The sequence below is a fragment of the Anolis carolinensis genome, chromosome 4 (genome assembly GCF_035594765.1).
Source record: "Anolis carolinensis isolate JA03-04 chromosome 4, rAnoCar3.1.pri, whole genome shotgun sequence".
Taxonomy (NCBI): domain Eukaryota; kingdom Metazoa; phylum Chordata; class Lepidosauria; order Squamata; family Dactyloidae; genus Anolis; species Anolis carolinensis.
The window spans coordinates 81,686,278-81,809,449 of NC_085844.1; the positions used below are offsets into that span (position 1 = coordinate 81,686,278).

The following is a 123,172-nucleotide window of genomic DNA, read 5'->3' on the forward strand; positions in this document are numbered from 1 at the left end:
ATAATAATAATATACTACAATAATAATAGAATGATTATATATATATATATATATATATATATATATATATGTGTGTGTGTGTGTGTGTGTGTGTGTGTGTGTGTGTGTGTGTGTGTTTTTTATTGTGGTACAATAGTCCTTTTTTTGTTTTGCCTGTGTAGGTGTTTATTATTATTGTTGTTGTTGTGGTCATGAAGGTTGGATAAGTTAGATGCTACTGTATTGTTTTTTGGAGGCCCAGTGTAGCACTGACTGGCCTCTCAGCCTCAGTGCCTGGCTGTTTCTTGCCTGTGATGGTGTTGATTCTTATTGTTGTTGTTGTTGTTATTGTTATTATTGTAATTGTTTTTTTGGAGGCCAAGTGTGAATGTAGGGATTGGGGAGGTGGATGAGTTGTGTTGTCAAATTTGGTATTTGTTATAGTCACAATGCGTTGTTGTGAGTTTTGTGGGTCCGGATTGTGGTTTTGTGGTGTAGTTGTGTTGTTACAACCGGGAGAAAAGGCTTTTGTGTTGTGTTGTCAAGTTTTGTATTTCTGGGGCGTTTAGTTGTGCACCAAGTTTCGTATTACTGGGGCGTTTAGTTGTGTTGTTATAGTCACGATGCATTGTTGTGAGTTTTGTGGGTCCGGATTGTGGTTTTGTGGTGTGGTTGTGTTGTTACAACTGGGAGGCAAGGCTTTTGCGTTGTGTTGTCAAGTTTTATATTTCTGGGGTGTTTAGTTGTGTGCCAAGGTTCGTATTTCTGGGGCGTTTAGTTGTGTTGTTATAGTCATGATGTGTTGTTGTGAGTTTTATGGGTCCGGATTGTGGTTTTGTGGTGTGGCTGTGTTGTTACAACCTGGAGGGAAGGCTTTTGCGTTGTGTTGCCAAGTTTCGTATTTCTGGGGCGTTTAGTTGTGTTGTTATAGTCACAATGCGTTGTTGTGAGTTTTGTGGGTCCTGTGTGGTTTTGTGGTGTGGCTGTGTTGTTACAACTGGGAGGCAAGGCTTTTGCATTGTGTTGCCAAGTTTTGTATTTCTGGGGCGTTTAGTTGTGTTGTTATCGCATGATGCGTTGTTGTGAGTTTTGTGGGTCCGGATTGTGGTTTTGTGGTGTGGTTGTGTTGTTGTAACCACGAGGCAAGCCTTTTGCATTGTGTTGCCAAATTTCGTATTTCTGGGATGTTTAGTTTTGTTGTTATAGTCACTGCGCAAACAACTTTATCATTTTATATATATAGATATGATTTAGTCCAGTGGTTTTATTGTTTACTCCATGGGAATTATGCACATTACATTTATATATATCTATATATATAAAAGGGTAATGAAATTTCGGCCTAGGACAAAACAACAAAACTACACATCCCAGAAACACTAAACTTGGCCTATTCCCCACTGCCTATAAAATACAGATTATCAGATTTGAACTGGATTATATGACAGGGTAAACTCAAGGCCCTTCCACACAGCTATATAACCCATTTATAATCTTATATTATCTGCTTTCAACTGGATTATCTTGACTCCACACTGCCATATAATCCACTTCAGTATGCAGTCGGACACAACTGGACTTAATGTCAGGAGAAAACCTTTACCTGTTACCTTAACTACCACCAATTCCTCAATACTTTATTTCCCATACCACCATACTTCGCCACAGCAATGCGTGGCCGGGCACAGCTAGTCTATATATAAATGTAATGTGCATAATTCCCATGGAGTAAACAACAAAACCACTGAACCAAATCACACCAAATTTGGCCACAAAAGACATTAGTCATCCAATCAATCTGCATGCAGCAGCGTGTCAGCAAAAATGGCTAGGCGTGTCAGTGCTGACACACGTGTCATAGGTTGGCCATCACTGGTGTAGGGATTTGAGTGTCTGATTACAATTCTGTAGATCAAAGTTTGAATGCCTGCTCAGACATTCACTGAATAACCTTGGGCAAATCACTCTCTCTCAGTTTCAAAGGGAGGCATAGGCAAACTCCTCCTAAACAAATTGTGCCACGAAAACCCTGCGGTGAGTTTGACTTACAGTTGCCTTAAATCGGAAACAACTTGAAATCACACATTAAATATATATAGAAATAATTAGATGGCTGGCTGCTCTCTGATCACATTAAACTGCTAACATCATCACGTAAATAGGTGGATGAATTACTTCCCTCCCTAACAGCACAATTTTCACCCATTTAGAAACTAGTGTAGAGCTTGGGCTACAGCCTCAGTCCACCTCACTCACCCAGAAATGTAGCTCCTTTTTGGAAAAAAAATACATGAGGAACTGTGATAATACAATACCATGTACAGTAATGGGTAGTACAGGTAGTCCCCGGGTTACAAACATCCAACTTACAAATGACTCATAGTTAAGAACAGGAGTGAGACAACAGGAAGTGAGAGAAATCTTCTCCTTGGAAGGAAAATTCATTCCTGAAAGAGTTTTCATGGGGAAAAGGCGTCTCCACTGAAGCTTTATCACCAATCCTTGTTTCCACAAAAAGCCAATTTTTTCAAAAATCCAAATATCACAGGGACAGAAAGTGAGGGGAAATCTTTTGAACAGTGTCACAGACAGCAAAACAAATGTCATATGGACATTAACCCTTCCCTATTCTATCCAAAACACACACACACACACACACACACACATTATATATGTCTGTATGTATATACAAACGCATATATACATGCATGCATACATATAATTTGACTGGAATTGCACTTAAAAATGCACCTGCTTCGATTTACAAATTCAACTGAAAAACAAACCTACCAAGGACCCTTCCATACAGCTATATAAATTCCAAATTGAACTGGATTATATGGCAGGGTGGACTCAGATAATCCAGTTCAAAGCAGATACTGTGGATTATCTCCCTTGATATTCTGGGTTATATAGCTGTGTGGAAGAGCCCCAAACTGATCTTGTCTGTAATTTGAGAATTGTTCATATTATCTGCTTTGAACTGGATTATATGAGACCTCACTACTTTATAATCCAGTTCAAAGCAGATAATCTGGATTTTATATGGCAGTGTAGAAAGAGTATTAATCATACACTTGGTACAACTCAGGTCCATCTACACTGCCATATAAAATCCAGATTATCTGACTTGAACTGGATGATATGGCAATATTGACTCAATCCAGTCGAAGAAGATAATGTGGATTATCTGATTTGATAATTTGGATTATATGGTGGTGTAGAAAGGGCCTAAGTCTTCCTTCCACACTGCTGTATAAAATCCACATTGAACTGGATTATCTGGTAGTGTGGACTCAGATAATCCAGTTCAAAGTAGATATTGTGGATTATCTGACTTGATATTCTTTTTTGTCTTTATATATTTATTTTTTGATTCATTCAAATATACATATATTGTTATGATTGAGCCTCATGGCTCTGTTCCTGGCAGACGTGGGCGTAAGACTCCTCGAGAGTCAGATACTCTCGAGGAGCGAGAAAGAAAGAGACTGCGAGATATCTTTGCAGCACCATCTGACGAAGAGTCTTTTGAGGGGTTTACGGAGAGAATGGAGGAGGGGCTGGTTAGCTCGGAGGAGGATGAGATGGATTGGACTCGGGTGAGGGAGGAATTGGGTGCCACTGGCAATGATGGGATGGAAGATGAATGGGGACCTTCAGGATTAGACCCATGGACAAGCTGGAGGGATGGGACGGGATCCACAGCTGGGGATGCTGTGGGGCGTAGTCAGAGGTGTTCCAGCTCTGATGAGGAAAGTGATGAGGAAACGCCCGGGTTAAGGAGGGCAGCTGATAGTGATGAGGATTTGTAACTGGCATAAAATGAGGCTTGGGAGCAATTGCAAATTGCGTTGGGCAAGGTAATCTGGACGAACGCTTGGGATCTGTGTGGGACGCTTTCCTGAAGACTGGTGTGTTTTCGTGTGCTGATACGTAAGTTGTTTTGGAATTTGGGGTCAGACGGCGGGAGGAATTGTGTGGGCTTTTGTTTGTGCAAACTTGTGCTTAATCTCATTAGCTTTGACCTTCCGTCGTCTTCTTGACGGACGCCATCTCCTGCTTTGGATTTCGGACTGAACTGACCACGGCTTGACTTCCCCCTACTCGGACTTGGTGAATCTACAAACGTCTGCTTCTGGCTTGAACTACGGAAAGGAACTGGGTCTACTCTACTGCTTCAATCCTCGGCTGATCTGTGTGTATTGGAAATCTTGCCTGCTGTGTGGAGGAGTGACTCAAGTTACTTAAAGCACAGTGCTGGCAGCAGAGAGGAATCTGCTGCCAATTAATTGCATTCTTTTGAACACTTTGTTCCCCGGCTTCTGTTTTGTTTATCCCCAGGCTGAAGCAAGCTGTTTTGTTTTTACCCGGATTAAACTCCGGTTTAATCCGGTTTATCTTTTGAACGTTTTTCCTTGCCCCTTTTTGCTTTTAAAGGCTAATACTGCCTGGCCCTTGTATTTTACGGGCACTTTCAGTTCTGTTATCCAATAAACTCTGTTATCTTTGATCTTGTGGCGTTCTGTCCTTGACATATATTTGCGAATGTTTGTTGCATACAGTGCAATACATTTCAGCTATTAGTCTTCCATAATCATTTCTCAGATATTATATTTTCATTAAGGGGTCACAGTCTTCTATTTAAATAGTACATATAAAGGTATTATATGCTCCCAATTGATATCTGTTTCCTCCTTGTCTACAGTCTTATAGCTTCCCCTATGTACATTTTTAGATTAATTTTACATTGAGATATTAGATCATTGGTTGCCATTCATTAACAAAGTTCTCTAAAGATTCTCCTCTTAAGAGTACAGTTATTTTATCCATTATTGATATCGAGCTCTTTTAGTTAGGGATTTCCTTCTTGAAGGGAATCCCCCGCTCCTCTCTCGGGCGTGAGTCCGAGGATCCTGGCAAGAGGGGGAGCCTCTATAGATCAATCAAGGTTTAGCCAAAGAATTTCTCACCCTCAGGATGTTGAAGAAAGAACACCGAGTTGTTTTATTCAGTTTCAGCTGAAAAAGGATGACCCCCGCGATCGTTCGTCAAGGAACCATAACAAACATTTACAGATCCACCACTTTTATAACAAAAATATGGGAGGCGCGGATTGAATTCCGCGCTACACCTTTTCCCTGCCTTCCTATGCGCTGATTGGTCCTTAAAATGGTGGCGGGAACCCTCGTCCATTCAGAGGGCTCCCTACGCCTCGGGGTCCCCCACCAATCAGGGATGAGGAGGCGGGCTTATATAGGAACAATGGACTTGCCGGGGATTATGATTGAGTCATTGAGTAAATGTCCAGAAGGGGTTTCTAGACTGCTTCTTGGGGTGTAAATATACATATTTGTCTGGCAGGCTCTGCCAGACCATGGTGCTGTATTTGTTTTTGAAAAGTGTCCTGTCCATGTTGACAGCCGAAGTGATCGTGCCTTGATTGTCCCTGTTGTTAAATGGTCCCGGAATCCGGACGGCCGATTTCCCAAAAGATGGCCCTGCTCCGATGTCTTAATGGGAAAAAAAACCTAATCTATTGTCCATGCAAGGGGAATCTGACAGTTTCCTGGTGTGAGGAATTATGCAACTTGTCCATTTAATTCCTAGGTCAGGTCTCGGTCATTCTTTAATACAAGACATTTTTCACAAGAATAAAGAAAAGGAACAGGTAGGGTACATAATACATACATAGAGAAAAGATATTGCACAAGGAAAATAATATTGGAAAATGTGTGTCAATACAGGAAAAGCAGAAAGATAAGCAGTGAGAAATAAGGGCAAGCATGTGGTTTAAAATTGGCTAACCCTTTTGTCTGAATAAACAGGGAGTGCTTTTGTTTGTCAGGAAAGGATTAACAGGATTGTTATCTCTTGCCTTTGGTGCAGGGATTTTAGTAAATCACAGTGGACAGTAAATATCTCAGTTACCTTCTGCTATAAATATATGAAATATAAAGCCTTGATTTTTGAACTATCTTTCACAAAGTCCTGGGGGGGGGGGGGGGTCGATCACATTATCAACAAATCTGTAATGTATTTTCTCATTCTTCTAAGGGAGGTATCTGACTTGTTATTCTGGGATATATAGCTGTGTGGAAGGGCCCTAAATTGCACCCCAAATACCTGCTTGAAATATAAAATGTGGAGAAGTTACTTCTTTGAACAAAAACTCCCAGAATCCTTAGCAAGGCCCTAAATTGCACCCCAAATATTTGCTTATTCTCTTGAAATATAAAATGCAGAGAAGTTACTTTTTTGAACAAAAACTCCCAGAATCCTTAGCAAGGAGTGCCAACTGGTTCTAAGAGCTGTCATTCAAAAATTATCGCTCCCCCACTCAAAAAAAGAAAAGATTTCCCTCTTGAGACAAACTTTAGTTTGTAAACAAGCGACTCTAGGCCCTTCCACACAACCATAAAACCCAGAATATCAAGGCAGAGAATTCCACAATATCTGCTTTAAAAAGGTTTTCCCTAACGATAGGTCCAGTCATGACCGACTCTGGGGGTTGGTGCGCATCTCCATTTCTAAGCTGAAGAGCCGGCGTTGTCCGTAGACACCTCCAAGGTTATGTGGCCGGCATGACTGCATGGAGCACTGTTACCTTCCCGCCAGAGCAGTACCTATTGATCTACTCACATTGGCATGTTTTCAAACTGCTAGGTTGGCAGAAGCTGGGGCTAACAGCAGGCGCTCATTCCGCTCTGCTTTGAACTGGATTATCTGAGTCCACACTCAGATGTGGGATTTTCTGCTTTGATATTCTCCGATATAGGGCTGTGTGTAAGGGCCCTGAGTTGTATAAGGCCCCTTCCACACAGCTGAATAAAATCCCACATTATCCGCTTTGAACTAGATGATATGGCAGTGGGCCCTTCCAGGCAGCCATATAACTCAGAGTATCAAGGCAGAAAAATCCGACAATATCTGCTTTGAATTGGGTTAACTGAGCCCATACTGCTATATATTCCAGTTCAAAGTAGATAATATGAGATTTTATTCAATTGTGTGAAAGGGGCCAGTGTGGACTCAGATAATCCAGTTCAAAGCAGATATTGTGGGATTTTCTGCCTTGATATTCTGAGTTGTATGGCTCTGTGGAAGGGCCCTAGGTCCACAGTTCAAAGCAGAAACTGTGGGATTTTATTCAGCTGTGTGGAAGGACCCTGAGACGCATTCCCACGTGAGAGCGGCGTACACAAGTGTCAAACCGCGGTGGGTCAAACTGTGGAGACTGAGGGAAGGGAGAGCAGGAGGGACCAAGCCGAGGCCTGCGGTTGCCGTGGCGACCACTCACACCGCGATTCCTTCTCTCCCTCCCTCCCTCCCACGCACTGCCGGTTGCTAGGACACCCGCGCAGCCAATAGGAACCAGGGCTGGGAGAGCGCGAGAAGGCGAGGGAAGAGGTTGGCGGTGGCACCAGGGCGGAAGTGTGTCCCGTCGGGCTTGGGGCCGCGTCCGGAAGTGAGCGCTGAATGGTGGGGAGGCCGTCGCGGACGGGGAAGCTCACCGGGCTCCTGGCTGCGGACGCCTTGAGCCGCGCCAGCCAGAGGAGGCGGCAGCAGTGGCTCGAGCGGGTCTCGCGAGAGTTGTGTTCCTGAGGCAGGCGCAGAGCGGGGCCGTTCTCTCCCCCCTTTCCTCTTCCCTCCCCCTCCCTTCCTCCCTCCGCCTCCTTCAGGAAGAGCCTGGGCCCGACGCGGGAAGATGGCGGCGGCCGGAGGGAGCGGCGGCGGCTGCTGGGGCGGCGGCACGAGCTCCTGGGCACCGGAGAGGCCCGAGCTGTGAGGCTCCGGCGCTGGGCCAGCGAGGACGGCGGGCGGCGAGCGACGGCGGCGGCGGAGGATGAGCTTGCTGTGCGCTCAGTATCTCCGGTGAGGAAGGAAGGAAGGGGGGGAGAGAGGATGAGGCTCAGAGGGGGCCTCTCTGTCGGAGTTATGGCCCCTCTTTGTGCCTTCCTCAAGGAGCGGAAAGGCCTGGGCGGCGAGGGATGCTGCCAGGTGGGGATGAAGAAGGGGGTGGCAACGCGAGGGGAGGAGGAGGAGGAAGAGAAGGAGGCAGGGCTCCTCCAATGTGTGTGGGGGGGATGCTCTCCCGCCTCAACTCAAAAGCCCAAGGAAAGGAAATCCGTGGACAGATTGAGCATCGCACGTCAGGTGAACCTGCTCGTCCTTATGGACTCAAGGACCTTCCACACACAGGGCAGGCCCCTTTCACACAGCAGAATACAATCCCACATTTTCTGCTTTGTACTGGAATATATGGCAGTATCTCCGGTATCCACACAGCCCAATATCCCAGAATATCAGAGCAGAAAATCCCACAATATCTACTTTGAATTGGGTTATCTGAGTCCACACTGCCATATATTCCAGTTCAAAGCAGATCATGTGGGATTTTTTGCCTTGATATTTTGGGATATAAGGCTGTGTGCAAGGGAACTCGGTTCAAAATAGATATTGTGGGATTTTCTGCCTTGATATTCTAGGTTTTATGGCTGTGTGGAAGGGCCCCCAGAATGTTAAGGCAGAATAACCCACAGTGTCTTTTTTGAACTGGTATATCTGAGTCCACACTGCCATATATCCCAATTCAAAGCAGATAATGTGGGATTTTATTCATCTGTGTGGAAGGGGCCTCTGGCCCTTTCCACACAGCCATATAGCCCAGAATATCAAGGCAGATAAATCCACAATATCTGCTTTGAACTGGGTAGTATGAGTCTACGCTGCCATATAATCCAGCGCAATGTGTATTTTATACAGCTGTGTGGAAGGGGCCTCAGGAATGTGACAGCTTTTTTCCTATGGCACTTTTCGAAAGGTGTTTAGTCACCCTGCCAGTACCTTAAGGCCCCTTCTGCACTGCCATATAATCCTCCTGTTCCAAGCAGATAATTCACATTATATGCTTTAAACTGGATTATTATATGAATCCACACTGCCAAATCATCCAGTTCAGAGGAGATCATCAGGATTTTCTTGAGAGGCTAAGATCTGGCCGTGGTGGTCCGTGCCTTAGTTACATCCCATGTGGATTACTATAACACACTCTATGGGCCTTTCCACACAGCCATATAAACCAGAGTATCAAGGCAGATAATCCACAGTACCTGCTTTGAATTTAGGGGCCCTTCCAGATAGGCCCTATATCCCAGGATCTGACCCTAGGTTTTCTGTTTATCCCAGAATATCTGACAGTGTGGAATCATCCTGTTTAAAGCAGGAAACCTGGGATCAGATCCTCTGATATAGGGCCTGTGTGGAAGGGCCTGGGTTATCTGAGTCCACAGTGCTATAATCCAGTTCAATGTGGATTTTATACTGCTGTGTGAAAGGGGCCTACATAGGACTGCCTCTGAAGAGTGCTCAAAAACTTCAGCTGATCCAAAGAACTGCAGCCAGGTTGCCAGCTAGGGCTGGCTAGAGAGTGAGTGAATAAACTAATTGGTGCAGCAGCTCCACCGGCTGCCAGTCTGTTACCGGTCACAGTTCAAAATGCTGGTTATTACTTTTAAAGCCTTCTAGACGGTTCAGGTCCAGGCTATTTGGCCAACCACATTCCCTTGTACAAACCTTCCAGGGGCCGAGATCTTCAGGAGATGCTCTTCTCTCGGTCCCACCTCCATCTCAACCTCAATTGGTAGAAACGAGAGTGCAGGCCTTCCTTCTCAGTGGCTGCCCCTCGACTCTGGAACTCCCTTCTTCCCAGGGAAGCCAGAATGGCTCCCGCCCTGCTGTTCTTCCAGGGGCAGGCTAAAATCTTTTTTCTCAAACAAGTATTTAGAGATGAAGGTGTTTAAGATCTAGTCAGGGGGTGCTGTGGTTTTATACGCTTTTATGGTATTAATTTGAATTCGTTTTAATATTAATGATGTTTAATACTTTTTAAATATTTGTATATTGTAAGTTGTATTGTAATGCTTCTACTTGAGATCTGCTTTGAATCTCTGCATGGAGAAAAATAGCGGGATATAAATAAACATAATAATAATAATGAAAAAAAACATAATTTTCTTGAGAAGCCAAGATCTGGCCATGGTGGCCTTAGTTACATTCTGTCTGGATTACTGTAATGCACTCTTATGTGGGACTACCTCTGAAGAGTGCTCTGAAACTTCAGCTGGTCCAAAGAGCTGCAGCCAGGTTGCTCACTGGGGCTGGCTACGGGGAGTGGACAACCCCCCTGCAGGAGCTCCATTGGCTGCCAGTCTCTTACCAAGCACAGTTGAAAGTGCTGGTTATGACCTTTAAAACCCTAGACAGTTCAGGTCCAGGATATTTGACCAAGTGCATCCACTTGTATGAACCTGCCTGGGCTTTGAGATCTTCAGGAGAGGCCCTTCTCTCACTCCCATCTCCATCTCAAGCTCAATTGGTGGGAACAAGAGAGTGGGCCTTTCTTCTCAGTGGCTGCCCCTTGACTCTGGAACTCCCTTCTTCCCAGGGAAGCCAAAATGACCCCCTCCTTGCTATCCTTCAGGCGGCAGGCTAAAACCTTTTTATTCAGACAGAAGAAGAAGGTTTTTAAGATTGACAGGGGCTGCTGTGATTTTATATACTTTTAATGATGTTTAATACTTTTTAATAGTTGTATATTTGTATATTTTAAGTTGTATTGCAATGCTTTTAGTTGTGAGCCACTTTGAGTCTCCGTATGGAGATAAAAAGTGGGATATAAATAAACGTAATAATCAAAATTTTATATGGCAGTGTAGAAGGGGCCTAGGAAGCCTCACATGGAACACAGTGAGCAATGAAGCCATCTTGCCGTTGTGCTTGGCACTCGTGGTCATGCCCAGGAAAACAATAAGGGATAAAAGCTGCCCCCTAGAGCCTTGTGGCTATGTCATCTGAAAAGTCTGTGGGGTAGTCTGCTCCTGGAAAACCTGGTTTTCCAGGAGCTTAGAAAATAATAACAATCACAATTATTATTATTACTTGCTGAGGTAATTTGTAACACTATTTAATAGAAAAGGTCATCATTTTTGGATTTTATGAATGGTCCCATTAGGAAATGTATAGGGATGTGAATGGACTGCAGCTCACATCATGCTAGGCTAATCCCCCCTGAAACCACTCCAATATGTTCTATTCTCAAGAGTGGTCCATATCTGTCATCGGTGCAGTTCAGAGTACTCTCTGAATGCAGGGTGAGTTACAACTCCCACCCTGGTGGTCAGTCTCCCCAAACCCCTCCAGTATTTTCTGTTGGTCATGGGGGTTTTGTATGCTAATTGTGGTCTAGATCCATAGTCGGTGGGGGTGACAGTGGACTGGTAGTGGGAGCCAATAGGAAATCCGTTGCAAACATCGTCATTTACATACATACAAACATACATACATACATTCACCTTTATTTATACCTTGCTTGTCTCCCTGTCTCCCTCCACCTAACTTAAGGTGGCTAACAATCCCACACTTCAGACAAATTTTAAAAAGTGTGGTAGGGTTAGGTTAGGTAAAGGTTTTCCCCTGACGTTAAGTCCAGTTGTGACTGACTCTGGGGGTTGGTGCTCATCGCGATTTCTAAGCTGAAGAGCCGGCGTTGTCCGTAGACATCTCCAAGGTCATGTGGCCACCATGACTGCATGGAGCGTCGTTACCTTCCTGCTGGAGAAGGTACTCATATTTCTCTACTCACATTTGCATGTTTTCGAACTGCTAGGTTGGCCGGAGCTGGGGCTAACAGCGGGCGCTCATTCCGCTCCCGGGATTTGAACCTGGCACCTTTTGGTCCGCAAGTTCAGCAGCTCAGCGCTTTAACGCACTGTGCCACCAGGTGCCCCAAAAGTGTGGTTGATGGTATTGAAAGCTGCTGAAAGGTCCAGAAGAACCAACAGGGGCACACTCCCTGTGTCCAGTTCTGTACATAAGTCATCCACTAAGGTGACCAGAGCTGTTTCAGTCCCATAGCCAGGCCTGAAACCACACTGAAATGGATCTAGATAATCTATTCATCCAGGAACCCTTCGAATCGCAACAACAACAATACGTTTATTACCTACCACCCCTTGCAGTTCGAAACAGGACACAACATGGTCAAAATGGAGAGATAAAACACAAGCCTATTGAAATACATATAACAAGATACACACAGTTAAAATACAAGTTGAAACTTGCCGATAAAATGCAGATTAAAATTTACAAGTTAAAATTGACTGGGTAGTTCTTCAGTGATGTCTTAAATGTTTACAGCTGATTTAGAAAGGAGACAGGATTTGTGGAAGGGTCATTTCATTTCATGGTCAATGCGGGACAGGATGGTCAGATGAGCAAATAGGAAGGCTACATTGTGGAGAAGAATTGGCTGTTCAGGAAGTGAAGTGAGGGACCTTTAATCACTCAGAGGTACAGTATAGTGGCAAATGAGGGTGGGCATGACAACTTTTCATTCAGAGATACATTTTCCACTTGTGTCTCTTCATCAGTTTGACTATTGTGCTACGTAGATCTGATTCTTGTTGTTAAATGGCATCAGCATTCAACCCAGGATGTAAAATGAAATATATTCTTGCAATGGATTGTATGTCTTTAGCATCTCTGTTTAAGATGCTGCAGCACTGATTTTTTTCACTAAAACTATTTTTTTAATAACCTGTAAAATTATTTTTTTAATACATGATAGAACTTTTTCAAAAAATTAAACTGTCTGTGGGTAATAGGGAAAGTAATAACCATGAGGCATCCATTCGCTTGAGTTGTGCACACTGGACTACAAATATAACTTTGACATCACTGAACAACTCAGCCATAAGTAAAGAGAAAAGGGTTTTGCACCTGCAGTTAGAAAAGCTTCAGGTACTACTGATAAATTTCAATTTATCTATAACATTACTAGGTGATGAATACTGCAAAAAGATTTTTTGCCCTAATATGATGTATATGCAAATGATGTATTTTGCTCTTAGGACCACTAATGAAGAATGATTCTTGCAAAGCGACTGCTTCTTCATTTTTTCTGTGTTTGGCATGAAAGCTTCTATATGAGTGCTTTTTAATGATTATCCTACCAATATGATAATGTAGTTAGATTTTCCTTCATATGTCATCTTTTTAACTTGAGATATGTTTTCCTTACAGTGCTAGACTCTGATCAATCTCTGTTGCCAGGTTTCATTTTAGTGTCTGTCTGTTCTATAAAAAATCTGGGGGGGGGGGGGTTGAAAAAAAATCTTTATTAAACGAATACATTCTGTTAGCTGCCTTGTCCAAAAATATGTGAGCACTTACAGACTTCAAATGTAGGACTTAAACAGAACGAGTGAAACCTGGCTTGACAACAGTACGTGTGAAAAAGATCTTGAAGTTTTCATGGACAACAAGTTGAACATAAGCCAACAATGTGATGCTGCAGCTAAAAAGCCAATGGGATTTTGGACAACATCAGAAGGAGTATAGTGTCTAGATTAAGGAAAGTAATTGTGCCCCTTTTTCTGGTTTGGTCAGACTTCATCTGGAATACTGTGTCTAATTCTGGGCATCACAATTCAAGAGGAATAGAGGAAGCTGGAAGGTGTCCAGAAGAGAGCAGCTAAAATGATCAAAGGTTTGGAGACCATGCCCTATGAGGTGTGTCCTAAAGAGTTGGGTATGTTTAGCCTGCAGAAGAGAAGGTTGAGAGGATACATGATAGAAATATGTGAAATGATGTCATAAGAAAGAGGGCACAGGCTTGTTTCTGCTGCCCTGAAAACTAGGACTCGGAGCAGTGGGTTCAAATTACAGGAAAGGAGATTCCATCTGAACATTAGGAAAAAACTTCCTGACCATTAGAGCTGTTTAGCAATGGAACCCACTGCCTTCTCTGGAGGCTTTTAAACAGAGTTTGGATGGCCATCTGTTGGGGCTGCTTTGATTGTGCTGTTCCTGCATGTCAAGGTTGGACTAGATAGCCCATTAAGTCTCTTCCAACTCTATGATTCTCTCACCAATGTTGTTTTAGACCTGGATGAAGTCATTGTGTGTTATTTCTTGAATTAGAAGCTGGGTCTCATCACCACAACAAATTTGACAGAAAACGTAGTTCAATCCGCAGTCATGTTGTAATTACTGTATTTACGAATTTATCACCAAAATATCACGATATATTGAAAGCATTGACTACAAAAATGGCTTGGATAATCCAGAGGCTTGGATAAGCGAGGCTTGGATAAGTGAGACTACTGTAATTTCATTCTAGAATGTAGACAGTGGTTCGTCTTTACTGTAATTGCCACAATTTATGTTGGTCCTGAAGATTATTTCTTCAGTTTGGTAGGATTTGTCTAACTGACTGTTTTCAATGGCTATGTTTTTAATTCACTTTTCACTGATTAAGATTGCTGAATTTTTTTCTTTGTAAGTCATTTGTTGGAAAAAACTGAAACAGTGCTAGGGTGTATGTGTACAGTAAGTTTTTAGTATCCTGGGTTTTGGTCCTTGGACAAAGTACCAAAGGCCGTGGATTCTCAAGTCCAATTATATAGAGTGGCATAGTAAAATGATGCCCCTTATATAAAATGACAATTTAAGGGTTGCTTTTGAGATTCCTTTTTTGGGGGGGAAAGGGGGAGCTGTGGAGCTGTGGCTATGGAGTGCAAAAAAAATTAAAATAATTATGAAAAATCTCTTGAGACAGCTTGTCTAGGTGCCTTTACAATCTCAGTTTAGTACACAGATGACAGTCTCAAGGTGGCACTTTTTGTTGATCCTGGAAGTTTTGAGGGAGCATGAGAGGCAATATGTTCTGTGCTGAGATAATTTAAGGCCCTTTAGAACTTACTTAGAACCTTTAAATGAAGCCTAGAAAGCAGTAGGAGAAGGTTTCCTGCTGTTACTTATTTGCCTTATCACAGTTGTTCTCAACCTGGGGTACCCAGATGTTTTTGGCCTTCAACGTCCAGAAATCCTAACAGCTGATAAACTGGCTGAGATTTCTGGGAATTGTAGGTCAAAAACATCTGGGGACCCCAGGTTGGGAACCACTGCTTTATCAGAACATTTTGTGAAGAAAAGTTGTCTTATGACTGGTTCTGAACAGTCCTTATGATTGACTCAATACAGTACTGTAGTCAATAAAATCTCGATGGGATCTTGTTGAAAATGCTTTCACTGTATAAATCTATATCTTTATTTTTGTAGTTGTGGTGCTGCAATGGGTTAAACCCTTGTGCTTGCTGAACTGCTGATCTGATGGTTGACAACTCAAATCCGCAAGTCTGAGTGAGCTCCTGTCTATCAGCCCTAGCTTCATGCGGATACATGAAAGGAGCCCCCCCACAGGATGCTCACACATCAGGGTATCCCCTGGGCAACGTCTTTGAAGATGGCCGATTCTCTCATACCAGAAGCGACTTGCCTCAATTCACTTCTGACACAATTTTTTAAAAATCTGTTTATTTTCTCTGTTCCCTTTCTAAAGAAGCTGTTTATTTGGATGATTAATCTGATAACATTATAAGGCAGTGGTTCTCAACCTGTGAGTCCACAGGTGTTTTGGCCTACAACTCTCAGAAATCCCAGCCAGTTTACCAGCTGTTAGGATTTCTGGAAACTGAAGGCCAAAACATCTGGGGACATACAGGTTGAGAGCCACTGTTATAAGGTCTTCCTTAGCATTTTCAAAACAACCTGACTTAGTTGATGTATATCATTCCCCCAAATGATTTAAAAATATTTCCATAAAAAAGGAAAATGAATTGGGAAGTGAGGAAGGAAGACAAATTAGTTTAAACTAATCAACATTGCATTCTCCAAATGTATTAGACTACATGTTCCCACCAATGCATTTACATGGCACCAGGTGTGGGGAGGATCTACTCTTTCCCCCATCATCAGTCTCTTCACTTGAGCCTGTTTCAGGATGAAGTCTAGTGTTAACTCGTTACTTCAAATGTGTATTTGAAGCCTAATGAATGAAATAAAAATGTTATTTATACGTTTTTCAAAAACATAGCTTTTGGGAGTTCGGACAAGCTTTATTTCCCCCCAGTCTATATGAAACTAAATTCAAGCATTAGGCTATGACTCTGAAGACACTTGGTCATGAAAACCCACTGGGTGACCTTGGGCAAGTCACACTCTCAGCCCTAGACTGCCCCATGATAGGCTTGCCTAAGGGTTGTCTTAAGTTGGAAATGACTTGAAGGCACAAAATGACAAAAACAAACCTTACAAAGCAAAGCTGTTTTGATGTTTTGTGTTCCCTGTTTTCATATAAAAATGGCTGGTTAAATTTGGTTCTATGCACCAATTCATACCCTCTGAGGTTTCAGCAATTATTACTACTCAGGTTCTAATTGCTGCTGATGTTGTTGTATGTTATTTATGTTATTTTATGTGGTTATAATGTTTTAATCCATGTTGATCGGGCTTGTCTCCATGTCAGCTGCCCCGAGCCCCCTCGGGGAGATGGAGGTGGGATACAAAAAATTATTATTATTTGTCCTGCTAAGCTGTGGTTATGTTAAGATCCAGGCATGTTGAAGATTTCTGTCTTAAAACTCATCTTTGGCTAGTTTTTGGCAATCTTTGTCACTTAAAAAGTACTTTCCTATGGACAATCTAGGACCAGGAAATGTAAAAGAAATGCCTATGTATTTTCTATAGCTAGTTGCTTTGATGTTAGTTTGATTCAGTTGTTGTATGTTGATTCAGCATATCTCTCTAGCAAATATATATTTTAAAAAACAAACATTAAAAGTAAATCATGGGCAAGGAATCGTCAGATTCCTTGCCCATGTCATGTTTTGGGCCTCATTACTGCTTTGTGTGTTTTGTGTGTACATAGAATGTTTCAATGGGTGTGTGGCAAATTGTCTTTTGAAGAAGCTCAACTGTCATTCCTGAAGTGGCCAGACAATCCATTATAGACTTCCAAGGAAACTTCTAGATTTTTCTGTGCCAGTTTGTGACTGAAAGTTATGTCTATCATTTGGTAGTAGTGCGCCCACCAACTTCTCTGAGAGCTGCATATACCTTGCATTTCTTTTCTTTCTGGCTTTTCACCCTCTCTGTTATTAAGATTTATGTTCATCACTCATAGCAGATGTGCTGCCAAAGCAAATTAAGAGCAAAAGCAGAATAGGTAGACTTGATCTTTTTCTGAGTCCAAACATTTAAGTATGCTATGTCTGTTTTCTAAAAAACATTTTTACTAGCATTTAGTAATTTAGTCTGGTTTATAGTATTTGGCTACTTATTGCATGGAGGATTCTTTGGTAGCATTGGTGTTATTTTTCTAATGTTCACAAAGGAAACTATTTTGATATATCCTTCTCACTTAGCAAATTATTTTCTGAAATTCCTGTTTCAGTGTATGATACAGGAGACCCCAAAGACCATCCAGTCAAACCCTATTCTGCCATCCAGGAACACACAATCAAACACCCCTGACAAATGGCCATCCAGCACCTGTTTAGAAATTTCCAGAGAGGGAGACTCCACCAAACTCCAAAGCAGCATATTCCACAGCTCTTCCTAATGTTTAGATGGAATCTTTTCCTTTGCAGTTTGAATTAATTGCTCCATATCCTAGTCTCCAGAGCATCAAATCACTGTTTTTATGGGATTAGATAAATAGGGGTATCTTGGTGCTTCCAGAGACTAACAGAGAAGTCTGTTTTTCCTGAGGAGTTTAAGGCCTGTAGTCAAAGAGCTCTAGAAAATATGTGCCGAAGAATGAAGGCTTCATGGGTTGTTGGCCCCAGACATCCAGCAAGGTAACCCTAATTAATGGGGAATTGCTGCACATAGAAGATCTATGGCTGAGTTCTGCTGTCCCAGTGGTTTTCAAAGGCAGTTTTACGCAACTTTCCTTAATAAGATTCTGCAGCTTTCATAATATTAATTACGAAAAAATGTATGTACAAAAATACACTGGTCTTTTTAAAAGTGTGTTTTGTCTATAGTTGAGGCAGAAACATGTTAATTTTCCATTTTTTGTCCCATTGCAATATTGTAGCAACTAATCAAAGGTATCTTTCCTTGTTTGGGTGGAAGCCTAAATCTGAGTTGCATTTATTAGAGGGGCGTGCTACTGTACTAGGAAATCAAATCTGTTCTCAGAGTATTCATTCGAAAAATATTGTGTGCATTTGTAGAGTGAAACCTTTCTTATAGCATGGAAATTCATTGCTTTTTTACTTCTTCTGTTCGTCCTTTTTAACGCTTAAGATCACATGCCATTTAATGTTTCAGAAAAAAAGCTTACAGTAGATGCATACCTCATCTGTTTTTCCTGTTTTCATTATAGTCTATGAGGAATTTCTTTATCTTCATTAGTGCTTGTATGAACCTATGGATCATAGCATCTCAATTTACATGTCATGTATTTGGCCTTAATGGTTAATATGTACAAGTCGTAATTTAATGTGTGAATTTGCACAAATAATTATAATGAACATCTAGATGCAGGTCTGTTGAGACATCATTTAGAGTTACGTTGGCCAGACTTTGAATGTGCATCCTATATGTCCAGGTTGAGTTATCTGTGGTCTACTTGATGTTGTTGGACTTGATCTCCTATTCTTAGGTGATCCCTCGTAGTCCTCGTAGTCGTAGTATGATGGCCTTCCAAGTGTAGTGTCTTGGCTGTGGATATATAGGTGACTGTGGAGTACTATTGTTGATCCACATGTTTTTCCACAGTGGGGGCATCAGTTTCCAGGTGGAAGGCAGTCCCTGTCGGAATTGGCTTGACGCACCTTCCTTTTGGCACATTTCTCTCTTTCGCCATCAATTCAAGCCTCTTTGAATTGTGCAGCACTGCTGGTCACAGCTGACCTCCAGTTACAGCGCTCAAGGGCCAGGGCTTCCCAGTTCTTGGTGTCTATGCCATGGTTTTTAAGGTTAGCTTTGAGCCCATCTTTAAATCTCTTTTCCTGTCCACCAACATTCCATTTTCCGTTCTTGAGTTGGGAGTGTAGTAACTGCTTTGGGAGACAGTGATCAGGCATTTGAACAACGTTGCCAGTCGAGCGGAGTTGATGGCATAGGAGCATCACTTCAGTGCTGGTGGTCTTTGCTTCTTCCATCACGCTGACATTTGTCAGCCTGTCTTCCCAAGATATTTGCAGAATTTTTCAGAGGCAACATTGATGGAATCGTTCCAGGAGTTAAGTGTGACGTCTGTAGACAGTTCATGTTTTGCAGGCATATAACAGGTTTGAGAGGACAATAGTTTTATGAACAAGCATCTTGGTATCCCTACAGATGTCCCGATCCTCAAACACTCTCTGCTTCATTCAGAAAAATGCTGTACTTGCAGAGCACAGACGGTATCTATGTTGACTTTTGTGGACAGGTGGCTGCCAAGGTAGCAGAAATGGTCAACATTTTCTAATGTTAAACCATTAAGCTGTATTTCTGGCATTGCAGAAGGATTGGTTGGTGCCTGCTGGAAGAGCACTTTGGTTTTCTCGATGTTCAATGAGAAGCTGATCTTCTTGTATGCTTCTTCAAAGGTGTTTAGAGTGGCTTGTAGGTCTTCTTCTGATTGTGCACAGACTACGTTATCATTAGCATATTGGAATTCTGTAACAGATATTGTTGTGACCTTGGTTTTGGCTTTCAGTCTGCTGAGGTTAAATAGCTTACCATCTGTCATATAGATAATTTCCACTTCGGTGGGAAGCTTCCCAACAACAAGATGAAGTATCATAGCAATGAAGATGGAAAATAAGGTTGGGGCAATAACACATCACTGTTTGACACCTGATTCCACTTTAAATGGGTCACTTTGAGAGACATTGCTGTTCAAGACTGTTGCCATCATGTCATCGTGGAGGAGACACAGGATGTTCACAAATTTGTCAGGGCAAAAGTCGTTCGTTCTGGGATTCTGGGAGAGTTTCACCCTCTCTGATCTTCTGTAAACTCTAATTGGCATGGCAGGTGAGGAGGAATACTGGGAACTGAACTCTTAAGAATATCTGGAAGCCTCCGCGGGATTTCTATTCCTACTGCAAACTGAAAGATTTGCATTCAGGTATGGATGCTAGCTTGGATCCTTCTGGTTAGTTGCCTTACTGACTATACAGAGATGATGTATATTTTCAGCTATAAGCATAGGTCTTCAAATCATAGCTTCAGCTGATTTGCATGAGATAAGGGTCTGTTATATGTCCCCAGCTACTTCCCATTCTTGACCGGATGAATACAAGTGGGGAGACATTGGGTAGTAAAAAGATTGCAGGTGGAAGGCATATCTCTACCCAGTGCTTTTGCTTTGACTACTTTTTTGTAATGGAGAAATGACAGCTTTGGTTCTCAGGTACGTTTCCTGCTGAATGCCGAGCTCAGCATTGTTTTTGTGCTCAAAAGAAATATGATCATGCTATTGCCACATTAATCAATGTTTGTCATCCATGCTTGATTTTCATTTCTAAAATCTATGGAACGTCTCTCCAAATCTATCAAAGGGAAAATAGGACATGCTCATCTTTTTGTCTGCATGGTATTGTAAATGGAAAAACCTGATACTATTTCTGACATATGCTGCAACTCCAAACTAGAGCTTCATGCCTGAGGTCATGTCATGTTTGCATGCAACTGCTGATGGCTTGGAGTTTATATGTGCACTTTCATAGCTTTGAGATTGTTAAGTACAACAACGATGAGATGTAACTTCCTGATCATGTTGAGTCACTGTAAGAAACAATGAAAATCACTCCTAATTCATAATGGTTTGTGGACAGTTGATGTAGGCTCTATAGTTTACTAGATAGTAAGTTTACTAGAATTTCTTGTGGTCAGGATTTCAGTACCTTGTGTAGTTCATTGTCTCTGTTCATAACTAATATCATTGTGCATAATCTAAGAGTACAGCAGAAGATATGTTGGCTGCTGTCTAGCATTAAGTTAATAATAACAATGAACGAGAGGCCTTTAAGAGCTATGGTCACCACTGCCCTGCTTACGTCTTGAAATTCAGGGGCATGGCTTCCTTAATTGAATCAGTATTCCTGCAATGCGCTCTTCCTATTTGAATATTGCCTTCTGCATTACCAAACATTATTGCCTTTTCAAGTGAGTCATACAATCTCATGATGTATCCAAAGTACAACAGCCTCAGTTTAGTCATCTTTGCTTCTAATGAAAGTTCAGGCTTGATTTGCTCTATGACACGTTATGAGTAATTTGTTTTCTGTAGCAGCCCAAGGTGTCAGAACTCTTCTCCAGAACCACATTTCAAACAAGTTGATTCTCTTCCTGTCAGCTTTTTTCACTGTCCAGCTTTCACAACCATACATAGAAAATGTGTTATACTTACATAATTGAAAACAGGTTATGTGTTAAGGGATTTTAGCAGCTTTGAGACTGAGAGAAAGAATTTGCTGCTAACTTCTTTTTCTTAATATCAAAGGTACTATAAAATCTTTTGTGTACAGATCTAGACAATACTGTTATGTCTGACTAAGGCCCCACTTGACGTAACAACACTAGTTTGCCGTGAGAATACTCCCAGTATTGTATGGGTATAGGTTTCCGTGATGGAATGCCTTTGGAATCCTCAACCAGAGAGGGCCCTAAACTACATTTCCCAGTATTCTGCAGGCAACTCAACAAGACAGATGGTAAACATTAGCATGACTCAATAAAAGTTAGCCTTCCTGTCATTACATCTAAGTGTCTTCATCAAAAGCTTGCACGTACAGGAAGGTCTTTAGCTGCTTTTTAAAAAATGTCAGGGAAGGTGCTGTTTTAACCTCCTTGGGTTACCATCATCAGAAGAAGAGATAAACCTTTTAATTTTCCCACTTCACTTCCTAATTATCTAGTTTCTAGTCATTTGCTTTCCTTCCCTCCCCTTCTTCCCTTCCTTCACCATCTGAGCAGCCACGTGGATAGGGAAAACAATGATGATGGTAAGGGCTTTGCAGCCTGGCGAGGGATTCTCCAGCCTCATCCCAAAAGTAGCAAGCCTTCTGAGACCTTCCCTACCCTTAACCAATAGAGCTGGCATTATTTGGAGGGTGAAGAAGACTTAGGGGGAGTAGGGTTGGAAGGACTGTAAAGCTGTCAAATGAGAGAGCACCTCACATTCCTCACATTGTATTGTGATGTGCTGTTCTTTTATATGCTGTTTATATTGTATTGTTTTGGGCATGGCCCCATGTAAGCCGCCCCGAGTCCCCGTTGGGGAGATGGTGGCGGGGTATAAATAAAGTTTATTATTATTATTATTATTATTATTATTATTATTATTATTATTATTATTATTATTCCCAGCTCAGAGCAGGCCAGGATTGGAGGCAGAGCAACATCCAACAGCATCAGTGGGCAATGTGAATAATGCAGCCCAGATATGAGTGCATGATGATGATGTTTATGTTTATACCCCACTTTTTCTCCACAAGGAGACTTAGTTTCCTTAGAGACTCTGGCATTCTTCCCTGCTACTGCAGTAGTACCTATTTGGCTGGTGGGGTGGGTGTGCAGTCAGAACTCCCCACACTAGCATTGCCAGTGCACCAGGTATCCTGATAGGTGTGTTGGACAAGGACTGGACCCTAGTTATTCCTTCTATCTATCCCAAAGCTCTTCTGTCATACCCTAGTGTTCAGCAAACCAGGATTCTGGGTTTGTGTGCCAGCGTAACTGCTTGAAGAGTGATTCATCTTAGCATGTAGCTTACACCTGGGAAGGCTTAGAACAGAGGTTCCCAAACTTCTTTAAGCAGAAGGCCGGTTCACGGCCCCTTATACTGTTGAGGGAGCAGATTATAGTTTGGAAAAAAATGAACAAATTCTTATCACTACGGTCTACCCTGAAGAAGATGAGCAACCTGAAATGCATGGACTCCCTACAACCAAATTTTCCCTCAGGAAGGAGTTGTTCTCATCTTTCCTGAGTAGATGGATTGATAGTGCATTAGCGCATGCAACAGTTCATAGGGATTTTGCTGCCTGGCACACTGTGAGGATCACAGTGACCTCAGCTGCTTTCACAACCAATGCTCCATTGGCAAAAATACACAGGGCAGCTATTTGGAAATCTCCATCCACCATCATTAGATAGTACAAATTGGACATGTTCACCTTGACTGAGGAGACCTGTGGCAGGCGCATGCTTCAGCGAACATTAGGGTAGTGATCTCACTTGAGCACCAGCCTTCCCACCCAATGCATCTACAATGTTACATCTCTGCCACAAGGGAAAAAAACTATTTGTCTTACCTATGAGATGGTTATATTTTGTATAGAGAGGCTAAACATTTTCCTGCCCAGAATGTAGGACTGACCCTTGGATGGATATTTACTCTTTTGTATTATAGTTGTTAATAAAGGCAGAATAGGGTGGCCCTCCTGTCATCTTCCTGTTATGCATTGTCTTCTTACATTTATGTTGGTGAGCCTTCCATGTTCCTTTTCTTTATGGTGGTAATGTCACCTCTGACCGTTTTTTTTTCTTCTGTTTCTAAATAAAAGAAGAACACAGAGGAAAGCATCTATTTCCATTTATGTAAAGAGATCTGATATTTGGCACCAGAGCATCAAGGTGGCATGCGACTGGTCTTAATACTAGGATTGTACAGACTACTGGACAACCCCAAAAGGTTTACATGTTTTACCCTGCAGATAAGTGGGTGGACCAACCCACATCAAGGATGTTCAGCCCTTCTGCACAGGAAATGGCTTTATTACAGGCAAGACAAACAGTTCTTTTCTGACATTTGGAATCCAAACATAAAAGCTATGCATAAAAGCAGTTTCCTCTGTATACCAATTCAAATTTAGATTTTATTTTCACTTGATTGATTTGAGGAATTTATAGGATTATAAGATTCCAACAGCTATTATATAAATATGAGTAACAGTTACAATATAATGTCATGACATTATCTTTACAAATTCAAGCAACATTTTTAGCATGACAACAGGTACACTGTTGTATAGATATAAATGTTTTTAATGAATATTTTAAATATGGTGTACATGTTGAACATCAAGTGCTTTAATTGTGGTCACTGTTGCATGTGCAAATTGCAGGAACCCTTGGAGAAGAGCAATATATCTTTATTTCATATTGCATTATCCAAAACTACCTTACAGAAGGGAAGACATTCTCTGTGTATACTGGTTTTGTCTTTTCTTAACTAAATGCAGCTCTACAAGGTCTCATGCAAAGGTCTTGTGTATAGCTCTTTGATCCTTTGTTAACTTGTGATCCCAGGAATGAATGCGGGACCTTCTACATACAGCTTTCTTACATGTTGGGCAGTCTTGGATTCCTGTCTCACATACTAAATCCTTCTGACTCAGTAGGCATGCTTGTTCAGTTTAGTGGTGCATTATAAAAAAGCATAGAAGTATTTGAAAGCATAAATTACTATAGACCTCATGTCTCCACATTGACCACTAAGGAGCTTTTGTTTTCTTTGATATTCTTTCTTGACTATCAAAGAATGGCCATGGATAACCCCTTTTATTTTTTGAGAGAGACTCTTCAAGTACTGTTAATGTGAGAGGAATTGCTAAAATAAAGAACAGGAATTGGAGAGTGTCTGTTGGGGGTGAAGGTACCAGCTGTCAGGAAGCAAGGCTTGGGCAGGAGCTTTGAATAGCAGGTGTTTGAGTTTCAAGGTTAAGACTATTTTTAGGGAAACTGGACAAACATAGCATGATATTGTTGGCTGTGTTTTGAATATTGTCTTTGCAAAATTGTATACAAAAAAGAGATTACATTTGCTGAAGCAAAAGAATACCAGGTCTTCTTGCCATGATTACTAAAACATTCATCATCTTATAAAATGATTAAAATAGTTGCATCTGTAGCTACCTTTTCTGTATAATGAGGCAAACAATAGTCAGAGGAGGTTTGACATTCCTTCTTCCAAGATTGTAACCTACATATCTGTTAGCAGTCTCCCATTTAAGTACTAACCAGAGCTTACCCTGTTTAGCTTCAAAGATCAGAAAAGAAGCTAAGAAAGGTTAGCTTTTGTTAGCACTTGAATGGGAGACAGCTAACAATGTTCAATTGAAAATGTATGTGGCTTGTAATTTCAAGAAAGTCTTTAAATGTAGGTAGGAGGGTATTGCTTATTACAAAATATTTTTTAACTAAATGTATTAATTAAAATCTAATTGAGAATAGCAATATTTCCATAGGTCTATTCATTAGGAAACTCAATCATTTGACTCCTGAGTAAGTGTACATCAGATTGCAGTTCAAGTGGTTCAGACATGCTGATCCTGTATTGCATTGTATCATGTTGAAGCTGAGCACCTGAGTTTCTTGCTGGCAGCTTCCTTTTCTAAGGTGCTCTTCCTATAACTCAGGCTTTTCTCAGAATAACAGTGTTATATACAGAGTACTTCCCAAACTTGTTTCACTCACATGCTCAGTGATTAAACTGAGAAACTGAAATGAGTTGAGACCATCCGTTTCTGTCCAGAAAAGAGACTCTTGTTGCAACTTTCTTCCTGGAATAATAGTATCAGAATTAATTTAGTGTGGTTGAGAAAAATAATCTGTGAATGCATTAATGGCACAAGGCATTTTCACACGTGGGATGGAATAGTAAATGACACCTCTCCTATCACTCCCATGTCATGCTGCATAATATCCAATGATGGTTATTTTGGCACCTGAGGCAGAAACTTCCATAAGTGCCTCCTTAATACAAATACATACATAACAGAGGAAATAGATAGCAGTTGGTTTTGCATAACCCCTAAAGTAAGACATCTTGCTGTGCTTGCTGGTAAGCCACTCCTGTGAAAAACGTTAAGTCAATAGAAGATTTAGGACAGATAGCCTGGAATTGCTGAATGGGGATTATTGCATCGAGTGCTTGTTGAACAACAACTGCCTTGTATGTAGTCATACAATGATGTGAATATTGTGTTCCTCTTTTGTGTGGATGGTAATATATTTAATATTTCCTGTATTTTCATGTCATCTTGGATTTTTTCCCTGTATTTACAACATATGTCTGTTTCAAGGTGGTTCAAAGTCACCCTGGATTTGTAGGTTTTCTAATCATGATCTGAGTTGTGCCATTCATAAGACTATCATATTGTAAGAGAGCCAGTGTATTGTAGTGGTTTAAGTATTGGATTACAGTATCCTGTTCAGCCATGGAAAATCACTGGGTGACCTTGGGCAGGTCACACTCAGTCTCTGAGGAAGACAAATCTTGCCAAAAAAAACCCTGTAATAGGGTTGCCTTAGGATTGGAAATGACTTTAAGGGACACAACAAAAACTAGATTGTAACCTATTTGAATAGACAAAGTTGTATGAGACCACATTTCATATTAACAGTAGAGAGGTTTTTTTACTTATTTATTTGTTCATTGTTTGCTCAGAGTATAGAGCTGTTATCTTTTAATTTATGCCACGAGAGAAATGGAAATGAAAGAAGCAGTTTGGTGATAGAGTATTCTTAATTGTAAATGGTCATCGCAGAGAAATCTTGAAGGAAGTTGATGAAGAAATGTTATGTTTTGGGTCTTTCTGTTATTTAAATAAAGAAATGGCTCTCTCTTTCTCTCTCTATACATACACACACACACACACACTTTAAATTCTGTTTTTTGAATTCTCTGGCACAGTGGTCCTCACCTTTTTTTTAATAGAATACTTTTTAGAGAGAGAGAGAATACCTCTCTAGGAATCTCTGGATCCTCCAGTACAATACTAAGACCAGCTTCTAGTGGAATTCAGCCATAAAATCATGCTAGAAAATCAGAGAATTTCCAAGAGAGAAAATCTCTTAAATGAAAAAAAACCTCAAAAAAACTCCAAACAATTTCTTTACTGTATTTTCATTTTCACGGGGTTCTAATGCCCTAACCCTAGTGACTGTGCAGGGTTGACTATATTTGCATATACATAGAGATATTTTGAATATGAGATCCAAGTTGAAATAAGAAAATAATTTTTCTTTCACGTGTACCAAAGGCATTTTATACAAAATATTTTTAATAATAATTTTGTGCATGAAACACAGTTTGTATACATTGAATGTTGGAAAGTAGAGATGTCAGTCAAGGCATCTTGCTTTGGTAATTATTATTGTTTGTGTGAGTTTAACCATCAATTTACTCTGCTGAAAAGGTTATAGAGAATATATACTGGTGACATTTCCTTCAGAATTCTGGTAGTATTACAATAGACCTACAGATTGAAATTTAAATAAACTGCATTTATTTTATAGTAATCAAGAGATTAAAGCCATAACCATTTTTATTCGTTGTTCTAATGCGATTCTTGTTTTTTTCTACCAACAGGCAGGCAGAAGTCCTGAAGGCTGACATGACAGGTAATTCAAATCTGACAGAAGCCTAGGTGTTATGCTTTTAACACGTGCTACTGTAGCTTATGAGGATGTACTCTCCACTTAGGAATGCAGTGGACTGGCCATCCTTCTTCTCCATGATCAAGTGGTAGAGATGGTTGGGTACTGTCTAGATTGGATGACAAGTGGGCTGTTTGCTGAACAATTTTGGCTAGGTTTTTAAGTCCAGTAGAATTGTAGATTTCTGTGCATGTACTAGTGTTAATAACCATTACTCTTCATACTAATTCTTTGCCCACTGCTACCAGTTTTCTTACCTTAGCAACTTCCTCTCCAATTCCTCCACTCAAAAGAAGTGCTAACCTAACTCACAGAATTGTATTTCAAAAGCTTGGAGTAAGGGTAATATATTATTCTGATGACAGACCATACATGGAGACATGACTCTTCCATATCTTTATCACTCTGAATTTCCTATTTGAGACTACAGTATGAACAATATCTATAGCTTCACTTACTCATGCTCCAAAACTTATTCTTCCCACACCAGCCAAGAACTTGTGGGCCTCTCTAGGCCCTGCAATATATTTCCGCAGTATGCTTCTAGCCCTAGTATAGCTGAACTATAGTGGTTGCTATTATCCACTATTTCAGGTATTCCCTGGGGATACAAGGTTTGTATTATTCTGTTTTTATCTATAACCATTTCTCATGATATGATGAAAGTATGTTATCTTATTGACTCTTTTGTTGAGGAATTGATAAAATTGGCTTGCATGGTGAATCCTTTTTCTTCTCATTACTCAGATTCGAAGCTGGGACCAGCTGAAGCTTGGACATCCCGACAGGCTTTACAGGACTTATACCAGAAAATGCTTGTAACAGATTTGGAGTATGCATTGGATAAGAAAGTGGAACAAGATTTGTAAGTCATTTAATTAAGACATGTATAATTTGTTCAAGAAGCCTTGAAACAGAACCCAGTGCCATTTACTTACTAAAGATGTTTGTATTTTGAAAGTCTATAGACTTTGAAATATTTTCTAAGTTTCATTTGAAAGTATTTAAGAACAATAAATTTTGTGACATGCAATGTATTTTGTGACCTATGTTTTTACATTATTTTGTTTCTTTTTCATAATACAGTTAGCCAGCAGCAATATGTCACCATTGCCTAAGATTAAAGTGAAAGGGTTTAAAAAAAAAAAAAAAGATGAAATGCTTATATAAGAAGCTATTTAAGTAAATGGGATATGGGACTGTAAAAGAGTAAGAGCTTCTAACAGGTTTTTTAATTCTACCATATTATTTCAGGGTTGTCCTAAAAGTGACCATTCTGCTCTGTAGAGTTGCTTGTTACTCAATCATTTACTCATTTATGGATGTTTTCTAAGTGTTACTTCTCTCTAGCAGCTCAGTATTCTAGCTAAAGTGAGGAAAACATTAGGATCAGAAATGTCTTTTAGGTTTTCTTAAATTTGAAAACTTATATAAAGAGTGTTTGAAAAAGAACTCCCTAGTTTTAATGTATTTATACTTAAATCTAGGGAGTTCTTTTTCAAACACCCTGTATTTTAGATCTGGGTCTTGTTGAGAGACTGTAAGATCTTAGTTCAGGTCAGTGGTTCTCAATCTCTGCATCCCCAGATGTTTTGGCCTTTATCGCCCATAAATCCTAACAGCTGGTAAAGTGGCTGGGATTTCTGGGAGTTGTTGGCCAAAACACCTGGGAGCCAACAGGTTGAGAACCACTGTAAAGCATCTTCACCTGTAAAGCATCCTAAATTTTGTTAATGAACATCTTGGTTTATGATATGAATTACCATATTTATTCGCATCTAATGCCCAATTTTGTTGACTAAATGACCTTGCAAAATTGGGGTGCACATTAGATTCCCATCATACAGAAAGGGGAACAAAAGGGGAAAGTGCTTGAGGAACAGAACTTGGAGCTTTTGATAGACATCATCTCTAATTAAATGGCCAGGGCTCAATACTATGCAATCCTGGGATTTGTAATTTGGCGAGGTTCCTGCATTCTTTGGCAGAGAAGGCTCAAAACCTTGTCAAACTACAGCCCCCAGATTCCATAGCATTGAACCAAGGCAATTAAAGTGGATTCATTCTGTAACATAGACACACCCAAGATTTTCCTTTCCATTTCTTGAAGTTTTGGTGCTTAACAGAATGGTTTATAACAAAGGAATCTTAAGCAGGTAGCAACAGTAATGTACACTTTTTTTGGCCAAATTACAAAGTGCCCATTTTGCTGCTGTACATTACATTTGGCAGCAAAAATTTTTTTGAGGTTTCAGAGTTTTGACATTTGAGGTGCACGTTAGATTTGATGGGCCATTAGACTTGAGTAAATACAGGTAATTATGCCTGACCACATTTTCCTGATTTCTGTTTTCAGGTGATGTATTTCATTCGGAAGCACTGGATTGTATTAGGATACTAGCAAAATAATTGGGTGGAACAGTTAGAAGGCGGGAAATTGGCTATGTATTTTAGAAAGTTTTTATATCCTGTGCTAGGATCCCTATCAGAGGGATCAAAATGGAACCATGGCTTTACTCCCCTACCTTGAATCCCATCTATAGTCACTTTAGAAACTTCATCAGCAGTTATGTCTGCTTGGATACATTTTGAAAAGCACATGTAAAGTGATGGATCAGGTTCTCAATCCCCAGTATCCTGGATGCCTTTCACCCTGTGCTTTGTCTACTGTGGTGATTGATTAGTAGGTGCAGTTCTAGTATGAAAGGATCTCCAATTGATGACTATTCTAGTGTGTTTAGTTACGTATAATACAATATTGATGCCAAACTTGGTGGTCTTGTTCCTTAACAAGATGAGTAGAATTCCACAGTAACACTCCCCTTCCTCCCCCCCTTTCTCTCTATATATATACAGTAGAGTCTCACTTATCCAACATAAATGGGCCGGCAGAACATTGGATAAGGGAAAATGTTGGATAATAAGGAGGGATTAAGGAAAAGCCTATTAAATGTCAAATTACATTATGATTTTACAAATTAAGCACCAGAACATCATGCTTTACAAAAAACTGATAGAAAAAGCAATTGAATGCATGGTAACATTATGTAGTAATTACTGTATTTATGAATTTAGCACCAAAATATTACAGTGCATTGAAAACATTGACTATAAAAACATTGGCTACTAATAAATTGACTACAAATAAAGATAGAATTGCATAAAATGAACTTGCAGTAACAACATTGTTGGAAGTTAAATCCATGAAAAGTCCAGTCCTTGCTGCCTAGCGAAACAGCTGTGGATCTGGGCAGGAGGCAGACTGCATTGGATGATCCATAACGTTGGATAAGTGAAGGTTGTATACGCGAGACTCTATTGTAGCTAAACTCACAACATAAGCTCTAAAATAACAGTCAAAGCATTTATATTGTTAACAATGTTGCTGAATAATATTAACATTCAGTACTAACTAGGCCTTAAAAATTGGTGGATTCTTGAAGAGACATTCTCAATACTTGAACAATAAATTGTAAGTGAAAAAAAAATGGAAATATTATGTCTTTTCATTAACATATGCTAGGTACCATTGAATAGGGGGTTTTCCCTAAAAGTTGTACATAAAATCATAGAGTGAAAACTTGTGATACTTAACTCTGTTTTTTTTTTAAAAAAAAAATGTCATTTTACTGAGTCCAGCATCCTTCAACAAATTAATTTTATGTCATATATAACTATGTGAAAATACTTTATTTCTCTAGGTGGAATCATGCCTTTAAGAATCAGATCACAACTCTACAGGGTCAAGCAAAAAACCGATCAAATCCAAATCGGAGTGAGGTTCAAGCAAATCTCTCTTTGTTCTTAGAAGCAGCTAGTGGCTTCTACACACAGGTAAGACAGGGACAAAATTATGATTGTGGAATATGAAAATCACAAAGCTCATTTGACACCAAATTAATTTTCAAATCTGCAAACTGAGATTCTCTGAACCAGAAATGCTTTAGTTAGAATCTGAGACCTTAATGCAACAGCATATGTTCTACTATTTAGCTAAATCCCCTCCCTTAATTTTAATTGGGGAGAGATGAAATTAGTCTAGAATTATTCAGTATGCCCCCCATTTAATTTTAATGAACATTTAATCTTATACAGAAGCGCTTTTATTTGGATGATGATAGAGGATAGGTGATGGAGATAAGGTGATAATAATAATCGGGGGGAGCAGTTGAACTCTAAAAGTTGAACAGTACTTTCAGGGTTTCATTGCGAATCTGAGTCCTAGATAACTGTTTGTATAATCTGATAAAGCTATTAAATTTGGTCATTTATAATTGCAGCTACTGCAGGAGCTGTGTACGGTGTTTAATGTAGATTTACCCTGTCGTGTAAAGTCCTCCCAACTGGGAATTATCAGCAATAAACAGACGCACACCAGCGCCATTGTGAAGCCACAATCTAGCTCCTGCTCGTATATATGCCAGCATTGCCTTGTCCACCTTGGGGACATTGGTGAGTAATAGTCACAGTAGTAGTAGAAAAAGCTCTGTGTATCATAATTTGCATGAGTCACGTGTGTATATAACATGTGGCATTAAAGGGGGTAGGGAAGAAAGTCCTATACTAGCAATTATGAACAGTAGTAAGCCATGAAAGGTATTACTTTTCTGGTCTCTTGACAATGGAAAATAGAAGTTCCAGACCATTGATCAGGAGCTGGTCTTCTTGTTAAGCAACATGAATAGATTGTGTCAAGTGTCAAGCTCTAAACTGCCATTAAAAGGCTTTCCTTATAAAGCTTAAACTCTCTAGGTTTGCAATAGCAAGATTTTCTGTGTGCTGTTCCTTTCTATAGAAAACAAAATGTAGTTAATTTAGAAATAGTTGTACACATTGGCTAGGAGATCATATGGTGTTAACATTTTTAATCCTTGTTTCAGCTCGCTACAGAAATCAGACCAGCCAGGCTGAGTCCTACTATAGACATGCAGCTCAGCTTGTCCCCTCCAATGGTGAGCATTTGATAGTTCCTGATCAAGTTTCTTATGCTTTTGGTAACAAATTCCAATACCTCAGTGGGTGTTAAGTATTTAGGATTTCAGCTTTAAGCTCTTGAAGACCTCAGATATACCCAAAGTGGTTATACAAAAAATTGTATTGCTGAGGATTTTATATTATTAAGACCAGGGGATCCCAAACAAAGGCCTGCAGGCCAGATGCGGCCTGCCAAAGGTCATTTACCTGCCACCTGCCCTAAACTTTAGCCTTAAGTTTGTCCTAAGTCTTAAACGACTTGAAGGCACACAACAACAACAATCCTAATTAACTGGACTGTCTCATCAACCAAAAGCAGGTCCACACTTCCCATTTAAATACTGGTTGATTTTTGTTCGGTAAAGTTGTTCTTCATTTGGAATATTGTATTGTACTTTCATGGGGTATTTTTGCATTTCAAATAAGATATGAGTAATGTGCATAGGAATTGGTTCATGTTTTTTTCAAATGATAGACTCCCCCCCCCCCCAAACAGTCTGAGGGACTGTGAACTCGCCCTCTGTTTAAAAAGTGTGAGGACCCCCTGATTACGATGATGAGATTTACATGTAATTCATCAGTAACCTACATAATGCTAGCTAAAACACCCCCCCTCCATAGACTGTGTACAGATTTGTGTAAATGGGTGACATTCAGAAATCTTTTATTGTTGCCAAATTTTTGAGACCCCAACATTGAGTGAAAGGGACTACATTTGGGTTCAGGACTCATGGTTTAAGAAGCAGTAATCTATAAGGCTCACCCATGATGAGTTACATAAAATAATAACATGCATCTTAGCTGTTGATTAAAGCCATCTACATATTTCTTTCCTCTTTTAGAAATCCCTATTATCTCCAGATATCTCCCAACTGGCGTATTTTTCTCATACTGCACCCAAATAAATCTACAGGGTTTTTTTGAAAGAAAATACCAAACTCTCTTCTCTTTCTTTATGAGCCCCTGTTAGCAGGCCCACCTTAGCTTGGCCCATCCTGCTAAATATATGCTCCTTGGCGGTAGGACGCAAAACCTATTGCTGCAGTGAGACAAGTAGTGAAACAACCTACCATATTAGATGGTCATGCCAGTCAACTATTTTTGACTGCTTTCCTATGAAGTCAGGACTATTATTTATCTGTGTCGGTGGACACTTCCATTCATTTCATGGTCTTATGGTAACATTTCTTCCCATTTAAAGGAGTGAGGACATATTGGGCCCTAACCCTGGAGAAGTGTAACAAGCAAAAGTAGCAGCATTGCAAAGCCTCTCCTTTTTGTCACCAGTTGTAACTGCTTCAATTTCTGTACAAATACTGTTGCCTAGGAAAAACCCAGAGGGAATGTCCATTGACTTGCTCACTTGTGTTAAAATGTTAGCTAAATACTGATAAAAGAAATATCTACTGATAATTTATTTAAAAGTATTTTTGTTGTTTTGCAATAAATTGTAAAATATCCAACTCTATTGATGATGGATTATGTTTGTTTAATGCTTCAAAAATGCTTGAGCAACTTGGATACCACGCGTTTTATCCACATGATTCATCCACCCTGTTTCAGTCTACTCTCTCCCTGTCATTAGATTTCCTAAATGAAGTGCTGAGCATTTTGAAAGTATGGAAGCCATATTTGTGTCAAAGAGATGGATTTAATAATAATTATATTATGAGATCCTTGTTATGTTCATCATCACCAGCCATGTCATCTTAATATCAATTGAAGATGCCTTTTTCCATATCTTCTTTTTTAATTGAAAGAATATTACAACGTAGAGAAAGATACAGTTCCATTCCTGTCTGGCCCATTCAACAAGCTGATGGTTCCCTTTCAGGTCCTTCATAGTTTGGGATTAGCATGTTTTCAGTCTTCTTCCCTTGAGAGTCTTCATGGGAATGGCTTTCACTGAAAATTGCAAGACGTTCCCTAATTTCAGTATCATCACCAACAACAACAAAAATATATCAGATACCCCTGCAATGTATCCCATTTTTAGAGGTATTTATATAGGTTTAAAAAGTGCCCCTTAGGGTTGAGGAAATGCAGATTTACCATGACATGTCAATTTCTAAAAATATAGATAAGCAAATATAAGTTTTGACTAGAACACAGAAAGACAGCTGGGTTGTGCTTATGAACAAACACAGGGAACATGACATTGTATAGATATTTTTGAAGTGCATTGCCTTCAGCCCTAGCTAGGATTGACAATGGTGAGGGGAGTTGCAATCTAGCAACACTTCGAGGACCACTTGGTTCCCAACTTCTGAGCTCACTGAGAAACTGTGTTCTTTTCCATTCTTTTTTTAGGTCAGCCTTACAATCAGCTGGCCATTTTAGCATCCTCCAAAGGAGATCACCTGACCACAATTTTCTACTACTGCAGAAGCATTGCTGTGAAATTCCCTTTCCCAGCGGCTTCTACTAACCTACAAAAAGCACTTTCTAAAGCACTGGAAAGGTAAGCCGGATACCTTTTAGGCTGTGTGTGGCCATTTATAAGATTTACAATGTGAGGCTCTCTTACATTCTCCCCCCAAAGCTGCAGTATACATATATGTCTCTTTATTTAAGTGCTTCTGTATGAACATGAGTTTTAGGTAATTGATTTTCATTTCATTTCTCCTCTTACATAGGCTCCTAATGCAAATTTAGCCCAGGGACTGAATTCAATTTGGTGCACAGGGCCAAAGGCAAAAGGTGAAACATTTTAGATTAGATCTAGTGCTGATAACAAAGCATTAGGAGAAACATTCCACTAATCTAAAGGGCTGATTTCCCCTCAAATGACCAGATCTTTCCCACCCTCTTATCTCAGATTTGCCATTACATTTAGACATGCACCAAAATGTTCATTTTTACATGTGATTGTAAATTAGCTACTGACATAAAAATTATGGTTGATTTCCGTTTAATTTATTTTTGGGCAATTATTTTTAGAAGCATGCTTGATGTATGCTTTCTGTACAGTATATATTACATTTACAGTTGCTTACTAATATATCTGTGTATAAAGATGTATAATCAGAATAAGACAACTGTGGGTTTGCATTCTAAGTTTCTTTTTAAATTATCCATACAAAAATTGCTGATTAACTTTCTTGAGCTTGATGTGGCTCCTAATATTTTTTCTTCGTGTACTCTGTGAATGCACACTAATGGAGAAGCTGCGCCTGCGCAGGTTCCGACGGAAACTCTTCCAAGCTGAAGTTCAAATTTTGGCGGTAACCACGCCCCCCCCTTCCCAAGGGGCATATAAGGCAGCCCCAGGCGCCCGCTCTCCAGTTCCTTTTTTTCCGCCGCAAGGTTCACTTCGGACTCTTCGCATGTCTACTACTCGTTTCAAGCGTTGCACGCAGTTTGCTGCTAAAATTCCTGACTCGGACGGCCACGCCAAGTGCCTCTTCTGTCTTGGCGAGGCTCATGTGGTCAGTACCTGCCGTTTCTGCCTAGCTCTCACAGCTCAGGCCAGAAAGAACAGAGCCGCTAGGCTTAGAGCGGCGCTTTACGAAAGATCTCTCGCGCCAGAACCGACTCCGTCGACGTCGGGTACGTCGTCGTCTTCAGCTCTGAGAGCTATGTCGGCGCCACCAGCTAAGCCTCCGACAGCTAAAGCCTCCTCGGTCTCGTCCAGAGCGTCCAGGACCTCCAGGGCCGCTAAACCGGTCAAGCCACCGTGTACTGTGACGACGGCTACCATGTCGACCCGCTCCGGAAAGGTGGGGCCTTCCTCGACGTCGAGCTCTCTGGCTTCGGTGACCTCGATCCGCTCTCGTATCAGCTCCCCTCCGTCCTCCTCTGCTATCAAAATAGCCTTTAAAAGGGCTCACGAGGAGTCTCGTCGAGCGCAATCTGACTCAGCTGCGGTTCCTCCCACACCTGGCAAGTCCTTGAGGGTTGCATCCAAGCAACCGCCGACAAAGAAACGGCTGACTCAGCGCTCCTCTTCCTCGGCCTCCTCAAGGAGAGACCCGCCATCTTCCTCGGCAACGTCCTCGAGAAGGTCTTCTCCAATTGTGCCAGCCCAGAGGCCTAGAGATGTTTCTCAATCTCCATTGCACCCCCTGTCTGACGGGGAGCCGCAGGACTCACCCCACCACTCTACCCAAACGGTGGTCAGGGTGCCGGTGCCGGAGCCCCTTGCGCCGCCTCACTCGTCGCGCCAACAGCTCTTCCCTCCCACCTCGACACCGGAGCGTGGCAGACAAACGGCTCGCCTGGCTCGAGCAGCCCAGGCCTCAGCGTCTAAGGATCCCCGGCTCCCGGCCCTCTCTTCCCGCGAGGCCATGCCTCCTCCCGAGACTGTGCTTTTTTCTCCCCCTCAGTCCCCCCAAGGCGCTGAGGAGGAAGATGTTGATATTGACCGCCCAGACTCTGTCCTCTCGGCCTCGGTGGTCTCTCTCGATCTCGACCTCTCTCCTCCCCACGATGCGTATGAGGCAGACCCGCCTTCTCCTACTGACAATATTCGTGCTTTCTCTGATCAAATGGTCAGAATGGCCGACGCCCTGGGTTTGGAGATCAAGCAGACTTCCAAAGCAGTGTCTGATCCAGTTTTCAAAAGGGTGCAGGCCCAAGCTCCGCCGGCCACGCTACTCCCTTTTCTGCCTTATCTCTTGGACGTTATCCAGGCCTCCTGGAAAACCCCTTCCTCCATTCCTCCGACCTCGAAGAGGATCGAGACTTGGTACCGTACCGACGATGATACCTTGGAGTGGCTCAAACACCACCCCGACCCCAACTCCCTGGTCGTTAAGGCCTCTCAATCCTCAGGTCGTCAGTCGAACACTCCGGCCGACAGAGAAGGGAAGCGCTTCGACGCCGTGGGTCGAAAACTTTACTCTGGAGCCCTTTTGCTTTGCCGCATGGCGAACTATGGAGCCTGCATGGGTGCCTACCAGCAGATTATCTGGGAGAAGGCACAGCCCTTCTTCGCTAAGATGTCGGACGAAGACCGCTCCGTCCTCACTACCCTCCAACAGGAAGCAGACTCGCTTGCTCACCACCAAATACAAATGGCGAAACATACAGGTGATACTGCGGGCAAGATGATTGCCCACGCGATATCCATCCGCCGCCACGCCTGGCTGAGGTCTTCGGGTCTCTCCTCATCTTCCAGACAGGTCATTGAGGACCTTCCCTTTGACGCGCTCGGACTATTTAACTCCGGTACCGATGACAAACTCAAGTCTAATCATGACTTTAAAATTCTTGCGTCTAAATGTGGCGACCAACCGCAACCTCAGCGCACCCGCTGGTTCCCGCACCGCTCCCGCCGCTTCCCGCCGCAATCTTTCAGACACCACTCTTTCAGGCGGCCTTCGGGCTCGAATAATCAAACCCATCACCAACCTCGTCGGGGACCTCATCCGCAAAAGCAACGCGGTCGAACCACCCCCGCTCCTCCGCAGGCTAACCGGCGTACCTGACGCCAACCCCTGCCAAAGCTCCTCGCCCGCTACCGCTGTAGAGCCCACGCTGCCTCGACCCTCCGGTGCCTTTGCCGACTGCCTAGCCCCCTTTTACAATCAATGGGAGTCCATTACTTCAGATGCATGGGTTCTTCGCATTGTCCAAGACGGCTACGCCTTAGAGTTCACGGACCTCCCACCTACAGGTCGCATTCTCTACTCAACTCCTTCCCCAGAGATACTGGCCGAAGTCGATGCATTACTGGCCAAAGGCGCCATCCGTCCCTCCCCTCCCGAACTGGACCCTTTAAGTTTCTTCTCCAGATATTTTACAGTCCCGAAGAGGGGGGGCGGGCTACGCCCCATTCTGGACCTAAGGGCCCTCAATATATTCATTCGCCCTTCCAAATTCAGGATGGTCTCTATTGCCTCTATCCTCCCGATGCTGCAGCGGGGAGACTACTTTGCCTCCATAGACTTACGAGACGCCTACTTCCACGTGGCGATACGGGAGGCGCACAGACGGTTCCTCTGTTTCAAAGTTCTCGACCAAACCTACCAATTTACCGTTTTACCCTTCGGTCTCGTTACGGCCCCAAGGGTCTTTACCAAGGTCGTCGCCGCCATAGCGGCCCACCTCAGGCTACATGGCATCACGGTCTTTCCTTATCTGGACGACTGGCTTCTCGTCGGGCCCGATCCGGTTCTTCTCGAAAACCACGTCTCCTTCACGCTGCGTCTTCTAAAATCTCTCGGCCTCCAACTCAACTCCGAGAAGTCAAATCTCTCCCCGTCAACCCGAATCCGGTTCATCGGGGCCCTCTTCGACTCCGTCACAGAGACTGTTTCACTACCGTTCGACAGATTCCTAGCTCTCCGCCACCACATCGCCCTTTGTCGATCCGCCCGGAGGGTCAGAGCCCGTGCCATTCAAGTCCTTCTGGGCCACATGGCCTCCACGGTTCTCACGACCCCGTTTGCCAGGCTGCGCCTTCGGGTCCTACAAAGGTGGTTTATAGACACTTTCAAGCCGTTCTACCACCACAACTCCAAGTACTTGTCGGTACCGTCGTTCGTCCGCCAGTCCCTCTCATGGTGGACGTCTCACCAAAACGTGTGCAGGGGCCTCCCATTTCATCCAGCCCCGCCGTCGCTAACCATAACCACGGACTCCTCCACCTACGCTTGGGGAGCCCACATGAGCGGTCTAACGGTTCAAGATCTTTGGTCCCCATCCGAGAGGGCCAACCACATAAATTTCCTCGAGCTTCTCGCCATTCTCAAAGCCCTGAAAGCATTCTCCCGCCTCATCCGTCACAAGTCCATCCTCATTCAATCGGACAACCTCGTAGCAGTATTCTACATCAACAAACAGGGCGGTACGGTTTCGAGGAAATTGATGCTCCTCTCCTCCCATCTCTGGGTTTGGTGCATAGCCCACGACGTACAGGTCTCTGCAATCCACCTGCCGGGTGCCCAAAACGACTTAGCAGATGCCCTCAGCAGGATGACATCTTCCTCTCACGAGTGGAAGCTCGATCCCGAGATCCTCGACGGTCTGTTCCTCCACTGGGGACGCCCTACTCTGGATCTCTTCGTGTCTCCCCACAACGCTCAGCTACCCCGCTACGGAGCGAGACTTCCCCCGAACTCCTTCCCCGGCTGTCTAGGGGACGCCTTTCTGCTGGACTGGTCAGCGGAGATGCTTTATCTTTTTCCACCGATTCCCCTCATACCGAAAGTTCTCGAAAGACTTCTCTCGATCTCGGTCACAGCGATTCTCATAGCTCCGGCCTGGCCCCGCCAACCGTGGTATCCAGCCCTTCTTCGTCTCTCCAGAGGAACGTTTCGCCCTCTGCCTCCCTCGCCGCACCTTCTCTCAAGGGAGGACAGCAAAATTCTTCACCCGGACCTCCCTTCCCTTCATCTCACTGCATGGAGGATTCTTACCTAGCCTCCCTTCCGCAGAACCTGCAAGACGTCCTTCGGGCAGCCCATAAGCCGTCTACTACCAAGGCTTATTCCTATAAACTCTCTCGCTTTCACGCCTTCCTTCGATCCCGTAACGTCGACACCTTTCCGACCTCGGTATCGGTGGTCCTCGACTTCCTCATGACCCTCGTCGAGAAGAAACTCTCTCTCGCTTCTATTAAGGCTTATCTCGCAGCTCTTTCCTGGTCCTTTCAACGCCACGGTCAGCCATCTCTCTTTTCTCACCACTTGATCAAAACTTTTCTCCGAGGCTACAATAACATCTGCCCGCCGTCGCTACCACCTACGCCGGGCTGGAACCTCGAACTTGTACTTTCTCAACTCACTTCTGCTCCCTTCGAACCGCTTGCCTCGCCCGATCTCCGTCTGCTTTCCTGGAAGTTGGCCTTTCTAGTGGCGATCACGTCGGCACGACGGCCATCCGAGCTTGCTGCTCTCAGGGTCGACGAGCCTTATCTACGTTTTCACCATGACCGCGCTGTTCTTCGCCCGGACATTACCTTTCTCCCTAAGGTGGTGTCAGCTTTCCACCTCAACCAGGACATTGTCCTACCAGCTTTCTTCTCTAACCCCTCCTCTCCTCTCGAGCAAAAACTGCACCTTCTTGACGTTCGAAGGGCACTTCTCTTCTACAGGGACCGTACCAAGGACATCCGTAAGACACAAAGACTCTTTGTCGCCTATGCCCAGGACAAGTTGGGTAATCCCATCTCTTCCCAAAGACTGTCCCACTGGATCGCTCAGGCCATTGAGTTGGCCTACGAACTAGCCAAGCGACCTCCTCCTCCATCCATCCGCCCGAGGTCGACTAGGGGCCTCTCGGCTTCAACCGCCTTCCTTAGGGGTATTCCGCTTGACTCCATATGCAAAGCGGCTATCTGGTCAAACCCTCTTACGTTTGTCTCTCACTACAGGCTGGACAATAAAGCCTTAAAGGACTCGGCCTTCGCAAGATCAGTACTCTCATCTTGCCTCTCTTGACTCTCAAACGTCTTTTCTCCTTATATTCACCCGCAGGTGACTCTCTATACCTCTCCTTCAAGTTTGGGCCGGTCTTTTTCCCCATACCTACCTCTAGGGATATGTTTTTCCCTGATTGTGTTGAGCAGTTGCTCTGTTGCTTTGTACCGCCTTATTGATCCTGGCGGATATGTCAAAGGCCATGATGTTCTTTCCCCTCTCCCCCCTGGGAGAGCGTTTATATGCACTATACGCAATTGCGTGTTTCTATCATGTTTATTGAATAATTTTCTATGTTATGTTTCCTCTTCTACTATGCTCATGTTTGCATTGCACTGGTCCTTTCGGACAATTTATTGCACTGGTCTCTTGGGACTGTTATCTCAATATGTCCTAATAAATATATGTTTGGACATTCACTGATTGTCGAGTTTGCCTTGTCCCACCATCCGGGACCTTAGCGTGTCAGTCTCCATTAGTGTGCATTCACAGAGTACACGAAGAAAAAGGACAGGTTGCTCACCTGTAACCATGTTTCTTCGAGTGTACTCTGTGAATTCACACAAACCCGCCCTTCCTTCCCCTCTGGCAAACCTCTCCCTTTCTCGTTGCCTTGGCGGCGTAGGAACTGGAGAGCGGGCGCCTGGGGCTGCCTTATATGCCCCTTGGGAAGGGGGGGGCGTGGTTACCGCCAAAATTTGAACTTCAGCTTGGAAGAGTTTCCGTCGGAACCTGCGCAGGCGCAGCTTCTCCATTAGTGTGAATTCACAGAGTACACTCGAAGAAACATGGTTACAGGTGAGCAACCTGTCCATATAATAATAATTTTTAAAACTTTTTTTGTTGACTGCCCTATCTCCCCGGAGAGACCTAGGGCAGTTTCTAACACATATAGCAAACATCCAATTTTGTATGATTTCTGTCAACCCTACTGAAAATGATTTTAGTGGAGAAAATAATTGAGTGCTAATCTTATTGTTCTTTTAACAAATGTATGTGCCATGTAAATGTTCTTTTTTGTTTAAATGCGTAAGCATTTCTAATGTAATGCGCCTTCTACTGCATGGAGCCCACATCTATTTTTGGCTCTTGCCAGTATTTTTCTTTATGATGTTGTATGCCTTGATGTTAAAGTAGTTGCTATGAATGATAAAATCCTTTTAATCTGAGAAGGGTTGAATTTTAATATTGCTTTTATCTTCAATGCAGTTGTCTTGGGAAGCACTGCTAGCCACAACTATCTGTTCTGTTTCATGTAATGACAAAAGTTCATATAAATTCCTTTAAAGACAACCCAAACATTCCCCCTGTTTCTTATCTGTATTTACAAAGACTGAAATACAATTTTTATCTTCTGATTACAGTCGTGATGAGGTGAAGACTCAGTGGGGTGTATCTGATTTTATTAAGGCATTTATAAAATTCCATGGCCATGTGTATCTGAGTAAGAACTTGGAGAAACTGAATCCTCTTCGTGAGAAATTAGAGGAGCAGTTCAAGGTTAGTTCTGCAAATTACTGAACTTACACTAGTGTGAGAATTTATACTTGGTTCCCTTGTACCTGTGGAGATTCTTATTACATTCATCATCACCAGCCATGTCATCTTAATATCTATTGAAGATGCCTTCTTCCATATCTCTTTTTTATTGAAAGAAGATTGTGACATAGAGAAAGATGAGTTCCACTCCCATACCCATGGGCCTAGTATATGTGGTTTCACTTACTCACATCTCACAAAATATTTCCTCTCTAGAAATGTTCTAGGTTCTCCAAGCAGTTCTATAGTATGTCTCTACCAGAGGTTATCATAGTCAGCCTGGAACACTTAGGAAATTCCTAGAGAGGATACCTTCTGGTAGTACTAGTTAATTTCAATATTGTTCACTACTATTCATAGTTTCCTGTTTCTGTGGTACATTTAGGAATGTATCACCTGTAGATAGTTGGGTTGTTCTGTATACTATGTGTTGGGACCTACATTGTAAAATTTCTGGTTTGGGAAAACCAGTAAGAGTCATCTTAAGATTTCCTTCTGCTGGCAATATCCTATAGTAAATTTTATTAAACCTGATGGTAGTTGAAATTTTGTTACTACTGGCTATTTTTGTTGAAGTAATACATTTTTGCTTGAGCACTAATACTGTGTGCAAAGACAATGTAATAAATGTAACTAATAAATATTAAATGAAACATCAAGCATAAAAACCAAAATGTGAAAGGAGATTCTGTATTTTTGTTAAATGAAGCACACAGAGATACTATTAGAGGCAGTCCCCAAGTTACAAACATTGAATCACATATGATTCCTACTTACAAATGGAGGTGAGAGAACAGGAAGTGAGAGGAATTCTTCCCCTAGGAAGGGAAATTCACTCCTGGAAGAATTATCATGGGGAAAAGGTGTCTCCACTGAAACTTTATCACCAGTTCTTGTTTTCACAATAACCCAAAATTTTCTAAGTCCAATTCTTAGAAGGACAGAAAGGTGGAAATTTCTGAACAGGGCACAGATAGCAAAACAAACATTATAGGAATGTTATCCAAAACTAGATATATTTAGCTAGAGTTACGCTTGAAAAGAATAAGCCCGAAGAACCCATCTTGTTAGTAACTCGGGAACTTCCTGTATATATTATTTTGTTATGTGGCTTATGAAGCTGCCCTAAAGTGCTTAGAGGAATGATTGAGATACAAATAAAGTATTTGCATAGTTACATGGCCTTTTTCAGCCTGAACTAGAAGTAGGAAGACTATTGAGACATTGCCTTCCTTATTCACAAAAAAACAGGTTGTTTGCATGTGACATTACTGAGCTACATTTGGAAGTCCGGCACCCCAAAGAGCATTTGCTTGCTGCATCAGCTCGGCTTTCTAGATGAATTTTCAACATGGAGCAAGGGGTTAAATTGATTAGCTCTTTCATTTCCTCTTACGAAGCAATCAATAGAATGTTGACAGAGGAAAATAGTTAGCTACTTCCCCCATAAAAGTTTGAAATATCAGAAGTTAGCAACACACCTTTTATTATGACTATAATAAAAGTCATAATATAGAAAGTATAAAAGTCAGATACAGAAAGTATAAAGAGATGTTTTGGAGACATTACGTATTAGGACAAGGCTAAACCTGATGCCAAAAACTTCAATCTTCTAGAATCAAGTTTGTTTTTATATATATTGCACCATTCCGTTTCTTGGCCATGCCAAAATAGGTTTCTGCATTGAATATTTCATGTGAAATACATGGATGTCGTATACTAGTGAGCTGCTCAACATCTTGATTTTTTAGAGGATTTCAGTACATTTTTTTTAATTGCAGAGGCTGCTGTTCCAAAAAACCTTTAATTCTCAGCAGCTCGTCCACATTACCGTCATCAACCTATTTCAGCTACATCACTTAAGAGACTTTAGCAACGAGACTGAGCAGCACAGTTACAGTCAAGATGAACAGCTCTGCTGGACACAGTTGCTGGCACTCTTCAGTAAGTACTGAAACTGATAAGATGGAACAAAGCCTGTCCTGATGTGCTGCAGGCTTCATAGCTAGGTTTGTTGAACAGTGAGATGAGATTCTAGCTCAGGAGTAGGCAAAATTCTGTAGGTTGACGACTAGCCAATTTCTTGTATGCCACATGGGAAGGATGAATTGTGTTTTGTACTGCTCTTTCAGCCAATTGAATGAAGAGGCAGCACTGACAGTGACAAAATTTTCCACTCAAGTATTCAGCATTGCATGAGAAAGAAGAAGCAGTTGTACATTAGTTGTACGTAGAATGCTTTCTGTTGTCTCTAGAACTTGTTACACTTTCCCTTTGCTCCCAGAAAATGTTAACTATTGCTGAGAGCATCCTCTCATAGTGGCAGGGATAATAAAAAAAATCCAGTCTCTGCCCCTTCCTCGTGGGTTTGTTAGTACTGTTACAAAGTGGGAAAGGCTTGGATTATATACTTGAAAACGAGGGTGGGAATCATGCAGTACTTTAGATGCTGGATTGCAAGTCCCAGGATGATGGATCTTGCATTCCCGTCACAACCTGAAGTTTACTCACCTTGTTCTAGCCCATGGAAAACAAGACCTCTTTTACTGTCACATCCTTTAGTCCCATTCACACATTGAGGAGAGAACATTTGTAACTAGAAGGCTGTTGATAACATTTAATTAAGAACTTTAGTAGAGTAAACTCAGTGTAAACATTCCCTTTCCAACATGTGGAAATATGACAGTTAGGAATGGGGCTGATACAGATAGCCATGCTCCCATTATTTAGTTTGATTTCTGACAGACTAAATAGGGCTAATATCCTTTTGTTTTATAAGTGAAAATATGATGCCATCTACCTTTGCCATCTGCTGCCATTATTTTCTTTCTCATATCCAAAATTCAGGATAACTGATTTTCATAAAAGTATGTAATATTTCTGTTCTTCCTAGTGACTTTTCTTGGGATCTTGTGCAAGTGTCCACTCCAGAACGATTACCAGGAAGAGTCTTGGGGTTCATATCCCCTTCCTGCACTCAAAGTCTCAATGGATTGGCTTAAACTTAGACCCAGTGTATTTCAGGAGACTGTGGTTGATGAAAGACAATAGTGAGTCTTGAGTTTTCGTATTTTTTTGTCTCATTTATCAGTTATTTGACTATAGCAAGTTACTAATTAAGAATTTGTGGTAGACATCAGAATTAACATTAATACAGTACAATGCACAAGAAGTGCCACTGCCTGGTTCACATTTTAGCAGTGCTGTAAACTTTATGGAACTAGCAGACCACTTTTGCTTATCTGCACACCAGAATTATAATACTGATCTTGCAATGATAACTGAGTCACCATTGTACTTTTCAAAATGCTAGGTAAGTGGCAATTACATTTGTGACTACTTTGCATATGCTTTTAAAGCAAGAGTGAAGAGCATGTGATTCATGACTGTGCTCCTACAATTTGATAGTGAAAAACAAGATTTGCCTGCTTTAGTTAAAGCATTTATCTACCTTGCCATGGAATTCTGGTTGCATATCATGGATGTAGTATTGTGGGGTGGGGGGTGAGCCCATCAAAACTGCCCTTTCTACTTTAAAGTTAGACCTATGACAAAAGTAATCAATTCGTGTGGCCACCCTCGTTGCCTCCAGTCTGTTGCTCACAGATCAGAAAAATGATGCTCAGTGTCTTGTGTTTTCTTACTATTCGGTACTGAATTGATGTTTTGGGAGCACAGCAGTATAACCACACTAGAATTTCTCTGAAAGATGAATGACTGGTGCAGTTCCGGGATTTAAATGTGGTTTATCACTTGATCCCCAACTGAAATCACTAGTTCTTCTGTTTTTCCTCTTTCTTGAAATTTGTTCTCCAGCATTTCTCTTTTTCAAGAAGGTTGAGACAATGTGTATACCTTCAGTTTAGAACGTGGTTTACATTCTAAATCAGCATTCTTTAAGCCAGTGTTTCTCAAACCGTGCTCCTCCAGGTGTTTTGGACTTCAGCTCCCATAAATCCTTATCAGTTTACTAGATGATAGGATTGTGGGAGCTGAAATCCAAAACACCTGGAGGAGCAGAGTTTGAGAAACACTGCTTTAAGCCATATATATTGTAGTGAAGCATAATTCACCCAAAATATATGCTTAATGGATTTCCAGGGTTTAAAAAATCACACATTGAATATAACATTTAAATCTATGTGTGAAAAGTCCAGCACTTTTGGCCCCCACTAGGAAAATGTTATAATGTGTAAAATCTAGCAAATAGCTGCATGATTGTTAGCTATGATCTGCCCCTCACAAATTTTACAAAGCGCCCTGTGCAAACATTTGTCCAATGTCTGATTGCCTTGGCCAAGAGGTGGAATTGATGTATGACCAATCTGACATCCCTTTTAGCCAGACTGGCCCCAGAACTCCAACTCTTTGAATCCTCCCATTTGGCCTGCCCTTATTTCCCTAATTATTCACATTCTGTATTAGGGTTCTGTGCCTCAAGGTGACACTAAAATGTGATTTATGGTTATGCTGTTGTGTGGAGTCTTTAGTTTTAGTATATGCAGTTTAGGCTTGATAGCAAGAGACAGTAACCTCTAATAATGTATTCTTTAAACACACCAAAACCATGGGTAGTTCTTCCGTTTTTCTTAAATCCAAAACTCTTCCTACTTCAATCCCTGTCTCTTATTAAAGCCCTGATTGTGTCAACTTCACTCTGCCAATGTTAATTCAAAATCTTGTTTCAATCTCACAGAGGCAAGCCTCTGCCTTTCAATATATTCCCATGGTTCACCTGCAGAGCCTTCTTTTGCAATGATTGGTTGCCTTCAAACCAGGTCTGCCTAGCCCTTATTTCAGAACAATGGGATTGATGCCTGAGTCTGATTACTAAATAAGATGCAGCAATATAGTGATAGAAACTCATCCATATCAGACTTGTGGTAGAATGGAAATCTTCCTGTTCTCAGATATTTGTGTTGTCATAGTGTCCTCACTAAATGACTTTTAGCACTTACATATTTAGAAATATTAAAATAGATGGAAAGAAAACCATGTTGTAAAAGCCAGATGATAGCATTTCAATCAATGCTTATTTCCTTGAAACATGATATGGAAATCATATATCACTTCAGGTGACATCCTGTGATAGCTGTACAGTATGTGTTTTGCACAGAAAACAAGATTCGTGCTTTGTAAACTTTTAAAAATAAACTGAAGTCCTTAATTATAAGAATTAAGTTATGTGTTCTACTTTTTCTTGTGCTTACTGAAGGACTAGTGTGGTTCATGGCTAGAAGTTAAAACTAGGCTTTGGTGACTAGATTATAACTTGTTCCAAAACTATGTGTGGCTTTACCAGCATGAGAGGTTCACCCAAAGCCCTTGGCAAAGAGTGTTGTGTTTTTTCTTGTTGTCGAGATTCCAAATAAAAGGTTTAAGGGATTAACATGATATTAGCCCTTTAGCTACTGACTAAAAGTTCTTAGGCATGTTTTTTTCAGTGTAAATGGAAGTGGGAGCTTCTTTCCTAATGTTTGGTGTTCTTGTACATTGCAACACCCTATAACTGCAGAGCCTGCTTCCAAAAGGGACCAACTCAATCTGAACACATTTTACAAGGATCAAAATATGTGATGAGCATATGCATTCTTTTACTACAAAATGCAATTTTCCAAGGGCAATGCCGAAGTGATGTTACACAATTTTTAATAGATTTGATCGGTATATAATAATCTACTCCTGGCCAATTATCTGCTGCCACTTTTGTTATTACCCTGTTTCCTCTAAAATAAGACATCCCCAGAAAATAAGACCTAGTAGAGGTTTTTCTGAATTGCTAAATATAAGGCTTCCCCTGAAAGTAAGGCCTAGCAAAGTTTTTGTTTGGAAGCATGCCCGCTGAACAGAACACCAGAGCATGCAGGATCGGCAAATATATGTACCATAGAGTGTTGTACATGGAAATAATGGTAGTAACAAGAAATTCTTGATAGGATTCACAGTTTGTCTGGTTATGCTGGTTTGTGATGACAACTACTGTACAGTATATAATAAATGTTCATTTTTTGTTCAACAATAAATGTGAATTCTTTTTCATGGAAAAATAAGACATCCCCTGAAAATAAGACCTAGAGCATATTTGGAGCAAAAATTAATATAAGACACTGTCTTATTTTCGGGGAAACACGGTATTTGGTACCTTTTGGAAACAAACTTCACAGTTGTCCTGTGATCAGCTAAAATCTGTAATGATTTTGAAAACATGTTCCCCTTTTTTTGAATAAGCATAACTGTTCATTATTTAGCCCATGGGCTTTTAAAATGTGCAAAGAATTATCTATTGCTACAGGTTCTTCTCTACTGGACTTTTACAGCATGTAGAAGTAAATTCCTAAAGTAGGATCTTCTCTTAATTTGAGAATTGAAATAGCTTTCAGTGCTGTTGAACAGTGTATAACTTGCAGAGAGAGATTACTATCAACTTGATAGTCTGAACAAAGGATAATAAGAGACTTCCTGTTTCAGGATGCTACATGACCTAAAGCCATATGGCCTGGCAGAAATCGCTGCCAACCCTTTAGGAGTTTGCCTCAGGCTGGGTTTCCACATCATTCAGTCCTGAGAAGCAATGTTCCTTCTACTGACCTATCTTTATGCAACATTTTTGGATACTTTTTTTCATGTGCACCACGTCAGTTTCTTTCTCATTAATGTAATTATCACAGACTAGCTTTAAAAAAAATGATGGTTTTCTGTGTCAGGAATTCTTAGCAGGCATTCCTCCAGCCTGCTGACTTGGTTCCTTTCTTTCTGAACAGTTTAAGAAAGTTACTTCTCTCCATCTAAATTCCTCTCAACATCAGTGGTCTAATGCAATAGATTTCCAGTTAGAATCTTTCTTTATGTGATTCTGGACTACAGTGGAACACCTTTAATAACATTTATAGTATGTAGCTTGCCTGATATGGGCCAAATAAGGACATCAATAGATGTCCTATACTTCCCTTTTTACACATTGGAACAAAACAGCAAGCAGCTCATTTCTTACTTATTTCATCCACAGTTATAAGACCCATAAAACTATGCGGCACTTCCTTCCCTTTTTAGGGCAGAATCGAGAAAGATGATAGTTGTGATACAAACTGTAAAAAGAACATTGTTGCTATGTTGTCTTTTTGCACTTAGTCTGGATCCTCTTTCATCTGGAAGAGATCTTTCGCCAGAGAGGATCTAGACATGCTGATTACTTTAAATTAAAACAAATAAACAGGAAATGAAATGCTGCATGTCCAAGCCATTGACAAACTAAATGACTGTGGACAGAGCTGAGAATTCCCAGGGATTCCTCTGGACTTCCTTCTGGGCTGCCCTATATTTGTCTACAATGACACGGCTGATTTTCAGGGAAATGTAATTACCTGCCTCAGCTCAGAAAGAAAGAAAGGCAGTATTAATCTATGCGTGATTCTAACTGCAGATGTTGGTACAAAAGAAAGCCAAGGTGAAACAAAAAGTAATAGGAGACTGCTACTATAAGTCTATAAGTCTGCATATATTGTTGTTGCTGCTGCTACTACCTTTATTTTCTTCTAGGACTGGGTTTGTTTAGCCTGCAGAAGAGAAGGTTTAGAGGAGACATAATAGTCATGTATAAATATGTGAATGGCTGTCATAAAGAAGAGGGAGCAGACTTGTTTTCTGCTGCCCTGGAGACTAGGACTCAGAGCAATGAGTTCAAATTACAGGAAAGGATATTCCACATGAATATTAGGAAGAACTTCCTGACTGTAAGAACTGTTCAGCAGTGGAACACTCTGCCTCAGAGCCTGGTGGAAGCACCTTCCTTGGAGACTTTTAAACAGAGGCTGGATGGCAATCTGTTGGGGTGTTTTGATTGCTCTTTTTCTGCTTGTCAGGGTAGGTAGCCCATGCAGTCTCTTTCAACTATATGATCTGTGATTCAAAGCAGCTCACAGCCTTCAAATATATATTATTAAAATCTCCAAAATAATACATATTTCAATAGAATTAAATATTTCAATTACTAAAACATACTATTGGGAACAAACACTGAATTGAAGCATTACACAAAAGGAAACAAACTCTCTGTTGAGGAGGAATGATGTGCAGCACCATGGTTCCTATACACTTTTTTCAAACACTGATATTGCTAATAAATAGTTTTGAAAGAGGAATTGGAAGATTGCTTAGACAGAGAATGGAGGCTGTTCAGGTACATAGTCTGACAACCTATTACATCGATGTAAAAATTCTTCTTGCTTTGCAGCATTTGGCCTTGGCTGATTTCTCTTCTGAACAGTTTCCAGCCCCAAGAGGAAGACCTCTCCTGCCCTAATGGTAAGACTACTTTCTTATCAGTGTGGAAGATGTGCTTGAGCAAAGATTGTCATTGGCAGTAGTGCATTGCCATTTTGGTTTTATACTGAGAGGGTGTTTTATGCTGTCTTTCATTAAAATCCATTTAAGTAACTTATATTTATGACATAAATATTACTTAATGTGTTCCATTGACATAAGTTGCCAATACTCATAATTCTGGAATATAAATTAATAGAATTAGAAATTATTTAATTGTGATTGGATCCCCATTTAATAGTGAAATAGGTTTGTTGATTAATGCAGTCTTACACAGTTATTCATCTGTTTCTTTGATTGTCTGCTAGCCACACCTCTTCCAGAGGAGTTTGAGTTGCAGGGATTCCTAGCTTTGAGACCTTCCTTCAGGTGAGTGATTTCTGGTGACAGGTAGTATTTGTTACATCTGATTTAGTCAATGATGATTTGAATGATGTCATCACAAAGGCATCATTCATGACCATGTCTTCTCTTGCCATCTCCTTCAAAACTTCTGTTGTGTTATTTTTTTTTCTTTATCATTCTTCTTAAAACTTTTATGATCATAGTTTGAATCATAGAATCAGATATTCTCAGGCTCATACCTACTTTAATATTTTTGAATTTATTTTAGAGACATTTAAAGGAAAGCTCCTGTACAGTAATGTGATAAATATGTTAGGCAATATTTTTATTTTTCACAGATGTGGCATATATTTTCAATCTAATGAAAACATATTTGACTAAACATTTGCTCAGATTATCTTTCATGGCAGCACATTTCTCTGGTTTAGTCCAGATATTAACATGGAAATCAAAGTACAGCATTAAAAATGGGATTGTGAGCAAGGCCGGAAGGAACTGATAATTTGCAGTGGGGATTAAGAATTTGTGGTTGTCTCACCCTCCTAGATGCCAACAAGAGATGGTGATGGAAACAGTGGTAGTAGCACTGCTTAATTCTATTTTCATGTTTGTACATTTTTAAGTTTTACATTGTATTGTATTGGTTTTATTGTGAGCCACTTGAAGTCCGTTTTTTTAAAGAGATGAAGCAGAATACAAATAATAAGAATAATAACAATATCAGCAAGGGACCTGTTGGTAGACCACTTTGTAGAGTAATTATGGTTTGTTTCACTCATTTTCACAATCCTTTTCAATAAAACTGCATGCACTCTCTTAGGTTATAAGAAAGAGCTGTATACTAGCAGTTTCAGACAACTTTCTAAAATCTCAAAGGGACTACTACCAAAGCAAAAATGTGTATCCAGGTGTCGTAGGAAGAGAGAAACAAATGTACAATCAATAGGTGTAGTCACTGTGGTGGGAAACTGTGTGAATTTAAAATATGTTTTCTGGGGAAATTCAGCCTCTTTGGGATAGTTCTAAGGGATCTGGTTGTGGATAGATGTAGATATAAGCACCTTTGAAATGTAGGTTTTTTCAGATAGTACTTTGTCTCTAAGATTATGAACACTCTACTTTTTCTGTATTCAGTTGTGCAAGGTCAAGCACATCCTTTATTTGAATATATGCAGGACTTCCCTGACCCTTTGAGAAGCCAGAGGCCCACTCCTGACCTGTCCTTTTGTAGAACCCAAGAGCAGGATGTTATCTGGCTAAGCTCTTCTACTGCAGTTCCAAGCATAACTGCTAAAAACGCATATATGTTCCTTAGAATATAGAGAGGAGGAGGTTTAGAATATTATGTATAATTGCCACAGGCTGGAAATGACGTTTCACCCTAGCTTCGCTGTCTGTATAAAAATATTAATAATTTTAAATGGATTTTAGATTTGCTTAAATTTCTGTCATGTTTTAATGTTAGATATGCAGTGGTTGGTCGGTTATGCTATTACTTAATTTTTGTTTATCTTTTATAATTTTAATTTGTTATAGTTGTGAATTTTCTTTTGGGATCTGGGGCCGTTGTTTACTTCTCTTTGTTAGTATATTCTGGCATTGAATGTTTGCCATTTTTTTGTTGGAAACCATCCTGAGTCCTTTTGGAGAGCTAGAGCAGTATATAAATAAAGTTTTTATCATTACTACTACTACTACTATTACTACTACATGGAAATAAACAGGTTTAAGGGATCTTTTCAACTGAAGGCAAATGTGATGGAAGCTCCTTGCAGTGCTATTGTTTTTATGTGTCTATGTACTTGAATGTCTGTAAGGAACAGTCTTTACCCCAGTTAGCTTATCGTTTGAAATAGGAACATCATTTTGTATTTTGTTCTTATACAAATATATTGTATGGACATTTATCTGTGTAACACTACAGGAAAATTATCTTAAAATATATTTCTAATTTTTCATATATTATAAATACTAAAAAAAAGGTTTTTACAAAGATTAACTGCATGAACTTATGCTGCCTCATGTATGTGTCTGATTTATAGCCCAGTCTCTGTTTGGCTCTCTGTCTCTGTTTATTTCAATGTGTAGGAACTTAGATTTCTCCAAAGGCCATCAGGGGATTACTGGAGACAAAGAAGGGCAGCATCGACGTATACGGCAACAGCGCCTGATCTTCACAGGCAAATGGATTGCTGACAACCAGCCCAGGTATCTCCACAGCTTCTGGTGTCATGATTCACCCTTCTCCATATGATGTTCCCTTTTGTCACTCAGTGTTGAACAGGTGTTGAACATGGTCAATGCTAAAATGTTAGGGTATGCAATTGAATGCTATGCATAACGCTGTATAACTCAGTATGTGAGACGGTAGTAGACGTGCTAAGCAATTAAAACTTCTGTAATATTAAAGTAATATAATTTTAAAAGGGTGTGGACAGCTTTTTCAACATTTAAGTCAGTGGTGGTAGATTTCATAGGGCTACACGTTACATTGGCTCTTTTAAGAGACTTAATTTGAACATTTTCATGTATGTGGAGGAAGCAGACATGAATAAACAGAGTTACTACCTGCTAAGTATGACCTGTGTTCCTTTCTTGGTAAAAATTTCTTCCACTGTGGTCATCACTTTCAAAGCCACGGGAACTACCACCACAAACCTACATGTTTGCTTTCCCTGTATCTTGACCCCACCATGCTTCATTTTTCTCTTTGTGTCATGTTTTTAAGAGAGTGAGAGTCAGGACCGAGACTGGTTTGTTTTCATTTATGTATCTTTTGATTTTAAAGCTGAAAAGTATAGTATGATTGCATTTATTATGTTCCTTTATGGTTTTGGTTGATTATGATAATTTGATCAGTAATATGAGATCATTTCCTTTTCTTTTTCTCATAAAGGCTCGTCCAGTGTGAAAATGAGGTTGGGAAGCTCCTATTTTTGACAGAGATCCCACAATTGCTGCTTGATGAACATAGTGAAGCCAAACAGAGTCATGTTTTGCACGAAGCGTCAGAACCACAGTTTGTGGATGGAAGCCCAGGACTTAAATCAGTGTTGTCAACAGGTCGAAACCTGAGCAGCAGCTGTGACTCCGGAGATAAGCCAATGGTGACATTCAAAGAGAACATTAAACCACGAGAAGTAAACAGGGAGCCAAGCCGAAGCTATCTCAATAAGGAAGTCGGTAGGGAAAGAAGGGACTATAGCAAAGGAATAACAGCCAATAAAAATGATGGGAAGAAGGACAACAACAACAAGAGAAAGAATGAAATCAAGAAATGTGGCATGGAAAAGATGCAGGAAACAGGGAAGCAAAATGTAGCAGTGCAGGTAGGGCTTTGTAATATGTTATCTAAAAAGGGGTGTCAAACTCAAACTCATTTTCATTTAGAGTTATATCAGCCTTCAGAGGGCCGTTGAATCCGTGAACAGAGTCCGTGGATGCAGAGGGCTAACTTTTTTTTTCATCATGGTTGGTGCTCTTTAGTTTTTTACCCAGTTTGGATCCCCAGATGTTACTGAACAACAGCTCCAATTACTTTTTATTATCTGCCATGTGGATGGTGGATAATGGGAATTGCAACCCAACAGCACTTGGCTCTGAGGTTGGGGAAAAATTAAACATTATAATGTCAGACATTTTATCCACAAGTCTTATATTTTAAACCCTACTGTCCTGACTAAACAGAATAAGGTGCAGCCTTCCAGAGGTTACTGTACCGCAACTCCCATCCTCTCTAGTCATGATGTCTAATGATGAGGAATACAGGAGTTTTAGTACAGTATCTGGAGGATCACATATGGCCTGCAGTCCTTAAATTTGACACATGTGATCTAGAATATCTTCATGTGCTCCAGAGCTTCTTTAGTATTCAACAATTCTTCTGTTCTCCAAAAATATTTGGTTGTAGTTTTGTTAATAGCTTGGGACATAGTTTTGTTGATGTTCCCACGTGTACACTTGCTTCTTTACAGTGGAATTATGTAATTGTTGAGCTGTGTTGGGGAGAGGTGGGAGGCGAGAGTGCAACCTTCTAAATTCTCTGTGACTTCTCAGTAGCTCTTGATAATAATTAACCATAGTATTCTTCCAGTGTGTCTCCATAGGCTGAGGGTCCCAGGCATTGTGTTATAGTGGATCTGCTTTTATCTTCAGGACAGTTTTCAGAGGATTGCAGCTAATTGCTTCTGCTTAACACTTTGGGACTTGACTAGTGGTGTTTTGTGCAATCCATTTTATCTTCTGTTCTTTTCAATGTCCAGCTGAAACCATTAGGAAATTTCATCAGAGGATTTAGAATAACGGTTCCCAACCTTTGATCCTCCAGGCTTTTTGGACATCAGCTCCCACAATTCCTAACAGCTTGTAATATGGCTGGGATTTCCTTTTCACATTATTTTTAAAAGAGCGGGTCATTCAGTTTCTCCATTTTACTAAGGATCAGCACGGCTCTAAAAGAGCTGTAGTATAGGTAAACATTTTATGCAAGAAAAGCTGTTTTTAAAAATTCAGTAGCACATTTATATCAAGAAAGGAATATTCATATAAACATAAACAGGCTGATCTTCAATGCTCATCTTAAATCACTTAATGTTTCTTTTTTGTCAGAGCATTCTTTAATCTCTAGATAAGAACTGATTAGGTAAGGTAAAGGTTTTCCCCAGACATTAAGTCTAGTTGTGTCCAACTCTGGGGGTTGGTACTCATCTCAATTTCTTAAGCCGAAGAATCGGCGTTGTCCGTAGACACCTCCAAGGTCATGTTGCCGGCATGACTGCATGGAGCGGTGTTACATTCCTGCTGGAACAGTACCTATTGATCTACTCGCATTTGCATGTTTTCGAACTGCTAGGTTGGCAGAAGCTGTGGCTAACAGTGGGAGCTCATCCCGCTCATCGGATTAGAACCACTGACCTTTCAGTCAGCAAGTCCAGCAGCTCAGTGGTTTAACCCACTGCACTACGCTTGTTTAGTACATACATGCTCATTACACCGAATCTACAGTTATCTGACATGTCTAGATGCAACATAAGCATACGTGACAGGTGAATACAATTTTGACACAAAATTTCCCTTTGAAAATACCATGGTGCAGTGGCTTGAGCATTGGATTATGACTCTGGAGACCAAGATTTGAATCATTGCTTGGCCATAGGAACCCACTGAATGACATTGGGCAAACCAGGTTATCTCAGCCTCAGGAAAAAAAAAAAACAAAGGAAAGCACCCTCTGAACAAAGTCCATCAAGGGTGGCCATAAGTCAGAAATTATTTACCTATCTAGCAACAACAAGGGGGTTGCAGCACTTGCAACCAGACCTATTGCCATGTCTACAGTGTTTTCAGCCGACATTACTTTGGAGGAAATGTGCAGAGTGCCATCTTTTGCAAATCTTTCCATATAAAATGCAAAGTTAGCTATCTCACATTTTGTAGGATTAAAATATTCTAGAGTAACCTAATGATCTTTGTACTGTATCCTTTAAAAATTACTTTGAAAAATACTTTTCCCTCATCAAGAGAGTCATTGTCATAGCAGCCATATCCACCAGTCAGCTAAATGCGATTCTCTCTGATCATAGGGTGTACACCAACCTGGATTGTAGGTTATGTACCTCTCTGTTCTATGCAAAAGATATAAAATGTTAGGTAGTGTAATTAAAATCTGTGATATGTAGTACCATCTTGAGCCACTGAGTGCCAGATCTTCCCTACTAAGAGGAAACTGCAGGCGAACTTTGCAAGACCCATCTTTTCCATAGGGTTGCCGGATAGCTCCATATGGTTATTTCTTCTCCAGAGTCTCTTTTTCCTTCTGAGAAAAGGAAGAAGAGGAAGCAGAGAGAATCAAGCCTGAATCAAGAATCGATGTAGAAGAGGGAGGGCAACTAAAATAATATAGGGGAACTAGTTTTTCCCTAGATAACATATGATAAAAATTTCCCTCTCCAACCACATTATCCTTTTTTGCTATGTTGAGTGAGGCTTGTGAGAGCTGATGTCAAAACATCTGGAGGGCGGTGGTTCTCCGCTTATGCTTGGCATACTCATTTTCTTCAGAGGTTTTGTAGACAGCTACATTGCCATCCTGTACAGACTTCCAAATGCTTCAAACAGGGATCTGTCCTGTTATTTTGATGTATTCTGCCACTTTGAACCTTGGGTTGCCTCTACATGTTCTCTGGCTGGACTCTTATGCTGACCTGACCATTTTATATTGCTTTTTGACCCCTTGATTGACATGCTGTGGCCTAAATTATTGTTCTTTGCTCTATACCTTTTGGTTTGGATAGTGCACCTGGAGCTTTGCCCATGTTGAATCAAGACATAGTCAGAAAGAGTGAGCAGAAACAAAAACTACTCTAAATACAAGTGTGGCCAGAGAGAGAGAGAGAGTTATTAGTAAAAAGTAAATTAAGTAAATTAAATTGTGATGAATGAAGAAGAGAGAGAAAGCAGAGGAAAGCTGGGAGAACTAAGGAATTTCTAACCCTTGGGCATCTGTATTTTTGCAATTTATAATGAGTTTGCGGTCCTTTCTATTTCTTCCATAGTTCTTAGCCCATGAAGCCAAGATACCTGAAACTTGGCATGAATACCAAGGATACCAAAGGAATGTGCATCTCAGGATTATTTCATTTTAAAATAGAGGTGGAAATCATGCAGCCCTTTAGATATCAAGAATAGCTAATAGTAAGAAATGCTAGATCACATGATTTCTTACCCCTATTTTAAAAGCTTATTTTAATCATTTTAAATTTATCTCTGCCCACTTCTCTAGTTCTGAATTCTGGTGCAGACATGACTTGGACTTCAGATTGCAGATGACCCATGCCCAGAGATTCTGAAAGTAAAAATACAAAACATCCGCAGAGCAAAATGTTGACGTGTAGTATTGGCCAGCCAGTTGTAAATTACTGCCTTCCTTAATCATCAAACTGTTCTTCCAGACAATGGTTCCTATTATTATTGTTGTGGTGGTGGTGGTTGTTTCTATTATTGTTAGCCACTCAGTGACTACTGATACTGAGACTCAGTGATACTAAAAGAGAGATTCTGTACAAATCAAGCTTGCAATAAAAGTGACCACTCAGAATTCCAGCTAAAATAACCGGTTCCACAGAACAACAGATCATTTGAAAGGCTGCAGTTCCAGTTATCTAGAACAAATTGGAAGCATCGGAAAATGAAACAAGATAAAAATTCCTTGGATTAATTCATTCAAAACAACAAATGTAGGGAGCAGTGATTAAAATGGAAGGTTCAAATTATGTATATGCACAATAAATTGTTATATAGTCATTGCAATATATATTCCCCAGTATTTTCTACAGTCTTCAAATGGTGTGTAAATTGTTCTAATAGTGAAAGTTTCCAAGTTCTGCCCATCTGTTACTGAAGAGGTAGCTCTCAAATAGTAGAAGTGTGGAATACAACCTGCCATTAAACTTGTCATATCAGGAAGTAGTGGTAAAGTATGCTGAGCAATAAACTTAGCATTAATACTTTGAATGGCTTGCCTTTCTAGGTTAAATCCCAGACAGAGCTGAGGAAGACTCCAGTGTCTGAAGCCAGGAAAACACCAGTGACTCAGTCTCCCAACCAGGCGAGCAACTCCCAGTTCATCCCCATCCACCACCCAGGAGCTTTCCCTCCGCTTCCCAGCAGGCCAGGTAAAAACCATGTGCTGACCTACGATTAAAGTTGGCTATGATAGAAAGACAACATAGACCTTGTAAAGCAGTGTTAACCTTTTCTGAAACTGGAACCTAAGTGGTAGATGTGTTATTATAGTACATAACACTGACCAGCACACATTTTGGTGCCTCAAATGTTAGCCCTGTTTCTGTGTATATTCTGCTGTTTCCAAAAATGGCTCCAGTTTTCCCCATCAGCTCTAGATTTTGAGATACAGAACATATGCCATCTACCAGTCTTCAACTGCTCACCCATAGAAAACCATGGTAATCTTATTTAAGAAACTGGAGCTTATGCAGTATATGCAGTTCAATTTTCTGAATCAGCACCCCAAAGGGCCCCAGAAACAGGCCTAAAAACCAAGACACCAAGCGGGAAAAATCTTCTTGGGGTGTGTATTCCATCTTAAGCATAGACTTGATCCTTTTTTAAATATATGAATTACAGCTGAAGCACAGCTGTGCAGAACAGAAAGCCCATTCTATAGCCACAAAATGTTCACATTTCCAAGTATAGGGACTAATTTTTGGTGTTGGAAAAAGTAATAGGCAAACAAGATTATGTTTAAAAATTCCATGGAAATGACAGAAGTCATCACCAAGGACCTGCTAGAATGTCGTACGACACTCTGTCCCAGAATTGTCCCCAAGAGGGAAGTGGAATAGAGCTGCGTGCTTGTCATGTGCTTGTACAGGCATACAGATTTCTCTTCCTGACTGCAGTAAATAAGTATTGAAACAGCCTGTATTTGAATGTGGGGTCACCTTTACTCTGCAGATTTTATTTCCTAAAAACATGAGGTGGCAACTGAGATCCTCCAGATGTTTTGACCTCCAGTTCACATCAGCCGAAGCCAAAACAACCAACAATTAAAGGAGTGAAGTTTAAAAACATCTGCAGGGCCACTCTTGCCCATTCCTGCTTTAAATAGTAGACTTAGGAGAGGAGGCTAAAGTACTGAGAGTTCAATGAATAGAGATAATCCTGTATAAGAGGTGGAAAGCGGTATCTAAAAAGCCTTTTAATTATATCTCCTGTTTTAATGTGTGTCTTGTTTATTTTTTTAGGCTTCCCACCCCCTGCCTATGTCATCCCCCCTCCTGTTGCTTTCTCTATGAGTTCAGGATACACCTTCCCAGGTGGTGTTTCTGTCCCAGGAACCTTTCTTCAGCCTGCAGCTCATTCGCCTGCAGGAAACCAGGTGCAAGCTGGGAAGCAATCCCACATTCCTTACAGCCAGCAGCGGCCCTCAGGACCAGGCCCAATGAACCAGGGGCTTCAGCAGACGCCATCCCCTTCTCAGCAGTCCCTTACATCCTTACCAGCTCAGGCAACAGCACAGTCCGCAAGCCAGTTGCAGGTCCAGGCTTTGGCACAGCAGCAGCAGCAGCAACACTCCCCTACAAAAGCTGTGCCGACTTTAGGGAAGAGCCCTCCTCACCACTCGGGATTCCAGCAGGTGAGCTTCAGAGGCTGTACCTTCAAAGAGCAGGGATGCAATAGGAGGTCCAAAGTCTGTATTAGGATACCATGGACACTAATTGGAATTCTGATCTAGGAAGTATAGATTCTCTTCTCAGATTTGGTCCACTTTGATTCTAGTGTTGGCTTTTCTGCAGGCCAGTTCTAGAATACAATGGAAAGTTATGGACAGAAACAGAGAAAAGGAGTGGAACCAAGTAGATTGGAGAAGGAAATAATTAGAATATTGCCAAAGTGTGAACTTGGTTGCTCTGTCCTTACCTTGTTGCTATGATAGATCCTGCCATTTATCAAGTGTATGTTCCTTTAGACAATAGCAATTTTAAATGTTTACTTTCATCTTAGCTTTTGCAGAAGCTTCTTTTAGTCTGCAATAATCTGCAGAGCACCTAAAATTGAGGATATAGCACACACATTATTTGATTGTAAATTGTACCAGAAGGTGAGAGGCTTGTACCTTGGTCCATATATCAAACGGACAATGTATTGGGAATCTCACATCAGAGCAACGTATTTTATGTGTGGCCAAGACCCAAAAATCTATATATATAAAAGAGTGATGGCATCACGGCAATTCACAAAACAACAAAAGTACAGGCCCCCCAACCTCAAAATTTGACAACACAACCCATCATCCACGCCTCAAGGTTGATACAACAAAAAGAAAAGAAAAATAAAGTCCTAACTAGAGGGAGAGCAATAATTTTTTTTATCCAATTGCTGCCAGTTTAGAGGGCTAATCTCTGCCCACTTGGTTGCCTAGCAACCAAGGGACAGCCAGGTTTCAGTTAGGGGACAGGCAGATTTAGGCCTCACTTAGACTTCTTCCACAGATTATCTAATTTGCACTGGATTATATGGCAGTGTAGACTCAAGGCCCTTCCACACAGCTATATAACCCATTTATAATCTTATATTATCTGCTTTGCACTGGATTATCTTGACTCCACACTACCATATAATCCACTTCAGTGTGCATTTTATACAGCTGTGAAGAAGGAGCCTCATATAATCCAGTTCTGAGCAGATAATATAAGATTAGAAATATACAGTAGAGTCTCACTTATCCAACGTAAACAGGCCGGCAGGATAAGTGAATATGTTGGATAATAAGAAGGGATTCAGGAAAAGCCAATTAAACATCAAATTAGGTAATCGTTATACAAATTAAGCACCAAAACATCATATTATATAACAAATTTGACAGAAAAAGTAGTTCCATGCGCAGTAATGCTATGTAGTATTTACAGTAGAGTCTCACTTATCCAACACTCGCTTATCCAACATTCTGGATTATCCAACGCATTTTTGTAGTCAATGCTTTCAATATATCGTGATATTTTGGTGCTAAATTCATAAATACAGTAATTACTATATAGCATTACTGTGTACTGAACTACTTTTTCTGACAAATTTGTTGTCTAACATGATGTTTTGGTGCTTAATTTGTAAAATCATAACTTAATTTGATGTTTAATAGGGTTATCCTTAATTCCTCATTATCCAACATATTCGCTTATCCAACGTTCTGCCGGCCCGTTTATGTTGGATAAGTGAGACTCTACTGTACTGTATTTACAAATTTACCACTAAAATATCACAATGAATTTAAAACACTGACTACAAAAACATTGATTATGAAAAGGCAGACTGCGTTGGATAATCCAGAACATTGTATAAGCGAATGTTGGATAAGTGAGATTCTTCTTTAATATGAAATAATTACTGGGATAGAATAATGCAGAACAATATAATCTCTAAAACCAGGACAGTAAATAAACAGGGGAATTCCACACAGGAAACAATCAGGGCCAGCTAACACCTCCCAACAAAGTATTCCCATCATCAAAGTCTGGCAAATCCTGTTTTCTCAGGGCCACAGACAGTAGAAGCACATAAAATATCGCAAACAACACCACTCTGAAAACAAGGGAATTCCAGACAGGAAACAATCAGGGCCAGCTAACACCTCCCAACAAAGTATTCCCATCATCAAAGTCTGGAAAATCCTCTGTTTTCTCAGGGCCACAGACAGTAGAAGCACATAAAATATCGCAAACAACACCACTCTGAAAACAAGGGAATTCCAGACAGGAAACAATCAGGGCCAGCTAACACCTCCCAACAAAAAATTCACTCAGGGAGGAAACAGCCAGGCTTTAAAGCTGCAAGGCCATTACATCCTAATCATTTTTCCTAATTGCAGCATTCATACTTGCCTCCAACAAACAAATAAAAAACCAATCAGAAATATTGTATATTCACAACCTTTAGGAAATAATATCCCCTGATGGCGCAGCGTGTTAAAGCGCTGAGCTGCTGAAATTCTGGACCGAAAGGCCACAGGTTTGAATTGGGGGAGCGGAGAGAGCCCCCACTGTTAGCCCCAGCTTCTGCCAACCCAGAAGTTCAAAAACATGCAAATGTGAGTGCATCAATAGGTACTGCTCCGGCGGGAAGGTAACGCCGCTCCATGCAGTCATCCCACATGACTTTGGAGGAGTCTACGGACAACGCCGGCTCTTCGGCTTAGAAATGGAGATGAGCACCAACCTCCAGAGTAAGACACGACTGGACTTAATGTCTGGGGAAAACCTTTACCCTTTACCTTAACTACCACCAATTCCTCAATACTTTATTTCCCATACCACCATACTTCGCCACAGCAACGCGTGGCCAGGCACAGCTAGTAACACATAAAACAGCTCTGTATTTAAGCAAAACAATACGTTTAAGAACTGCATATGTGGGGCTGATTGGGGTAAATTGTAGGGGTGATAAGGAAATATGATGTATATAAAGTAGAGTCTCACTTATCCAACACTCGCTTATCCAACTTTCTGGATTATCCAACGCATTTTTGTAGTCAATATTTTCAATATATCATGGTATTTTGGTGATAAATTCGTAAATACAGTAATTACTACATAGCATTACTGTGTATTGAACTACTTTTTCTGTCAAATTTGTTGTATAACATGATGTTTTGGTGCTTAATTTGTAAAATCATAACCTAATTTAACGTTTAATAGGCTTTTCCTTAATCTCTCCTTATTACCCAACATATTCACTTATCCAACGTTCTGCTGGCCCGTTTACGTTGGATAAGCGAGACTCTAGTGTATTCAGTTTTATCATATTTATTTACTGTATTGTTGTAAGTGTCTTATTTTAACTTACTACAGAGTGTAATCAAGTCTTATCAAGCCTTGTTTTGTTTGGTATTGTGATATGGCCTATGGGCTAATCAATAAAATTTATATATTTTTTATTATTATTAGTCTCCAATAACCAGCCTGTTTTATATTAGGTTTCTTCAACCTTTTAGTGCCACCAATTTTTCTTTAAATGATGGTAATAAAGATTATAGCTAGACAATTCCTGTGAAGCAGTTGGAGCCCTTGTTAGTCTATTATTAGTTTACAACTTGCATTCATATGGGAATTTGGGCAGGTATAGCTTTTCAAATTGTGTCATAACAAATGTTCCTGCCTTAAATTTATTTGTCTAAAACATTTCTTCTTGATTTTCTTGTGATTGTAAGGTCTTAAGAACTTTGAATTCAGAAAGAAAGCCATACACTGGAAGCTCTAACAAGGCTACAACATAATGTGTTATCTTAGCCAGATATGGGGATAAGGTTCATAGAATGGTACCTAATGCACATATTTTTACATAAGTTGCTACATGCAGGATGTAGCATGCATTCTTATACCGGGAAGAGCAAAATAGTACTTTTCTGTTTTTTTACTGCCTAAGGAATGTTCCCTCATTTGGTCAGTTCTGATGTAGAAGAATAAAAACATAGCCCAATTTGGCAGAAAATAAGTGTTCCCTCTTTTGTGTGATTGTCTTAATTGTTGGAAACTTGATTGAGCCACTTTCTCAGGCTCCTCAGTTTGATGTATTGAACAACTGCTATCTCTGTCCTTAGTATTCCCAGGCCGACTCCTCCAAGCAGCTCTGGAATCCTCCTCAGGTCCAAGGCCCGCTGGGGAAGATCATGCCTGTGAAACAGCCCTACTATCTTCAGGGCCAGGATCCCCTCAAACTGTTTGAACAGTCATTGCAGCCCCCCCTTCTGCAACAGCAGCAGCCTCTGGAGAAGAAAATGAAGCCTTTCCCCATGGAGCCATATAACCAGAATCCCTCAGAGGTCAAGGTGCCAGAATTTTACTGGGACACCTATGGCATGGCTGATAACCGTGTCCTGATGGCACAGCAACAAGCAAACATGGACCGCAGAGGGAAACGTCAGCAAGGAGTCTTCCGCCCAGAGCAGGATCCAGTGTCTCGGATGGGTTTTGAGGTAAATAGTTGACTTAGCTGGTGAGCTTCAGGCAAAGAATGGATCGACTCCTGTCCCCAAAATTCACTTAAAATGGATCAGTTTGTGGTGACATGGGAATGGGGAGAAATTAGTACCAGTGCATGGGTCACCTATTTTCCAACCCTATCTCAAGCATCATGAATAAGAAGCACATATTTTTCCAGCTTTTTGATCTACCCACAAGTCGTTGTTATAAACAGTTAAATGGCCTGTTGTACTAAATATATATGCCAAAACCTAAATCCATTTGCATTAAAATAATCAAAACTCAAATAGATTGGCTACCTTTAGTAATATTGCTTCTGCTAAGAATGGGTCAAAAACAAGCCACCAAACGTTACAAGCCCCCCCCCCTCCCAATTTCTGATAATTTGAGACAGCTGCAGCACAACTTGTCTGTGTCGCTGCAAATAAAACTCAAGAGGTGGTGTTGTAAGCAGGAATGCCCCTGCATTGTCTAGCTCAAGGATTCTTAACACTTTTCCACTCTGAATCCTTTATAGCCCGATAAATGTTTATGTGACCCCAGGTATACAAGTATATAAAATCATTATAAAATCACATGTTTACTGATAACAAATCAGCATTTGCATGGCTTGCTAAACAAGACTTCTGCAGAATCCACTGTAAAAACTGCACAACATAATCATCTAAATGCCTAAAACATCCACTAGGTGATGTTCAAGAAAAGAAATCTGTGCCCCCAACATTGAGTTAAGGGGACCCCATTTGGAGTCGGGGCCCATAGTTTAAGAAACCTTGGTCTAAGTTAGGCATGAGCAGACTTTAGCCCTCCAAGTGTTTTGGATTTCAACTCACACAATTCCTAATAGCCAGTAAACTGGTTGGGATTTCTGATTGAAGTGCAAAATACCAGGAGGACCAGCAGCTGTGACAATCTCATCTTGTTTCTCAAAACCTCGTCAGAAAAAAAAAAACATTGTGTATGTGTGTGTGTGTGTGTTTAGATTTATGGAGAGCATGTGTTTTTTTAAAGAAGAAAATATCTACAAATACTGCTTTTTTGCTGTTTAATGTGTAAAGCCATCAATAGACTTTTAAATCTTTGTTACAGTCTCCTGCCTCCCCAATCTTTATCTCCCTATAACTAGAATGAAATGAGTAGTATGTCATTTTAACAAGAGGAAAGAGATTGCTGTTTTGTGGAAGTTATAAAGCTTTGGGTTGAGCCTGATTTTTGTTTCCAGAATTTTATATATCAATAAAATAGAGGGGCTCTCACATTTTATCACAGCTTGCTTGCAGAAGTCAATAAGTTGTTAGACAATCCTGAAGTGTGATGTTGAATACAGTCTGGCTGTGCTGGTAAAGGAAAAACTCCCACACAAATGGAAGATGTGACTCAGGGTTGCTTAGTAGATACCTTGCCAAGGGTTGCTAAGAGTCTTAGACAGGAGATGAGTGAAGCTTCTTTTAAAAGAATGGGGCAGATGCACCTACCATACTGTATGTCAGCCCCTCCACGGGGCAAATGAGAGGTGGAAGAATATATCTTGGATCCTTTTATAGAAAATGTTTTTTTAAAAGTGAGGAATGGCCTTGGTCTAATACTGAAGCAAGATGCAAGCAAAAGTGAATGTGCTTGGTTGTGCTTGTTTCGGGTCTCAAATTAATAGAAGAGATCAAAGCCCACACTCATTAAAAACAACAGCAATTTGACATCAAGTTCCTCATAAAATTCAGTTGAGCTCATTTGCATCACTAAGTACACTGGGACCTCCATCCTGATTGAAGCTGGCTGTAAAAAAAAAACCAGATAAGTTATCCCACCTGATAGCAGAAGATAGAAACAGCTTCCTTGCTTGTTTGGGGTTTTTTGCTGATCTTTTGCTCTGGTCTTGCTTTGCCGGTTGAGTTGCCACTTGTTGTTCACCATAGTACTTAATCTATTTCTTGCACTTGTAGACCAAACCAGAAATTTAGTTGCTGTGTGTAAGGAAACAGATTATATTTTGTTTTCTTCTTTGATTCTTGCATACAAGGGTCTGCTAGGAGGTTTTAAAAGGTTTCTGTTCTAGAGCCCAAAGAGATCTGGTTTTTCTGGGTTTTTGAGGAGGGAGGTGAAACAATATTGCATGTATTTTAGTTTCGCCAACCTTTAGTGTGGACCTTATTCCAGCTATTGTATACTTGAGTCATTAGAAGAGACATAGAAGTATATTGCTGGCTAGTGGGTAGCAGGTGAAAAATGTAGCAGGGATGTGGGTGGGTCAAGAAGGCGGAAGAGAGGCCTCTAAACAGATCAAAAGGTCCAATTCTGTTCAAGCTAGCATTCTGCACAATTTCAAACATATGTTGGAAGCTTGTCTGATGTTTAAAATGTTCAGATTCCATGCAAATGATGACACGTGTTAGTAATTCATCTAGCTATAATCATGAAACTAAGGGAATTGTCATGATAGGAATATTTTAGACTACATAGACGCATGCCATGATTCTGTCTGCTATTTACCAATTGAATGACAAAATGCCTTCATTGTCTCTTGTTTATTATGAGGGGTGGCAGTGATCTGTAAGTGTAGATCTCTAGTTTTTGCCATCTATAAATTCCAAGTTAATGAGGAAGAAGAATGGTTCCTAGAGTACAAAAGAACATGTTAAGTTTGCTTGACTCCACTCTTTTTCTCTTTCCTGCACTTGCTTTTATTTCTTCCCCTGCTTCTTTACCTTTGTGTGCCACTTTTGCATGCTGGCATATCTTTCCTTGCACTCTCTTTCCTTGTAAATTAGCCTGCCTTGCGTTCCTTTTGCTTCTTTGGGCACCCTCCTGTTCCTGCAGTCTCCTTGCTTTTACCGACTGGTTTTCTTGCTTTCTCTTCTTCCCTTGCTGCATCTCACTGTGCTCCTTTCTGTCACTAGGACCCCAAGAGCTCCCCTCTGCTTCCTCCGGACCTGTTAAAGAGTCTGGCTGCCTTGGAGGAGGAGGAAGAGCTGATTTTCTCTAATCCTCCTGATCTTTACCCAGCTCTGCTGGGGCCTCTCGCCTCTCTTCCTGGACGAAGCCTCTTTGTATGTATTTGACTTAATTCTGCTGCTTCTCACTCTAATTTTGGCATATCTTTTGTTTGTTTGTTTGTTTCTCTGCAAGGTCAATAGGATATGCTAAATCCATGTTCCTTGCTAAACCTTTTTTGGGGGGAAATTGAAATACAGGAATTGCTTATAGGGTCAGGATAATGAAGCTCTGTTAGGGGGAAGGAAATAGATTTAATGCGGTTATAATACTCCATTGATCCTAGATTTGTTTTCTGACCCAGTGCTTGATTCCTTAAAAGCTCTGGAACGATTACCATTATGATACCCCCTCCCTTAACATTGGTTGTCCTCCATGCCCCCTCACCGCCACAAATGAGTCATCTTTACTTTTCATGGTTCACAGCATGGTAAGTGGGAGGAGGCCGCAGCTGCTGGCAAAATGCAGCATTAGAGTCGGTGAGCTGTTGCAGCTGAACAGATTTCTGTCACAGAGATCTTGTGTGGGCACAGTCTCAAAGTCAGAACATAGGTGACTCAAATTCTTATTTCTTGCTTTCTGAAAACTTAAGCTTTATGTCTGTCTTGTGCAATACTACATAGGCTCGCATCTAAAAAGGTCAAAGGTTGGAAAAGAGAACTTAATTTTTAGTTTTGCACAGGCTTAGTGAGTTTTGATAATGTGAAGTGTTTTTCTTGTACACCTCACATCATAGGTATAGAATATACAATACAGATTGCATACATGCCATCTTTAGATCCCCTTGTTGAATTATTCACAAGTTTGCTTGAGCAATATCTTGTAGCATCTGCATAGATAATCCACTCAGTCCACTAGGGATGCCGGAGATGTCTGTGAAAACACATTTTCCTGTCCTAAGAACTGCCTTTCTGGATCATATGAAGAATCCACATAGTCTTCTCTGCAGCAACCAACCACCAGGTGCCTCTGGTAACCCACAGTTTTCCCGTCCCCATTGTCTGGTACTCAAGCATACGCTTCTCTGCACTTGACGAAATATTTGTTATTGATAGATGTACCTTCCAAGAAAGTAATCCCTTTTGGTGTGATTAATTAACCTAAATGAGAAAGTTCTGTGTCTGAAAAACAGATTGCCAGATACTGAAATTATGTTCTGTATGGTATTTGTGCACTTGTATGACAAGAGGAGAAATATATGAGTTTTAATTCTCCTGGGGCAGAGTGAGGTAATATCCTTAGATAAAGGTCTTCCTTGATTTGATTTCAAAAATCAAACACATTATGATAATAGTCTTAAGAGAGTAGATTTTTCATCCTTGGATGAAATTTCAAAGCCTGCTCTCCCAAATGCCATCACAAATGTTGATACCGGTGTACAATTGCTTGTTTTGTGGAAATGTGACTTTTTTAGTCCCAGAAGTGCCAGTCTTTGGAAGGCAAGCACTAGGTTTGTGTACAGATTTGTACACATATTCGTCCAATCTGGCTTCTTTGGCATGGCCGGATGGCCATAATGGTAAGATCCTAGCCGTCATGTTTTTTTGTCTGTTACGGGACCACGTGGCATGCGATCACGGCTCTTCCTCCCCTATTCAGCACCACACGGTACGGAGATGTTGCCGCGTGCTGCTTGTACGGGGTTTCCCTGTGAGCCTTTCCTGATGGGCCAATCTGAATGGAAGAACACCGTGACGTGTCTTACATACTGCTTCCTTAACCCCATTGCTCTAACCCAGACTTCCTTGAAGGAAAGAAAGGAAAGGATCCCAGGAATGGAAAGGGGAGCCTTGTAAGTGCCCCTTTTGCGACCAATTGGCCGGATTTTCATAGATCTTTTGGCTGGCTAGCCAAAAATAGATATTTCCATTAGCCGATTTTTGGGAAGCTCCCGAAAAACAGAAATGGATACCCAATGAAATTTGGATGCCAAAACCAGATCACCTTCAGCCAAATTGCACAAGCCTAGCAAGCACCCAGTAAGATTTTCCTTTTACTATTTTTTGGCACGTAACCTGCAGGATAAGGTTTATCACAGTGTTTTGGAAAAGTTAACATGAGCTAGGTAGTCCAATGGTTTCTCAGAAACAAAAAGTCAACACATCTATGAAGTTGTGAATTTAAATATTACAGCTCTCATATGGAGCTGGCTTGAAAAATACTTCTGCTTAAGGGAATAGTGAAATGTGATGCTGCCAAAGATAGCACCTGTATTTTTGGAACCAAAGACTTCTCTTTGGTCTTATGGCTACCATACACATCATTAATCATGGCTATAGTAATATTTTACTGGGTCTATTTAATAGAGGTTGGTTTTGTTAATTTTATGTTTGGTTTTATCTAATGTGCTAGTGATTTTATATGTTGTTGAATTGCATTTTATGTGTTGTATGGCATCACTGTATGTTATTTTGTAAGCCACCCCAAGTCCCTATGGGAGATTGTGGCAGGATATAAATAAATTTCATTGTTTATTATTATTCTTATTTTTAAAAAGTTCAGAGCTTTTGGCTGGCTTATTTAAATGAACTAAGCATGCCAAAGTCCAGTAGTTAGACTTAGGCATGCTTCTGGGTTTCAATAAACCCAGCATATAGCCTGGTTGTATATATAAAGAAAGCACGAGGTTACAGTGATTAATTGACTTCAGAGTTGACCCACTGCAAATAGATGGAGTCCTTTTGTTAGCAGAGGAAATGGGAAGCCAGCAGAACTCACAGCTGGAGCAAAAGGGTAGTGGCACAGATTTTTCATTTCCTCTTCATTTCCCCAGCACTAGCTTACACATGATTCTGAGTAGAATAGTTTTGAGGCAGATAAAGGAATCCTGACTAAGGAGAATTGGCAGAGATACCTTTCAGCTGTGGTAATTCATAGAGTTGTTATTCTATGCAAGTCTAGATCCAACCAGGTCTGTTTTGTTGATGGGGCAATTAACAGAATATTATAAGTGAATATCTGTTTTGGTTGTCGTATTTATTGCTGTAATAGTCATTAAAATTAGTTTCCTTTTAAAAAAATAATATACTGCAAGCAGCATGTGATTTAATGTCTTTGATTACCAGGAGAGTGAAATGAGTACAGTATACAAGTTGAGATTTGGAAAGACTGTAAAATGACTTGCACTGAGAGGGTTTATTTATTTATTTATTGGATTTATTTTTGCCTTGAATTCTAAGCAATGTGTGGATTGCTCTTTATGCCTCATGATAATTTGACTAATAGTTCAGCATTTTGAAAATCAGCATTGCCCCACCCAATCAAGGCATATTCAGAAGTTGCTGGGAAGAAGAACTGAATGATGACATGTATAAATTGTGCAAGATGAATATCTGTATTGTATAACGAAGGATCATTTTTTCAACTCATACACACTTTTTAAATACACTTGTGACAGTTAGGAGTCCAGAAAAGCCATCTCAGTGTTTAATGAATTACAGTGCCTAATGCTGTCTTTCCCTTCCTCCTCTGATTTGCTGAAGAAATCGCTGCTAGATAAACCATCAGATCTGATGTCTCAATCACCATCTTTCCTGTCCCTCACGGGCTTCTCTCTTAATCAGGTAATTTAACTGAAGATATCTTTTAAATCTTTTTCTGATGGATGGAGCCATCAGTCATATGTTCCTTTTTATGACACATACTTTTCATGAAAGTCTATAAAATCCATACCTGTGTATGTTTTGAATAACTTCAAATTAGAGGTGTGATTCTTAGTGGTGGATTGCTCTTCTGTGCAGCAGCATCAACAGCATCTGCATAATCTGTGACACGTTAATTCTTTATGTGCAGTTTTTGTTTTCACTGTCTTCACATTTTATACTCTGGCTTATATTTATCTCATCTGCCAATCGCATTGGGTTTTTCTGTTGTTTGTGTCATCTCACTTTCAGAAGGTTAGTTAATGCATGTTGAACTATGTGTCCTAATTCTAGTATTTGTGAAGAGGAACTTCCAAATGCCACAGTGCTGCACATATTTATCAATTTGTTTAATTGAATTTATAGTTTATGTGCTGCCTTCCTGTCTTAACTTCAGATGAATTAACATTTAAGAAACTACTCAATTTTAGTATGTGTAAAAAAGAACATGTTTTTATAGGAGCCCATTTCCTATATTTCTCTGCATGTGTACCTCTGCGATAAGCGTACCTTTTAGGGACACGTAATTCTACTGTCCCTTTCTATTGTGTGCATTTGAATTAACTGATAATATTCAGTGCAGATAAGTAAGATCAGACCAGTAAATTGTATAGAGAGGCAACAAAGAGTCTCTTCTGTAGGTGGGCATTTGAAGTTCACAAACATCCATTTGTTTTTTTATGTTTGTATCTTGTAGCATGTTAGGTTTTCTGGTTTGCCCTCATGCACAGCTTTGGAAATTACTTGTGTAGAGTATTGGATTTAGACACTATTGCTGAAACTTTGATTTGCTTGCCAACTGGAATGTTTCCCACTTCAGACACTAAGAGTATATGGACACAAGTGGAAATGATTTTGGCCACCAGTGCAGTAATGTGTTGGAGTAGGTCTTAGATCTCTGTGTCACTTCTCTGTCTCTTGCAGGAAAGATATCCAAACAGCATGTTCAATGAGGTTTATGGGAAAAACCTAAATGCCAGCACAAAAACAGAAGTTACTCCTTCAGTGAGCCACCAGGAGACTTCACTTTATTCTCTCTTTGAAGGTACTCCATGGTCTCCATCTCTTCCAGCCAGCTCAGGTAATATTTGTTAACACTACATTTAACCTCACATATGCAATGGCCCCATGCAAACATTACTTCATAGTTCATTGTTATCATGGTAATACAGAGAGCATCATCTGAATTTATCTGTGTAGCACATGACCACCATGTTCTAGAGCTGCATCCATACTTTATTTTTGCTCTTTATGTTTTATGGTAGAGCAGCCTCTGGAAGCAGAGTAATGATGCCATTGGGGTGGTTTCTTAATTTTGCCAAACCAAACTGAATTTTCATTAACCACTGTATGACGTCATCTCTGACTAGAGAAATCATTATTGTATCATCACTCAATCTCCAGAGAAAGAAATATGGTCTTTTTTTATTTCATTCTTGCACAAAAGAACAAAGAATTGCAGCTATTTTCTCTTTCCTGGGCAATATTGCAAATGGTTCTGTGTATTTCTCCACCACCACCCCCTCCCCTTGGCATTTTAAGATGTTTTTGTGAAAAATTTATTTGTGCTAAACCCATGTTTCCTATCTAGAGCAGATCTGATTGCTTTTTTTCTCAAAAGGCATCAATATTTTCTTTCATGCAAGATTCTGGGTTGCCTTTATACAATTGAAGAATATTTCTTCTGCATAATTTCTCTGTCCTCATTTACAAAGGTGTCTTGACTCCAATATAGATTTCTACACTTTGGACTGTCATATCATCCTCAGGTTTTCAGCAAATGTGCTTGTTGAGAATGGGTTTCTGAGATTAAGACATACTGGCATTTCTTGATTGCCTGGACTTCATCTTTTGGGTACTTTGGGACTTTGTACTTTACATTGATACAGAAGTCTTGTGTCTGGTACAGCAGATGAATGCAGTCTTGAATTTTACATATTTTGCCCTTGAGACAGAATATTCATCTAAATTGTGAACTCGTTGTTGGCTATCTTTTATCTCCACTGACATAAAGTCTCTTTATGACTAAACATAGATGTTCTACAGAAAGTGGTGTCTGGCTTTATGTTAAATCAAGGTTTGACTTTCCTGATGCAAAGGATAAACATTACTTCCCCGCTTCTTTTGGCTAAGTAGAATGACTAAGGATGCTAACTTCTTCCATGTGACCATCCTCAAAAGGAACATTAGTGGCAAGGCATTAGTTAACTTTTTTTAGGAAGATTTATATAAGTGCCATGTTTTAGTACTAATTCTGTAAAGTCCCCAAAATGTTCCACATTTTTGTTTGAGCATACCAATTACCATTTGAGTTAATTAGCAGTTACAAGGAAGCAGCCTATCATTGTCAATTCAAATATACTATGCAGCCTTGCCCAGCCCTTCCTTGCCACTTGGATTTGGTTAGCTGTTCTGTTGCTTTTTTGTTTGATTTTTGTTTGTTGTTCTTGCACATTAAGGAGGTAGATTGTTGACTTTGTTATCTAATATTCTATCTGCCAGATCATTCAACACCAGCTAGCCAGTCTCCTCATTCCTCTAACCCAAGCAGCTTGCCAAGCTCGCCTCCAACTCACAACCACAATTCTGTTCCATTCTCCAATTTTGGACCCATTGGAACACCTGACAACAGGGATCGAAGGGTAGCAGATCGATGGAAGACAGATAAGCCAGGTGAGCAGAAGAGATAATTGCACCAGGTATTGTTCGAATTGTTTGTTGGATCACTGACTTGTTGCCCTCTCTCTCTTTCAGCCATGGGAGGATTTGGGTTGGACTATCTCCCAGCCGCATCTTCCTCTTCAGAGAGTAGCTGGCATCCGACCAGCACTCCCAGTGGCACCTGGTCAGCTCATGGTCCATCTTTAGAGGATTCATCAGCTGTACTTATGGAAAGCCTGAAGGTAGGGTGAATACTGGGGCACAAGAGCAAAAAGCAGTTGTCATGTCATATGGAAACAGTGTCCTAAACTGTGGGTCCAGACCTTAAATGGGGTCCCCTAAGCTCATAGTTGGGGTCATGAAAGATTTGAGAACAGTAAAAAGTTTCTGAAAGTGACCTAGTGAGTCCCTTCAGGGAGATAGGGCAGAATGTAAATGAGGTTGTTATTATTATTATTATTATTATTATTATTATTATTATTATTATTATTATTATTATTATTATTATTGACTGTTTTAGCTATTTACATGAATCTGTTGTGCAGTGTTTACAGTGGACTTGTAAAAGATGCTTCAGCCTTACTCCACAAAAAAGAAAATTAGCCTATTTAGCAAGCCTTGCAAATGCTGATTTAATACTATTAATGTTTGATTTTTATACCTATTTTATATACCTGGGGTTATGTAAAAATTTCTTGTGCAGAAAGGGGTTTTAAGTGGAAAATATTTAAGAAGCCCTGATCTAGAACAGGGATTCCCCAACTTTGGTCTCCATGGGACAAGGTGTCCAGGGTTTCTGGAGATTGAAGTTCAAAGCACATGGAGGACCAAAGTTTGGAAACCACTGATATAGAATAGAATAGAATAGAATAGAATAGAATAGAACCGCTTTATTGTCATTGTATCTTGCTGACTATTGTTACAGCAAAGCCCTCTACTGCATAGTGTGGACATGTTGTTGAGTGAAACATACTGGGTGAGACTTTAACTACAGATTTAAATTCAATATCCCATCATGTGTTCTAATCATTCAATACTGTGACATAGGCTTTTGCAGCACATATAACTTAAATTCACTGGCGTCCTTTTTAAAGGAAATTATTTTGCCTGCTTTAAAAATGCTTAAGATCCATCTCCTTAAAACCAGTTGCCAGTCAAGGGACTGGCAACTGGTTTTAAGAAGATGGATCTTAAGCTAAGAAAAGTCCAAGTACATGCGTTGTGCCCATCAATTCACAGTCTTATAGGGAGAGACATAATCATAACACTACGTAACAAAATTTGGGGGGAAAATCTGTTTCTGGTTTGAAAGTGTTATTTTCCGTTTAATTGTGTGGTACCTACTTTGAAAGTAGTTGTTATACTCCAGAAACTTCATTTTTGTGGCTGCCACAAGCTGTGTTGAATTGGTTGAGGCTCTATTCATTGAAAACCAATAGCAAATGTGCTACAGAGTGTCCCACAAAAACAAAGTTTTTGCAGTTCAATAAACTTTTATCATGTTTTTATGATAGAACCAATTAAGAAATAACATTTAGAACCCCGGAACAAAAAATGTGTTACATAGTGTAATCAGTGGCTCCCCTACCGGGTCAGCAGCGAGAAGAGCCTGTGCAGAGTTCCTTATTCTTCAGCTTTATTGCTCATTCATGAAGACAGAAAGCTGGGCTACATAATTAAAGAGGAGCACTCTACAAGATTCTCTGTTGCTTACCCTGCAAATAAACTATTTTAAAGAGGCAGACTGTGTTTCTTGATGCTGTTTATCACAATGCCTGTACAATGTTTAGTGTGGGGAAAAGCTGTTTAGATGTTTGAGGCAAAGAAGGCTCACCATTGATTTTTTTATTTCTGTTTATACCATCACATTACAAGCTGCTGTTCTTATTTGTAGTCTATCTGGTCCAGTTCCATGATGCATCCTGGACCTTCTGCCCTGGAGCAGCTGTTGATGCAGCAGAAGCAGAAGCAGCAACGCGGGCAAGGTGCCATGAATCCACCACACTGAGAATGAAAGAGGATGGCAACCTTTGCAACCGAAAGCTCCATACATCATGGCATGTTGGGTTTGCAGGACTCTTACTTGGTCCTGTGCGCGTGGCAGCCCTCTCTTCTGTTCCTTGCCGTCAGGAGGGCGTAAGTGCTCCACCAACCCACTGAGTGTGCACGAAAATGTCTGCAGTGCAATGGAAAACCAACACCAGGAACTCTCCCACCCCTCCAGGGCCCTCTGGAGGCAGAGAGGGACTGCTGTTTGTCTCACGGTAACCCGGCATCACCGCCTCTCACCTTCTCCATCGTGCATGTCCCCAGCCACGTGGGAAAACAAAAAGCCGAGAATGAAGAGCAGACGGGAGAAGCCACTGAGAACTTCTCGATCCTTCTCCTCAGTTTTGGGGAAACCAATAGGAATCTATTACTGATAGCTTTGCTGACTGAGAATGTAGTTGAAATTTATTCCTCAACATCTAAATTTCTAATTGTTACTCTCTCAGTAGTAAGGTCACACTGAATTCTTCCATACACAGATGTGCTTTGTAGTCAGTGTGTAGCGACCCCTCCAGTTGCTGGTCCAGCCAGAGGTGGGTGGTGGTAGGTTGGGTGGGAGGGCTAGTTTTTTTCTCTTCCAAGTTGGATCAGGAGTTTTGATGAAGGAGAGTCCAGGCCCTCTAGCACCACTTCCACCTTTTCCTCAAAGACGATATCTGGAAAACCCGGAATGGGTTCATGTTTCAAGTTCTGAAGTGTGGTGGCCACTGCGGAGCCCCTAATAGGGCAAGCAAGCTACTACTGTGGGGTTTTAAGTTAAATGGTTTCAGATTCCTGTACATTTTATGATAGCGTAGTGACCAGCCTCATGAAATGGCAAGCTGGTCTGTGCATTCACAGCCTGACTCCTTTATGTAGGTAGGTAGAAGCTTTCTGTGTCTTTCCCCTTCCTCCATCCCCTTTTTCTTCCTTCCCCTCACTTTGCTGGTTGCTAGTAGTACTATTCTTCATATGCAGCATCCCACAGAGTTCTAGCAGGATAATGGGGGGCAAAGGAGTTTCTCTAGACAGGATGATGTGTGCAATCCTTGCCTCCCCTCCCCTCATAGGTGTGTGCCCACTCCACAAACCCGCACAGACCTGTAGGCACAGTGTTCCAATGCTGGAATGGAAGTTGAAGGCAACCAAGGACATATGATGTGGAACCCATGCACAGAAGCCAACAGTCTCACCTGCTCCTGCAAGGGCACAGAAGAGGGTTAAGGGTTCTACTTGGTATTTATTGAGCAGAAGAAGACAGCAACTCTTCTTCTTCTTCTTGCATAGGACAAAAGGACAGCATTTCTTTTTGTTTCCCAGGGTAGCTATGGAAACAATCAAAATGTTCGAAACTGCTGCAGTTGTAGGGGTGTGCGTGTGTGCGTCAATTCAGGATCTGTAAGCCAGGAAACAGCTGCAGAGCAAAGCACATCCAGGGTCCGCAAAGGGCGCTGGAGTTGGGGAGCAGCCCCAAAAAGACTTTATATAAAGGGAAGTTGTATGCATAGTGCCCTCTCGCTCTCTAGGATAGGAATTGGACCCCATATGCCTTCCCGTGCTAGCAGTGTTGCTGCTATAACCTGTTCCCCTCTTTGAAAGAAATGGAGAAAAAGTCTCAAGGATGAAGTCCCTGCCCTGGTTGTAACGTTAAGCTGAGACCCCCTGTGCTTCTTTGGCTCCTTGCCCCTGCTTCCATCCCATCCCCTTCTCCCGGTTTGTGTATTTGAGCTGTGCATTTAAGCAGCTGCAACATTCCAGTGTTTGAAATGCCACTGATTCTTGCACCCTCGACAACCTGACCAGGTTCACCATCTCACTCTCAGCAGGGCCAGAGTCCCAGCCCATAGGCTCCCATTTCTGCATGAGAAATCTGGTGTTTTGGAATGTTTTCTTTTAAGAATCTTTGGGGGCAAGGGTCCTTCTTTCCCCCATATATCCCCATCCCACTGTGTCCGGAGCCTCAAGGGAAGAGGAACCTCCAGCAGAGAAAACTGGTTTGTGTCGTAAGCTTCTTTTGTGTTTTGTCTGTCTGTGCGAGACCTGCAGCTGCTGAACTCAGCTTTTGCCTTTAATTAAACCATGTTCTCTACAGCCAGCCTTGTGTAGTAACAACTTCTTTAATCACAGCGATACCATTAATGAAATTACTGAACACCTCCCCCCACATGCATCATTTTACAAGAGGAAATTCCACACCAACAAGGTGTTCACTTGCTCAGAAATGGCGGAGGTTTATCAAGTCATACAAGTTTTAATAGGAATTACACACATAGACGATGATAAAAACATGCTATATTAGTTTTCACTGTCTCTTGGGACCTTCTGTACATCATTTCATTTAGGGAGGATAATGGGAGAGCTCCAGATGACAAAATGCTGGAGGGATAAACATGAGGCTTGTTTGAAAAAGGTACCAAATCTGTCTGAATAAATGTAACAAGATTTAGGGGAGAAAGTGCTGAAGATATGCATTCTTTTGCTATATAATGCAATTTTCCAACCCTGTACTAGAGTGATATAATACATTTTGTTAGTTTATATCTGTGCATAATATTCTACTCCTAGCTCAGGGTGGCTTCACAACCGGCAATCATTAGATGCCAAAACAACAATTATAGAAGCAAATTACAACAGATAATTAAAACATCCACTAATTAAAGTATTTTTCAATTTTGGGGGGGATTTAATACCTTTTGGAAACAAACTCCACAAATTGCAAACAAACTAAGTTTTCTAATGCACGGATATTCTCAATATGTTGTGATGTCGGGTGCAAGGAAACTCTTAACAGCCTTACAGATGATGCTGTACTGTGCCTCCAGGTAGCCACAGCCAAGCTAAGAGTTGCAGACATGTGAATTCTAATTATCAAAGCAGAAGATGGGAGAAAACATTGGAGAAGTCAAAGATATTTCAGCTTATGTTACTAAAAACTCTGTACCTGTGCTCTAGGTTGTGGCATGGTAATTCTACCAGAACCTTGCAATACTATATTGAGTTTTCCATTATTTCAGAGATATAAATGGACAGCGATCACTCTCCTACTATGACTTGTCCTGACCTTCTTTTTAGACCGGAAAGAGCTAAAAAAAAAAAAACCCCAGTGTGCATCATAACTGATATCCATGAAAGCAGAATATAACCACACACATCATAGAGGCTTCAGTTAGCAGAGGATTTGGCATATTTTTAACGAGATGAACTGCCTCAAAAAAGAAGTGGAAACCGAGTTCATTGAGTTTGAGTTTGTTGTTCTTCACATGGAGGATCTTGGCTGTTGTACTCTTCAACATAGGATTTGGGGAAAATGCCGATTTTTCCATTGCATTTGCCTTCCAGCCACTCAGCATTCACTAAGAAAGATAAAATAACATCATGTTTAAGTTTTACACACACATACTTTTATTATCGTCCAAGGGCCCCCGCAGCTGTTGAGTGGATAACATACAGGAGTTTAATTAAGAATGAGTTTCAATAAAAGATTGCACTGGAGTAAATTATTTGTGGATTAGGAACCATGATGTAAAGACGGATGGGGCTCCTGTGCAAAGCTACAGCTGTGGAGGAGAGAGATTTGGTAGCTACTGTTTCTCTTCTCTAAGTGAGAAGCTGGACTTGTCTAAAAGTCCTACTACACAACTACTGAAAATACAGAAGCTGTGCTATTCTTTGCATATATGCACCTTTTATGAGTCTTGGTGTTGGAACAGGAATGGGGAAAATCAAGGGTCAGTATAATGGATAGTCGTCAAAGATTAAAAAGAAAATATATATTTATTTCTACCCCGCTTTAAGAAGTCCCCGGTGGCACAGTGGGTTAAACCACTGAGCTGCTGAGTTTGCTGACCGAAAGTTTGCCAGGTTAAATCTGGAGAGCGGGGTGAGCGCCCGCTGTTAGCCCCAGCTTCTGCCAACCTAGCAGTTCGAAAACATGCAAATATGAGTAGATCATTAGGTACCGCTCCAGCAGGAAGGTAACGGCATTCCATGCAGTCATGCCGGCCACATGACCCTAGAGGCATCTACGGACAACGCTGGCTCTTCGGCTTAGAAATGGAGATGACCACCAACCCCCAGAGTCGGACACGACTAGATTTAATGTCAGGGGAAAACCTTTACCTTTACCTACCCCACTTTATCTCTCCCACAGGATACTCAAAGCAACTATGCCTTCCAGCCTTCAAAAACATTGCCTTCAATACATGTTAGAAGACATTGATGCAAAATTGGTAGCAAAACATGTTTAAGTTGAAAGTTAGGCACTGGCCAGCTAATCTTATGCAAGAACAAGTTAGTTCAGAACTGTAGAAAAATGGGGGAAGGTTTGAAAAATACAGAAATGCTGTATTAACAGACTAACCAGCTTCATCTATTAATACTGCTACACCTTTAATACTTGCACAGGCTTTTAGTCTTCATTGTTTCTAGAGAGGAAATACTACATTGAAAACTACGATTTGAGAGTACATTATGTCGTAATATTGCCAGCCCTATCTTCATTTATATCTATTATTTGAGGGTTAAAATTGAATGATGATGGGGCTCTGGGAACATAAATGGCAAGAGTTTAACAATGATATTACAGGACTGGGGTAGTAATGGAGAATCCCTGAATGGCCAAAACCTGAATGAGGAAGTCCCATGGGCATGATGTATGTGAGTATCCTAGTAAACATGTAAAGTTTGTTCTTTGTGGACAAATCTAGAAGACGATGGGAAGGCTGAGACTAACAGCCTTCTGCAAGACTTCATAACTAGATGCAGGGAAACCTGCAGAGACAAGTAATTTGGCTTCAATAATGTTGCAAGATTCTGCTGTTTCTTAGAAGGCACCTGATTGAAACAGTGGGTCATCTTATAAACATTTCAAGGTTTTCTTTTGGATGACAAGCAAATACAGTGAGAGATTTATGCAGGGGCTTTTGAACAGCACCCAGGTTCCTCCTACTTTAGAACAGACAAGCTTAAGTCTATGTCCAGTTACAACTCCCAGCTAGGATGGGAGCATGGAATATATATAATTTACATGAGTGATTACTTTCAGTAATTGCTTCAGTGGATCAACAACTGGATATGGGTCTAGTTTAGTATATTATAATTGAATGCACATCACTGGGAGTCTTAGCTCTTTTCTCCCATTTTATCTGACATCCAAAAGGTCAGAATTATCTTGCAATTTGTTGTCGAAGGCTTTCATAGCCGGAATCACTAAGTTGTTGTGTGTTTTCTGGGCTGTATGGCCATGTTCCAGAAGTATTCTCTCCTGACTTTTCACCCACATCTATGGCAGGCATCCTCAGAGGTTGTGAGGTATATAGAGAAACTAAGCCAGGAAGGTTTATATATCTGTGGAAGGTCCAGGGTGGGGTAAATAATTCTTGTCTGTTGGAGACAATATTCACACTGGCCTCCAACAGACAAGAATTCTTTCCCCCACCCTGGACCTTCCACAGATATGTAAACCTTTAATGCTTAATTTATCCATATACCTCACAACCTCTGAGAATGCCTGTCACAGATGTGTGCGAAACGTCAGGAGAGAATACTTCTGGAACATGGCCATACAGCCCGGAAAACACAACAACCTTATCTTGAAATTCTTTGCAAAATATTCCTAAATCAAGATACTATTTTCCTTTCCCATTTTCCTGTGAAGCTTGTGCATTTTGTGTTCCAACCTAGGCCAAAGCTGGCAATTTCTTATTAACAAAATTCCTCTTGATTATCCCTCAGTACTCTTGGTAGTGTGGTTTGTATGATAAAATGCCAAAATAAGGTACCGTTCCATTATCTGGTCGGAGGCCAAAAAGGGGCAATAGACGGAGAATAGTCCATTTTATGCAGGGAGAGCTGAAGGAGGAAAACCATTTTCCAAATTTTCACTGGTTATTCCCCTTCCCCACTTCCCATATAATAAACAAATGTTTCGACAACTGTGACATGGATGGAGGGAATAACAAAATACAGATTAAATGGTTTAACTCCTTCAAACCCCCTCCTGTAAAATGGACTATGCTTCTTTGTCTAATGCCTCCTGTTGCCTCCTGGATTATGGAACCATACCTAAAATAATAGTATGCAGAATTTTGTCAACACAAGCCTTTTCTCATACATGTTTTGCTTAAAAGTAAACAAATATCTATTAAACCCAATAGATAGCTCAGTAGCGGTTCACCAAATTAGAAAACATGTCTGAGTTGATAAATTAAGGGAAGGGTTACGGTGATAGAACCCTAAATTCTCCAGTAAAAAATGGAAATATAGATGACAGTGCCTAAGTTTATCCATACATCCTAGGACTAACATTAATCTGGGTTGCGCCCCAAATATCTGCATATTCCCTTAAAATATAAAATTTGGAAAAGTTACTTCTTTGAACTAAAACTCCCAGAGACCTTAGCAAGGAGTGCCCACTAGTTCTAAGAGCTGTCATTCAAAATTTATCCCCCCACCTACAAAAAACGATTTCCTTCTTGAGACAAACTAGTTTATAAGCAGGCAACTCTGTTTATCAAGGTATGAGGAAGATAATGAAGGGGAACCCAGAACCACAAGATGACAGTAGGTGCAGATTTTCTTCTTAAAGATGCCCATTATTTTGCAAAATATTTAACAGTCTGAGCTTCAGGAATTATTGTATGATTGGGAGGGAATGACAGAACCTATTGGCAAGTTCTGTTAAGAGACACAAGTGCTGGGAGCACATTCTGAAAAGGAGGTGCTATAATCCTTTGGTTTTTGTACATGCTGCTTAAGCTTAGAAACTTTTATCCTGCTCCATTGGGATCGTGGTCATGAGTACTTCTTTAAAACATGTTTAAGGAAATATCTTGATTCTGCAGATACTTACTAAGAGTTCTTTTAGTCATTGAACTGAATTTGGATATTTCCACTTTATTCAGGTATTGCTATTTAGGTCATTTAACTTTTTTTCGTGTAAGGAGTGACTTGAGAGTCGCAAGTCGCTTCTGATGTGAGAGAATTGGCCGTCTGCAAGGACATTGCTCAGGGGGCGCCCAGATGTTTTGATGTTTTGACCATCCTTGTGGGTGGCTTCTCTCATGTCCCCACATGGAGCTGATAAAGGGAGCTCATCCACGCTCTCCCCAGGTTGGATTCGAACCAGCAACCTTCAGGTCAGCAACACAACCTTCAAGTAATCAGTCCTACAAACACAAGTGTTTAATCCACTGCCCCACTGGGGGCTTCCAGTCATTTAACTGATAAATACAGAATATTTGAGCAAAGGATGGCTATTTGACAATTCCCTTAAGGTGGAGAAACAACAGAGAGGAGAAGAGTTCATAATAGTTTCTTGCTTAGTTCAAATCCCCATGGTTTCGGATTGATTTACCTTCAGCCAGAACAAGTATTGTCTCTCCCTTTTGAAACTCCAGGTCCTCTGGCTGACTGGCTTCATAACTATATCGTGCTACAACTTGATTTGCTTCCATATCTTTTTCCGTCTTCTCCCGAGCCTCCTCGCCATTTTCTGTGCTTAGATCGTCTTTTCCCATCTGATGTAAAAAAACAAAAAACAGCAAGCTTAAGAATTTTACCAGTTACCAAGCAAGCAATGCACAATAAAGAAACAATGCTCCATTACCTCTATCTGATTTAATGTTGCTGTTTAAAAAAATATTTAGATAATTCAACCTGAAACTCAGGTGCCATCATCAGTACGAGGCCTGGGCTTTCTTTAACACAGCATCCTTCTCAATTCCCACTTATCACCTTTCCTGGGATATTGTTTTTGTGACTGGAGCTATTTAACTTCAACTTCTACAGAGGAGAAGAAGGTAAAGAGGTCTGGAAATGTCTGCTGTCAAAGGCACATTGTGTTCTAGAATTAAAGTGGAAAGCCAAGCTTTAAAGCTTGTTAATAATGAATGAAATCTGTTGCCTATTAGAGATGTTATGCCTGACATTCAAGGAGACAGGCTTGCATTTCTGTATTGGGAGCCACTTAAAAAATTGAACGTATATACATATATATATAATGTGGACATTATAGATCTGAGTTTAGGTGTAGAGAGGACTCTTCTTATAAACCCAAGCCTAAATTCTGCCTAGGCTGTTATCAATACAAGGCTGTTCTGATGCCCCCTCCTGCCAAACATCTGGCTTTATGCTACAGGCAAGAAAAGAACAGCCACGTGGAGAAGCAGATGAGCAAAAGGAGCGAGATGGGTTATGGGCAGCAGTTCATGCAGATCAACAATAATAAAAGTCAAAATTAATGTAGACAACAGCAATAAATTACTTTCTTTAGTAAACAAGGGCACAATGAAGTCACATTTTAAAAGTAACATTCACTGGAAACATTTTAGATCCTTTATCTGAAATACATGGGACCAAAAGTATTTTGGATTCCAAAAATCCACCACCCCCAAATCCTAAGTGGGTATTGGGGAGGTGAATTTGGGGGAGGATTTGGGGGAGGTGGATTTTTGCAATAAATTTATTGACAAATATATACATAGTGAGATATTTATTTGTTTGTTTAAATGTGTTGTCGAAGGCTTTCATGGCCAGAATCACAGGGTTGTTGTGTGTTTTCTGGGCTGTATGGCCATGTTCCAGAAGCCTTCTGTCCTGACGTTTTGCCCACATCTATGGCAGGCATCCTCAGAGGTTGTGAGGTATAAGTATATACTTATATGGGTGAAACGTCAGGAGAGAATGCTTCTGGAACATGGCCATACAGCCCGGAAAACACACAACAACCCTATTCGTTTGTTTGTTTACTATATTTATACCCTGTCCTTCTCACCCCGAAGGGGACTCAGAGTGGCTTACAAGTAGGAATAATTCCATGCCGCACATACAGAACATATAATAAAATAAACATTTACATTAAAAACCATAAAATTAAAACATCTAAACATTAAAACCAATTATTCAACCACACAATCCAATATAATCCAGGAGCCATTCCGGTCATAATTGCACTTATTCCATATCAATTATTGCACTGAGATATCTTGGAAAGAAGACCCAGGTCTAAACATGAAATTCATTCAGAAAAATTCTGCACTCGCAGAGCTCAGGCGGTGTATTTCAGTGTCAATGTTAACTTTTGTGGAGAGGTGGCTGCTGAGGTAGCGGAAATGGTCAACATTTTCTGACATTACACCACTAAGCTGTATTTCTGGCATTGCAGAGGGATTGATATAAGTTTATGTAAGTTTTGGATAGTACAGGGAAGAGTTAACACCACTGTGGTATTTGTTGTGCTGCCTGTGCCTCTGTTCAGAAGATTTCACCTCACTTTCTGTCCCTGGGATAATTGGATTTTGAAAAATTTGGCTTGTGATGGAAACAAGGATTGGCGATAAACCTTCAACGGAGACACCGTTTCCCAGGATAACTCTTCCAGGAGTGAATTTCCCTTCCAAGGGGTAGATTTCTCTCACTTCCTGTTGTCTCTCCCCCAGTCTTAACTATGAATGATATGTATGTAACTTGAGGTCTGCATGTAATTCATCACTGCAGTTAGTAACAGCAACAAATCACTATCACAAGGAGGCAAAGTCTGACCCACCTCCTGGCTGCTGCACCACAACGTCAAGCAATTGTTCTCCGCCTGATTCCACAGCGTCTCCATCTTGTCCTCACTCAGAGGCACCAACTCAGCATTGTCTGTAAGCCGGTAGCTAAAAAACCCAAATGAGTAAACAGATGAAGCCAAAACAATGCTGTTTGCTCAGCCAGAGATGAAAGGGATGTTGGACAGCCTTCCTTACCTCAGAGTTGTGTGCTGCGGGGAGAGCTCCAGCTTCTTGCAGACCTTGTCTAAAAGACTGCTATACGAAAGCTCAGGGCTCACTTGCAGGGCCACCGTGTATTTATAGTGCACCTTGATAATGTATGGAGCTGAGCTATCAGGCTGAAAGAGGAGAAAAAACAAAGCATAGGGGAACAGAACTTTAAAAGTACATAAGGACAATGCCACTCCCTGTATTCAAAATGGCCATTTTAATGGGAGAAAACAAGACCATTGTGACTCATGCAGCTGAGCAGAAAAATACACAAAAAATATGTGTTGACACAAATACTCTTCCATGTTTTATTTCAGTGAGCGAAAGTAGCTGGGAATGTCCCAGATTGGCAATGTGCATAATAATACTAATAATAATAATAATAATAATAATAATAATAATAATAATAATAACTACTGCTACTACTGATGAAGGTGTATTGGGAAAATATAATACTTGTATTGGAAACTATATATTGAATGTAATCGTGTTAAGAAATAGAAATAGGAAAATATGTAATCACCAGCAGATTGTGTGCTTATAGCCAAAAATACACTCTGCTCAGCAAAATAACTGTCTCCCCATAGCAAAGACCAAAGTTCACCCTAAGTGCCAGAGACATATGTTAAGTGTCAACAAGAGTAGATAAGCTAATGGACAAGAGACAAATTAAGGCTTTTTGGGATGTCAAGATAAGACCTGGCCCGGGGGGGGGGGGGGGGGATACTAATTACTCTCTCTGACAAGCTAAGGTAAGGAGTAAATTTCTTAATTAATGGAGGACGAGGGGGAGCCCTAATGGATGAGATGAGAATTCCAGAGATAAGGCTAATGGAGGGTCAGAGGTCTTGAAGTAGTCTATATTTTAGGAAAATGCAAAGATAGCTTTTTAGTAAGTGTAAAGTAAGACTTTTTTGACACTAATTGGTGATGGATAATACCTATGTGACGTAGATAGAGGCAGGCCAAAATAGTATATAAGGATCTGTATTCCTTTGTCTAGGTACCTTCGCTTTCCTGATTATAGGGGACGGTCTTTTCTTTATTACTTATTCTCACTGGCCACTGAGAATAAACGTCATTTTTTCTACAGCCACCGGAACTCTCTTTGTCTCATTTCCTCAAACCTTTGCTGCCATTTTACTACTACTACTAAGGTTAAGGGAAAAGTTTTCCCCAATCGTGACCTACTCTGGGGGTTTGTGCTCATGACCATTTCTAAGCCGAAGAGCCGGCGTTGTCCATAGACACCTCCAAGGTCATGTGGCCGGCATGACTGCATGGAACGCCGTTACCTTCCCGCCGGAGCAGTACCTATTGATCTACTCACATTGGCATGTTTTCGAACTGCTAGGTTGGCAGGAGCTGGGGCTATCAGCGGGGGCTCATTCCGCTCCCGGGATTTGAACCTGGCACCTTTTGGTCCGCAAGTTTAGCAGCTCAGCGCTTTAACACATTGTGCCACCAGGGGCTACTACTACTACTACTATTACTTTATTCTTATATCCCGCCCCATCTCCTTGGAGGGACTTGGGGCGACTCACATGGGGACCAGGCCCAAAATACAACATAAAATACAACAGCAAAATACATTTAAAACATATAAATATATAAAACAAAGCATATAAAATACAATAAAAACATACTCAATAATAAGTGTTATACCTAACAGCCAGTTGGCTTTTAGGAATTGTGGGAGTTGAAGTCCAAAACATCTGGAGGGCCCAAGTTTGCCCATGCCTGTGTTATACTGTATCCTCAGCTTGTGGACAAGGGAAATTGAATGTTGAATTTCTAACTACAGTAGAGTCTCACTTATCCAACATAAACGGGCCAGCAGAATGTTGGATAAGAGAATATGTTGGATAATAAGGCGGCATTAAGGGAAAGCCTATTAAACATCAAATTATGTTATGATTTTACAAATTAAGCACTAAAACATCATGTTATACAACAAATTTGACAAAAAAGGTAGTTCAGTACTCAGTAATGTTATGTAGTAATTACTGTATTTACGAATTTAGCACCAAAATATCATGATGTATTGAAAATATTGACCACAAAAATGCGTTGGATAATCCAGAACGTTGGATAAGCGAGTGTTGTATAAGTGAGACTCTACTGTATTTATTTATTCACCCCATTTATACCCCGCCTTTTTCTACCCCGAAGGGGACGGCTTACATATGGCAATTATTCGATGCCTTAAGCTCATACTAAACATTAAGCTTAAAATGAATTGAATTTAAATTAATACATATTAAACATTTAAAAACATTACATCCAATATTAATATCACACCATCCAGAAATTGTAGTTTAAGGCCATTCTGTAGTCATTGCACATATTCCAAAACTATTACTGCACTGCGCTATTCTCTGAAACTCAAAAGATGCCTATGCATCTATGTGGATCTGTGTCATGTGTTTTGGATTGAACCTTTGCGTTCTGTACACTCTCAGAGGCACATTTTATTTTACTTGCAATCTTTATATGCCATCCAGTTATGGAAATACGTAGCATGGTTTACAGCAGGGGTTCTCAAACTTTTTAAGCCGAGAGCCAGATCACGGTCCCTCAGAAGCTGGACTATAGTTTGAAAAACGCATGAACAAATTCCTATGCACACTGCACATATCTTATTTGTAGTGCAAAAAAAAAATATATGAAAGGACAATACAATATTTGAAATGAAGAACAGTTTTAACAAACATAAACTTACCAGTATTTCAGTGGAAAGTGTGGGGCTGCTTTTGGCTGATGAGATAGTCAAGTTAATTAGGATTGTTGTTGTTGTGTGCCTTCAAGTCATTTCAGACACTGGGCAACCCTACAGCTAAAGTTTAGGGTAAGGTAAAAGTAAAGGTTTTCCCCTGACATTAAGTCCAGTCAGATCCGACTCTGGGGATTGGTGCTCATCTCCATTTCTAAGCCAAAGAGCTGGCATTGTCCATAGACACCTCTAAGGTCATGTGGCCAGCATGACTGCATGGAGCACTGTTACCTTCCCACCAGAGTGGTACCTATTGATCTACTCACATTTGCATGTTTTCGAACTGCTAGGTTGGCAGAAGCTGGAGCTAACAGCGGGTGCTCACTCCACTCCCCAGATTCGAACCTGCTACTTTTCAGTCCGCAAGTTCAGCAGCTCAGCAGTTTAACACGCTGCACCACTGGGGGCTGGGTAAATGACCTTGGAGGGCTGCATCCGGCCCATGGGTCATGGTCTGGGGACCCCGGTTTACAATTAAAATCCAACTATTTTTATTAAATAAGAACAAAATGCACCATAGAAACAGGCATTTTGGATAAAAGATAAAAGGTGTATCTGGGTTCTTCTCTCCAAAATCTCATACATCAAGGCGACAAAGTAGATCATTTACCTCTGGCACTTTCTTCTGACCTGCAAGATGAAGCAGAACACATTTTTTTCTGAATGAAAGAGAACTAAAATATGCATAGAGATTGATGCTAAGTCAATAGGGAAGAATTCCAGAGAACTGCCTGTTTTAGTTCATTACAGCGATGACTCTTCTAGACCTCTGCTTCTTACACTGTGGGTCATCTCATCTCAATGTTGAGGTCACAAAAATGGGCAACAATGCAAATTCTCTGAATGCCACCTAGTAGCTATTTTGGACATTGACACAAATCTATTGTGCATTGTTACTAATGGCCTCTGCAAAAAGATGCTTCAGCTGTACTCCACAAAAACAAAAGCCAGCCTCTTTACCAAGCCTTGCAGATGGTGATTTGTTATCAGTAAATATTTTATTTTATATCTATTTTATGTACCTATATATCCAGGGTCATATAAACATTTCTCAGGCAGTTCTGAGAGGAAATATTTAAGAAGTCCTGGTCTAGAACTTTTAGAAATCATACAAGGAATGCTACAGACACCCCCACATACAGATTAAATTGGACCTTCAATTTTCCGACCCCAGACTGTATACTAAAAAAAAAAAATTCTATTAACAATTACCCAGATGATGTACTTTCAAGTACAGTAGTCTCTCACTTATCCAAGCTTCGCTTATCCAATATTCTGTATTATCCAACGCAGTCTGCCTCCCGCCCAGATCCACAGCAGTTTTTCTAGGCAGCAATGCACAGCGAGGCAACACACCCAAGAATAACACAAGTGCAGCCACATTCCTGAACAAGTGGCAGACTTATTGTAAAACATGATGTTTTGGTGCTTAATTTGTAAAATCATAACTTAATTTGACATTTAATAGGCATTTCCTTAATCTCTCCTTGTTATCCAACATTTTCACTAGATTTTCAGTAGAGTCTCACTTATCCAACATAAACGGGCCGGCAGAACGTTGGATAAGTGAATATATTGGATAATATTTATTTATTTATTTATTTATTTACAGTATTTATATTCCGCCCTTCTCACCCCGAAGGGGACTCAGGGCGGATTACAATGAACACATATATGGCAAACATTCAATGCCAACAGACAAACAACATACATTAGACAGACTCAGAGGCATTTTAAACATTTTTCCAGCTTCATGATTCCGGCCACAGGGGGAGCTGTTGCTTCACCATCCAGTAGTGGCTGTACTTCCTCATTCCTTTCCTCGTGTTTTGCTGGCAGTTTTATGGTGTTGTAAATTAGCCTCCCCGCATAAAGCGTCCCTAAATTTCCCTAATTGACAGGTGCAACTGTCTTTTGGGGCTGCATAGGTCAACAGCAAGCCGGGGCTATTAATGATCGGAGGCTTAACCCGACCCGGGCTTCGAACGCATGACCTCTCGGTCAGTAGTGATTTATAGCAGCTGGTTACTAGCCAGCTGCGCCACAGCCCGGAGGGATTAAGGAAAAACCTATTAAACATCAAATTAGGTTATGATTTTACAAATTAAGCACCAAAACATCATGTTATACAACAAGTTTGCCAGAAAAAGTAGTTCAATACGCAGTAATGCTATGTAGTAATTTCTGTATTTACGAATTTAGCACCAAAATATCACAATGCATTGAAAACTTTGACTACAAAAATGTGTTGGATAATCCAGAATGTTGGATAAGTGAGACACTACTTTACCAATTTCCCCCAGAATTATTGTAATAATAACAACAACAACAACAACAACAACAACGACTACAACTTTATTCTTGTACCCCGCCTCCATCTCCCCGAAGGGACTAGGGGCAGCTTACATAGGAACATACAGTCAATAATTTAAAACAATATAGCAATAAAATAAAACGACATAACACAACAATGTCTTTAAAAACCTGAACATCGATTTCTACATAAACAGAGGGTGATCGGTACAAAACTCTGAGTAGGGTCCATGCATAAAATCAGTATAAGCAGAAGGGGGATCAGGGACGAATAAGGGGACAGTCAATTAAAATATCAAACTTATAGAGTGAGGGACAATGATAACGTGCCAGATTGTAAGTTCTAACTTGACACAAAATCTATGGTAGTTTGAAACTTAGACCCCAGCTTTCATAATACACACTCCATTACTGCGATCACCAATCCAATGCCCCTGTCTCCAAAACAATTTCCTTTCCCATTATTTGCAGAAAGACATTGACATCTGCACAAGCTCAGTAGATTTCCTCTTCCTTACCTGGGGGGCGCCTGGTGGGACGTTCTGGAGCAGCAATGCTGGGTGGCTCTGGGATGTCCAAATCATCATCGTTTTCCTTCTGTGCAAAAATGGAAATCGTGTGATATAACATTGTTCAGTAAAAGTCATGGTTGCACTCACTCTACACAAAATAGATGAATCGGTCACTTTTTGTTGAGCAAGGCTGGATCTATACTGCTATATAATCTAGTTTCTGAATCCAAATTATCTGCTTTGAACTGAATTATATGAGTCTACCTTGACATATAATCCAGTCCAAAACATATAGTCTGGATTCAGAAACTGGATTATATGGCAGTGTAGATGGACCTTGACAGTCAAGATTTGAAGGTACCTATAAGTTTCCAGAGACAAAAAGCATAGCAGTCTCTCAGAGTAACTTTGAAGCCTTGCCTAATCTTTTGCCTACAACCAAAATTATTTTAGGGACCCAACAATTGCTTTACTTATTGAGTTTTAGGAAGAAGAATTGCACAGACCAACCATTCACAAAACCTGCACTCATAGCTCCCACATTTAAAAAAATCACCATGTGAACAAGTGGTAACTTGGAACTATTGGGTAGAGTCTGAGCACAAATCTCAGCTAGGCGTGAATGGGGACGCTCACTGACTGCATTTTGACAAGTTAGTTTCATATAAGCTTTTTACTTCCCTGTCTGAAAATGAAAGTTACCCACCCCACCACTGTTGTCTAAAAATAAATGCTATGTGAAGGACAAAAATACTGTGGGATACTGGTACATGAAGTGATTAATACTTTCCAAATCATGACCTCCCTAAACAGCTACAAAATGGATAGCAAGTGTCCCAAAAGCAAGCAAAATTACAGCAAAATCTTTTCAGAGCAAAAACATGTTTCAACCCGTCTATCAGCAGAGTCCAACTGCCAGGATCTGACCTTATCTACCCACTGTTTAGTAAATGCATGGATTCAGGTTTTAATCCAAAATATCTGGAGGCTTTCATCTTCACCATTACAGGGGTAAAGGTAAAGGTTTTCCCTGACGTTAAGTCCAGTCATGTCTGACTCTGGGGGTTGGTGCTCATCTCCATTTCTAAGCCGAAGAGCCGGCATTGTCCGTAGATACCTTCAAGGTCACGTGGCCAGCATGACTGCATGGAACGCCGTTACCTTCCCGCCGGAGCGGTACCTATCGATCTACTAACATTTGCATGTTTTCAAACTGCTAGGTTGGCAGGAGCTGGAGCTTAACAGCGGGTGCTCACTCCGCTCCCCGGGTTTGAACCTGGGACCTTTCGGTCTGCAAGTTCAGCAGCTCAGTGCTTTAACACACTGATCCACTGAAGGCCATTACAATCATCACAATATATACAAATATATAAACAGGATTCGCAGATCCACTTTCCTTGTACTTGCAAACAACCAGAGTCATCAAATAGTCACATACAACATAAGCAGATACTCTGACCGAGTCACACAGGAGAGAGAAAGATGGATTTTTTCATCTTCCTTATGTAGCCACCTGCTGATAGGTCATCAGTAAGGGACACTGGCCAATGCAACCCCTTTGCAATACATCTCACATAGTTAGGGCTCAGCCATTATCACACCCCTTAGATATTGCATAATGATATTCACAGTCATATACCACATGTTCATCAAACAGTATTTTATTCTAGGATTATAAATGTTTTGCCATTTCTATCTAACAAAAACAGCTTGTTATGTGTTAATTAAACTGTAAGTAACAGTGAAATTGGGACCACAGGAGACGACACATGTATTGAAGGCATTGGAAATGAAAGATGTGCATACACTTCCTTCAGCAAAACTGAGGACATCTGATCCATCTCCTGACATTATAGTGCCATTTTCATCTCATACACCTTGACTGTTGCTGGCAAACTGAAGGTGATGTTAACCTAGCAGTCAAAAGTTCACAATTGTATGAACTTGGAGGAATAGATCCCATTTTAGTAGGAAACACATGGCAAGTTTTCAGTTAAAATGCAGTGGCCTCTTACCCAGATGGTGCTCTGGTTCAGCATTTCCATTGGCTCTAAATAGTTGCAAGGTACAATCCCTTTCTGTACAAAAAGCAAAAGCAAGAAACAGTTAGGAGAGAATGGACACAATTAGAGTTATACCTGGACAGCAATGGAAAAGCTCCAAGAGCCCGCAAAGGAAAGGAAGTTTCATTCTGTTTCTGGCTCCTGATTTCCAAATTCTGAATGGCAGGATTTTCAAAGCCCTAGGGTTCATTCACATTACAGAATTATAGCATCGTTACTCCACTCCACAGCTATTATGGTTGTGCACTGTGGAATGCTGAGACTGGCAGTTTAAAAAGAGATATTTAGACTTCTCGCTAAGACCCGTTCTACACTGCCATATAATCCACATTATCAAAACAGATAATCCACATAATCTACTTTGAATTGGCAACAAATGGCTCTGCGACTATTATGTGAGGAACACAAAAATACCAATTTTGCCACCAAAAAATGAGGAGTATGTCTATCATGTGGTGGTGATATTCAATTAAAGATAACATCTCAGGTTGGATCTACACTGCCATATAATCAAGTGTGACAACCTCCCTGCCTTAGAGGGTCACTCTCACCAGTCTTATAATACCTTTCCATTGAATACAACAGTAGCCCAGTTGTCTTTTTCCTTCTTCAAGACAAAAACAATGTTCCCTGGAAGGACTTGTAGCTCATTTGCTGTTTCTGGTGTAAATTCATATAAGACTCTATGCGGTTGTCCCTGCAACATCCTGCATGGCAAAACAACTCATATGTTAATGAATACAATAACAAGGAAATAATCAGTGGGAAAAACAACATTATCTTTTATTACACAGTCCAATTCCCCAAGTAATGAGTGCAAAACTAATCAGACCAGGGAACTGAAACTGTAGCGACCCAAGTCTAGATTCCTTTCATTCAGTACTAGTCATATTTTAAAAAAATATTGTTCCAAACCATGTTTGTATTAAACAGTTGAACCTCACCAGAGGGAAGAGAAGGCAAATCACACCTATTTGTGTAAAAATCTCAGGGATATTGTTCTGAATTTCAGAAGCTATTTCTTATGTTTGTGGTCTATATTTGGAATGCCCTCACTTTTTTGTCTTTCTAAAAATTGTCTTCCTGTAATTATTGTTCCTTAATGATAATGGAGACTGTTTTCTAAACCTTCAAGCCTTGCACATGTAAACGGAATTAGAAATGGGGGTTATTTGTTTAAGTTCCTATGTGTAATTATGGGAAAGTCTTCCTGAATCGCATCAATATATTTTTTGATGTACTGCCATCATCTTAATTTTATTGATCTTACCTAAGAGTTTCTGGTGTTTTCGGTCTGGGAGGTGGATCCGATGCCTAAATCAAACAACAGTACACCACATATTTTAGAATAAGTCCCTTACAGGTTATAGCGTCATTTTTATCTCAGTGAAGCTCTGGAAAGTTAGTATCTTAGAAAGTGTGTTGAAGAGGCAACATTTTCATTACTTTTTCACATGTTTAACTACATAAACTACTTTATAGATGTACAAAAACACACAAAAAGAAAACAAAACATAAATATCACAACTACAAACATTATATAGATACACATGTTCTACTACCAATGCACTACATCTACAATAGCTAAACAAAAAAGGGTTATATGTCACTTCCAACTTTCAAGATTGAGATTACACTGGCCAATACACATTTTGGTGCCTCAAATATTAAACCTATTTCTAGGTATTTTTGACCTGCTCATTTCAAAAATGACACCAGTTTTCCCCCATCAGCTCTCGTTTTTGAGATACAGAACATATGCCATCTACCAGTCTTCATTTGCTCACCCATAAAGAATCATGATAACCGTATCTAAGAAACGAGAGCTGATGTGATCTATCCAATGCAATTTTCTGAATCAGCACCAAAATAATCCCAGGAACAGTTCTAAAAAACAAGAGCCAAGAAAAAATGGGGGCTGGGCTATGTTATGGATAATGATATTAATTATTTCTGCTGTATCATCTATCAAAAAAGAAAAATTTACAACATGAATATATACATATTTTTCTATTTTAAGTAGAAAATGGAATCTTGACTTAAGAGCATCCTAACTAACAGCATTTTGAGTTAAAAGCTGTTGCTTGGCCTGGGTTTAATTTTGACATATGTGCAGCAGTATGAGTTAAGAGCTAACGTCAGAGGAATCACTAATGCAAGAGTACAGGGCTTTAGAGCTTCAAGGGAGCAGCCTCCGTGCCTCGTGCTCTTGTTCGCTTTGGGACATTGCTGTCTGCTTTGCTCTTGTCCACTTTGAGGAACTTTGGGTTAGTTGATTTTGTGTTTTTTTATTTATTTATTTATTTTTAAATCTGTGGTGGAGGCTCCTTCTTTGGAGGCTTTTAAACAGAGGCTGGATGGCCATCTGTCGGGGGTGCGATGAATACGATTTCCTGCTTCTTGGCAGGGGGTTGGACTGGATGGCCCATGAGGTCTCTTCCAACTCTACTATTCTATGATTCTATGGTATGTTTGGCTTTATTATTATTATTATTATTATTATTATTATTATTATTATTATTTATTACTATTATTTTCAAAGTGCCTTTAATGCTATCACAGTTGGAGTCAGACCAAGACGTTATCCTGCTTGTGGCAAAGGACCAAATTATACACAAACTACCTAGATAAGTATCTTCACTACCATTTAGGGTGATAGGTTGACTATAGGGATATGCACAGAGCGCTTTGCCTGCATTATCTGCGCCGTGGATTCTCACCACTCTGACTGATGCTTCATTCAGTCAAATGTGGCAATGCAAATATGCTATCGTTGCCCTGCATCACAATGAATAGTGGGATAACGCCCACATGCAATGCCTCATGAAGTGCATGCCCTGCGCCAGTCGCCCTGCGTTGTCCTTGCATCAAGATCAAGCCTGTGAAAAAGGAAGCTCTGGTAACCTCACAAATTGGTCCAGGAACTTGCCCAGCACATTTCCCTTGACCTGGTCAACTCCTTCTGCCTAGTAGTAGCATTCACCATTATAGTTAACTTGGATAGAGGGAGCAATTCTGCCTTACCTGGGGCTGAAGAGGTGCAAAGCCTGCAAACTCATCTTTGTCAATTATAGATGCCACAACCTAAAATAAGAAGGAGAAACATTGTTACACTCTCTTTTCTATTTTAATTCGTTCTAGTTAAATTCATCCTTTCAGTACCATGTCTTAGGTGTTACATAAACAATTCTTAGACAATTGTGCTGCATCCCCACCCTGTTTTTTTTTCTGATCCAACCATTACTACTTTAAACATTTACAACAGACAATCTTCCAAGATGACAATGCTAAGTTGAACTCTTTGGCTAAATGTTGTTTGTAGATATTTCCAGTATAGAATTATTCCTACTTCAAACTTATTCAAAGCCCTCGATTCAAAATTGTGTGTCTTTCTCTTTTTTAATAAAGTTCAGAAATGGTTCCCGGTCTTTCCTGTATTCACTTTGATTTTTTTTTCCCTTGCCAATTTTTCCATTTCTGTCATTTTCAAAGCTTTTATAATCCACTCTTCAGATATGAGTGTTTCAGTCTTTTTCCAATGTTGTGTCCCACCCCAGGCTTCCAGTATGGGCAGATGAGGAAAGAGGAACTGGAATATGGTTTGGGGATGTGTGAAAATTTCAGTCCAAAACTAGACTGACTTGTCTTACATCTGCACTTCTCAGGCCATCTAAGGACACAACTGGTACTCTTAAATCCACACATAGTATTATAGTTAGACCTCTGCATTTGCTGAAGTTAGGGGCATAGAGCCACTGTGAAAGTGGAAAACCACTAATAAAGAAATTGCTATTTTTTAACCTGATGTTGTGGTTCAGTCTGATGATGATGAAAGGGGATTTGGGTTTCAGCAGTTTGTTCCAGGAAATGTGGAACAGCAATTTGTCCCAGGGAATGTTGTTGACTCAGAAAGGCAGGAGGATTTGGGAGCTGCGGATGGCTTGGGAAAACAGACGGAACAGGAGAACGTGGAAAGTTCTCAGTTGAGCAAAGATAAGGATGACCTTCTACAGGAGTCTGAGAATTGTCAACAGAGCTCAGATGGTAGTGGGGGGATGAGTGTTTGTTAGACAGGGATTCCAGGTTAAAGTTGAGATCAGGCCTCCGTCGCTCTGTGAGAATTGCAGGCAGACACGGGGAAACAAGTGTGAACAGGAATGTGTTTATGTCTTGTAAGGAGGGTTAAAAGAGATGTAATTTGGGAAAGATTCCAGTCAAAGCAACCTTGCTTTTGGAGAATCAACTCTTGCCTTGTTTTGGGTTCAAGCCTCATCTCATGCCTAGAATCTGGATTACTTTTGGAGCTCATGTATTCATGTTACCTTGGATCTACTGTGCTATTTTTGGGACTTCGGACTAATAACTACGAAATCATTGAACTGTGTTTAAGGATTGCACTTGCAATTGGATTTTACTTTCTTTACTGCTTTTTATTAAGTTTTTGGAGCCCCGGTGGCAAAGTGCGTTAAAGCACTGAGCTGCAGACCGAAAGGTCCCAGGTTCAAACCCCGGGAGCGGCGTGAGAGGCCACTGTTAACTCCAGCTCCTACCAACCTAGCAGTTCGAAAACATGCCAATGTGAGTAGATCAATAGGTACTGCTTCGGCGGGAAGGTAACGGCGCTCCATGCAGTCATGCCGGCCACATGACCTTGGAGGTGTCTATGGACAGCCGGCTCTTCGGCTTAGAAATGGAGATAAGCACCACATCCCAGAGTCAGACATGACTGGACTTAACGTCAGGGGAAAACCTTTACCTTTACTATTAAGTTTTGCTATCTTTCTTCAATAAACTGAAAAACTCAAGCCTGCTATGGTGGAGTTTGTGTGTGGTAGCAAGGTGAACCAGTGCTGAGGTGCGACACCTGAGCAAATTCACCTCTAAGAATTTCTAGGTCTTACAGGATGATTGTACAGTCAATTTCCACGGGAAGCTGAACAAAGAATTGCATTGAAGGACCTAGAGATTCCTAGAGAGGTGTTCTCTAGTGACCTTGTCACATTAACATAGGGATTTGTCGTGCATCGTGCATCAGGAGCCAATGGGGGAACTCATTGCCCCACACCCTGCATCGCCCAGTTTCCCCCTTACTCCATCCCGCGGGGTGAAGCATCTGCCACCCAGCTTCCCCAGTTGATCCTAATGCAGCACAGGAAGGCTTCCATGTTCCCCTGGCGGCATACGCCAGTTCCTCTTCCATTTCACCACAGAGCCCCCCTAAAATTAGATGTATGTCGTGGGATGGGAGCCGATGGACTCTGTGGCAAAAGTGAAGAGGAATTGGCATACGATGAGTAATTTAGCCCGTCTAATGAGGTCGTAGGTGCCTGACTTCTTCAGCAGAACTAGAGGACATTAACGGGAAGCATGCTAGAGGAACTAGAAATTCTTAGAATATTTTAAATCAAATCCATGAGGATTCAAATCTTCAAAATTCAAAACTGCAAATCGAGAGGGACAACTACTGACATTATGGAAAAAATGCACTTATTTGAAAAATGTGCACATTTCAAACATGCAAAAAACTCCACCATTAATACATTTAAATTCAAGTATGAATCTTGTGGTCTGCCAGAGTGTTTTGTCACTGCACTCTCAGCATTTTCCACCATTAGCTATACTGGCAAAGCCTACTGGAAACCACAGTCTAAGAATATCTGTCTGGCTGTCTGATTGGGGAAAATGTAGGCATCATCTATAAAAATCGCAAGCCACGTACTTGTTTGTTTGTTTTACTGAACAGATATAAACTGTATCAGAGTGAGCCATTAAGAATATAAACTTGATGGAACCTATTAATTCTACTTTTTCTATATAGATTAACATCCTACCGTAGCTTTCCCTAAGTAGTCTTTCTTCTCCAGCTGTGCCACATGCTTTTCATTTGGCCGAAACAACTTCCCTTCAGGAATCACTATGGGCTCAAAGAATCTTTGCTTCTGCAGATATAAAGAAACAATGACAACAATCCAATGATTTCCTCACAAAACATAGCTTGACAAAACCATTTCAGCAGTCTTTATACTACGCGTATGAAGGAATTGCTGTCAGAAGGTATCAGGACAGAGGACACTACACAATTCCACGAAGGTGTCTAAACAGCCTTTCTTATGTCCACATGTAGTTTATAGATAAAAGCTCAAGATATAAACAAATGCCATTTCAGAGTTCTTATACTAATATAAATAGAATGTTGCAACTTGTGTATTTTTGAATTCCTGAACAACAATTCTCTCTACACAATTCTTGATAGAGTTGTCAAACAGCAAGACAACTAGTTAGATATCGTCAAGAAATTTCAAATGCCATCACATTAGAAATCTAGACTCTGCTCTGAGGTCTGAAACACCAACTATTCTCAGGGGTCTAAAACTCAAACCATACTTGGCAGTCTTGATTATCCTCACTAGCATTTGGGCAATCCCATTGAAATAGCTGGGTTCTCAAAAGTAGAAATATATTCACCCAGTGATCAAACAAGCCTTATTCCAGCTTTGTCCATCCCAAATCCATAAGGACATTAGGAACAAGGTATGAAATAGTATTTCCTTCACACTTCAGATGCCTTGGTTTTCTGGGATTCCAAAATGTGTGGTGTGTCTATATCAGGCATGGGCAAAGTTTCTAACTTGAGGGCTGTATGGCAGGTTGGAGCGGGATGGATGGGCAGGGAGGGAGGGGGTTCTCCCCAAGGCCCCTCCCTGCCCTTTTCTCCCCTTCCTCTTCTCTTTCAGAGGCAGAAAGTGAATGAAAGATGAATCCCAAAAGGGTTGTTCTTGGTCAGAATGAAATGGTAGACGGGAGAGAAAAAGTATAACCATTAGACCCTGTATTGCTGATATATAATCCAAGAATCCTAGAGCTGGAAGAGACCCACAAGGACCATCCAGTCCAACCCCCTTGAAACATGATTCTCATGTTCCTTCTCAACCGTCTCTTCTCCCAGGTAAACATCCCCCTGGAGGAAAAAAGGAAGGAAAAAGAGAAGGGAAGGGAAGGGAAGGAAGGGAATGGAGAATGGGGTGGGAGGGAGGAAAGAGAGAAGGAAGGGAAGACAAAAGGGAAGGAAGGAAGGAAGGAAGGAGAAAGAGAGAGTGAGAAGGAGAGAGGGAAGAGGGAAGGAAGGACGAAAGGGTGGAAGGGAAGGAAGGATAGAATGGTGTGAGAGAGGAGAGCCTGAGAAAAGAGCCCAAGAGGCCACATCCAGCCTCCAGACCTGGGTTTGCGCATACCTGGTCTATATTGACACATTTAATGCCATTCTCATCCATACATAGAAGGCAACAGAACTTGCAATGGAGTGTGGGCATAACATGCTTCCTATATATGTATCAATATACATATATATCAATGGCCCCCTGGTGGTGGCACAGTGTGTTAAAGCACTGAGCTACTGAACTAGCAGACCGAAAAGTCCCAGGTTCAAATCCCAGGAGCAGAATGAGCGCCCGCTGTTAGCCCCAGCTCCTGCCAACCTAGCAGTTTGAAAACATGCAAATGTGAGTAGATCGATAGGTACCGCTCCGGCAGGAAGGTAACGGCGCTCCATGCAGTCATGCCGGCCACATGACCTTGGAGGTGTCTATGGACAACGCCGGCCCTTTGGCTTAGAAATGGAGATGAGCACCAACCACCAGAGTTGGTCACGACTGGACTTAACGTCAGGGGAAAACCTTTACCTTACCTTAACCTATATATGTATCAATATGTCATTCAAGAACCTGCCAACTTATGTTAACCATTTGAACTTCAAACAATTTTTTAAGGCAAGGAATACTCAGAAATGCTTTAACCATTGCCTTTCTCACTGCCTACAGTACTTGACACTCCTTCATCCAAATGTTAGCCGAGTTTAATTCTCCTACTCTTCCAAGATCAGATGGGGTCTTGTGACTTCAGGGTGTTTACATTCCTATTTTTAGCAATCTCAATAAGCACACTTGCAGAAGACACGAAGAGAGATATTACCCCCATATCTGTAACATGGACACTTTACCCCAGGACCAATCCAAAGTGCAGTCAACCCTCAGGGACACCATCCAGCAACACCGAACACAATTTGGTGCCACTGGATAGCCACTCACTACCCTCCTGTTCTCATCATAGTAGGGACTGACTACCAGCCGCAAAATAGCTGATAGCCGTCACTTGTCAACTGGAATGATATTTGCCAAGGTGCCAGAGGGGAGAGGGGAAAAGAGGAATTGCCCCCTCCTTTCCGTCTTCATTCTCCGGTCGCCCTTGTGCCCCAGTCAACATCACTACATTGACGAGAAAGGAAGGGGACTGTAAGTGCTACTTCATGTCTTCGTGCCACCTGAGCCCAGAGAATATGAGATCAGAATTGACCCAACTGTTTACACAGACCACAGGCCGGGTTTGCTCTAGTCGCAGGGAAACTCCAGAGCAAGCTGCAACTTTTCTTAACATGGTTTGTCATAGAACTAATTCACACACACACAAACCCCTCAGAGGAGTAGATGCTTCTTGGAAAAATACTAGGTCTTCTTAGAATTTCAGGCTGATCATCATAAAATTCCACTGTATTTCTGAATACAGTTCTCTCAAGATGCAAATGCTATGTGAATGCTTCAAAGTTACCATAAGACTAATTTTTCCTATATTTATTTTCTGCATTTTCTTACAAGGATAGATGCCATGGCCTTATCTATTTTGCTGTGTCGGGGTCCAGTCTTCAATTTCTCTGCTTTTGTCATATGCTCCTCAGCCTTTTTCCAGTCATCCAACTTGGCATAGGCAAGGGCTATATTGTACAACACCTATTGAACAAAGAACAAGAGGATCAGTAGGACATTGCTATATTTATCAATTTCATGCCAGGATAAGGTAATAGGTAGAGCATTTGTCTTCAACCAGAATGACCCAAGTTCAAATCCATGAGGTTTAGCACATGATTTTAACTCTCTTTTTCAGCTTACCATATTGCATCACATAATAGTCATATTTCCCCCTTTTTATAGGTTTTCTGTGTGACAAAAATGCGCTTCACTTTCTATTACTCAATAAAATACAGTATATACAGTAGAGTCTCACTTATCCAAGCTAAACGGGCCGGCAGAAGCTTGGATAAGCAAATATCTTGGATAATAGGGAGGGATTAAGGAAAAGCCTATTAAACATCAAATTAGGTTATGATTTTACAAATTAAGCACAAAAACATCATGTTTTACAACAAATTTGACAGAAAAAGCAGTTCAATACGCAGTAATGTTATATTGTAATTACTGTATTTACGAATTTAGCACCAAAATATCACGATATATTGAAAACATTAACTACAAAAATGGCTTGGATAATCCAGAAACTTGGATAAGCGAGGCTTGGATAAGTGAGACTCTACTGTACTAGGCTTGTGCAATCCGGGTAAACCGCGATCCGGTTTGGTGTCCTGGATTTCAGTAGGGGGTCCCAATTCATTTTTGGGAGCCCCTCAGAATCGGGAGGACAGGTAAGGAAGAGCTATGACCCCCTGGAGCTATTTTCCCTGTGCTTCCTTTTAAAAAAACCCTCTTTTTTCTTGGCATGTTTCAATCTCCTTTCTGCAATGGGTTTATTCTACTCTAGAGGAGAGGTGGCAGTACTTTTCCGGGAATGAGGGTTTTCTTTTTGTGTGCTGGGATTAATAAAAAAGATTAAACTGTGATACCGAATAGGTGAGGAGGAGCCAAGATCGGCTACCAGGTGATCCTGTTACAGAGGGGAATCTGCAATGGGTGGGCCATTGCTGTTTTGGGCACCCAAACAAATTGAAGAAGTCAGATTGGCTGAAGGAAACGGCTAAAACTGGTTCTGCGCACAAGTCTAGGTCACAGGATTGTTGTGAAAGGAAAAGTGGATAACCTCTACTTATGATACCTTAGGCTCATTAGAGGAAGACACAAATGTAAATATATATGCTTGGAATTACAGTGTGAAATTTCAAGCATAACCTCTTCACCTGCTTCTAGTGGTACTGAACAAGCCCAGAACTCACCTCACAAGCAAGCAACTTAAACTGCAGGCCTAGGATCTTGTAGTCTATTAGGTTGTTCCCACGTAGCTGAGCCAAAGCCTCTTTTAAGTCATTAATACATGACTCATAACTAGAAAGCAAAGAAAAGAAAGAATACTTCAGGCAAGTCTCCTTTAACAAAACCTCTGAAAAAAACCCATTTTACAAAGTCCTGCTGACCCTCATTCTCCTCCTCATGCTCTGTCTAGTTGGATTTCTCTAGTGGCATAAATATTGGAATGCAGACAGAAAAGGGCAGAGAGCACAATCTACTCACTAGTAAAGATAAAGGTTTCCCCTTGCCATTAAATCTAGTCAAGTCCGACTCTGGGAAATGGTGCTCATCTCCATTTCTAAGCCGAAGAGGCGGCATTGTCCGTAGACGCATCCTAGGTCATGTGGACAGCATGACTGCATGGAGTGCCATTACCTTCCCACCAAAGCGGTATCTACCGTGTTTCCCTGAAAATAAGACAGTGACTTATATTAATTTTTGCTCCCTAAGATGCACTAGGTCTTATTTTCAGGGAATGTTTTATTTTTCCATGAAGAAGAATTCATATTTATTATATACTGTTCAGTAGTTGTCATCACAAACCAGCAGAACCAGACAAACTGTGAATCCTATCAAGAATTTCATGTTACTACCATTATTTGCATGTAAAACAATCTATACATTTACCTGGTACATTTACCGATCCTGCATGCTCTGGTGTCATGTTTGGTGGGCATGCTTCCAAACAAAAACTTTGCTAGGTCTTATTTTCAGGGGATGTCTTATTTTCGGGGAAACAGGGTATTGATCTACTCACATTTGCATGTTTTCCAACTGCTAGGTTGGCAGAAGTGCTACAAAAAATTAAATCTAGAAATTTGGCCGCCAAAATAGAAATCACAAGAAAAGTCCTGCTGAAAGAACCCTTCAAGTGGTCTAGGTTCACCATGTTATTGTTTACCTATGCAAGGCTAACTTGACCTTACTAATTTATTTTACATGTGTGTATTGTTTGGAAGGGTTTGCTAAGACATATTGAATTGCTCTTTTGTTTGTAGCACTGGAACTTATCCCTATTTTTCCCTTTTCTGTCTCTGGTACAAATTTTCTTGTAAAGCAGTAATGCTCAGGAACACGTTGGATATGTTGACTGAAGTATACCTGCAATTACTCAATAAAATATAGAATATGATGTTCTTTCAACAGATTGCTTTTTCAATTGAGTCTTCTATTCCGAGACAAGAGATTCTCATCCACAGGAATTAACTTTTGAGTTATTTATTATCAGAGAGAAAACTTTAAAAGAGAGTGTTGGTGCTCTTCTCTAAGTTGTAAATTTGCCCTGGGAGAGCTTAGAGCTTGATCAAACTCACCATGCTCCCCCAGAGTCTTAAACTTGCCATACAGAGAGCCATTTAAGACATGTGAATACCTAAAAAGCCTTACAGTGATAAAATATCACAGATTCTAACATATTTCCCTCAGAGTTACTAAGAGGCAGACTGTCTGGAATTCCTTACTCCCAAAGACTATGCCCCTGTGAGGGAAATGAAATAGAAACAATAGAGTACATTTTATTGAAGTGCCGCTATTACACAGTGCAACATAGCCAACTTTTATATCCAATTGTGTCCTGCATGGCCAGCCATCCCCCACAGGGGATTGTGAGATATCTTTTAGAGGACAAGTGCCACAGGGTGACCCTCAGCGTGGCAAAATTCCTCACAGTGGCAACAAGGCTCAGAAAGAAACTAACTTCGGATAGGGGTATTACTTGAAACCATGTACAGTAGAGTCTCACTTATCCAACATAAATGGGCCAGCAGAACGTTGGATAAGCAAAAATGTTGGATAATAAGGAGGGATGAAGGGAAAGCCTATTAAACGTCAAATTGTGTTACAAATTGAGCACCAAAACATCATGTTTTACAACAAGTCTGGCATTTGTTTGAGAGCATGGCTGCACTTGTGTTGTTGTTGCGTGTGTTGGCCCGCTGAGCATTGCTGCCTAGAGAAACAGCTGTGGATCCGAGTGGAAGGCAGATGTGTTCGATAATACAGAATGTTGGATAAGCGAAGGTTGGATAAGTGAGACTCTACTATATATTAATCTTAGACAATGTACTTCTGAGATGGGAGAATTTATTAATGACTGTTTGTTCACTGATTGGTCTATGGACCATAATAATACTGGACTGGACTGGACTGTACATTTTTGTGATCCTGCATACTAAAGATTTCATGAATAGTATTTTCTATGTATTGCAACCGGTATTGCAACCGGTATTGGTTTGAACAGACAGGAATCAAGCCATAGGCATTATGCATAAGGTAAAGGTAAAGGTTTTCCCCTGACGTTAAGTCCAGTCATGTCTGACTCTGAAGTTGGTGCTCATCTCCATTTCTAAGCCAAAGAGCTGGCGTTGTCCGTAGACACCTCCAAGGTCATGTGGCTGGCATGACTGCATGGAGCGCCGTTACCTTCCCGCCGGACCGGTACCTATTGATCTACTCACATTTGCATGTTTTCGAACTGCTAGGTGGCAGGAGCTGGGCCTAACAGCGGGTGCTCATTCCGCTCCCGGGATTTGAACCTGGGACCTTTCGGTCCGCAAGTTTAGCAGCTCAGTGCTTTAACACACTTTGACACCGGGGCTCCTGGCATTATGTATATTGTGTTCAAATTCTGCAGAATTTGGTTGATACAGTGTTTTATTTCGAGTCTACTACCTAATTTAGATTATGTAAAGGTGTATCTATTAAGGGGGCATAATGTTTTTTACAAATTTCCCACGAGAAAAAGTTGTATTGATATTCATTTCAATTCAATTTCTCTAGCTCTCTCTTTATTGTCCAAGGCTTTTTTCTACAGCTGTTTTCCTTCCGTTTTATTATACTTGGAGCCATATTCCCTGTTCTCATGAAATCATAATCCAATGTAAGTGTTCTCAGAGCTTGGAAATCTACCTTGAAAAAGGAATTACGTATTGTCAAAGCTCCAAACCCCTCTTCCCAAGCAGTTACTACTATAGCTAACTATTTTAAATTGATTCTTTGCTTCATCGTTATTTGAACGTATATGACGTAACAGTATTATATATTAAGGTGAGACAAGATGCGAGAAGGGAGAAAGATGTAGTGAGTGGGTGCAAGATGGACTGTGAAGGAGTATAAGGAAAGAAGAACGGAAGGGTATGAGCAGCGAGAGAGAAATGCATTACAAAGGACTGAAGTGAGGCAATGGAGGAAGGAAAAGTGTAGCAACAAAGTGCAAGAAAAGGCAGAACGATATAAGATGCAAGTAAAGTAGATATGGTTGTACAAGATGAGCAAAAAAAAAAAAAGGGGAAAATATGAATTGTAGTACCAGAGTGCAAATCAGGCAGGCAAGACAGTAGTATGAATTGAGGCCCCTTCTACACTGTCCCTCTATCCCAGGATATGATCCCAGGTTATCTGCTTTGAACTGGATTACTGTATATGAATTTCCACTACCATATAATCTGAGATAAGAAGATAATCTAGAATCAGATCCTGAGGCAAATAAGAGAGTTGGGTATGGACACAGCACAGAGAGGCCCCATCTAGACTGCCATATAATGCAGTTTGTAAATATAATGCACTATATGGTCAGTGCCGATTCATATAATGCAGGTCAATGCTGGTAAGCTGGATTATATGAGTCTACACTGCCCATATAATAATAATAATAATAATAATAATAATAATAATAATAATAATAATAATAATAAAAATAACAACCAGTACAAGAAAACCACACTACAAACTAGAGCTGACAACTGGCACACAAAACATTGTATGGAAAGTTCCTTGACAAAATTGAAGGAAAAGCTGATAAGGAGAAGACCTGGCTCTGGCTCACAAATGGGACCCTGAAGAAGGAGACAGAAGGCCTGATCCTTGCAGCCCAGGAGCAAGCCATCAGGACAAATGCAATTAAGGCCAAGATCGAAAAATCAGCTGATGACCCAAAATGCAGACTGTGCAAGGAAACCGATGAAACCATTGATCATATCCTCAGCTGCTGTAAGAAAATTGCACAGACAGACTACAAACAGAGGCACAACTCTGTGGCCCAAATGATTCATTGGAACTTATGCCTCAAGTACCACCTCCCAGCAGCAAAGAACTGGTGGGATCACAAACCTGCAAAAGTATTGGAAAATGAGCACGCAAAGATACTGTGGGACTTCCGAATCCAGACTGACAAAGTTCTGGAACACAATACACCAGACATCACAGTTGTAGACAAGAACAAGGTTTGGATCATTGATGTTGCCATCCCAGGTGACAGTCGCATTGACGAAAAACAACAGGAAAAACTCAGCCGCTATCAGGACCTCAAGATTGAACTGCAAAGACTCTGGCAGAAACCAGTGCAGGTGGTCCCGGTGGTGATGGGCACACTGGGTGCCGTGCCGAAAGATCTCAGCCGGCATTTGGAAACAATAGACATTGACAAAATCACGATCTGCCAACTGCAAAAGGCCACCCTGCTGGGATCTGCATGCATCATCCGAAAATACATCACACAGTCCTAGACACTTGGGAAGTGTTCGACTTGTGATTTTGTGAAACGAAACCCAGCATATCTATCTTGTTTGCTGTGTCATACAACGTCGTTGTGTCAATAATAATAAAATTTATTTATACCCCGCCACCATCTCCCCAACGGGGACTTGGGCCGGCTTACATGGGGCCATGCCCAGAACAATACAATATAAACAGCATATAAAAGAACAACACATCACAACACAGTGAACAATACAATAAATAATAATATCCATTACAATACAAATCAAGGAAACAATGAAAACAAGGGCGGACAGTTTCAAACTGCCTTATGTGGCAGTCGATGATACCCGAGGCCCTATCTTCACTACCACATAATCAAGTATTTCAAATCCAGATTATTTGCTATGAACAGGATTATATGGCAGTGTAGACTCATAAAATCCAGTTCAAAGTAGATAATCTGGATTCAGAAACTGGGGCCCGTTCCACACAGCTGAATAAAATCCCACATTATCTGCTTTGAATTGGAATATATGGCAGTGTGGACTCAGATAACCCAGTGCAAAGCAGATATTGTGTGATTTTCTGCCTTGATATTCTGGGTTATATGGCTGTGTGGAAGGGCCCTGGATTTTATAGAAGTATAGATCCAGACTGAGTGAGGGAGGTAAGACAATAGTAGCAGAGATTTTTCAGAAGAAGAATACTAAACCTAATGGGCACAACCTTAAGGAAAGTGGGACCTGAGCAAAGACAAGAGGTGATAGATAAAAGCTTATGTAATGGGAATCTTAAAGTTTTTGGAAACGGATCCCAACAATGATAAAGAAATACAAAGTTCTTTTGGAAGAACTTCTCTTTTATTTCTGTTGCAAATATGCTAACTCACCCATAATATCTAACTCACATAGGTAATGTGTCCATTGATTAGGAAGGAAGACTATTTCTTTCTTCAAAATAAACTATAACAAGAAAGCAAAACAGCAGCTTAATGGGATGAAGCTGTAAAAATTATATAACTGGAGAAATAGAAGTAACATTTGGGAAGGTGATATGAAGGAAGGAACTGATCTGCCACATTAGATTCCCAGTTCTTTTGAGAAAGAGACACATAGTACGAACAGGAATAACTTTCATGGTTTTGTGTGGGCAGCTATATCTCTCTGTCGCATTAAAAAACAACACTGTGCAAATGTGTTTGAGCTGTATAATTTATATGGATCAGAGATTCCTGCTTCCGCTGGTACACACTGTAAGGTTTGCAAAACAGGAAACTAAAATATAGCACTGTTCTAACAGATTAAGGAGAAAGTGGTTGCACTGATGAACAACAGAGTAAGAAAACATTCCGCTACTTTTAGAAAGTGCCCAATATGTTACAACTCACTTTTCCATCTGGTACGCCACCGTTCCTCGCTGGAAGTATGCCACTGCTAAGTGTCTGTCATTGTTGGTGCTCCTGATAAAAGCCTAAAGGAAGCAAAAATAATACCTCTTGCAAAGTATTATACATAACAGCAGTTTCGGGCTTGTAGGGGTCCATCCACGCAGTCCTATATCCCAGAACATCAACGCAGAAAATCCCACAATATCTGCTTTGAACTGGATTATCTGAGTCTACAATCAGATAATGTGGGATTTTCTATCTTGATATTCTGGGATATAGGGCTTTGTGGAAGGGCCCTGGGTTGCTAGCCATTGCCAGTATAAACTGATGGAGCTCAATGACCAATATGATCACCCAGCTCGCCACCAAACTGAATCTGTCAGCTTAAGAGAAAAAGGCAGATCACATGAAAGTTATGTACCCAGCCACTGTTTGGTGACTTTGGATAGATGAACCAGTGTTCTATATGGGGAGTGACTTCCAGCAAATCAAGGTAGAAAAACCTGACAACATTCCTCTTTGCCTGCCTTGATTTGCCAGATTCCTTCCAAGACATGCCAAGAAAGGCATGAAATAAAAAGTTAGCAAACCTACATGACCAGGGAGTTGTGCTTGCATCAATGGATCACAAGCAGCAATTTGAGTCAGGAAATCATCCTCATCCTCCTTTTTTAAACTAGTTTTATTACTAGTTGTTTTAATTAAATAAATTAGCTTTTATCTGTTTCATTACTTCAAATATGGTGTTTTGTTTAAATGTTTTTACCCTGCTCTTCAGCCCATAGAAATCCTTCTGATATTGTATGTTTATGTCATTCAAAATGTTATGCAAAGTTAAAAAAATACATTATCAGGGTTTATATTAAACTTTATTATGCCCTTGCATTATAGGAATATGAAGCTTTAAAACAAAAAATATATATTAATACAGTAGAGTCTTGCATATCCAACATAAACGGGCCAGCAGAACATTGGATAAGTGAAAATGTTGGATAATAAAGAGGGATTAAGGAAAAGCCTAATAAACGTCAAATTACGTTATGATTTTACAATTTAAGTACCAAAACATGATGTTTTACAACAAGTCTGCCACTTGTTTGGGAGCGTGGCTGCACTTGTGTTGTTGTTGGGCATGTTGACCCACGGCACGTTGCTGCTTAAAGAAACAGCTGTGGATCAGGGAGGGAGGCAGACTGCGTTGGATAATACAGAACGTTGGATGAGTGAAGGTTGGATAAGGGAGACTCTACTGTAAAAGCAAACCAATCTCTGAATACAGTGGGCCCTCTATATTCACTGTGCCCCTTCTACACAGATTATCAAAGCAGATGATCCACATTATCTGCTTTGAACTGGATTACATGAGTCTACACTGTCATATAATCCAGTTCAAGGCAGATAATTTGGATTTTATATGGCAGTGTAGAAGGGGCCCAGAAAACAAAATCTCTGTGTGCTCCAGTTCTATTATATACAATAGTGTAGTAAAAATGGTGTCCCTTATTTTTAAAAAATTAATGCTAGAGAGAGCCTAGGGATCTGTAAAAAGCCAGGAGACTACAACAAAGAATGTCAACCGAACGCAATGTTCGTCGCACAACAAAATCAAGGCTTGCCCTTTTAGATTTTTTCTCTCTGAATTTCTTCAAGCCATGGTTGTTTGATTCCATGCCTGTGGATACAGAGAGCCAATGGTATACTATTTAGATATTTGACCCTTCTGGTATTATCTAGGGGTGTACGAAATGGCAGAAATCCGTTCTGTTTTCATGTTAAATTCCCCCCCCCCCCCCCCCCCGATTCTGTTTTTGGGAAGATTATTCCTGAAATGGAAACAGAACTTTGGATCCCAAATTATGAATCCGAACGGCCCCCTTCCTAAGCTCCCAGAATCCTCCTGAAAACAGAACCGGGGAGGGGGGATTCAAAACAAAAACAGAACAAAAACAGAACATTTCGCACACCCTTTAATCTGTTATAACTCCCTGCCATTTGGAAGTGAAAAAGAAAATAGAGAAGGAACAGGTAGGGAAGACAAGTAAGTTCAGACAGCAGTTCATAATTTTTTTCGTCCTTTGCCAGTCAAACCAATGACAGCTCAGAAATCCTGACCTAATAACAGAGACAAGGCTAATCTGTTTTCAGATGGCTTCTTTTTGCATCTCTCCCTGCAAGTTCTATGGAAGAACTCCTGCCGACATTCAGGTTTCCTTGTTGGGCTTGTTACGCTGCTTTCAGGGAGAATTTTTCAGTGTTCTTGGCCACCTACCTGCTGTGCCTCATCCAAATTCCCCATGACCAGGTGGGTGCAGCCAATGTTAAAGCAGATTTTGGAGGAAGGATTCGGAACCGAAGTGAAGGCAGACAGAGCAGCTGGCCAGTCTTTGTGGTCAGCTGCAGACACCCCCTCGCTCCACAGCCGAATGGTCTCTACAAGGGCCATGGCCAAACTGGAATCTAGTTCAGGTGCAAGCAAGGAGCTCTCACAATTTGCCAGGCAAGCTCCCCTTGTACATTCAGGCATGCATTCTGCTCACTCGTGTTTCTGACGCCCCTCTTGATGCTCACCAATGTTGAAATTGCAAACAAACCAGGAAGTATCCTCACTGAACTCACAACTGACAGAGGGGCCAGGCTTGAGAGAGGAAGTAATGCTACACAAGCTGGAAGGCTGCCCAAAGAAGAAGCTACTTTCTGAACAGAGCATTGTCTGTGAGCCTCTGCTCAGGTTACTTGCATTGTCTGATGTTGACTTCTCTTCATACGACTACAGTCATGCCTTCCTTTTTCTGACTTTCACTTTTCATAAGAGAGATTGTATGTCAAGTCAGGATCTGTAGTGATGATTTCAAGAGTGAGTGATGGGTCAAACCTGCCCCACCTGTGGCAAGAAGCTATATATAAAAAAGGAAGCTGCTGCAGGATTGCCCAACTAAACATCTTTTAAACGCGAGCAAGTTGCTTAACCAATCGTTCCAGAGAATTCTATCCTTTACCTTCTTATTTTGTGTGGGTTGAACTTACAAATAGAACACTTCCCAAACTGAGCTGGGCTACACTATGAGTATTATTTATTTATTTTATTTACAGCATTTATATTCTGCCCTTCTCACCCCGAAGGGAACTCAGGGCGGATCACATTGCACACATATATCCTGCTTCTTAGCGGGAGGTTGGACTGGATGGCCCATGAGGTCTCTTCCAACTCTACTATTCTATGATTCTATAAAGGCAAACATTCAATGCCATGACATAGAACAGAGACAGAGACAAGACGCAGGCACCGGGCTGGCCTCGAACTCATAACCTCTTGGTCAGAGTGATTTGTTGATTTGTTGCAGCTGGCTTGCTTTCCAGCCTGCGCCACAGCCCGGTCCTGGTGTGATGCTATGGTTAACTGGTGTGATGCTATGAGTAGCATCACACCAGTTAACTATGGACTTTATCACAAGGAACCGAAGAAAACGAGTAAAAGCGGAGGAAAGGGTAGAGTTTCACGGGATTCTGTCTTTAAAGAAGACGAAGAATTTACTTACTCCCATCACACTAAGGGCGCTTTCACACAACGGAAAAGTCTGCTTCGACCTGGGTTTGGGGGGCTTTTGGGAAGGGGTTGTTGTCCTCGCAGTTTTCCGGGCTAATTTAGCCTGGAAAATCACAGGACTGCTGTCCTGACTGCAGTCCAGACAGTGGAAGTAGTGGATTTATCCCGCACCTTCCAAGAAGGCGCGGAATAACCCCACTATCAAATTAATTCGCCACAAACCAGGGTTTTCCTGGTTTGTGGTGAATTAATTTGTGTTTTTCACGGATGCCATCTAGACAGCCTCTTTTTTATTGTGGGAAGTCCCGCATTAAAGGGGCTGTCTGGATGTGCCCTATGATCACTCCTTCAGCTTCTAACTCAATCACCTGCTTAATTCCCATCCCATAGGCAGGCAATGACTCCTCCCATTTCAAGGATACCAACACACATTTAAAAACAGGTATCCTTTAAGGCAGCACTGCCTTCAAGATCCTTCCACTGAAGCATATTTAAAGCATCTTTTTTTAAGGTGGCACTTTCCCTGGGTTGTTTGCATTCAAGACCAGAGCCGGCCCTAGGTATTTTTCAAGTGTAGGCGAACAGAATTTTGGCGCCCCCCCCCCCCCCAACCAATTACTGAAAAATAAAAGCGTTGAATAAGCAAAAATGTTTGATAATAAGGAGGGATTAAGGAAAAGCCTATTAAACATCAAATTACATTAAGATTTTACAAATTAAGCACTAAAACATCATGTTTTACAACAAATCAACAGAAAAAGCTGTTCAATACCTTGCGAAGGCAGGCCGCAGGAGACAGGAGTTGCCTCGATGGTGCCCCCAACAAGATAGCGCCACAGGCAACTGCCTAGTTGGCCTGGTGGTTGAACTGCCTCTGTTCAAACCCTTCCACTGAAACAGAATTAAGCACCTTTCTTAAAGTGGCACTTTCCCTGGGGTCCTTTGCCTTCAAGACTCTTCCTCTGAAGTAGATTTAAGGCATTTTTCTTCAGGTGGCACTTTCCCTGGGGTCGTTTGCATTGAGATTTCGTCCCATTGTCCCTCCAGGATTTTAATTATTTGTCTTTTAAAAAACCATCACCTCGGATTATAAGAAGTGGTTTTAAATTAATCTTCATCCTTCCCAGAGCCTTTGCATTGGTGATTGAACTTTCCCCAAGCTTCTGCATTGGCAATCTGGGGAAATGGGCATTTCAGCTCCTCCCACACACAGAGTCATCATTTTAATTACAAGTGGGCAACGGGGATCAACGTTACCTGGGGAAACTGACTATTTTGCCCATCTCTATGTGGGGAATTCAGAAATAAGTCAATTGCCAACAGGCTTAGGAATTGTTGGAAAAACCAACACTTTAGAAAAGGCTAAAAACCTCACCCCCACAAGTGGAAACCTTGTGTCGTGTAAAGGGCACCATGGGTTAACGTTTCTTAAATATGTAGAAACGCTAATTTTACTGTGTGTGATGAAGTCATAAATGTGTCTTCCTGCTTACCTTCATTTAAAGATGAGGACAGAAAAGAAAAAGGGAAATCCAGACATATGGGGAAAATTGTGTTTAGGATAACAACTCGTCCTGGGTCTGAAAATCTTAAAGGCTAGCCTTGAAAGTTTATAGGAAAGCTGGGTACCACCGCAATAACCTGAATTATTAGCTTAAAACATTTAAAGCATTTTTGTGTCACTCTTCAGACCCGCCCAAGAAACTTGGCTTTTCAATCAGGAACAAGAAAAGAATCACTTTCCCTACATGGCTTTTGTGGGAAAATAAGCCAGTGTGTGTGTGTCTGTGTCTGTGTCAATTGAGCTAATAAGGATTTCATAAAACAAGCAGGATCTGGGAAGCATCCCATAAAATCCCCAGAAAAAACTGGGTACACTGCATAAGATACACAAATAATTGTTCTTTTATGAGTAAAAGAAGCCTGGTGCGTTTTGGTGTATATATGTTCTTAATACCCTCTTCAAGGATATCTAACTAGATCAGAAACACTCTCTTTATACTAAAGGCCCTTCTACACAGCCATATAAACCAGAATATTAAGGCAGATAATCCACAATATCTGCTTTGAACTGGGTTATCTGAGTCCACACTGCCATATAATCCAGATCAATGTGGATTTTATACAGCTGTGTGGAAGGAGACTGGGAACTCTCAAACGGGTCTGATGAAACAATCTCAAGAGTCACTGATATAGGACTTGACTAAGTGTGGGAATGTATGCTTGAGTCCCCACTGGGAGAAAGACAAGGTATGCATAAAGATGATGATGATGATGATGATGATGATGATGATGATGATGATGATGATAACAATGAGATTTTTGCAGTTATATTCTAATTAGCCCCTGAAAAAGACCTTAATACCAAGCATAGGACAAAATGCATCTCAATTTTTATCCTTTGCACATTTTGTGATGTGTGTCTCCGTTTTTTTCCGGCTGATAAAGTTATCACCAATCTGTGTTTGGGATTTAGGTTGAGAAACAGTGAGTGCCCTGAACCATCCACTAAATGTCATGGCTGATTTGAATGTGTGAGGATTTGAAACTTTAGTCTGCCATACCTAAGTACATTATCGTGTTCGTCCTTGCAGCAGTCTTGTAGGTTGGCCAGAGTATTCCCTACATTTGGCAGACTGGGGAACAAAAACTGGGAAAATTGTGAGTTCACAGCTTGTGTCACAGCTCAGATGCTTTGCAAACTCTATTCTTAACAGTGACTTTTACAATTTAACTCAACTTGAGGCAATCCTTTCTTATGAGGCAAGAATGCTTCCTTCTCCTTTGCTTCAACTGTGGGCTGCTTCTGCATTTCACAGAAGTCATGTGTGACTGATCCCATCTATTTGACACATTTCCTGCAGAAACCATGATGCCATGATTGTTAAATGAGAATCTTATGCTCAAGAGTCAGCCACCAGTCATAAGCCAGTTTATTCTGAAAAATTTAGCAGTTTGGTCAACCATTTGCTTGCAGATGGAATGCAATAATACTTTCTTTCCAATGTTTGGCATAAACTGTTCAAGCAGCTGTTATAGTGTTTTGAAACAAAACTATTTTTTTGTTGATGATATCATTTACCAGTCCCAACAAAAATATTTCTGGTGAAAACGGTATATCCTGTTGTAAAATTGTTTCTTTAACAGCTATCCAATATGCATGGGTTTTATGACAGGTCCATCACATGTGGGGAAAAGTCCCTTCTTTTCTCTTACATTTCCAACATGTATTATCCATATGTTTTACTCTTATTAGAAAGTGTAAAATTGTGACATGGCTTTATATATCAATAGTTATGTTATAATGTGTACACTTTGTAAATACAGTAGAGTCTCACTTATCCAACATAAACGGGCCGGCAGAATGTTGGATAAGCAAATATGTTGGATAATAAGGAGGGATTAAGGAAAAGCCTATTAAATATCAAATTAGGTTATGATTTTACAAGTTAAGCACCAAAACATCATGTTATACAACAAATTTGATAGAAAAAGTAGTTCAACATGCAGTAATGCTATGTAGTAATTACTGTATTTACGAATTTAGCACCATAATATCATAGGATAATCCAGAATGTTGGATAAGCGAATGTTGGATAAGTGAGACTCTACTGTAATAACAATAAAACTCATTAAAATTAAATGAGGAAATGGTTGAAATCACGCTATAATAAAAAAAAATCCCACCTTTCTCCCCGTGGCCACTCAATCTCATTCTGAGTTGTACCATTATTCGAGAAAAGCCGGAAAAAGATACCTTTCTTCTTCAACTCGGCTTTGTTTCTTTTCTCTTTTCAATCTTAATTTTGGCAATGTCAGAATCAGTGTCAGAGTTACATGAGGAGTGATTTTGTTACATCCCTTAGTGGCTTTTTACAAAGAAGTAAATTAGAAGGAGACTTGACAGCAATCTTTATCTTCTTCTCCTCTGTTTGCAACTGGCCCAATACCGGCTGTAGACACATCCATGCTTGTAGCAATATTTTAATGTATTGTTGAAGGCTGTCATGGCCGGAATCGCTGAGGTGTTGTGTGGTTTCCGGGCTGCATTGCCATGTTCTAGCAGCATTTTCTCCCAACGTTTCTCCTGCATTTGTGGCTGGCATCTTCAGAGGATCTTTCCTCTGAAGATGCCAGCCACAGGTGCAGGCAAAACATTGGAAGAAAATACTACCAGAACATGGCTATATAGCTCGGAAACCACACAACACCCCAATAATATTTTGCTTTTTGAGGCAAATGACAAGATGAACCAAGACAACAGTCATTTCACACCTAGAAGTCATCTGCACTGACAGTTGAATCTGTCATGGTTTGCAAAGATGCTATATATGTGTTAACTGGAGCCGCTGGTGGCATAGTGGGTTAAAGCCTTGTGATTTGAAGGTTGGGTTGCTGACCTGCAGGCTGCCAGGTTCGAATCCAACCCGGGGAGAGCACAGATGAGCTCCCTCTATCAGCTCCAGCTCCATCCCGGGACATGAGAGAAGCCTCCCACAAGGATAGTAAAAACATAAAAACATCCAGGCATCCCCTGGGCAACGTCCTTGCAGACAGCCAATTCTCTCACACCAGAAGCAACTTGCAGTTTCTCAAGTCACTCCTGACATGAAAAAAACCCCCCAAAAATCAAATGCATGAAGTCGATTGGCTGAGTTTGCAAGGACCTGGGAATTGGTTTGCAACTGTTGCTATTCTGCTGCTGGAGAACCGATTTGAACAGGTTTCTGTGTGTGTGTGCGTGTGTGCGAGTCTTCTGAATACTGGCTGGAAAGAAGATGGCTCTGTACTCAGAGAGGCCTGACTATTTCTGAGACCTTGTTTGCTGCTGGTCTTCACTGAAGCAGATTTATGGACAAAGAAAGGACTGCCTATGACTGCCGATTTCTGTAAGCAATCAGAGGGACTATTGTAAATACCATTGTTCTGTTGATCTCTTGGATTCAGTAAAAGTTCCTGTGTTATTTGTTTCGCAAAGCTGAGTGGTGCATCATTCTATAGGGTGACTCTGGGCTTATAGGCACACATAAGAGCTTCTGTCCATCATCCACAATCCCCAACAGACTCTGAAGTCTGTCCTGATGCAAATACGGGATCCAAGGATAGCAGACTAGTCTACTAGTGGGTGTGAAATAAACTGACCAACACACAGAGGTGGATCTTCCAACATCTTGTGCTCTTCGGTGTCTTTCTCCTGAGGCAACTCTCTCATCCCAGTTAATTCTAAGACAGCCTTGAGTCAATGGGACCTCTCCACATGAATCTGTTGCATGAACCAATTTCATATAGTTCCAAGCTAAGGCTGAATCTCCCTATTTTAGAAGCCAAGTTGTTTGGAAGCCTTCACAAACTCAATTAATTGCTTCCTGTAAGTTTTCATGGCAGATGCATCCTTCAGTTGATGTCTTTTTCTGATCTTTCCTTTGGAAAGTGAGTAAAGGGGCCTCAAGGAGAACATTTATTCTCCAAGCTGCAATGACTAATTTTTCTTAAATTAAAAACTCAGTGCACCCCTTTTATATAAAAAACCCAACCTTTGACTTTTTATTTCATTCTCTCATTATAAAGAAGGAGACCTAGAGGCATCTAACAAATGAGTCACAGGCCCACTTATTCAAGATTGCTATAGCAACCTTCTGTGGTACAGAGGTGATTTGGGGTTTGCTTGCAGGCTTCATTTGTGTGGAAAGCCAAATCTGCCAGCAACAGCTTGAAGGGAAGGGTGAAAAAAGCCAAACATGATGAATATCCTGCTTTGCAGAGCTTTCTTTCCAAATAATAATTATTAAAGATTTACTAGAAAAGCAAGGGATAGGGGGTCAAGGAAAGGAAAATGAGAAATTTGGGGATAATAGATTAATTGTTGGTTAGTTGCATCTTTACAAATGTCTGGTATGTCACGAGAAAACAAAGAGGGTGAAGGTTGTTGAGAAATGAAGGGTCTTTTACAATATTATCATGGTTACAAGTCTTTGTCTCTATTTCTTCAATACGTAGTACATAATATATTGAGGATTCTAACCATTTTAATTTTAAGTCCATTGGTTGTATCTTCTTCTGTCTTCTCACATTTGTTGAAGTGGGAATGATTGTATATAGAGTTGTTTAAATGTAATTGAGTTATAGTGTTGCAATATGAGCTGGTGATTGCATCATGCACTGTCTGCTGTCCACTATGCGAGTGTGTAAAGTTAACTATGTATTGCATCAGACAGCAGAGGTGGTTATAAATAGCTCCCTGTGTTATCTCCTCTGCCCTCTGCTCTCTGTGCTCTCTGCCTCTTTGCACTCTGTCTGTATATATCGTCTTGAGAGTTATCCGTTTGTTAGTAAACTTTTTGTAGATAGCCAAACAGGCTTCAGCCTCTTTATTGGTGCCAGTGATTCTTCGTTGATCTTCCGCTGCATGTGTGTTTATCCAAACTGCGCGCTCTGACAACATTGTCTCCTGGTCTTCATATATTCTTTCCCCATTCTTCTTCAATTGAAATTAAACTGAATTTTTCATAGCAGATTATTTCACATTAAACTTCTTTTAAATTATTTATTATTAAGAAGGTTCTATAATTTTCATTTAGATTAGTAGGTTAGTTTTTTTTATCATTATCATGCTGCTTTTCTTTCTGTATTTCCATCAAATATATTTTCCATCTATAACTTATAGGGTCTGAAGCTCTTCTGACTTCACCATAATCTCTCAGTACGATAATATTCACACAGTCAATTTTTAAGAAGTTCTCCTGATAACTCCTGAAGGCCAGATCTCCCAGACTTCTCTTTCTTCCACTAGCCCATCTAGCCTCCTTTTATATCAATCTGTATTGCTCTCTTTTAACATACCAAATACAGACGATAAATATATATTATTTTAGGCCCCTTCCACACAGCTGAAAAAATCCCACACTATCTGCTTTGAATTGGAATATATGGCAGTATGGGCCCAGTTCAAATCAGATATTGTGGGATTTCCTGCCTTGATATTCTGGGTTATATGGCTGTGTGGAAGGGCCCTTAGTTATCAAATCCTGTCATGGTCAAGTCTATAAGAGGTTTCCATTCTTCTTGTAGATTCTGCAAATTAGTTAGCTGTAGGGCTAAAGTTAATTTGTCCATCTCTGCCATTTCAAAGACTTTTGTAATCCAGTCCTCTGTTGTTGGCGTACCTTGTTTTTAAAACCTGCTAGTTCAAATTCAAAGTTAAGTCTGTTTTGTACTGCTCAAGTTCCACAAGGTCAAGATCAATAATCAGTATTTGGTGTAATATCATAGACTTTGTATGCTTACTTAGTCTATGATATTACACCAAATACTGATTATTGATCTTGACCTTGTGGAACTTGAGCCGTATGTTCTATGCTTACTTGGAGCCTCCGGTGGCTCAGTGTGTCAAAGCGCTGAGCTGCTGAACTTGAAGACCGAAAGGTCCCAGGTTCAAATCCGGGGAGCGGAGTGAGCGCCCGCTGTTAGCTCCAGCTTCTGCCAACCTAGAAGTTCAAAAACATGCCAATGTGAGTAGATCAATAGATACTGCTCCAGCGGGAAGGTAACAGCGTACCATGCAGTCATGCCGGCCACATGACCTTGGAGGTGTTTACGGACAATGCCGGCTCTTTGGCTTAGAAATGGAGATGAGCACCAACCCCCAGAGCGGGACACGACTGGACTTAACGTCAGGGGAAACCTTTACCTTTTACTGTATGCTTACTTACGACAGATCATTTTTGGTGGTCTTTTATGTCCATACCTGGAGAAAATGAAGTGCTTCGGCTCAATAGAGATGTCACATTTTGTCCTGATTCTGTTTTGGCATATGAAGCAGCTGAAACTTTACTGTGTTGCTAAAGAAATCTATGAGTTGACCAATGCTAGCTGTTGCTTATATCAGTAGCTGGTGGCACTGGTTCAAACAGAAACGTGTTATACCTTCAAGGTGTCTTTTTATATGTATTACTAAAGTGACTAATTACATGACAATTGCAGGATTAGCTATGTTGACCATTAAGCAAAATACACAATGCCCACATTAGTGATAATCTTTATTAGGCCAACCAGAATGCTAAACACATTATATTCACTTTTAAAGCCTATTTCTTCATCTGATTACAATAGCTTAAAACCAGCCTGTATGGGAAACAAAAGCAATACTTCTGCAAGGCCTGTGGCTCTATGTCTTTGATTTTTGATGCTATCGTGGGTGTGAGTAAAAGGCCATAAAATATCAGTTCTCCATGACCGCTATTAAAACTCTTCCCTTAAGAACTTTTTGTCTTTTTGATCCTGTCTAGTCAAGCCAAAAATTCCCTCTTCTGGTAATGAACTGGTAAAGAAGATCCCATGGTGCCAGAACTGGAAATGAATTTAGTTGTGACCAGGGCCGTAGCCAGAAAAAAATTTTGGGAGGGGTTTTGAAAATTTCGGGGGGGGGGGGGGTGAACCCCTAGCGCCCCCTCCCTTGGCTACAGACATGTGAATATCTGCTTGAGATAGTGGCTGGAGGAACTCTTAATGTTTTGCATCTCATAGACTTAGCATGGGGATTTGGTTAACCAGTTAAAATTCATGAGTAAACCAGGTTTTTTTTAAAACCTGAAAAATCTGAAACTCTTCATAAAGATAGAATGATTTTGGATAGTACAGTGATGCATTTGAAAGGGAGGCTTGCTTGAAAGGATTTAGCACTTTTTCATGGATGCTTCCAATTACATCCTTCTAAGTTTTTTTTTTCATTTTGGCAACAGAAATGAGTGGGCTAAGCTTCGTGAGTTCAGGAACTCAGCTTGAGATGAATACCTGTGAATGCTTTTTAGAGGGGAAGTGGCACTGCCCTAGAAATGCTATGAAATATAAATAATTAAGCTACCACTGTATGCTCAAGATCAGCACTTTTCCCGCTTTGCCAAGGGACATGATTTGTTGGTGATTCTTGAAAAATTTGAGAACGAAAGCTTTCTGAGGACGCAAACCCTCTATGCAAATACTACTAAACTCATGGAAATTTACTTTTATGTAATGAAGCCTAATCACAAAGAACATATTATCTGATCATCTGCCTTCAAATATTTTATACTTTCAAGAAATAGCTGAATGATAGAGCCAGGGTGGTATAGCAATTTGAGCATTGGCCTAGGATTCTGAAGGCCAGGGTTTTAAACCCTGCCATGGAATACCCTGGATGGCCCTGAGCAACTCACACTCAGTTTTAGAGGAAGGCAAAGGCAAACCCAAACCCACTCTAAACAAAATTTTACTAAGAAATAGGGTTGTCATAAGTAAAAAATGACTTGAAAGCACACAATAATAACTGAAGATGCTGAAGTTGGGTTATAAAGATGTATTAGGAAGATAGACATGGCTTATGACATTATTAAAATAACATGTACAGTTTTGTTCAACACCTGTTAAGTGAAACTGATATAATAATGGCTACTAATTAGATGGCTTTAAAACGGGATGTTAATCAGTAGCTATTAGTCATGATAATAAAGCAGAACCCTTTTATTCAAGGCAGTATGCCTTTATATACATTAAAGGAGTAAAGAGACTCTGTTAGTAGGAAGGGAGATGCTTTGTCCCTCCAGCTTTTGGACTTCAGCTTCTAAATACCTCAACCAGCATGTTCTCTGGTAAGACAGTTTGAAATTGTACTTCAAAACGAAGCAAGTAAAATCTCAGAATAGCTTTCCAGGAACACTAGGAGATCTAGCTCTGTCAGCTGGAACTCTTTTTCATGTAGAACATTATGAACAGCTCTCTTACATTTTGCCCCAGTATCCTATGAGTCATACATAAGTGCAAATTGTGTTAGGAATGCAAAGTGCTTTTATTGGACATTGCACAATGGATGTATTCAGTTGATGGGGACAGAAGCACATGTCTGCATACAGAACAAGTACCAATGTGCCTAATATACATGTCTAGTCTGCAATCAGCTTGCACACACAAAAGCTATGTATGGAACACATATCAATACATAATGTAATTGAGTAACAGAGTGTGAGGAATGTGCATTTAGCTGTGATGTTTACACACTGTGCAACACTGGTATCCTGTATAGGGACTGTACGTAGGATCTTGGCCTGTGTTACAAAGTGACTCTGAAGACTTCAGTGGAGAAGCTAGACACACTTTTTGAAGTAATACTGTTCATGCATAATCCCTTGGGAAAGCATACCAAAAAGAAAGGAGTGCTATGTCAAATGGGAAAAGTAAAATCCTAATTAAATCCCCTTCTATGTACTTTTAAAAGCAGCCCAGTTTTTCCTTGGTAAGCCTGGGAGCCACTGCTTGAAGGTAAAACAAATTAGAACTCTAGAAGAACTAAATTCTATTAAACCTTGACTGAATAAATTAGTGGGATTTGTTCCCATATAATTGTATATAGCAATGATGGAGAACTACTAATGAGGTTTTCTCATCTCCAAGATGTAACATGACGAGGAATCCCCACCACCACCACCACACACACACCCTCCAGCATTCAGAATCAAAACTGGAAGTGACGAGAGGTCCAATTCTATTCTTTTTCTAGCATGCTCTTCCAACATAAAACCACTACTCCTGGAAATAAAAAATGTTGGAAGGATAGCATGGGAATAGAGAAGGGGGCTGCAGAGCAAGCACTGGGGTTCATGGGCTGCAAAAGAAGTGTTTTACGT

General features: G+C 40.7%; 2 protein-coding genes across 4 annotated transcripts; one reads left to right on the forward strand and one right to left on the reverse strand.

Moving 5' to 3' along the window:
• Positions 1-7,416: 7,416 nt before the first annotated feature.
• smg7 (SMG7 nonsense mediated mRNA decay factor) lies at positions 7,417-77,716 on the forward strand. Of its 3 annotated transcripts, none has more exons than XM_008114714.3 (23): positions 7,417-7,854; positions 27,200-27,231; positions 28,015-28,132; positions 30,969-31,101; positions 31,548-31,719; positions 32,148-32,219; positions 34,552-34,702; positions 41,969-42,104; positions 43,925-44,087; positions 45,037-45,193; positions 50,374-50,444; positions 50,771-50,831; positions 52,896-53,015; positions 53,704-54,136; positions 58,336-58,480; positions 59,573-59,964; positions 63,922-64,296; positions 67,198-67,347; positions 70,774-70,854; positions 71,857-72,013; positions 73,435-73,605; positions 73,687-73,835; positions 75,488-77,716. In XM_008114714.3, the coding sequence occupies exons 1-23, from the start codon at positions 7,826-7,828 to the stop codon at positions 75,599-75,601; spliced, it is 3,582 nt and encodes a 1,193-aa protein (XP_008112921.1). In that variant the 5' UTR covers positions 7,417-7,825; the 3' UTR covers positions 75,602-77,716. The 3 variants fall into 3 exon arrangements, with proteins under 3 accessions (XP_008112921.1, XP_008112922.1, XP_062836795.1); XM_062980725.1 differs by lacking the exon at positions 7,417-7,854 and adding an exon at positions 8,242-8,256; XM_008114715.3 differs by lacking the exon at positions 67,198-67,347.
• A 111-nt stretch (positions 77,717-77,827) lies between these two features.
• On the reverse strand, positions 77,828-111,888 carry ncf2 (neutrophil cytosolic factor 2). Its single transcript, XM_008114713.3, has 15 exons — positions 111,243-111,888; positions 108,974-109,056; positions 103,038-103,146; positions 101,689-101,823; positions 98,875-98,982; positions 96,068-96,127; positions 94,314-94,357; positions 93,609-93,750; positions 92,996-93,058; positions 90,987-91,065; positions 88,766-88,785; positions 85,368-85,510; positions 85,166-85,277; positions 82,976-83,138; positions 77,828-78,974 (listed from the first exon to the last, which is right to left on the reverse strand). Exons 1-15 carry the CDS (start codon positions 111,495-111,497, stop codon positions 78,853-78,855), a joined length of 1,638 nt encoding a protein of 545 aa, XP_008112920.2. The 5' UTR covers positions 111,498-111,888; the 3' UTR covers positions 77,828-78,852.
• Between the last annotated feature and the right edge of the window lie 11,284 nt (positions 111,889-123,172).

Excerpts from the sequence above, each read along its gene's own strand:
- smg7 (XM_008114714.3), top strand. The coding sequence starts at position 7,826 with ATGAGCTTGCTGTGCGCTCAGTATCTCCG. Across the intron at positions 28,133-30,968 it reads AAGAAAGTGGAACAAGATTT|GTGGAATCATGCCTTTAAGA; the intron begins GTAAGTCATTTA and ends TTATTTCTCTAG. Across the intron at positions 73,606-73,686 it reads ATGGAAGACAGATAAGCCAG|CCATGGGAGGATTTGGGTTG; the intron begins GTGAGCAGAAGA and ends TCTCTCTTTCAG.
- ncf2 (XM_008114713.3), bottom strand. The coding sequence starts at position 111,497 with ATGCCTGAATGTACAAGGGGAGCTTGCCTGGCAAATTGTGAGAGCTCC. Across the intron at positions 103,147-108,973 it reads GTGGCGTACCAGATGGAAAA|TTATGAGTCATGTATTAATG; the intron begins GTGAGTTGTAAC and ends TTTGCTTTCTAG. Across the intron at positions 78,975-82,975 it reads AATACTTGTTCTGGCTGAAG|TGAATGCTGAGTGGCTGGAA; the intron begins GTAAATCAATCC and ends TATCTTTCTTAG.